Below are 144179 nucleotides of genomic sequence, written 5' to 3' on the forward strand. Positions count from 1 at the left end.
CTGAGAGTTTTTAGCATGAAGGTTCTTGAATTTTATCAAAGGCCTTTTTTGCATCTATTGAGAAAATCATGTGGTTTTTGTCTTTGGTTCTGTTTATATGTTGGATTACATTTATTGATTTGCGTATGTTGAACCAGCCTTGCATCCCAGGGATGAAGCCCACTTGATCATGGTGTATAAGCTTTTTGATGTGCTGCTGGATTCAGTTTGCCAGTATTTTATTGATGATTTTTGCATCAATGTTCATCAAGGATATTGGTCTGAATTTCTCTTTTTTGGTTGTGTCTCTGCCAGGCTTTGGTATCAGGATGATGCTGGCCTCATAAAATGTGTTAGGGAGGATTCCCTCTTTTTCTGTTGATTGGAATAGTTTCAGAAGGAATGGTACCAGTTCCTCCTTGTACCTCTGGTAGAATTCAGCTGTGAATCCATCTGGTCCTGGACTCTTTTTGGTTGGTAAGCTATTGATTATTGACACAATTTCAGAGCCTGTTATTGGTCTATTCAGAGATTCAAATTCTTCCTGGTTTAGTCTTGGGAGGGTGTATTTGTCGAGGAATTTATCCATTTCTTCTAGATTTTCTGTTTTATTGCATAGAGGCGTTTGTAGTATTCTCTGATGGTAGATTGTATTTCTGTGGGATTGGTGGTAATATCCCCTTTATCATTTTTATTGCATCTATTTGATTCTTCTCTCTTTTCTTCTTTATTAGTCTTGCTAGCAGTCTATCAATTTTGTTGATCTTTTCAAAAAACCAGCTCCTGGATTCATTAATTTTTTGAAGGGTTTTTTGTGTCTCTATTTCCTTCAGTTCTGCTCTGATTTTAGTTATTTCTTGCCTTCTGCTAGCTTTTGAATGTGTTTGCCTTTGCTTTTCTAGTTCTTTTAATTCTGATGTTAGGGTGTCAATTTTGGATCTTTCCTGCCTTCTCTTGTGGGCATTTAGTGCTATAAATTTCCCTCTACACACTGCTTTGAATGTGTCCCAGATATTCTGGTATGTTGTGTCTTTGTTCTTGTTGGTTTCAAAGAACATCTTTATTTTTGCCTTCATTTCGTTATGTACTCAGTAGTCATTCAGGAGCAGGTTGTTCAGTTTCCATGTAGTTGAGCGGTTTTGAGTGAGTTTCTTAATCCTGAGTTCTAGTTTGATTGCACTGTGGTCTGAGAGACAGTTTGTTATAATTTCTATTCTTTTAAATTTGCTGAGGAGAGCTTTACTTCCAACTATGTGGTCAATTTTGGAATAGACGTGGTGTGGTGCTGAAAAAAATGTATATTCTGTTGATTTGGTGTGGAGAGTTCTGTAGATGTCTATTAGGTCCGCTTGGTGCGGAGCTGAGTTCAATTCCTTTGTATCGTTGTTAACTTTCTGTCTCCTTGATCTGTGTAATGTTGACAGTGGGGTGTTAAAATCTCTCATTCTTATTTTGTGGGAGTCTAACTCTCTTTGTAGGTCACTCAGGATTTGCTTTATGAATCTGGGTGCTCCTGTATTGGGTGCATATATATTTAGGATAGTTAGCTCTTCTTGTTGAATTGATCCTTTTACCATCATGTAATGGCCTTCTTTGTCTCTTTTGATCTTTGTTGGCTTAAAGTCTATTTTATCAGAGACTAGGATTGCAACCCCTGCCTTTTTTTGTTTTCCATTCGCTTGGTAGATCTTCCTCCATCCCTTTATTTTGAGTCTATGTGTGTCTCTGCATGTGAGATGGGTTTCTTGAATATAGCACACTGATGGGTCTTGACTCCTTATCTAATTTGCCAGTCTGTGTCTTTTAATTGGAGCATTTAGCCCATTTACATTTAAGGTTAATATTGTTATGTGTGAATTTGATCCTGTCATTATGATGTTAGTTGGTTATTTTGCTCGTTAGTTGATGCAGTTTCTTCCTAGCCTCGATGGTCTTTACAATTTGGCATGTTTTTGCAGTGGCTGGTACCGGTTGTTCCTTTCCATGTTTAGTGCTTCCTTCAGGAGCTCTTTTAGGGCAGGCTTGGTGGTGACAAAGTCTCTCAGTATTTGCTTGTCTGTAAAGTATTTTATTTCTCCTTCACTTATGAAGCTTAGTTTGGCTGGATATGAAATTCTGGGTTGAAAATTCTTTTCTTTAAGAATGTTGAATATTGGCCCCCACTCTCTTCTGGCTTGTAGAGTTTCTGCCAAGAGATCAGCTGTTAGTCTGCTGGGCTTCCCTTTGTGGGTAACCTGACCTTTCTCTCTGGCTGCCCTTAACATTTTTTCCTTCATTTCAACTTTGGTGAATCTGACAATTATATGTCTTGGAGTTGCACTTCTCAAGGAGTATCTTTGTGGTGTTCTCTGTATTTCTTGAATCTGAATGTTGGCCTGCCTTGCTAGATTGGGGAAGTTCTCCTGGATAATATCCTGCAGAGTGTTTTCCAACTTGGTTCCATTCACCCCATCACTTTCAGGTACACCAATCAGACGTAGGTTTGGTCTTTTCACATAGTCCCATATTTCTTGGAGGCTTTGTTTGTTTCTTTTTATTCTTTGTTCTCTCAACTTCCCTTCTCGCTTCATTTCATTTATTTCATCTTCCATCACTGATACCCTTTCTTTCAGTTGATCGCAACGGCTACTGAGGCTTCTGCAATCTTCACGTAGTTCTCGAAACTTGGCTTTCAGCTCCATTAGCTCCTTCAAGCACTTCTCTGCATTGGTTATTTTAGTTATACATTTCTCTAAATTTTTTGAAGTTTTTGACTTCTTTGCCATTGGTTTGAATTTCCTCCTGTAGCTCAGAGTAGTTTGATCGTCTGAACCCTTCTTCTTTCAACTCGTCAAAGTCATTCTCCGTCCAGCTTTGTTCCGTTTTTGGTGAGGTACTGCGTTCCTTTGGAGGAGGAGAGGCACTCTGCTTTTTAGAGTTTCCAGTTTTTCTGCTCTGTTTTCTTCCCATCTTTGTAGTTTTTTCTACTTTTGGTCTTTGATGATGGTGATGTACAGATGGGTTTTTGGTGTGGGTGTCCTTTCTGTTTGTTAGTTTTCCTTCTAACAGACAGGACCCTCAGCTGCAGGTCTGTTGGAGTTTGCTAGAGGTCCACTCCAGACCCTGTTTGGCTGGGTGTCAGCAGTGGTGGTTGCAGAACAGCGGATTTTCGTGAACCACAAATTCAACTGTCTGATCATTCCTCCGGAAGTTTTGTCTCAGAGAAGTACCTGGCCGAGTGAGGTGTCAGTCTGTCCCTACTGGGGGGTGCCTCCCAGTTAGGCTGCTCAGGGGTCAGGGACCCACTTTAGGATGCAGTCTGCCTGTTCTCAGATCTCCAGCTGCATGCTGGGAGAACCACTACTCTCTTCAAAGCTGTCAGACAGGGACATTTAAGTCTGCAGAGGTTGCTGCTGACTTTTTGTCTGTGCCCTGCCCGCAGAGGTGGAGCCTACAGAGGTGGGCAGGCCTCCTTGAGCTGTGGTGGGCTCCACCCAGTTCGATCTTCCTGGCTGCTTTGTTTACCTAAGCAAACCTGGGCAATGGCAGGCGCCCCTCCCCCAGCCTCGCTGCCACCTTGCCGTTTGATCTCAGACTGCTTTGCTAGCAATCAGTGAGACTCCGTGGGCATAGGATCCTCGGAGCCAGGTGCAGGACACAACCTCCTGGTGTGCCCTTTTCCAAGCCCATTGGAAAAGCGCAGTATTAGGGTGGGAGTGACCCGATTTTCCAGGTGCCATCTGTCACCCCTTTGTTTGACTAGGAAAGGGAACCGCCTGACCCCTTGTGCTTCCCGAGTGAGGCAGTGCCTCGCCCTGCTTCAGCTGGCGCACAGTGTGCTGCACCAACTCTCCTGCACCCACTGTTTGGCACTCCCTAGTGAGATGAACCCGGTACCTCAAACAGAAATGCAGAAATCACCGGTCTTCTGTGTCGCTCACACTGGGAGCTGTAGACCGGAGCTGTTCCTATTTGGCCATCTTGGCTCCATCTCCCATTCTTATATTTCAGTTTCTTATGACAGAGGATACAATGTCCACCCAAGCATGTGCCACTGACTACTCTCTCCTATTCTGCAAGGGTACAATGATTATTAAGCGAACTAGTCAGAGACTAAGTCATTGAATAGGCCATTCTTCACCAGGATGCAAGAATACTAGTGGTGTGTATGAGAGTAAACATGGTTGGGTGGAGGAACAGATCGTGGCAGAGAGGGATAGGAGTGCAGTAGGAAGCACCCAACAGCCTGCCAAGTCTAAGTTTAATGCTACTCTCAGCCAAGTCTTGAAGGTGGTGGGGCACCAGGTGCTTTCTTATCAGAGAATCCCAGAACGAAGAAGAAACAGTGGATTGAAAGGTCCTTGTGGCCAGCCATAACTATCTATGTCAATTGTTCTGAGATAAACCAGCAGTTTACATGCTCCATTTGTCAATATTTGGGGAACTTATCTTACCCTTTGTTTGTATTTCCAAAGGTTGGTTTCTGTTTTGGAGCATCTCTTGTGGTATAAAACATCTCTATTATGCTTCCAATATTCTAAGTTCTGCCTTCCTCTCATCATCCTGGAGAAACTTCACTTACTTCATGCCCCGTTAAAAGTCATTCTAGTTCTAACTCTAGCTCTTAGATCTTTCTTTATAGTTCTGCTGTAGTTACTCTGTCAAAGCCTGGTTCTATTGTGAAACAGAATAGTCACTTTACTCAGCAAATGATATCAGGCTAGAAGAGATCTTTGAAAATGTTGCACTTTTGAGTTTGAGTTTTCATCATGATAGTCCATCTGGATAAAGAGAAATTTAATAGAAGACACACTTAGAATAAGAGAGCCATCAAAATCTTCTTTGGAAGTTACTTTTAGCTTAAGGCAGTTTTATGGTTGTTGGCATCTTGAGAAATTTTGGTATGTATTTATACATATTCATAAATGCAGAAGCAGTATATAAGATATATAGCCAGCATCTTGGATTTTAATCAGGAGTTTCCAAGTAAAGATTTTAGAAGAAGTCCCTGACTATTTAAAAGACACAATAAATAATAAACAGATTTTTAGCAGAGAAGACTCATTTATTCTATAGACATTAATAAAAAAAAAAAAGGCCAAAAAACCCCACCATTTGCTCTTCTCTTCTCTTTCTCCTGTTTCTACTTCCTTTTTCTTTCTATCTCTCTCAGCACTATCTTACCCTGTGTATTAATCGCTTCAGTTATAGACTCCAGTGCGGATTACCTCCCCATCTATCTCATTCTTCTCTGTTGAGCTCCAGGTACACACCATTAATGGGTACCTATAACCGGGTGTCTCATGGTCAACTGAAACATAACCCAACTGCAAATGACTCATCATCACTGTGCCCCATGCCCTTCACACAAACACACATGGAACATGCTCTTCCTTCTACATGTCTTATCTAAGCTAAGGAGACTATGCAGTTTCCAAAGATAAAAATATTGGAATTATCTAAAATTCACCCCCTTTTATACAAAAATAATAAATTTGTTATAATTTTTATTTCAATTCCATAATAATTCTCAATTTTTCTCCTATTCTTCCCCTAATGCCATTGTATTAGTTTGTCACTCATTACAAATTTCTTGGATTACTGAAATAGCTGCTTAGTTGGTTTCCTCCAAGTCTCCATATTTCCTTCCAGTACATCTTCTGTATCACTTCTTGAGATTTATTTTTACCAAAAATAATAATAAAAATCATTCTCTATCTAAGAGCCCCCAAGAATTCCTCACTGTTTCCAAGGTAAAGTCTACTTCAGCTAAGCACATAAGACCCCTTACGATTTGGCTCTAAAATCTGTTTTCTAACATTTACTGTTTCTCCTTTGTACCTCCATAAATGCTAAGTCAAACCATACAAACTTAAATGTTTTAGAAAAATACCTTTTATGCTTTTTTTTGGGGAGTGGGAGGTGGTGGGATAGAGTCTTGCTCTGTTGCCCAGGCTGGAGTGCAATCGTGCTATTTCGGCTCACTGCAATCTCCACCTCCCCTCAGCCTCCCGAGTAGCTGGGATTACAGGTGCCCACCACCACGCCCAGCTAATTTTTGTATTTTTAGTAGAGACAGGGCTTCACCATCTTGGCCAGGGTGGTCTTGAGCTCCTGACCTCGAGATCCACCCCCTTTGGCCTCCCAAAGTGCTGGGATTATAGACATGAGCCACCACGCACAACCCCTTTTATGCTTTTGTTTCTTTTTACAGTATATGTTTTTTCTCTGCATAGAATATCTCTTTTTTTATCTCACTGGCATGCAGTATCTCCACTATGGCTTCTCATGTGGCATATTAGTTTTGTGTTTGTGACTCTTTGATCATTGAACTGTGCTCCTGGAAAAAAGGATGATGAGTATATCATAGTTATCTAGCAAATAATGGACATTTAATTTCAGTGAATGAATAAATGAATCAATATAAGGCAATATGCTTAGTAAGTATACCTATAAATAAAAATCCTAGTGATGTTTTAATAAAGTTGATAAATGAGTGAGTAGTAAATTGTACATATTTGAGGAAGGACTACAAGTCTGGAAAGATACCAGTTTTCTTCTCATTTACTTGAAATGTAAAAGAAAAGTTATTTTCCTGCTTAAAGTATACCATGTTTGCCATTTTACATCTCTGTTGAAAATTAACTCAAAAATTTTGTCAGAAATTTTCCACATCTAATATCAAGTCAATCCTCAATGTATAATATTAAGGACAGGTCTTTTAAGTGAAGTATAATGTTGACTATGAGCCAAAGAAAAACATTTTTGGATCTTTGATGATATTAAGAAGTAACTTATACTGGTATTATAGTTACATTAGATGAGAATCCTCAAATTTTAGAGATACATGATGAAAACACAGATATGACTTGTGAGATGTGCTTCAAAATAATGCAAAATGGTGATGTAATTAAGAATGTGGACAAGGCAGGTTTATCCACAAGTTAATTGGTGTATTAGTCTATTCTCACTCTGCTGATAAAGACATACCTGGGTAGTTTATAAGGAAAAAGAGGTTTAATGGACTCACAGTTCCATGTGGCTGGGAGGCCTCACAGTCATGGTGGAAGGCAAAAAGCACGTCTTACATGGTGGCAGACAAGAGAGAAGTGAGGACAAAGTGAAAGGGGTTTCCCCTTATAAAACCATCAGATCTCATGAGACTTATTCTCTACCATGAGAACAGTTATGGGGAAAATCACCCCCATGATTCAATTATCTCCCACCGGGTCTCTCCCACAACACATGAGAATTATGAGAGCTACCATTCAAGATGATATTTGGGTGACAGCCAAACCGTATCAATGGGTATATAGGACAGGTGATGGATAACGAACATTCATTCAAATATCTGTTCACCTTTGTGTATGTTTGAAATTCTCTACAATAAAGTTTAAAAAAGAAACACATTTTCCATCATGACCAGTGCCTACACAAATATGAACAATTAAAATGACATCAAATGCTTGTTGCTATTTGTGACATACTCTAATATTTTCTTTTCTGTTCTATTTTTAATTTAAATTAAGCCTACTAAAGATGAACCACTAAATTTATTTCAGTCTTTACTAAAGAGTAATGGCAAACACTGTTCTACGTCATAAAATAATCCTTCATGAATCTCCCTCTTATCCAATGCCCACTTTAAAAATCTTCCATAACTCATATTAAATATTAACCTTCTCATAAAGCTCCTAATCTTTTAAGCATCTCCCTAATGTTACTCCAATTTCATCACATGGTTCTTGTCATAAAGTCTGCTGAAGACTTTTCTGGGGTTGATCTAAACAGTTGAAGACTAAGGCAGGCTATGGACAAAGTTATGCTTTGATTTCATGTATTGTCCTTCCTTGGACAATTTTTTTTCTGACTCTATAAAGAACATTGCTTTGAATAAAACAATAAGCAATATTGTCAACAATATTGTCCCAGATGATTAAATTGTATCCTTTAAACCTGACCCTAACATAAAAAGAGAGTCTTCCTGAACGTTCACCCTTCCCTATGTTCTGTTCTGTGTATAATCATCTGCAATTCTCTTTGTTTTGCTGGACTTTCTAGTGTTACATTCTGATTGTTTTTTAGCTTTGCAACTACAGAGAAACTTCCAGTTTCATGTATTCTCCAGGCATCCTAAGTCACTCCTTAGATTTTATTTGTACAGCCCATTTTTTTCTGATTAAAAAAGTTAAATGCCATTCTGTTTTTATTAATAAATACCCATGTCCCTTTACCCATGTCATTTGTTTTCTATGGTACAAGCTAGGCCTCCTGGGATGTGCCATCAACAAATAATAAACATTTTTTATATTGGAGCAGTTAGTGATACTGTTGCATCTTATGCAGTCCCACTGAACTGCCTCTTTGGTTGTCCCCTCCAACTTAATTGGACTCTCAAATCTATTTTAACTGATCAAATAAGTATATTACCTCAAACCTGTTTTCAAGCTTCAAACTTATTTTAACTGATCAAATAAATATATTACCTTAGACTTAATTTTCAGGCCTCAAATCAATTTTAACTGATCAAATAAATATATTAAAAATGAAAAACTGAGTACCACTAAGTTCTTGATATTAACAAGCCATATAGGCATCTAAATAGTGACAAATCAGTTTTTGGATTATTTAATAGATATTATCTACACTACTACATTTAAAAATCATAAAGCTTGATAAAAATGAATACATTAACCTATACATTGTGTTATAATCTTTAACCCTTCAATAATTGTTCCTATGTATTTACATTATTTCTACAGATTGTGTTTTAAGGTGCTTGAGACCTATACCCCATAATTTTGAAGACAGTGTTTGATGTGTATAAGCTAATTTGAGAGTATGCATATTGAATTAAAATACCAACTCATCGGCCAGGTGCGGTGGCTCACGCCTGTAATCCCAGAACTTTGGGAGGCTGAGGCAGGCGGATTACCTGAGGTCAGGAGTTCAAGACCAGCTGGCTAACACGGAGAAACCCCGTAAAAATACAAAAAAGGAACCAGGCGTGGTGGCGCATGCCTGTAATCCCAGCTATTTGGGAGGCTGAGGCAGGAGAATTGCTTGAACCCGGGAGGTGGAGGATGCGGTGAGCCAGGATCATGCCATTGCACCCCAGCTTGGACAACAAGAGCGAAAATCCGTCTCAAGAAAAAAACAAAAAACAACCAAAGAAACAACTCACCCTAGCTCTTTAATGTATTACTCTGGTATAGGGAGAAATAAGAACAAGATAACATCTAGGTGTAAAAAGAAAATAATTGGCTAAGCACTTGAAAAAAACTGACCTATAAGTAGTTTTTGATTATATATATCAAGTAATATGGGGGAAAAGAAGCCTTGCATGAATTTGATGAGTCAATATGGAGTCTAACATGGAGAAGTTTGTAACTAATCTGAAATCTGTAATGTAGTATGTATAATAATCAATCCTGGTTGCCACATTTAAACATAGATTTTGCCATTAACCAAACTGAGATGTGTTACTATTGTGGTAGAAGGTGTGTAGAATCCCATTCTTGTAATTGCCTGACATTAGATAACAATAACTTAAAAATAACTTCCCAGGTTTATTAGGTATTAAAACATTTTACAGTGTCTTAAATCATTGTCTGTAGGATTCCAACAGTAAGAAATGGGTTCTGTCATTCTGACCGATGGAGTCATTGTTACTCTAAGCATGTCACAGTGTGGCTGCATCAGAACACGTCCAATCTTGGAGGCACTAGGAGCAGCACCTGCTACCGGCATGCTCTGCCTCTAAATCACTCTATTCCAGCCAGTCTCTTACCTCTGATTATATGTGCCTTAAAGCTCATACATAAACATTTTAAGCTAGATGACATTTTAAATTGTATTTTACTCTCAAATACTTAGTTTTAATTCCAGCATCTGGAAATCCACCCTTTTGCCAAACTCTGAGTCCAGTGAAGAGAACTACTAAGAATTTAAATATTATTACTGTTTTTACCTAAGTAAAAAAACAATGCAAGAGGAATGATGATCTACGCTAATATTTGCCTTGTGCCCCTTTCAAAGGGGCACAACCTATTAGGTAGATGTCTTTAATATTTACATATTCCCATAAAGTAAAATATAATGTTTTATTTAATATGAAGGAAACCAAGCACACATAAGTTTAGTGTCAAAAAGTGATTTACCAGAAGATAGAAGTAACATTAGGCCCTTCACCTGCTCTGTGCTCTTTTTTCTATTTCTATCTAATTTTATTTCAAAACAATGTCTTTCGCCTTAAATTAGAATGCAAAATCTCTCTCAAATTTTTCCTCTGAAAATCAAATGAGATCAGCACTTATTAAGTCCCTTCCCTGTGTCAAGCACTGTGAAAGCACATGGTGTAGCCAGTATTGTTTAATTTTGTATCACATGAAACACATTTTGTAAATGCTTTGTAAAGCAAAATATTTTTTTCATACTTGAATTAGCAAAATACATAACAATTTCCTTCTGTCCTTAAAAAGCAACAAAATATTCTGCTTGAAGGAGAAAAACAAGAAATCAAGTACTTTAGACTTTCCATTTATAGAAATACATTTAGTTCTTAGCTTTGTGGTAGATCCCAATTAACTAGAATACTTAATTTAATAACTATCTTACTTAGCCTTAGCAGTTAACTAACATTAAATTTTGGTAATGCGTAAAACAACCAACACACAAACCAAAAATACACGAACAACAACAAAAAAGAAGATCCTTTCTAAAATATAGGCTATTGAGTCTAATTGAATCTGCCAATTGAATTGAGACACATACAGATTATTAAAATGCTAAAAAGAAATTTAGAGGCAAAATATGCTAAAATTAAATATACACTGAATGTTGTTTTCTAAAACAAATCCCTGATAAAAGGTTTTGTTGTTGGACTTTTTAAAAATTTACCTCTTTTATTTTTTTAGACAGAGTCTTGCTCTGTCACCTAGGCTGGAGTGCAGTGGCACAATCACGGATCACTGCAACCTAGGCCTCCCAGGTTCAAGCGATTCTCCTGCCTCAGCCTCCCAAGTAGCTGGGACTACAGGCATTCACCACCACGCCCGACTCTAAATTTACCTTTCTAATGAAAGTAAAATAGTGGTCATTCTGTCAAAGCCAAATTTTGTATATTGTGTCTGCAGTTGTTATAACCTTTCAACAAGAGCACAAGGGCTGCTGTTGAAAGCAATAGGTCGAGTGTTCTGAGGTCCTCAGTGAAGGTGCTCGCTGCTGTCAGTCCTGACACCAGGAGTCTTCACTATAGAGATTTTAGAGGAGCCATTCTTCAATTATGGTTCCCACACAACCTGCCCATATTAGCTGACAATCTAAAGGACTAACACAAAATCACCACTCCCTTCCCTCATGTGCCAATTGCCTTTGAACTTAAGTTACTAAGCTCTACTCTTTTTTCCTTCAGGATGAATTCATCAGGGGTTTTCTTTCCTGCACAAAAATATATCCTAAGAAGACCAGTACTTCTGGGTCTTTAAAATGCCCAGATTCTAGGGTTAATGTGGCTGAAGTTTAAACTAGAACCCTTGCTGCATTAGCCTATCTACATCTTCTAATACGAATGCCTAGTCAGGTAGTTATAAAATATCGATTTTAATGTATGGATATTAATGGACTATTATCTTTTCCAAACTGCAGCTAAGGAAATGACTGGCTTCCCACATCAAGTATTTATCAGGTATCTTTTATGTGCACCCTTTTTAGGCACTAGGAGTACATTTAAGTAACAAGTTAGGACAAATAGCCCTCAAGTAACATAGACTTTTGCTGTAAGTTTGGGGTGTTCTTAAAACATGTATGAAAACTTGCTGGCAGCTTCTGATTATCCAGACAACCTTTTTTTTTTTTTAATTTTAATTTTTTCCATCAAAAGCCTACTATAACCTACATACTTGGAACAAAGTAGGTCCCCAGTATGAGTGTTACATAAATGAGCCAGATTGTTGAAGCATTAATATTATAGGAGGAATGTCCAAACTTAACCTACTACCCCTTTGTTAACTCAGAAATATTCTTCTGTGTATCTCTTGCTTTTCTCACTGCTTGACGCTCAGGTAATTCCCGTTATGTCAAGTGTTTCCCTGGACAGGATACACACATGTCCCCTACAATGCCCTTCCATTTTCCCAGGTCCAATTACTCAAGATGATCTTTGACTCCTTAAACCAACTGAACCTATTTATAACTTTCCTTTCAGATGGCCACAAAAGTGAAGTCTTACCCATTTCCCTTACTATTCTAACTGAAGTAGGATTTTCTTAAACATTGGCGTTTATGATTAATTTGTTCTACCATTCATTATAATTAACTAGTTAAAAAGCACATTTGCCTTTAAAAGGACACAACTTTTAATTTGCAATACGCACTATTTCAACTACCTCATAATCTGTGATAAAAAGGATATTTTTTTCTAATAAATTCTGAATTTTAATTCACTAACTCTCAGACTGTAGGTTACTTAATGTCATTAATACAAATGCACATACAGAATATTTTACTCAAACCAAATGCTATGAAGTTATACAGAAGTCAACCATCATTTTTTTTTCCTTTTTAAAGATTCTCCATCTTTTAAAGTAAAAATTAGGCCAGGACAGTGGCTCATGCCTGTAATGCCAGCACTTTGGGAGCTCAAGTGGGGGCAGATTACTTGAGGTCAGGAGGTTGAGACCAGCCTGGCTAACATTGTGAAACCTCATCTCTACTAAAAATACAAAAATTAGGTGGCAGGTGCCTGTAATCCTAGCTACTCGGGAGGCTGAGTCAGGAGAATCGCTTGAACCCAGGAGGCTGAGGTGACAGTGAGCTGCGATCGCGCCATGGCACTCCAGCGTGACAGGGCCAGAATTTGTCTCGGTAAAAAAAAAAAAAAGTAAAAATTATTTAAAGTAACCACTATGTTACAGTATAATAGAAATAAAGAGAATGTGTTTATATAATATTTTGCTTAAAGAGAATTGCCACTGAATTTCAAATATGAATAAATTACTATATGACATATAATTGGTAACCAAAACAATGTTTTATAGATGATTTTGAAGTTCATGTAAAAACATTTAAAAATATGTATACATCTAAATTCCTGATTAGAATAACTAAGTGAAAGACTGAGCTTGAATGCAAAAATGCAGAGTATGAAGATTAAAAAAACAATAGCTTACAATATACTGATGTTTGTACAAAATTATTTATTATTCATTTATTGATCTAAAAACAAAAGTTCATTTGGAAGAATATTTCTTTATAACATCGCACATATATAAAATGTTGAGCTACTCAGGAACCTGAGGCTGGAGGATCGCTTGAGCCCAGGAGTTGGAGTCCGGACTGGGCATACTAGCGAGAACCCATCTCTTAAAAAAGAAAAGTTAACAAGTTGACTCTGGTTTATCATTTTATCCTTTTTGTTTTAAATATTCTAGAACCCAGGATCTACCTGAATATCATGATAAAGTTATTTTAAAAAAACAGCATCGTACATGTCACATATATAGTCGATGTAAAACAATTCTACTTTGCATCCCTTAGCCACAGGCATATTAAGAATCAACAGATATTCACAGAACACGGAAATATCTGTGGAAAGATATTTGAATATGTGGATCTTGAGTAAAGCTGAATTCAGCCAGAATTAAACTTTTTGCATTATTTATCTAGGTGACACTAGACATCATCTTGATTAAACAAGATATTTGCTTCCACAAGTGTAGACTGACAACATATACCCATACCTGAACACACCATGTCAGAATTATGGCTAATCCCAAACTTGTAATAGAGGGATATCTGCGTATTCAGGATACAGGGTCACTTACAGTATTCTCTAGCCATCTGCCAAGAACTACGTTGAAATTATACCCATTTTTCTTGTGTTTCTGCTTAAAAACTAATGTACAGTTCTACGCAGACAGTAAAAGCTGCATTACCAAACTTTAATATCAATGTACATCAAAGTGATATTATCTGTCCCCCAATATTAATATGGGGAGAAAAAGACAGAAAGTATATGGCTTAAAAGTATTTCATCCACAAACTGTGATGGTGTCTGTTTAAAACTTAAACAGTAGCTGTACATTTTTTGAAGTATTATATTCTTGCTCAGTCTTATCCCTGGAGAGTTTTTTGGCCACAGAGACTTTGGAAAGTTGTTATGTACATATTCTCAAATATAGATATTTTTGAAGAAAAAAAATACAAGAAAAACAGTTTTTAAAACACACAGAGAAAAATAAATCTGCTGTGCTAAAGCCTAAGTCACCTGTCAGGGGCTGATGAAATAAAGCATTCTGTACTTCTCAATTCCACTGAAGAGGAAGAGCTCATAAACTATTTAAAAGGATGTTTCTATAAGCTATCTCTATTTCCTGAAATTAAAGAGATTTCTGTACAAAAAGGCAACAGGCTTTTGGTTGTAATTAAACATGATTAAACTTCTACATTTTATATAATTTCAGTTTTAAAGTTACATTGCACTAAATTTCAGGGCTTTCCATTTCAAAACTGCCTAATGGCTCATTATCCTAATTCCCCATCCAATACTAGCAAAGAATGGGTAATAACAAAGTCACTCTAGTTTGGTTAACTGTGGGTTCTGGGCTTTGTTAGGTTTTCTTTCCCTGTCATATTTTCTCCTGCTATGTTTTCTTTTTCATGGTTTCTAAACACTATGGAAAATTATTTTAATGACATATTTTATACCATTATTTTAATTATTTTAATGATACATATTAAAATTTGTCTGAACCTTGCATTTTTAAAACAACAGTATACTGCTCCACACAGCAACTTAGAACATATTAAGTAATATATTTAAAGTGATGTACAAACACTTCACACTTCTCACAGGATGCATTGCTTCTTGAACTCTGTTCTTTGTGAATGAAGCAAAGTCAAGTTAGTCTCTGGAGCAGATATGGAGCTTATACTTCATTACTGTAAGAAAGACAAAGGGTATCTTATAATCTGAATATCATCCTCAAATCATGGAAGAACTAGCCCAGTACAACTTCTCATTTTCCCAATGGTATTCTTACGAAAACACTATGCAGTCATATCATATTTGGCACAACTTAAAGAACAGCAAGACCTGTAATCCCAGCACTTTGGGAGGCTGAGGTGGGTGGATCACGAGGTCAGGAGTTTGAGACTAGACTGGCCAACATGGTGAAATCCCGTCTCTTCTGAAAATACAAAAATTAGCCGGGTGTGGTGGTGCCCACCTGTAATCCCAGCTACTCAGGAGGCTGAGGCAGGAGAATCGTTTGAACTCGGGAGGCAGAGGTTGCAGTGAACCAAGATTGCGCCACTGCACTCTAGCCTGGGTGACAGAGCGAGACTCCATCTCAAAAGAAAAAAAAAAAAGAGCAAGAATTTTCGCAAGCAAGACTCCTTAGCACTGTCATGGCAATCTAACAAAAATTTAGGCAGAAATTTACATTTCTAAAAGCTTTTATACAATAGAAAAAGGAGGGGGAATCATTCAGATTTTCTAAATTCCTACTGGTTTGTTCTAAATGTGAAGTAAGGAACGACTATAAAAAATCAGCAGCCTATGGGTAAGAGGGGGACAGCTCCCTGGGTCCAGTGTAGAAAGAAGCACATCCCAGACCATTTTCAAAGGCTTAGGAAAATACATTCCTACGAATGTCATTATACTACATGAGGCTGATACTTTGCAAACACTTTAGGCAAAAAAAAAAATAAAAAATAAAAAAATAAAAAATTTAAAAGGTACTGCTGTTGCCCAAACAGTTGTACAATGCTCCACAGAAAAATTAATATTAATAAAATATAACAAGTTATCCTGTAGAAGTTCAAGTTAATCTTAAAAAAAGGCTTTGTCCTATTTGCTTATATTTTTGAAGATAAGAAAACACTATAAAGACATGTTATAAAGGGTTACTGAGGGTAGTATGACCTTTTTAAAAGGAAATGGTTAAAATCCATACACCATACACCATACATCATCCACAAAAATTTCTAAGTGGGACTTAAAATCCTCAGTCTAAAGAAAATGATTTAAATACATCTGTTATTTTTACCATTACCACTTACAAATCATGTGTTTACAGAGAAATTCTATCTACAGCAGACCCTAACTTTATCACACAGAAAAATAACTTTATACTAGGACACTGGTGAACATATACATCATACCCATAATTCTGTCCTTAGGAAAATCTATTGGCATGTTACAAAGACGGTCCACAATTTTCTTTGGACAAATATTTATAGCCTCATTCATTTTGCATTTTAATAGCTATTTATTTTTGTGTATAAAGTTTCCAAACTTTTGCATAAATCCTCGAAACTTGTTCTCATTGGGTTGATATGAGCGATAAACACCAGTGTTGTAATTAAGCATTGGACTAGACCTGCCATAACTATTGCCCATAGTCGCAGATTTTATTTCTGGGCGATTTATACTGGTATTTGGCATGTTGCTTGTTGGCTGAACAGAGCTCTCAATCTTACAAAACGGCTCAAAACGACTGTAAACACGCCGATCAGTTGAATGAGATCGTAGAAGCTCACTGGACGTTGGCCTTGGAGAAGAAGTTGGTCTTCTTTCAGGGGTAACAACTGCACTAATCTCCCTTGAATCTCGATATTGGATCTGTTCAGTGTTAAATCTTGGGGCAGAGGCATCTCCTGCTCTTTCCAAGAACTTGCTTTCAACTGGACCTGGAGAAGGTGTTCTTTTATTTTCATCTGGTGGAGCATTTATCTCTTGAGATGGGCTAACTGTTACATCTTCCTTACTCTTGTGGATGCTGCCTTGAGAATTTGATGAGGAAGAATGCTTTCTTCTAGGAGATGCATCAACTTTTGTGTCTGATTTCTTTGGTTTTTGATTTTCTTCACCCTCAGAAACTAACGTGTCAGAGCTACTACACAATCTATAAAAGGCAGGTGCTTTATTTTTGGATAGATTTTCTTTCTTATCTGGGGTAAGGCTAAGTAATGACCTTAACTTCTGAGACCCCTTTTTCAAAAAACTTGGGGAACCCTTAACTTCCTTCTTTGAAGCAAGTTCTTTGTTGGATTCCTCTTTATTCACATCAAGTAAAGCAGCAATGGAAATTGATTTGGTAGTAGTGCCACTTGGAGGGTTTCTCTTGGTAACTTCCTCCTCATCCTCCTCCAAGTTATGAGTCACATTGTGCATGCTTTTAGAACTTTTCAGCAAATCTTCTTTGGGCTTTTCTGGTTGTCTAACTCGATTCCTGGTAAGTGTACTATATACATAATGCTTACTATTTCCAGGATCTAAGTTGGCTTTTGAGTTGTCAAATAACGGGAAACTTCGCCTTTTAAGTAGATTCTCATTCTGTTGATTCTTTAGATTTTCTGTCTGCTTATTTACACCCAAGGTTGTATATATATAGTTATTTGATTCAGTATGGCCATTTGTAGTTTGGTTTAAGGCTATTGAGTGGTCTTCAGGAACCTGCAAGGTGTGCATTTTCGGTGCCTCTGACTGCAATGGGAGCTTGGGGATTGATTCTGGCAAGAGTTTGTCTGTCAAATGCTGTACATTTGTAGGGGTGTCTGGGACCTCTTTAGGTGTCTCACTTCCCTGAGAACCAATGATAGTTGAATTTGAGGAGCCAGTTGTACAACTGTTAACTTCCTTTTGCTCAGGTAAAGTGGGTTTAAATACTAAAGAGGAACGAAGCCGAGAATGAGTATAAAGGGCATTGGCCTTCAAATTCTCAGGATTATCATAGCCCTCAAATCGGTCACCTAAAGCTGATCCATTTGAGTCCGGTGTAGCTTCTGAATGATCATTTAAGTAGGATTCAATTCTCCAGTTACGTAGGAATGACTTTGTGGTATGTTCAAGGGTTGGCATTCGTTGTTGCAAAAAGCGGATATGGTTATCTGTCCCATTAAAAGACCTCCGAACATTTGAATTCCTGCCTGCAAGATTTGTTGTTTTTCTCTGTGCAAGCCGATTGGCAAAACTCTGGGCAGGTGTGTTGTGGTGGCTTACATAGCCTTCCCGTGATGAGGACGCCACACTAAGACTATCAGATGGCTTTTTCCAATTACCAGGTGGATTATTGGTCCTATTCAGAGCCCTGTTAAGCAGGAGGTATGGCACTGTTTCTGGCTGTTCCCCAGCATAACTATGCCTTTTCCAATTTTCATTTATCTGACTGGGTTGAAACTGACGTATTGCGTTTGGACCATTAAAGTTTGGAACAAAATGAGGTTTGTATCCGTGACTTCTTATGTTATATTTGTCATGTTCATTTAAAGTATATATCCCTCTGTTTTTGAAGTAACTAGAATCTAGTTTATGAATCTTGTCTTGTCTACCAAAAAGGTTTCTCTGGCTGGAAACAGATGCTAACGAAGAAACCGAATGCTGGTAAGTGCCATTTTCCCAGAGGGCTTTTCCATGCTTCACCCTTGTTGATTCTTCCTGAGCAAATGAACTGGGGACACAGGATCTGGCATAGAGAGTTCTAAATTCTTCATCAAAGGACTCCACAAGTTGTCCTGTAATAATCTGAACCATGCTGAGGTGAGCTTTCTCAAATGACCACATATAACTGGGGAAAAAAATGGAAAAATTTTAATCACTTAAGTTAAAAGATTGATAATAACATATAGTTCTATTAAAAAAAGTATCACTTAATGACTGTTTTTGTACTTTTCTTTGGCTACCATTATTTAGAATATTTTCCGTCATTACACTGCATGTTTTCCCATCCTCATATTCCTATTTTAAATAACAATGCAACTCAAATTTTGGCTTTGAATCCACTACTTTACAGAAGTCCAAAGAAAAACTTGCTGTGCATTTTCAAAAGCAATCTGCGGATTCAATGCAATTTCCATCAAAATACCATCATCATTTTTCACATAATAAGAAGAAACAATCCCAAAACTTATATGGAACCAAAAAAGAGCCTGCATAGCCAAAGCAAAACCAAGCAAAAAGAATAAATCTAGAGGCATTAAATTACCTGACTTCAAATTATACTATAAGGCTATGGTTACCAAAACAGCATCGTATTGGTATAAGGATAGGCACATACACTAATGGAACAGAATAGAGAACCTAAAAATAAAGCCAAATACCTACAGCCAACTGATCTTCAACAAAGCAAACAAAAACATAAAGTGGGGAAAGGACACCCTATTCAACAAATGATACTGGAATAATTGGCAAGCCACATGTAGAAGAATGAAACTGGATCCTCATTTCTCACCTTAAGCAAAAATCGACTCAAGATGGATCAAAAACTTAAATCTAAGACCTGAAACCATAACAATTCTAGAAGATAACATAATAAAAACTCTTCTAGACATTGGCTTATGTAAAGAATTCATGACCAAGAACCCCAAAACAAATGCAACAAAAACAGAGAAAAATAGATGGAACCTAATTAAACAAAAAAGCTTCTACACAGCAAAATAATCAGCAGAGTAAACAGACAACCCACAGAGTGGGAGAAACTATTTGCAAACTACGCATCCAACAAAGGACTAATATCCAGAATCCACAAGGAACTCAAATCAGCAAGAAAAAAATAATCCCATCAAAAGTGGGCAAAAGACATGAATAGACAATTCTCAATAGAAAATATACGAACGACCAACAAAAATACAAAAGAAAATGCTTAACATCACTAATTATCTGGGAAATGCAAATTAAACCCACAATGAGGTACCACTTTACTCCAGCAAGAATGGCCATAATTAAAAAATCAAAAACTAATAGACATTAGCATGCATGTGGTGAAAAGAGAACATTTTTACACTCCTGGTGGACATGCAAACTAGTAAAACCACTATGGAAAACAGTATGAAGATTCCTTGAAGAACTAAAAGTAGAACTACCATTCAATCCAGCAATCCCACTATTGGGTATCTACCCAGAGGAAAAGAAGTTATTATATGAAAAACACTTGCACATGCCTATTTATAGCAGCACAATTTGCAATAGCAAAAATATGGAACCAGCCTAAATGCTCATCAACCAACAAGTGGATAAAGAAAATGTGGTATGTATATACCATGGAATACTACTCAACCATAAAAACGAACAAAATAATGACATTTGCAGCAACCTGGATGGAAGTGGAGACCATTATTCTAAGTGAAGTAACTCAGGAATGGAAAACCAAATATTGTGTGTTCTCACTTATCAGTGAGAGTTAAGATATGAAGATGCAAAGTCCTAAGAATGATATAATGCTAGAGGGAGAGGGTAGGAGAGGGGTGAGAGGTAACAGACTACACATTGGGTACAGTGTACACTGCTTGGGTGATGGGTGCACCAAAATCTCAGAAATCACCACTAAAGAACTTATCCATGCAACCAGAAACGAACTGTTCCCCAAACACTAATGACATAAATAAAATACAACATTAAAAAAAATAAAGAAAAATTTGCTGTGTATTTTGCATCTGTGTCAAAACTTTGTGGCATAAAAACTGATATTATATTTCATATATACCATCTTGGCAGAATGCAGTAAAGCCAGTGCTGGAGAAAAAGTCGAGAGGCCTGGTTTCTGCTGAATTGTAGTCACATGAGCTCGGGCTTCGCTTTCCTCGTGTCCAATGCAAGGATACAGACAGCATAATAGCTACAATGCCTTATAGCTGTAACATGATATAACGTAAGATACAGCTGTGTTAATGCATGTATTTTAAGAGTCTGTAAGTTTTCAGACTATTGTCTCTGTGGTTTACTCAATAAGTGTAATTTAGGATGCCAAGAGCTGTAAACAGGATTTGTGGCCAGCTGCCTCAATCATTAAAGGGCAGACTTCACTGTACTCACTGTACATAGTATTAGTAAATGCAGGCCTCAGAAACCATGCCAGTCAAAATGCCAATCAGGATCTTTTAATATAAAATACAATTTTTAGGAAATTAATGTTTGTATGACTTTATAGTACTTTATGGAAGCTCCAATTCCTTTCCTAGAGTTTAGAGGTAACAGCTATCTTTAAAGTTCATATCAAATTTTAAATCTGATTTTTGAAAATCTAATGATTTAATATACAGTCAACTGAGCTGAAAAATAAATGAATTGCTATTATGCTATGCATAAAGTAATGCATATGACACAATGGGGGTTAATACAAAAGAAAAAAGAGACACTGTCCACATTGAAGCATCTTATTATTTCTATAAAGGAGACAATAAAAATGCAGAAAAAATAATTAGAAGAATGTGCAGATTAAACATTTAAAATATATAAAATATTACATATCACAAACAGGAGCATGTAACTTAAGAATCTTGTTATTTGGATATGCTTAATTTTATCTAGTATGCCTATAGGAAGCATGATATAGGAGGACTATTTATTATGCCACTGGGCTGACTTAAAAGAAATGGTATAAAAGTAAGTAACTAAAGAAATTTTCAATCTGACTAAAGGTATGAATTCAAAATATTAGAAACATCAAGTAATGGAATGAACAGTGAACTATCAAGTATGAGGAAATCCGCGAAGAAAGTGAAGTTTTGCAATATTTTGATAAAGACTAGATTCCCAGTTCAGACACAAAAGATGCGGGAAGACAATTTGTGTGGAGGGAGAAATATGGAAAAGGGAAGAATGCAATAAGGGTCATGTTCTAGTTGAACACAGAAAACATACTATATACAGCTGGAGCAAAGAAGCCGTATAAGAGACTGATGAACTAGTGGGGAAAATCTTGAAAACAAAACAGAAAGTTTGATTATGTAGAATTTGTTTCCAAATTTGGATAAATTATAATAGAAAGATGTTTGAGGAACTATTTTTTTCTAGTAGCTATTTGAAGTACTATTGTAGTACAGACTTAAAAGTAAGAGCCCAACCAAAGTAGAAATAGGAATAATGAGTGAAAATGTTGAGCCAGTAGCAAGAAGAAAGAACGAAAAGACTTCATGTCAAAAGAATATCCATACATCATTAAATAAAAACAACTTCCAAGTGTGGAGGTTAGGAAACTAAGAAGATATTGGTATTGGTGAACATGTGGCAATTGGAAAAGTCTCCCTGCTATAGCAAATCAGAAAATAATATTGTAATAAAGTTTCAGGCAACAGGAAGACATTCATTGAATATATTCAGTAAGTAAATCTGAAAACCTACAGACATGCTTCAGGGCTTGGAAATGATCTCTGTATTCCTGTTATCATAGGTGATTTCTATGCCATTAACTACCAAGTCTGTATTGCCAGTGCTGACCTCTTCCTCATCTCTGGAATCAGTGTCCAATCTCTACTCAAAATTTTAGTGGGCCTTGCAAGCCTAACATGTATGACTCATAAGGTATCATCTAGCACTCCTCCTTCCCTGACCTATTTCTTCCCTAGTATTACTTAAGTGAGTGACTCAGCCATCCTTCAGGTGATCAAGACAGGAAACAAGCAGTCATCTTTGAATGCCCTCTTTTTCAGAACCAAAAGGTCCTGTTGACTCTGCTTGCAAAACCTCTCACAAATCAATCCTATCCCACTATCACCCTAGTCTTAGCATTATCAGCTAATTTGACTCTTAGTGTCCTCATTTGCTCGTTTTTCAATCAACAGAACAGCAGAAGTGATCTTTGCATAAAACATTGGGTCATGTCACACTTCCACATAGAACTTTCTGTTTTGTTTAAAAGAATTCAGACTCCTTACCTGGACTAAGATAATTCCTCCCCCTGCCTGCTTTCCAGTTCTACTATGGATAGCTCTTCCCTTGCTTAATGTGGTCCTACCACATTACCACATTGGCCTTTCTGCTATCCCCCAGATATCTGCTCCAGGATCTTTTATCTATTGTTCCCTCTTCAATACATCTCTTCCCCCGCTGACATGCTCTTAGAAGACATTTATGATCACTCTATTCAAAGTATCCATCTGACCATGCTTTATCAAATTCCCCTGATTTCATTTATACAATACTCCATTACCACTATCAGATATTTTCTTGTATGTTCTCCCTTTGTCTGTCTCCAGTGCCCACTAAAATAAAATTTAGCTCAGCAATCTTGTGTACCTTATTTAGGACTGCATTCCCAGGGGCTAAGAATGGTGCTTGGCATACTGTGAACACTTAAAAACATTAGTTGTAAATAAACAAATGATAATATAAATGAATTATTAGTTTCAAAATCAAAGAAGACTAAAAGGCAAAGATGTTTATGTTGCTGGAAAACATAAAAGGTTTACATTAAATCTGGATTATCATGCAGGTTTATTTCTTTTTCTTCCCTACACACTACTAAAAAGATAGCAAAGGGAAAAGGGAAGTAGCAAGTGAAAGTATTTAATAAATGTTTAGAATAGAGAAATCTGATGGAGAAGTGGTGGCTGACTTAGAGGAAGTTTGCATGAGGTGAGCTGCAACGAGAATAAGCCAGATGGGCCCAGTGGAATCTTTATGAATTCAACATAGGATCAAAAGGTTCTACAAATGGTGGGTTAGAAAAGTCATGAAAATAGAGAAACAGGAAGATTGATTGAAAGTCCCATATAGAGCAGTTGGGCCTCCAGGTTCCCTACTCTTTCCTTTCCCATGAAGCACTCCTTCCTATCCCTTTCAGGAATCCTAAGGTTTACTTCAGCAGAAACCAATCCAGAGAAAGTCTGAACTCAGAAACTTTAAACAACCCACGAATGGGATAAAGGTGAGCTAAAACTGAGACTTATCAGACCCTCAGCTCTCTTCCCCATTCTGCTTCTAGAATATCTTCAGTTAGGATCATATTCTGACTGCATTCCAAATTCCATCTCCTTTGACAATCTTTTGGAGAATGAGATTATTCTCTGGAAACATTGAAAAACCCCAGATAAGTGATATTTATATTGATAGTCGGGGATTCTCCTGTAAAGTTGCCAGGTCCCCAGTCTATCATTCATCTGTAAACTCAAACGTTGATAAGCATTTCCCGCTCAGTTTCTAATCAGCTTTACAGTCCCTCATCTTAAATATAAACACACAGCAAAAATTAACAGATGAATAAACATTTTCAAAGACAACTTATAAAGCTTAAGTAAGAGCTTAGATGCAATCAGAGATCAAAATAAACTGGAAAATGGCACCTAGAAGAAACAGACACAAACTACAAATAAAAATACTTCCCAAAACACAAACACAAGGTCAGTAAAGTGGCAGATTAGAAAGTTACAGGCCCTACTTACCCCACAGAGACACTAAGTTAACAACAATATGTGAAACAGAAGACCTCTGTGAAACGCTAGCGACCAATTGAAAAGATAGAGCACCCAGAACATTATATTCCAGCCAAACAGGTTGGAAAACCTGTGATGTTTGGCAAGCTCATTCCTATTCCTCCCCCATATGGTATAGCATGAAGCAAACAGAGAGAAACTTTTCCTCCAGCCCCCAGATTGGGGGTCCTCCCTCAGGATGGAAACAAAAGAGTAGACTATGGATCATAATTCTGGCTTGTCTTCAGTGCAGCCCAAGAGACTGGCTTCTATCTTGCCTGAGTGCTGGTAGGATTGGAACCAGAGTTTAGAAATCATTAAAAATAGAGGTAAGCAGCATGTTAAACCTGCAGTTCCATGGGCAGACACCAAGGGAACAAGAGGTCAGAAAAGATTTGAAAGGTCCTAGAATCTGTGGCTGGGCTGAATGGTAAAGGTCTTCCCCTGAACAAAGACAGTATATGAAGACTGGGAGAGGTGACTGATTATTTTTAAGATGTCTGAATACTAGCAAAAAATTACAAGGCATATGAAGAAGCAGGGAAACTCAGCCGAATCCTAAGAAATAAAATAAAACTCCAGAAACTGACCCTAAAGAATCACAGATCTGTGAGCTGCCTGATAAAATATTTAAAATAACTGTTATAAAAATGCTGAATGAGCTAAAAACAAACAAAAACTAACAAACAAAAACATCAACAACACACACACAGAGACAAGAAAACAAAATCAGGAAAATGACATACCAGTGGAATGAGAATATCAACAAAGATAAACCATAAAATAGAACTAAAAGGAAATTCTGGAACTGAAAAAATAAAATAACTGAATAATTCATTAGAAGGATTCAACAGCAGACTTGATCAGGCAGAAGAAACAATGAATAAACTTGAAGGCAGATCAAGGATATAATTGAGTCAGACGAGCAAAATGAAAAAAAAAAGGAATGAAGAAAAGCAAAGATATACTAAAGAATTTATAGAACTACCAAGCAGATCAATATATGCATTATGAGAAGCTCAGAAAGAGGAGAGGCAAAGAAGCAGATAACTTATTTGAAGAAATAGTGGACAAAAACTTCCCAAGTCTGAGGAAAAAAAATTGACATACAAATTTTAAAGAACTCAAACTGGGATAAATTCAAAAAGAGTTACACCAAGACACATTATAATCAGACCTGTTTAAAGACAATGAGAAAGTCTTGAAAGCATCAAAAGAAAGGTGATTTGTCACATACAAGGGATCTTCCATTAGACTATCAGTGACTTTCTCAGCAGAAAGTTTGCAGGCTACAATGAAGCAGGAACATATAATCAAAGAGCTGTACGAAAAACACTGAAAACACCAAAAATCCAGCAAAACTGTCCTTCAAAAGGAAGGAAAAATTAAGACTGTCCCAGATAAGTGAAATCTGAGGGAGTTCACTACTAGTAGATCTACTCTACACAAAATGGTAAAGTGAATCTTTTTAAGTTGAAATAAAAGGATGGTAGAGAGCAACACAAAGCCTTATAAAAATACCATGTTCTCCAGTAAAAGTAAATATGTAGACAAATGAAGTGACCTGTACTATTGCAGATGTGGTTCACAGAATTTAAATGTGAAAAATATAAAAAGTAACTTTAAATCTGTGTTCATTGCTATACAATATATAAATATGTAATTTGCAGCAACAATTATGTAAAGTGAGGAATAGAGCTATAAAGGTGTGGAATTTTCATATGTGATTGAAGGTATCAGTTTAAAATAAAATGCTATAACTTTAAAATATTTTATGTAAGGCCATGCATGGTGGTTCACGCCTGTAATCCCTGCACTTTGGGAGGTTGAGGTGGGTGGATCACCTAAGATCAGGAGTTCAAGACCAGCCTGGCTAACATGGTGAAACCCAGTTTCTACTAAAAATACAAAAAATTAGCCAGGCGTGGTGGTGCACACCTGTAATCCCAGCTACTCGGGAGGCTGAGGCAAGAGAATTGCTTGAACCTGGGAGGCGGAGGTTGCAGTGAGCTGAGATCGTGCCATTGGATTCCAGCTTGGGCAACAAAAGTGAAACTCCGTCTCAAAAAAAAAAAAAAGTTTTATGTAATTCCAGTGATAACTGAAAAGAAGATATCTTTAGAATATACACAAAAGGAAATGAGATGATACTCAAAGCATATATGTGCAAAAAAAAAACAACACAAAAGACTGCAGTAAAAGAGGGAAAGAAGAACAAAGAAGTTACAAGACGTACGGAAAAAAAATGACAATAGTAAGTCCTTCTCCATCAGTAATTAGTTAAAAGGTAAATGAATTAAATTACCTCATTGAAAGACTTTAATTGACTGAATGGATTAAAAAATCAGTATCCAAATATATGCTATCTTCAAGAGACTCACTTTTGATCTAAGGACATACATAAGCTAAAAGTAAGAGGATAAAAAAAGATACACCATGCAAATGGTAACCAAAAGAGAAAGCAGGAATTGCTGTAAAAATATCAGGAAAAACAGGCTTTAAATTAAAATAAAAAAACTTATAAGAGATAAAGAAGAATATTATATGATAAAAAAGGGGTCAATTCACCAAGAAGATATAACAATTATAAGTATTTGTGCAGCAAACCTCAGAGCTCCTAAATATACAAAGCAAACTTTAACAGAATTGAAAGGGAAAACAGACAGCAACACAGTATTAGTAGACTTCAATACTCCACTTTCAATAATGAATGCAATGAGACAGAAGATCAAAAGGAACACAGACAACTTGAACAAGAGTACAGACCAACAGCACCTAACAGACACATAAAGAACACTTGACAAAAGCAGAATATACATTCTTCTCAAGTACACATGGTACATTCTCCAAGACAGACCACATATTAGGCAAAACAAACCTCAACAAATTAAAGATTTAAATCATACAAAGTATCTTATCCTGATTGCAACAGAACACAACTAGAAATCAATGGTACAAGGAAAATTGGAAAATTCACAGATATGTGGAAATTAAACAACACAGTTTTGAGTAGCCAATGAGTCAAAGAAGAACTCACAAAGGAAATTAGAAAATACCTTGAGACAAATGAATATAAAAACACAAGATATCAAAATTTATGAGATGTAGCAAAAGCACTCTTAAGAGGGACATTTATAGCTGTAAATACATATATTAAAAAAGCGAAAAGATCTCCTCTGACTTAATCATTACCTAGTCTGTGCATATAATAAAATATGAAAAATATGACCTATACCATATGTACACATAATTTTATCAATGAAACATTTTTTTAAAATATAAAAGATCTCACACAACAACCTAACTTTATACCTCAAGAAACTAGAGAAAACAAAAACAAACTAATAGGGAAAAAAGGGAAATTCTGAAAGGTTCAAGAAAGAAAAAATGGCTGTGTGAAAAGAATGTGACTAATAATAATTGTTGAAACTTCTCAGCAGCAACTTTGATTATGGGGTAATACCTTACCAATTCGGAGGAAAAATGGTTCAACTTAGAGTTCCATCCCACGTTAAGCCATAAATGACCTAGAATTATAAATTTTTTAACTGAAAAGTCCTTGAGCAATCTTGGGAGAAAAATGAAGACTTGGAAACAAAATGAGGAAATATGGGATTTAAGAAATCATGGATCAAATCACTTAGAAATATGAAAAATACCAGGCCCCCAGGTGTGCTTCCAATTTAAGGACCTGCTAGTTCAGATGGGACGTCATAGATGGTTGGTTGTAACTGAGCATTTGGGAAAGTCATTCATGTGCTGCAAAATCTGTGTGGTCAACTGGAGAAAAAAGTAGCAATAGATAAATAGAAAACAAAGACAATGAATAAAAACAAAACGGCCATTATTAACTTTGTTTCGAAAAAAGAAACATACATCACTCTATGGCTCATCAGTGATCCATTTTGACACAGTTTCAATAATGTAGACCTGGACTTCTCATTTAACCAAAAATTATGATAAAACTATAATGCAGACAAGAAGGAATAGTAGGTAGGAAATACAGTTCTCCAAAAATAAAAAGCAAAGATAATATATGAAATTGGTAAATCAAAAAAGAATAGCATAATCATGCTATTTAAGGGATGAAATAAATATCAGAAGAACCAACTAAAAGAATTGAGCAACTGCATCTGGAGATCAGGACCAGAGTTGGCTAGAGATGGAAAACAAAAATCACTGTTTTGTACTGCACATATTTTAGTAATATTTGATTTTTTTTAAATGTGCAAATATTTTCATGGATAAAAAAGCTGTCTACTCCCAGCTCCACTAAACACACACTGTCAGACATTAGTCGTGACTTAAAAATTCCGAGTTCCTGGCTGGGGGCTTAAAGTTCATTAAATGTAAATAGTAACAGTATGCTGGTTGTAGCATGGACCTCAACCGTGATGATTTTTATGTGTGGCTAAAAATGGAACCTGAGAGGTGCCAACTTCAGCCAATTTGTCTTTTGAAAGTAACTTTTATTGAGCTCATGAGATTAAAAATGAAAAAGCCTATAAAATTATCTCAGTATGATTTATAGACAATGCTTTATTAAACATTCATCAATGTTAGTGTCATGTTAACTCCTCATGTTTTCCTGATAACATCATCACCATGTGAGTGAACTGTCACACAATGTGTAACTGTGGGAAATACAGATTCTGGGCCTCTGCAGGAATGGCAGGAGTTTAGAATCCAACGATATCCCATGGCAAAGAATACTGAATTAAAGAAGAAGGCATTTTCAACTTGCCTATGAGGAAAACAATAGCAATACCAGAATATGAGGGACAAAGGCTGTTTTTATATCAAAAGGAAATTTACTTTTAACCAAACTAGTTCATAACTAGTCTACCACATCTCATTCGAATATTGTTAGCAACAGGAAAGGTCTATGATAATGTCAGAAAAAATAAAAAGGACAATGATTACAACTGTGAATTATTTAAAGAAATATATTTTAAATGAACTTGAGATAACACAGAGAATAGAGTGTTAGTTAAGAGTTGTGATGAGTCTTTTATAATCCATGGTCCTAGAAATTCCATAGTTACTATCATAAATAGTAACTTAAATTCCACCTCTGGCTTCTGATATAGACAGAAAGATAGAGATATATAATTTTTTTGTCACTGCTGTTTGATTTTCCCCTACATTAATCGAAAGTAGCTCAGCTACAGTCATTGCAAGACTAGCAACTATTAATATCTAGTGGCAGCAAAACAAAGCTGAGGTAAATTTACTGTCAAAGATAATCCTAAAACTTAAATAATAACCATAGAAACTATTAATTATGATGAGCTTAAATAACAACGATTCTACAAGTCAAGTGAACTCTCAATTTTAATTAAAAGTTCAATTAAAAACTCTCTAAAACCAAGTGGGTCTGGACAAATATATTCACATATAATGAGTCTTTAAAAGGACTCACTAATTTCAAGCACTAGTCGTATTTTCTGCTGTTGATATGTTTTCATTTGGAACTCCAAACAGCATGTTTTTTTAAAAAGGTCCCGAGCTTAAAGAGAGAGTTAGCAGAAAGTAACAAATCAAGTCCTAAAATAATAGTTAACATTAGGGGTTTGGGATGCATGAACTCATTTAATCCTCACAACAATGACATGAGGCTGGTTCTATGATTCATTTTATAGCAGAGCAAACTAAAGTGCAACCAAATAAAGTAACTTGCTCAAGGCCACCATTTCAATGTGATACCTCCTTCTCATGGACTTTCTGTTACTAAGACAGGAGACAAAGGTTTCACCTTACACAGTCGTGTTCACATCCATAGCTCTTCTGGATTCTTCCCTCAGTCTTTAATAATGAATCTACCCTGCCTCAGTGACCTAGCAGTTCATGGGTATTTGCTGGTGCTTTTATCTGCCTATTTATGTAGCCTCACTATGTATCTGATTCAGGAATGAAGCCAGAGGATTTATTTACAAGAGAATATTAGGGCAGTGCTTACACTCTTGAGCCAGCCTCACCTGGACTGGGCTGCCAGTTCTACTTTGATCAGATTCTTAAGAATACAAATTAAGAAAAATCCATTTACCAGATTATTTAAAGTGGTAAATAGCTTCTGTTTTTACAAACGATTCTAACTAAATCCATACTATGTAATGTTTCCATAAAGAGCAAAACCACTTTTAGTACCATAGAGCTATAGGGAACCTTAGATATTGGTCAATGTCTTCATGTTCTGGATGAACAATCTGAAGTTATATGATTTGCATAAGATCTTAATGCTCTTTAGTAGCAGACTCATAACTCAAACCTGGGTCTCTAATCTCCCATGCAATTGTTCTTTTTTTTTTTTTTTTTACTTTTAGGAAAGAGCTTAACTGATTAAATTAAAATTTGAAACTAATAAATCATCTAAATGATTGATAACACTGAAGTTAAACACAATGATCTTACCTGTAAGAACCGTACATCACTTTCTGGCAGTCAACTAATAAAAATTTCTGTTCCATTTTTCCATGGAATTTTGCCCCTGTTTTTGAAAGATAATCTTGGCCTTTTACTGTTCGCACTCGAATATTCTAGAATTATATATAAATAAAAAGCAGACATTATGGCTAGGAAAAGAATATTTTGAAAACCAAAATCCATATCATGATAGAATCTTAATATAAAAGAATTTACTTGAGATAATTAAAAAAAAACTCCCAAATATTAAATCCTTAATGAAAGTAATCATTTAAAATATACATTTCAACATAGCTTAAATAGGAGATTTCACTTTACACTTACACAGAATGGCATCAAAATTCACTCAGCCTCTGACTATAAAAAACCCTTTTGGGTTATAATGCCTTGATGATAAATTAACTAAAATTAAAATTAACCTTCCTTTTAAAAAGTCAAAAGTAACAGAAAATACTACGTGAAATGATTCTGATAAGCAATACATGCTGAACCATAGAAGCACCTGAGTCACTGGTTTCAAAGCTGTGCATGCAAAACTGATGTATTAAATATTAATCAGTAAAAGCACAATATAAGACCCTCAGGAAGGCCGGGCACGGTGGCTCACGTCTGTAATCCCAGCACTTTGCGAGGCCGAGGTGGGTGGATCACGAGGTCAGGAGTTCAAGACCAGCCTGGCCAAGATGGTGAAACCCCGTCTCTACTAAAAATACAAAAAAAAAATTAGCTGGGCATGGTGGCAGGCACCTGTAATCCCAGCTACTCGAGAGGCTGAGGCAGGAGAATTGCTTGACCCGGGAGGCGGAGGTAGCAGTGAGCTGAGAATGCACCACTGCACTCCAGTCTGGGAGGCAGAGCAAGACTCCATCTCAAAAACAAACAAACAAGCACTCTCATGAAGATGTGCTTTCAGTCACATTCTAAAAAGTACAGGGGACCTTTCTGTGATCAGTCATTCCATAACCTTAAATACATATACTTTTTTCCTTTTAAGTTTTATATTCACCTACCTTAAGATGCCTTACATTTGACTGAGTTGGAAATGACACATAAAATACTTGAGGAAAAAAAACAAAACAAAACAGAATTCTTACCCTGAGACGCTGAACTGAACAACCTTGTTTCTCAGTCATATTTAGAAAATGATTAAAATTGGACTCATCAAGCAGAATGTAAACAGATACTCCTCGAGTTGATGCCTCAACTATTTCTTTGAAAATGTCCACATCTGTAAATATATCCATCACTAAAGCAATGACCTGTTAAAGATAAGAATATGAAACAATTTTAGATCCTTGATAGAGAAAGATTTAAGAAATTGCTTACTTTCAGTAAAGGTCAGATAAAATTTTAAAAATTAAATACATATATGTATGTATATACAAATATTAATTTCATTTTCTAAAACAGAAGATAAAACCATATTAAAATAAGCAAATAACTATATGCAGATTTGTAACACTAAGTCATTTTCGTATTAGCTTTAATTTAAAGGAAATCTGCATTTCAGTAGGATTTTGAAAAATGGGCGAATTCATATCATGGATTTCAAGACTGCCTGTAAGGTAGACAAACAGGACAAGGTGGAAACCAGTGTTATAATTTTTCTAAGAGACATTTCCAGGGGAAAGTAGGATTTTTTGAACCAGTTGTTAAGAATGAAGGTCTTGGGGAACTGAGACAGAGAAAAATATATTCTAGAAATATACCTAGGAAAGGATGAAAGATGGAGAAGGAGTATAAGATGACTTGAAGACCAAAAAAATTAAATATACAGTTGTTCCTCGGTTTACTGGGAATGGTTCCAGGACCTCTGCATATACCAAAATCTGCACATACTCAAGTCACAGTCCGCCCTGAAGAACCCACGTATATGGAAAGCAGGACCTCCATATATGTGAGTTTCACACCCCTTAAATACTGGAGTATCTTATCCATGTTTGGTTGAAAAAAATCTGCAAAAAGTGGATTGAAGCAGTTCACACGCATGTTGTTTAAGGGCCAGCTGTACTTGCCTAAAATTAGTTTAGCAGATAAAATAAGCAAAAGAAAAAAGTGAATTAAAAAGGTGATATAATTGAGAAGGAAATGCCTTAAAGAACAGGTCCCTAAGATGTAGAGTCTGTGTTGATTGTTGGAATGAAAGTAAAATAATGCTAGAAGTAGGGGAAAAATCATTTAAGTGGTTGTCCACCTTCTATGTGCCAGGCATATTTATTGACCACCTACTATGGGCCATGCAAGAAGAACAAAATCCTGCCCTTGTGAAGCTTACATTCTAGCGGGGGAAGACATAATAAGTAATAAAGATAATAAATAAGTCAATTATGTAACAAGCTATAGGTTTTTTGGAAAATAAAAAGAGCAGAATAGGGGATCATGGGTTCCTGGAAATTCAGGAGGAGTTTGGGGGTTTCGGGGAAGGTCTCTCTGAGACAGTGTCCTTTGAATAGAATTTAAAGGAAATGACATTATCCACATTGATATCTTCAGGAAGACTGTTGCAGGCAGAGGAAACCAGCAACTCTGCTCTGGCAATCCAAAAAACAGAAAGGAGATAGCAAGAATGAAATGAGAATGGGAGAGTTATCACAATGTCTTAAAGTCATTAAAAGCCTTCAGTATTTTTTTTTTTTTCTGAATAAGACTGTAAGCTATTAAAGGGCTTTGAGCTGAAGTAATGAAATGATCTGGTTATGTTTTGAAAGGATTGTTCTGGCTACTGTGTTAAGAATAGGCTTTAAAAAACGTAGCAAGGATGGAAACATGGAGGCCAGTTAGAACTACTGGTGCAAGTGAAGTGGGAGGTGATGATGTGTAGGACCAGGATGGTGGTGTCAGGGATAAAAAGAGATAACCAGATACTGGATATCTTTGAGTCCAAAGGTCTTGTGGATGGATTGACTGTAAGGTATGAAAGAAAAGGGAGAAAAAGTGAAGAAGACCAAGGATCAAGCCCTGGGACACTCCAAGTTAAGAAGTCTAATACCAGAAAAATTCCCAGCAAAGGAGACTGAGGAAACAAAGGGCAGGTGGAATCCTGAACACCAATAAAGACAGTGCATTTGTAAGAAGGAAGGTGAACTTGAGAGGTTCAAATCCTACTGCTAGGTGAAGAAGAGTTTTAGTGGAGAAGGAACAGCAAAAGCCTCAGTGGAAGGCATTTAAGAGAGAATCGGGGCAGATACTAGATATAGAAGATACAGAAAACTATTTTTGTGTAATTTGGCTACAATAGGAAGCAGAGAAATTGACCAGTAGGTGGAGGTTAGAGCTGAATCAAAAGAAGTTGTACTTTTTATTTTTTAATTGACATAAAATTGTGTGTAATCATCATGTACAACATGATGTTAAGATACAGACTCAATCTAGGTGTCCATCAACAGATGCACAAAGAAAATGTGGTGTGTGTGTATAAATGAATACTGTTTGACCATAAAAAGAATCCTATTTGTTACAACATGAATGACCCTGGAGGGCATTATTTTAAGTGAAATAAGGCAGACACAGAAAGACAAATACTGAGTGATGTCACTCATATGTAGAATCTAAAAATATTTTATGGTGAGAGAAATAACGGTATGTCTTTATGCTAATGAAATGCTACAGTAAAGAGTAAAATTAATAGTGCAAGAGAAGGTGGGAGGTGAGGTGGAGAAGGGGAGAATTTCTGGAACAATGTCTTTTAGTAGGCAATAAGGTATAGAGTCTAGTGCAAAAGTTAAAAAAAAAGAGAGAAAAAAGAAAATTATAGCACAGAGAGTAAAGACCAGTAACTGGTCACCTATTATATGAAGCCAGAGGGCCAAGTATAAAGGTGCAGATGCTGGTGGGGGAGACAGTGTGGCAGTGGTGCTGTGGATGATCTCTTCTGAGTTCTTTGATTTTCTCAGTATAGTGGGAAGTAAGGTCTTCAACTCAGAGTGAAGATTCCAGAAGACATTTTAAAGATCTGAGGAAAAGGGTACTATATAGTCATCTGGGAGAGTAGAAAATAAAATAAACTAAGGAAATATAATATGGTTGATGGTTAGCTTTAAGACTCACCAGGTCATAAATTTAATATGGGACCAGTCAATGTGGTTGTGAGTTATTCTTCAACCCTGTTTGGTGGCAAGCCTCTAGGAATGGAGTAGGCAGAGTTTGAGTTAGCCATGGCTGTGGTTCTGCCATGAGTGTATAACAAATTGAAAAAGGGCAGGGAGATCGAAGGTGTATATAATATGGAGTGGCTGAAATGATTGATCATGGGCTTTAAGTTTGATATAGAAAGGAGAGAAGATGTCATGAATGTGAGAGGCAGTGAAATGAAGGTAGGATAAATGAATTTTATATCCTGCTGGCATTAAAGAACATTAGATATCAAGGATTATTGTTAAAGATTGAATATATATCTTACCTTTAAAATATACATGCTAATATAGTTACAGATGAAAACATCACACCTTATATTTACTTCCCATTATAATGGATGAAAAAAATGGCCGTGAATGATAATTGTTGAAGCTAGTTGGTTGTACATAAGGGCTCCATATACTATTCTTCCTACTTTTGAAACTTTTTATAACATAAAAATTAAAAAATTAAAAAGACAAGAATATGTTTTACTAGCAGATACTAGAGATGGTAAGCCAAAAATAGAAGGAGAGGCGGTAGTCAGATGAATAATGTTGAAAAGAGTGACAGAGACCAGAAAACAAAAATTGTAAAGAAATGAGGGGGAATGGAATGACCTGAGAATAGGCGAATGCCAATATACAGCATAACGTAACGGATACATTGTGAATACGTTAGAAGATGAGCAAAGTTATGGATAATATATGAAATAATTTTTATTTACTCTAATTACAGTGTTTAAACAAAATACTGGACCATGCTCAAATTTTATCTGTGATGACATCCTTCAAACTACCTGTGAAACATACTCCAATCAGATTTTCTCTAGAAAGAACAATTTCAATCATTCCAGTAGCTTCCCACAATCTTTTTCTTATTTATAAATGGTATGAGGAGACAGATAAAGGCAGAAACCAGTGATAACAGTCTCATCCATGTTTGAGAATACTTTTCATAATGTCAAATATACAAAAAGTCTTAAAATCATGCCCAAAATTATTAATTTAATGCATTAGCTATGCATTAATGAGGAGTGTAATGATATATACTCATTAAGATTTTTAAAGTACATATTATATATTTATTTTATAAAATAACTTTTAAAAACATATGTCTGGTGCAGTCTGGCACTAATTTTTTTAACCAGAATTTTCTGAATACAGAAACAGTATTGTACAACATGATATTCTTTAATTAGCATATCTAAAAATTTATTTTTAATTTGCCAGATAGTCTCCATGTAACACATTACTTTAGACTTTGGAAGTGAACAAAAACACATTACTAGGATACATGAAGGGTTTTATTTGCAAAAAGTAATTGAAGTCACTCAGCCAATGGATGTTTCTGTCACACTAAATGCAGAACAAATGACAGTCTTTCTTGCATGACAAAATAATACGCTGGATCAGCATCCGGAAGACTAGATTACACATCTGACGAGCTTATCTGATGTCAACCAAGCCAGGTTGCTTTTCAGGGCTTCTGTTTCTTTGTACTCTCACTTGATGTGTGGAAAAATTACATGAAATCTACAGTAACTTCTAGCTATGCTGCAAAAGGCCAAATAAAATGTAACTTTTTTTAAAAAAATGAAGGGCTACATTCCTGGGAAAGAATAATAATTAGAAATGAGGTATGCCAAATCTGATCTGAAATTATTACATGCTTGGTTAGTTATCAAAATTACACTGTGCTGCACACATGACCACATGGCTATATATAATTGAAGAAAAATTATATGCCTGATTAGTATAAGGCTTTTCAAAAGGTACATCAATCGATTATATTAATACAGAAACCAGTTCTATTAACTGGTATTCATTAAACTACCATGACGTTATATATTTCTTAAATTATTTACTTGCTTCTTCATTAATTCTTGTCAGGAATTCACAATTCTTGCATTATAATCCAAAAAGGTAAATAAATAAATGCATTCATCGGAAACATGAGACTTAGAAAACTTTCAGAATGCTATCCCAGGTCATTTTTAAGATTTGAGTAAAACTTCACTTCTTTTAGTATTAACGGTCTCCAAGGACCTGACCCAAGACATTCGTCTTCACTTACCTTTCTTATAGTACTATATTGAAGCGACCCAGACCCCAGAGGACACCGACAGTATATAGTACATATATAGTCAATGAGTATTTTGATAAGTTCATATTCATTACAAAATTTAAGGCCATTCAGGAAAGTACATAATCAAGTGTTAAGTAATACATGGGAATGGTAATTCAGAGAAAGAAAAAACAATAATCTATATGTACGTGGTTGTAAAGGTGGGTATACAGTAGAATGAAGTAGACAACATGGCTTCATGGATAAGCAGTAAATAATGAGTAAAACTATTTTTAGCCATCCAGGGTGAAAGGCTAGTACTGCAAAGATACAGAGGCAAAGGTAAAAAAGAAGATGAGGGTAATATTCTAACAAATGCTTATTGAATTAACATAAAGTTAAATACAAAGATCATTATGCTCACAAGTAAGGAATTAAATTTATTTTAATTTATGTTAAAATGTTAGGATTTATACAGATTATGAAAGATCTTGAAAATATGATTCATTATTACATTTGGTCTGGAGACCAATATAAGTGCTAGAAAAGAGAATATCTAGTCAAAACAGCGTGCTGGGAAAATGTGTCTGATAGTAATACGCATACTGAAAATATCTAAGTTCTACTGAGTCATACAATTGCATAAGATTGTGAAGCCTTCTGTAGGATTTTTATTGTAATTTAATAAATGCACCAAATAACCAAAAAGTGTGGTAGAAACCAGTGATAAGAAAAGTGAAAATAAATGAAAATAAATGACAGATTTCATAGAAAATATTCATTACAGTGTTGACATTGAAAACTTGCATTTCCTTACAAATATGCTTCACTATTTCCAATATTGCATGTTGAACCCTACATTGTTTTTCCCTTTGAAGTCTATTATAATACAGAGCTATTAGCAATATGCTTTTGTATGACCTAGATACTTAATGAAATATAGGTGTACCTTGGGTTAATGTTCTTTAGTCACACAACTGTCATTATCACCCTCACAATTGAATATTATTCAGACTTCTTTTGTAATTGCCTAAATAGAGACAGGAGGATTTACTTTTTTCAACAGAAGAAAAACTCATATGAAGTTCTAATTTTGAAAAAAACAGATTAATGGAGCTCTACAATAACATTATAACAAAATTCAACACAATTGAAAAACTTTAAGAATTAAATAACAGAAATAAAGGGATATGATCACTTAAGGGACATATATTTCCAAGTCTGTAAACCCTGTCAAAAGCAATCTGCTAAATGATTTCAGGAAAAAAAAAATGAGGCTGATATAAAGAAGTACCTTTGGCCCAAATCCTTCTATAGCCTAAGTAAGAGTATCCATTTTGCATGAAATTTATATATAATATACTGTGTGCACTATAGTATTGCTTAGTAACTTACAGCTTTACATTATGGATGTATTAATAATTTCTCAGAATTTAAGAATCTATCCTAACTGCTATATCTATATATCTACTGGTTTGGTCTGCCATAAATTAAGTGATTCTGGGAAAGTCACTGAAATGACTTTGAGTCTCACACACCTCTAAATATAATAAACAAATAAACCAGAGAATATCTTGCACGTACCAGGTTCCAAAAGTCTATGTTTTCAATAACCATTCATTCACTCCATATTATGATGGATAAAATAATATAAATAGACATAGACTTCAAGCACTATCATAAAAGAGTATTACAGAGTTTCATTTATATATATTAAAACATGAGAACTGAGTCACACTAGACATCTTGGCAACTTATTATTCAAAGTTGATTGATATATTACTAGGGGGATACAAACAAGACTTGATACCTATAATCCTAATTATCTAGACTTTGTAAATAATGAGATCTCACTAGTTTTTAGCAATTGGATTAAAAGGTACATTGTACATAGCTTGCTCGGTGAAAGCGGGGAAAAACCTAGATTATTGTAATAAAAGTCAATTGGAAATGTAAAGGGCATGTTTGGGTTCTGTTATGGCAAAATTAATTTATAAAATGAATACTAGTGTATGGCAACTCAGAAGGGAATCTGCATACATTCTTTTCCACATTATTTGCATCATATCATAGAACTGAAAATACTTAATATCACAAAAATAAATCACGTTTTTACCTTTGTCGAGTTTAAGGAAATCTTTATATCAGCTCTGTGCAAGTAGGCATCTTTGATGTTTAAAGTAACTTTTGCTCTAATAAGGAAACCTACAAGGAACTGGGAGGAATAAAGAATGAGGAGTAGGCCTAAAAGAAACTGCAAAGACGAGCCATGGTTTTTTTTACTGATTTCAACAATTCAATAATCTTTCATGTTCTAACTTCCTCAGTACTTTCTGAAAAGTTACTTTTTTTGAAACTTGGTCTGGTAAGTGTCCCACGCATGTGCCCTCAAAGCCAAGATGTTGGAGGGTCAGGACAGAGTAATCAGTGGTGGAAAAATGAGCTCAAGACCCCTCAGCCTCTCCTAGATTAGAATAATCTAGCTCTGTGATCACACAAACATGCACCTTACAAAGCATAAGAGGAAGCTCTGTGGGGAGTTACACCATTTGAGGGGATGCTGGAAGACAGGAGGCAATGCCAAAGCATATTTAGTTCAACCAGAAAACAATTAAAATGCCCCCAACTTTGTGCACAATCTAACTCTCAGTATGTCAGAAGGATGTTGATATCGTTTGACTGTGTCTCCATGCAAATCTCAGCTTGAATTGTAGTTCACATAATCCCCATGTGTTGTGGGAGGGACCTGGTTCGAGGTAATTGAATCATGGGGGTGGTTACCTCCATGCTGTTCTTGTGGTAGTGAATGAGTTCTCCCAAGATCTGATGGCTTTATAAGAGGCTTTCCCCCAGTTCACTCTGCACTTCTCCTAGTTGCTGCCATGTGAAGGGGACGTGTTTTCTTTCCCTTCTGCCATGATTATAAGCTTCCTGAGGCATCTCCAGCCCTGCAGAACTGTGAGTTAATTAAGCCTCTTTCCTTTATAAATTACCCAGTCTGGGGTATTTCTTCATAGCAGTGTGAGAATGGACTAGTACAAATGTTCTTTAAAATAAAGATGTGCGCTGTACTACTACAGAGTTAGAAATCCCAGTGTTTTCTGACTTGCTGCTATTGAAGAATCAAGGCCAGTTTTAGTAAATTCTGACAATATTTGTAAAAATGTGAGGAGAAATATATTTGAAATTAATAATAGACTTTACTAAGAAACTATGAAGCATTCATAATTTTTCAAAGCATATGTTATAATATTCTAATACTTCATTACCATAGAATCACTTCATTAGGAATGAGTATCAAAATATGTATATATGACTTTTTTCCTTCATTCTCAATTTTATTATTAAAATTGTCAAACCTACAGAAAAGTTGAAGGAATAATAAGAGTATCTATAACCCTTCACCAATATTTTTAAATGTTAAAATTTTGTCATATTTAATTTTATGGGTATTTATTAAGTGATATGGGATCAAAATTCAGAGTAAAAACAGATACATCTGATATGGCTATATTTTTTAACAAGAGTTAGAGAGAGGGCTTTGGATGGATACATAAGGCAACTTGCTAAAACAGAAGAATTTTTTATGAGACTTTATAAGCCATGCACTAAAAGTAATAAACATTTTTCTACTTAATTTCTTAATAGCTTACTATTAATTTTTCAATTTTGCACTATAACTGAATGTATAATTGGTCATTTTCACTGGTGCTATTTAAAAGAAAACTTATCATGGAGAAAATGAGTATTATAATAACTGTTATTTTAGATTATTAATTTGAACGAAGAAAAGCTACTCAAAATTCTGACCAAGAAGGTAAAAATTCTGAACAAGAAGGCAAAAGGTAGATCATATATTTTTTAATTTTTCTCTGGCTTTTTTATTTTCACCAATCACGAATACAGGCATGCATTAAAGTGAGAAATGATTAAATTATTAATTTAATTATATAAAGAAGACATTGGGAAGGGAATATTTAAAAGTGGAAATTTTTAAAAAATCACTTTAGAGTTAAGTGAAAACTTTAGTTGTAAATAAAACCTCTGGGTTAGACTAAAACATATCTGATCTTTCTAAACACGTGTTTTGTAATTATTGAGTTAGCTAGATCTTTCCATAATTAACCACACAGCTTCAGAGTATTTACTCTGTTATACCTAGTTTCTAAGGTAGTTATAACTGATATATTTCAGGTATTCAATAAGTTTTTGTTGGGATGCAGTGTCTACATGGCACCTGTTCTCAAAGAGTACACAGTATTGAGAGACTCATTCATAGAACTATAAATCATTGTGACATTTGCCATAAAATGTACATAACATAGTAGAGCAAACTACTGTAAGGGAATAATTGTTTGTGACTAAGAATTATGTGTCATCAGTACCTAGAGCCTACAGTGAGTGAGGCATCCCTGTGGATCTCGTTTAATAAGGGAAATGAGACTGTCTTCTAATAATCAAATGTCAACAAATGAAAGCACTGGCATTCAAAGTCCCTTAGCAGAGAGCAAGGTCTGCAAGATGTAATAATAGCCAGATGAAAGATAGCAACATAACATATAAAAGTAGACATTTCAGTAGAAAAATGTAGAAGTTGGTTGGTAAGTCATGCAAATAGAGTCAAAGAGACAAATACTGCCCACATTCATCTGTGTACTATCCAGAAGAGAGGAGGGGTATGGAAAGGCATGAACTTGATCTTTCTATAATATTGGCTAGGTATATTTGGTTTAGTAATGGCATCTGAGCCAGATGCATTTTAAACATCCTATTAGCTCCTCTTGTTCTGATTTTATAGCCTTCAAATATATTGGGACTTAGTGTGTATATTGCCACAAAGAGAGACTGAGCCAATTGGAAAACACAAATATGCTAGGATATTGAGCACTTACAATTGGCACTGTAAAATGAAATTATTTTGTCAGACATCCACGTTCCAAGCTTAGTCAATATGAGTTTGTGAATCTGGCTTTTAAGTCTTAAGTGTAAGGTTCAGAATCTAGATTTTGGCAAAGTGACTAAAGAAAAAGAAATTTCTCCCTGAGACCTCTTGGCAGGTGACTTTTTCTCAGTAATGTAATTATCCATGGTCCTGAAATAGCTATTATCTTATTTTGTACTTTAGTGATATAAAAGGGTGTCTTCTATGAAAAAAGAAGTGAAGGGCACTGCAGGCAGAAAGAGAAAGAGGGAGGACAGAGTAGAAAACCCTCTGTGTAAGGAAAATTGTAAAATAGTGCATGAATAGTGCATGAAGAGGAGTTTGGGGAATAGGAGCAGAAGCTTTACGAAGGTTCAGTGGCAAAGCAGCACTACAGCAGAAACAGCTAGAGGCCCAGATTTGTTGGGAAATGGACTTCTATTAAGAAAGAGATGGCAATAAAACTAGAAAGATTGTAATGGTAAATTTGGCCAATTGCAGAGGGAAGCCCTTGAATGCTAGGCTCACTATGGATTCTACAAGGCACAAGAGTGAACCATTCATAAGTTTATAGTCAAAGAATTACATGATTAAAACAATACCTGAGAAAATTAACGTGTTTGTATACATAGGATGAGTTAGAAATGTGAGTTTCTACCAGTAGGTAGAAGAGTTAGGGGGTTTCAGTCCTAATCTAGCATGAGATGCCAACATGGATGGTGAAAGCAGGAATAAAATGGTTGTAGGTAAAGTTGTAAAGGATGATGTGACAAGACTCATTGGCTAATTGCTTCTAATGGATAACAGAGAAAGGATAGACAGAAATCTCTAGGGTGTAGAGACCTAAATTACATGGAGAATCACTGTAGCATTATAAGAAAACTTAAAATTCAGAAGTAGTATTTCATTTTTGTGTATAAAGAAAGCCATCAGACTAAGTCAAAACAATATGATAAAAAGTTGTGTTACTTTTTAATCTACCTACCATTCATCCGTCTATCCATCCACACATCCACTCATCTATCTATGCTTTTTTTTAAACTATAAAAACTCGAGAATTTTTATGCATAAAATTTTATGCATAAAAAAGTTGGGTGAACATCAAAAGAATAAAATGGGAAAGAGGTGATTTGCTTGATGATAGAAGATATCAGTGGCATCACAATGATATGGTATAAGCACAAGAGAAAAAGTCTGCCTTAGAATTAAGTTATACAAATATGCTAAAACTGTAGGGAAGAAGATAATGGGTGAAAATGAAAAGGCATATTTTGGTGGTGAACAGGACATAAAGGAGAAATGGGAACCAGAGCAGGGGACTGTCACGATGCCATTAACATACCCTTCATGATTGGAGGTAAAGTTTTCCTCTGGGTGCAGTCAGTGAGGGCTCAGATTGTGGGCTTGCCAGGAAGTGAAAAAGATCAGAATAGCCGCTCTGAGAAATACAATAAGAGTTTATGAGAAATTTTTAAAGGGTTGGCAGAGTTCAGTGAGAGCCCAATTGAGATTCAAAAATGTAAACTTGAAGTTGACATTTTTTACAAATGTTTTAGACATTTTCCAACAATGCTCAACAACCCTAGAGTGAAAGCAAAGGCAGCAGGAAGTGGGTTTGACTCAGGATTAGGGGTTCCTCAGGTTAATAAAGAGATAGGTTCTGACACAAATGACCAAACAGCATCCAAAGAGACTGATGAATAGATAAGAAGAATGTGAAGACACGGGAAATCAGCATAAGAAAAAAATTCAAATTCAGTGGGTTTGATAAAAAGTGACCTCTAGGGTGAGACAGAATGTAAGTGCTAGGTTCAATATACAAATAAATAGATTATTTTTTATTATGTCATGAAACTTGGCATTTCTAATATGTAACATAAACTTAAGGTTTTGTCCTTTCTAGTAGCAATGTTATACAACACATAATTCATGAATAAATTCTAGTTTTTCACAGTACTTTACTGATGTTCATGGGAACACACCCATTGGTATCTTTCGTTTAAAGACACCTAGAAAACAGAAAATATCCCACCACTATTTACCAAAAAAGGAAAGGAAAACTTAAGAGATTAAAAGATTACTAAGAGACATATCAACAAAATGCAATGTGTGGACCAGATCTTGTTTGGATTTCAACAAAACAACTGTAAAAAGACATTTAGGTAACAATCAGGAAAGGATCAACACTGCCTGGATATGTGATAATATTAATTATTATTTTTATTCTTTAGGTTTGATAATTACACATGGGGTATGTTTTCAAAAGCTTTTTTTTTTTTTTTTTAAAAAAAGACAATCACATTGAAACAATTCAGATGAAATTAAAAATATATGATGCATGAAATTTGCTTTAAGGCAATTCAGCAAGAGTGGGAGATAGGAAGGAAACAAAACTGACCACAAGTTGATAATTACTGAAACTGATTCTTCATATACATATGTTTGAAAACTTCCATAACAAGATGTTAAGTATCCAGTGACCTATCTTAGCTTTTACTCCATCTATCTTATTCCTCCTCGTGTTTTTTTTTCTTCTATTTTTATCTCTCTTTAACTTGTATATAACATTCTTGCTAAATTTTCCCTTTTCATTTTTGTTCTCACTCTCCCGAAGTCACCTTTCAGTATTTCCTTTTCTTCCACAAATGTCTGTCTCTGTATATCTATTGCAATCTGGGATCTGTCATTTTCTACTGGGGTAAACTGAGAGGAGAAGATTATCTCTGAGCCTCTATTTCCTCATCTATAAAATCAAATAAGTACTTCCTGCCCCATGGGATTATTGGGAAAGTTGAGATTATGAATACCAAGTTGTTAGAGCAGTAGCACATGGTAAAGAAGCATTAAATAGTGGCTACTATGAATAAAAATGTTGGTGACAATATAACTTGAAGAATAGAAATTGATAGTTCCACATGTAAAGTGAAGATTGGTGAGGTGTTTCACATTTCTCAAGCCATTATTTTAATTTATGTTGACCTTAACCAAATATTCTTCCAACAATTAACACAACAAATGCGGCAAAACAAAACTTTCTATTCCCATTTTAAGACGTTGCATTCTTTACTTGGGTGATAATTGTTTCACTTTGATGTCAAGTATAAACAATTAATTAACCTAGCATAAAAAATCAAATATACTGCATAGCAAAAATATAGTCCTATTTATTTTTTAGTAATTTCCATTTGAATAAAAAACTTTACAAATGTAAAGTAGTTAAGTCATAAACTGGTAAAGTAGCAATTTTGTATTTAATGTAATATATTCCTACATCTGTACCCAATAGTCAATTTCTATCTACCTAATCCCCTGTTTATTTCACTCCACTATTCCTCATTCTTCTTTTGGATATTTTCACACCAATAGCTTCCGCAAATTATGCATTATTTATCACTTTCAAGCCTGAAACTTGAAAGACAGCATACCTTTGGTGGTAGAAAACATTTGTTCTCAAAGCTAAAGATGTGAGAAATAGATTTTCAGGGGGCCATCAGGCTAAACTGAACAACTTTAGCCATGTTACTTAGAATACTAACTGAATATTCCTCTCAAGTATTTAACAACTAATGATAAATGAAAACAGATAATCTATAAACAGATAAACAATATATAAATATAATATATAGTTCAAATTATAAAACTTAGAAAATATTTTTCAATTGGGCTGTCAGATGCAGAGTTCGTATTTTATTAACAATTTCTATTTTCAACTTTTCAAGTAATGATTAAAATCTCACCGTCAGAATCTTTTGTTTTTTTTTTTGGCTGGGGAAATTATGAAGTATAATTCACTTCCTTTCCTCAAGCAGGTTCATAAAAAAGAACTTGTCAGTGTTCTGATTTGGAAGGTTGCTTCTGTTTATTATGTATTTTACATCTAAAAATTGACATTTTATTGAAATTGAGATTGCCTATATCAAAAGCTAAAACAACCACATTTACTTCAACCATTTTCATTACATTAAACCAAATTGTTTTATTTGTGAAATTCAAAAACCTTCACCGCCTTATGTATCACACTTAATATTCTAAATAAATATGTTATTTGGGAAAATAAAATATGCTTCATATAAATATATCCTGAAGCAGACAGTTAAGTTATAAACATAGGGATCATGAAATATAATGATTAAAGAAGAAGAAAATGAGACAAAGAGGGCAAAACATGGAAAAAAAAGTATAAAAATTATCTTGGAGCAGTACATTAAATGTGGTTATTGTACCAAAAATATAAAATGGCATTTAAAAACTTACTTAAACTTCACATATTTCCAAAGGCTGAATAATTTCATCTTTCATACATAAGGACACAAATAATACTAAAAAGATATATCTATTGTGATAAGCAAAATTTAAATTAGAATTTCAATTTGGGCAAATGAAATATTTTGAGACAATTTAAATATGCCTATAATTTAGATTTCTTGAGACTTCATTTTCAGAAACAGATCAATTTGCAAGAGAAAATTATATCAGATGGCCAATAAAAATCCCAATAGTCACAGCGAAGGAAAAATTATCCAAATTATTAAAATGTGAAGCAGTTCAGTAAAAAATCTAACCTTAAGCTATTATTTATTACTGACCTTACAAAATACAACAAAGCCATATGCTAAGAAGGGGCCCAAAGTATTGTGTCATCTGAGAGGAGGAAAGAAAAGGTTTTTGTAAAATAGTCTTCTGAATTTATAATTTGTGACAGTATGTAACTTATTCAATAAAATATTTAATTTTAAAGTAAATTACAATTTGTGAGCATCTAAAACAGGCTCCTAACCCCACTTCCTGAGATAACCTTATCACTAATTATCCAGCTAAAAGTAAAAGATCATCTCACTATTTTTTTAGACTTAATGTCAGACTGCCTTTCTTTTTTTTTTCTTTAACTCAAACTTCCTAAGTAAAGTTTAGGGGGGTTTCTTTCAATTCTAACATCTGGATCAAAAAACAAAGAAGCAAACAAATAGTTGGTAACATTCTATATAAAAATGTATAAAATATTTTTCTATTACACATACACACACACACACACACGCTGTGTGTCATTCTCTGTTCCTCTCATGCTCACTCTCTGTACCCCCAGAAGAAAAATGATAGAAAACAGACTAAGAAAAGAAAAATAGCTATAATTTCACAATCAGGAAAAGTTATTCTTTTCCTTTCATCTTGGTATATGTATATTTTTACAAAGCTGAGATCATCTTATGTGATATTGTATGTTGCATGTTTATCATTATGGTATATTTTCTTATTACAAACTGTCGTTGCATCCCATGTTTGGAAAAAAACAGTTCTTCAAAGCAGTATGAAGAATGTAGTCTGCACACAGAAAGACCAGTCATAACTCTGCTGCAGAAGTCCAGAAACGAGAATCTAACTTAATTGGCAAAGGGGATTCTATCATTCAGGGTTCTGGCGGGAATCCAAATTTCCCTAAGAGATTTCAATGCTGACATTTACGAAAATGAGACATTTATGGAAAGACTATTTACTGAAGTGTGAGCATGGCTCAGGAAACCAGCATGGGAGACAGAACTCTGGCACTCGAGGAGTGAGGGAGCAAGAGAAAAAACAAGCAAGGAAATAGAAAGTGAACTCTGCCCGGCTCTAGTGTTCTACTCTCCTGCTGGCATTTCCTACTAGGCAACCTGGTGACCACCAGAAAGGCAGGCAGCAAGGAAGCCCAGCCAATGCAGTCCATGGCATTAGCCTCGGAAAACAACAGGGCAGAAAAGGATGGAAAATGGATCTGGTAGAGGCAAGAACAGAGTAGCACGCTCAAAGATGTAGAACAATGGACTCGGATTTCAGAGATATTTAGAAACTAGGTGGCAAATATAAAACCTGACAGTCAATTGGATGGTCGGGTACACGAGGAGAATGCATTTCCAGGTTTCTTGTTGGCTAAGTGATTGGCGTTGTCAATTACAGACATCCGGAGATTGATTGTTGGATAGAATCCATCTGGCTTTGGGTGGCTGAGTTCCAGCCATCTATGAAACAGCTAGGTGGAAACTCATTGTGAGCTGGTTTTCATGGTCTGGGTTTCAGAAGAAAGCTCCTGGCCTCCAATTACCAATCTTTCTTTCAGATAAACTATTTAAAAATAATTTATGGAATCATATATAAATTCTTTACAATGATATTCAGTGTCTATCCAAAGTTAACTTTTCTTCTTAGTTTCACACCTTACTGAATCTTCCATGTGTGCTGCTCTGATGGCCATGTACTTTCCCAATATCATGCTCATGTGGTTCCTTCCGTCGAAAATCCCTGTCTTTTCTCTAAGAAAATTCAACTCATCTTTAAAGGCACAGGCTTCTGCAGGCCTCTTCATAAAGCCTTTGCCAATTCTCTGAGCCTAAATTAACTGCATCCTAATTTATGCTCCTCTGCAGTTTAGGTATACTTTTAGTGGAGTGTTTATTTTATTCAGCCTTGTTGCTTACTTATTACTTTCTTGGGGGCAATAAGTTACTTGAGGGTAGGTGTGGACCTAAGTCATTGTTGTATCCCATCCAATTATAAAACTTATTATTCACTGTTATTTCTCCAAAGCATCAGGTACAGTTATTTTCAAATACTAAACATGCAAATAAATATATTTAATGACTATTTCATCTTTTTGCTCTTGAATTCCTGAAAATTGTAATAATTTTCTAAATGAAGCAATGCCTCGGAAGTCTCTCATGGTACTAGGTTGGTGCAGAAGTAATTGCGGTTTCACCATTGAAAGCAATGGCAAGAACCGCAATTACTTTTGCACCAAACTAATAGTTTTCATTTGAAATCTACAGCATTCCAAGAGGGAGTTGCATTGGAATATACAGACTGTTATTACTTTGCTTGCTGGTCTTCTGGTTCTAGGTAATATTTTATGCATGAACACCTGTATGAAACAGCTAGAAGACCCCTAAAGGTCACCCGCCATATATTCAAATAAAGTATAACCTGAAATACATTCTAAATGCTACGAGTAATAAATGTAAAAAATATGAATCTTAGTAAGTTTGGAATAATAACACTTGCATTGTGGAAGGTATTGTAAAAATCAAATTTCTCAAAACAGCCCTATGAGTTGTGTTAGACAAGTAGTATTATTTCCACTAATACAGACACACGCCAAAGACATCAGCAATAAAAGGTTAAATATCATAGAAACTAATATTTATTTAAGATCACACAGTAAGTGATGAAGTTATGACTAGAACTAGTTTTCTTCTAGATCAGTACTCTACTATTACACTATATAACTCCAGCCCCCTACCAGAATCAAGGAAAAATGGTTATACCTGAGGGGTTCCAGAACACAGAATCCAAATTGATCACAGATGTATGGTTAATGCTCCATTAATAAGAACGGTCAAGGAACAGTATGATTCAAAGTTCCATTCTTGAAGTACACCTGTACCCCATGTTCTGGAATCCTGCCTCAAACTTCTGGCAATTTCCATGTTACTGCCATTTGGGTGAAGCTAGTATTGAATTGTACATTGACTCTATGATGAGCTATAGCTGAAGCAAGTCTAGGACAGAATCTTAAGTCCGAGAACTTCAATTATAAAAGCACCTAAACCCATTATGGATGAGAAATTATATAATGTCTAATGAGAAATTATAAAATATAATTTTTTAAATTTTAATTTAGAAATTAAAAATTAATGAATCAGAATAAACCAGAAATCAGAAAACGTTCATCTATGCTAAATACATACAAAATTTATATGACAGATTTCAGAGTGTTTGAAGGAGCTCTTTTCTTTCGTAGTAGAATGATACTTTAGGAATAACTCTCAAAAATGAAAGAACCTTATCTATTAAAAGTTAGAATCTCAACCATGAAAATACAATAGCTCATGGAAGAAATTGCTTAGTTTCTAATAAAGAAACAGAGGAAAGAAAAAAGATAAGGGAATAAGGAGTTTGAGAGTGAACGAAATCACTAAATACAACTTCTATCAGTAGAATAGCTATCCTTTACGCAGCATCCACCCTGTCAGTAATTGCTAGACTTTTTTTTTTTTTTTCCACGAAATCCCAAGAAGGCAGAAATCTCCATTTGGTCAAATTAGACAGCAACAGCTGCCTTGTTATTTTGAAAGTATCAAGCCCACTTTTTTTTCATTCTCTAAATTATGGCCAAGAAGAACCTTAAATAAGTAATGGTAATTTTTTATTCCTTAAGTGGACTTTGATTCATAACATCATATCTGTCTCATGTCATTCCTTTGATAAAAATCATATGGTAACTTCTTCAAGCTAAGTGTGTTCTCATAATACTTATGACCTTAGGTCTCTTCCCAAGCCAATATAAAAAATGTATTAGCTTTAGAAATCAAGATTCCTTCAAATCTTAATATATCCTCAAAAATTTGGCAACGTTACAGTGTTTAACCGGAACCTTGCATGGAACAGAAAAATTCATACATTGAACAAATACATAAATTAGGTCAACTCTGACCTCTGAGGTGCCTTCAAACTCTGAAATTCTATGACACTGTTTTAAAAAAAAACTTCAGAAAACATTCTCTATGAAAATATCATCAAAACCTCTCTTCTACTTCCTCAGTCTCACCCTGTCAGAAGGCTCCTTATGTTGAAAGCTAATGAGATGTTAAGTATAGAAATTGAAAGTAAAGATCAAATGAGAGCAAAGAGAATAAAGAACTGAAGAGATGCAGTGCCAGGTTTCTGAGAATGCTTACTAATGTTACCCAAAAACTTACTCATACTGATTTTTTTAACTTTTTTTATTTTAGCCACATTTAATACAGCTTTGTGGTTATTTATTTTCCACAGTAATACTTCTAAATCATTGAGATATGTAAATACAATAATCTATGAAAAATAGCATATTCTTAAATACCATTTGATTGAATAAAACAATGATAAGAATAATCTTTAATTAAAAACATAGTAAGACTAATGTAGATAATAGCTTTTCTATCCTAAAGAAACAACAAAAGAGGCTGGAATATGTTTCTAGCATCTGTTTTATTTTACAGTTAACTGGCACTCAAGAAAAGGCACAGGCTGATAATGGATGCATAGCACGTATTAAAAAGTAGGCTTTCTCCATATAACTGTAACGAGTATAAATTTGATGGTACTGTTCACCCTTAACACATTATAATAATAGAACAAATGGAAATGGGCATTCATAAAACAGAATGAGTTTCAATATAATCAGGAAAGAATGTCTAACCAAAAGGGTTCACAAATATATATTAGACAAAAGAGACTGTATAATACCTGCTGTATCTGTGAATATACTATTTCAGTATGTGGTTATTTAGTCATATTACTTGGACTGAAATATAATTCTTAGCAACATCCTCTATCAAATCACCATTTTTAAAAATAATCTATTAACTGAGGGAATGGTCAATAACTTGTCTTGCTTTAACTATATACTATATTATATTGAGTTTTCAGTCTAAAAATAATTGCTTTCTCGGCTAGACATGGTGGTTCACGCCTGTAATCTCAGAAATTTGGGAGGCCGAGGCAGGCGAATCACCTGAGGTCAGGAGTGAAAGACCAGCCTGGCCAACTTGGTGAAACCCCGTCTCTACTAAAAATACAAAAATTAGCTGGGCATGGTGGCACGTGCCTGTGATAGCAGCTACTCGGGAGGCTGAGGCAGGAGAATCGCTTGAACTCAGGAGGCAGGGGTTGCAGTGAGCCGAGATTATGCCATTGTACTCCAGCCTGGGCAAAAGAGTGAGACTCTATCTCAAAAAAAAAATAAATAAGCATAAAAATAATAATAATTGTTTCATTGGTTTAAATTTAGATAAGAAAATCGATAAAATAGGTACCAAAACACCAACTCAATTCATTTCATGTATGTTAACTATATAGCGTAATTGTCACAGATTCTGGCACTTTTATCTGCTCTTAATAGTATAAATGACCTAGTTTATATTTAAATTGAACTAGACACTCTTTATCTTGTGGTCCTTTGAAAATGCCATTTAAATAGAACCTACAGTCTCCATAGAGATAGAACCAGCTGATCAGTTGAAACAAAGAGTCTTCATTTAGAATGTCACTGGTTATTTTAATACGTTTTTGTTTTTTTTTTTTTGTTTGTTTCGAATAGTAGGTGCAGTGAAATGAATGCAAAAGAATAGTGTCAGGGAGAATACATATAAACTATTCTGTATAGAATCTTAACCATGAAATGAAAGAGGAAAAATCATAACTGACATAAATAGGATAAATAGTGGGATTTTGTTCCTCCGATAGAAGAGAAAAACATGTTTATAGGGGGCAAATGGGGAAAAACAGAAATGGAGAATTCATAATATAAAGGAAGCAATTTCCTTTATATTATGATTATGATCATAAAAGATTATGATCCTGTGGTCAAACCTTGATATTTTAGTTTTATTCAACTTTCTTAAATGTCTCTATTATTTATTTTGTTAACATATAAGTTTTAGCCTTTACTAAGTTACATAACCTTTCTAAACTTTTTATTATCTCAACTGTGTAATTAAGAAAATAGTAAAGACTATTTTACACACACAAAGTTTTAGACAGGAGGAATAAATTTTTGAGATCTACTGCACAGCATGTTGACGATAGTTCATAATAATGTATTGTATTCCAAAATGGCCAAGAATAAAAATGTTGAGTTCTTACCACAAAAAAATAGGAAAGAATGTGAGGTGAAAGATATGTTAATTACCTTGAATTATATACTGCACAATGTATATATATATTAAAACTTCACATTGTACCTGATAAATATATACAAGTATTATTTGTCAATTTTTAAGTTTCAGGTTCATAATTTAGTCCTTTCAGCACAATCGCACACATACTGGGAGCTTCGTATTAGGGAGATAACTGGCTTCCTGAGGATTCCTGCCACCCAGTCAGTAGTAAAGCTAAGACTTTACCACTACGCTATGCTATTCCCAGAACAGCAGGGGCCAACAGTTCCAAACAGCACCACTATCTTATATTTTCTTTGCAGCAAATAAATTCTCCCTGCTGACCCTAGGTTCTTTTCTCCACCTCTTGCTCTTTGAGTAGATACAGAGAAGACTTTATTCCCACCAGGTGCCCTGCAACTACTCCTCCTATCCACCTACTCCAGGTCCTGCCTTAACCACCATTGCTACTACCTCTGCCAATCATTTTACACCTTGCCAGAATGTCTTTCCTTTCTTTACACATCATTGATCTCCTGTCCTCTCCCTCCTCCTCCTTTCTCTGCTCTCTTATTTCCCTCTAATTTTCTTCTGTCTTTCTTCCTCTTTCCCTGCTTCTCAGAATGTATTTTTTCTTTGCTTCTTTTTACAGCTTGCCTTCTCCACAAAGCTGGTAGTATTTGCCACCCACTCCTACCATGCCAACTTTGGCTAGCATTCAGTTCACGAAGCCATGGCCAAATCCTGGCTCTTACCAAGTTCTGGCTTCATAGCTCTAGTCCTAATGTCATCTACTAACCTTAGTATCTGAGCCAATTAGTCTAATGTCTTAATCCTCAGTCAGAACATCTTTGGTCCACCCATGGAATGAATAGTAGTGACTGGCATGGGCAGAGGTGAAGCCATATCCATATGTTTGTTTTTTATTAAAAAATGTATTGGGCTCTCCTTCGCTGACAGGCACCTGTGAGAGAGATTAAAATAGAGCCGTGGAGTGGGGCAAGGAATGGGAGGTGTGTTTTCCTTAAATTGTCTTAGAAAGTAGGGGGAGGCAATGATCTAGTTTAGAACAATACTTAATCTTTGGACAACAGCACCCCTACATAGAAATGGCAGTACCTGTAGATTCACTCCACAGGTACCTTAGAACTTGTGGAAGACCATGATACTGGCTGCTTTTGAAGAAGTTTTGTTTTCTCAGATGGACTTGATAACTGCCTACACATCAGCATATGTACTGATCATCATTCTCTAGCGCCATTAAAAACCTGTGAAGACCAATTACTTTGTAAAGCATTTCAGGAGAGAAAGAGTCTTTCATTTATAAGTTTTTAAAAACATTGACTTATTACTTAACAATTGAGCAATGAACAGTATGTAAACAGACTTTAAACTGTGATTAGTCTGAGGAGCCTTAAAATAAGCAGTAAATTATCTTGGCCAAATGAGAGGGCACAATAACAATCTAGGATGCAGAGGACAGTTTTCAGCCTAACAAAAGAGGTTTCTCCCAGCCATACTGGATAAGGGTTGCCATGAAATCTTAGTGAGGAGCAGCTGGGAAGTGACATGAGAATCTACTCTGTACAAGTGTGCTACATAAGCATATGGGGCAATGATTCCAATATTTGCCTGAAAAATGAAATGTAAGACTATACAGAAAATGTCAGAGAAAAAAGTAATTAAAAAACCTATTATGTTAGAATAAAATAGTATGTTACTGGCATATAAGAAGCAGACAAGTAGAAAGGTATGTAGAAAAAAATAAAGAATGAGTTTAAAAAAACACTTGAGATGATTTTATGAAGATGATTTTATAGCAGTTAAGGATGAAATATTATATTAATGTAGTTAGGAAATAATAAAGATTAATACCCCAAAAGAATAATTATTAAAACCAATATAAGTGGCCAAGAAACATATAAAAAGATGCACAAGACCTCAATAACAGATGACTGCAAATTAAACTATCATGTTTTGCCTGTCATCTTTGTTAAAAATTGAAGCTATTGACAACATTCAAGGTTAGCAGGTGATGTCAGAAATATTCACATGAAGTCTCAATGGTAGTAGAAATGCAGACAATTTTCCTAAATGGCAATCTGGCAATGTTCTTTACAGTGAATAGTGACGAAGCCATACTCTTTTGCGATGCCAGTCCAACTCTTTGGACTTATCCTAAAGGAAAAGCATGATTCAAATATACAGAGATGTATATACTTGCATGTTCAGCACTACACTCTCTACACTTACATTTGTAAGAAACTTAAATGTCCAATAAATAATAAGGCATTCCAATTATGGTACACTTATATAATGGAAAACAATGATAAAAATAAGTCAAGTTCAAAGAATGCTGACTATAAACCCATTTATTGAAATATAGAGAAATATATCCATAGAAACAAATCTATAACTATATGCAAATTGTATGAGGTTATTTTTATTATTTTCTACATATCTTCTTGTAATACATGAATATTACCTTAAAGATGACTTGTTCTATTTTTTCTAGTTATCAAAATGTACTTGTTTTAAATATTTGTGAAAATGCAGTGTATAAATCTCATCTTACACCTTGGGGGTTCAGTTATTCTGAACAAATCATTTTGTTTTACTCCTTGAAGCTAAAGAACCCGTCAAGATTCTTGTACACAGAGGGAGAGCAAATACGGTAATCAGCACTCCTTGAAAAATTCTGTCTTAATAAGACTTATTTCTGCCTGACTGAGTTACAGGTTATATGGGGATCACTAATAGAGTACTGGAAATAAAATGAGGAGACAATCTGACATTTACACAAAATAAGGGGAGCTACTGCCTGGAATTCTATGGTCCTTTTAATCTTGGGACAAACATAAAAATATGGAAAAATGTAGAAAAATGTTAAAAACAAGGTAACTATGATGATCAATGAGGGCATGTGTAGCCTCCAGAAAAACAAGTTAATCAGAACTTCCACAAAGACGATGATCATAATAGAGTTGAAGACTGAAATCATGACACCTGCACAATTCTTAATAACATAACCCCAGAAAAGAAGAAATTCCATATAGTAGATATTGGACCTATGGAATCTCTACCTGTAGAAGTTGGTAGAGTCAAGACAATAGAAATATGATCCAGAATGAGAGCTGGGCACTGTAGCCCATGGCTGAAATCCCAGCTACTCGGGAGGCTGAGGAGGAAGGATTGCTTGAGGCCAGGAGCTTGAGAAATATAACCCAGAATGAGTAAAAATAAATCCATAGTTTATAAATTTGCAAACACCTCTGAAATGGAACTTGAGGGCATCTGGGGACAAAGCTTTACTTTTTGGAGTCAGATCATGGAGGACAATTGCTCTGCTATCTTTAAACATACAGCTTGGTGTCAATGTGAGAAAGAAAACATTGAGATATGGGAAATAATGGTTGACCCAATACACCAATCCCTTCATTATGAGTTAAATGAAATAGAAAATAACTGTGTTGAAAGTGTTTCAGGCAAATGGTGGCAAATTTGCATACTATGAATACAAATAAAGTCATGATTCCTAAGTAAGAGGGACCATGGATGGGAAGACAGCTGACCCGTAAAGGCTTGAAAAGGAGGAAAAAGAGGGCTTTCAGGAAGGAAATATAGTCTTCAAATTAGCTTTTTGTCATAAAAATGACACACCTGTCACTAAATAACATCAACCTGTCAGAGTTAAAGTGCTTAATTACCTTAAATTGCTTCTCTATAAATCTGGTTTATAAAATGATCTGAATGTAAAATACTAAATTTTCCTCCAGGTCATTGCAAGAAAGAGCTTAGTACCTTGACAGCATAACTTCAACCAGCAAATATTGTTTATTTTCTTTATGTTGTTTCTTTTATAATGTTATGTTTCAACATTAAAGAACCAAATAAAGGAAACAATGAAATTTTTAATAAGAACGTCTATAAGTTATTAACTTTTTATATCATAGCAATGCTCCATCTCCACATTTTAAAAGCTTCTTTCAGGGAACATATGATGTGTTATATATTATTTCATGACAGAAAATTCTTTAACATAATGGTTTGCAGGGATAAAACTATTTACCTTGTAACAGGCTTTTATCACATTTGCTCCAGAGGATAGTAAGATACAGTGTTGTTGTTTTTTTAAATCATGACAAACTTTGTAAACCTGACACAATTTTACTTACTGATATTCTATATTGATCCAGGTGTTTACCAAATTCCCCTGTCCCACTGGTGTTTACAGTCTAAGAACACATGGTAGATGTATTAAGGGGAGTACAACAGTTGTCAAGGATAACAGCCTGAAAAGTAGGATCAATATAAATTGTGTTCTGAGTTATTTGTCATCTGTAACCTTCAGACTTTCTTGTTTTAGTCTGTTCAAGAATCCTGGCTTGGCTAGATAAATAAACAGATTCCCAGTTCTTTCCATACATCGATAATAGCTTTTGTTGTCAGTAACACAACATTTTTATAGTGTCAAAGAGCAGTCATGTTCTAATGGGAAATTTTAAATTTTGACCTATGATTACTCTTTAATGTCTGAATACACAAGTAGAGTTGTTTGAATGTTGAGCCCACACATGCCTGCTGTTATTTATTGGATACACATGTGGATACAGTGCTTGTGGTTCTGTGCCCACACTTCCCAGCCTTTCTTACTAAGTAGAAGGGGGTGGTCTAGCACACTCATCAGTTTTGGCATCTCTCACTTTCTTGTTAAAGGAACTTATTTGAGGCATACCATCATTTAGCTGCAAGCTATAGAATCAATTCAGCCTTCCTAGGTCAAGCACTGGATTTCCTATGCATATGTGTTACATATATGTGTATATTGTCACTGACACATACTTATTTCTACATCTGGTCTCCCTTTTTTTACGCCTGTCAACAACACTTACTTGATTATGAGTAAAGACAGAATCTATGGCAACAAATAAATGTAAAATAAATGCTTCATTTTGAATATTTTAAAATACGAGTTATTTTATTTTTTATATTTTTGAACTATGAAACAGAAATCAGATCAGCTATTAACTTCTTCCTCCAACAGTAGTCTCATTTTTTCTGCTTCAATATCCTTCAAGAATAGTACACTCCTGTCAGGCAAAAGCTGACATTACACCTGGTGCTTCCTACCAGGACCAAAGAAAATAAGCAGTTTGAAAAGGCCCCCCAGAGATCCTGTGATATGCCAGCATGAGGTAGGATAGGGCCTCCCTCTTTTCTCATCACTCCAACGCACTGAAAGGCAATGATCTAAAAATAGATTGGTTCTTTGTTCTTGCTTTCATGTCGTGCCTTGCATTTATATGAAAATACTAAATATTGGAAAGCCCCACCATTAAGGTTATATGTGCTACAGAAATGAATGTACGTCAAAAACTTCATGTACATATTTTGCATAACAAATGTTAATTTGGACAAAAACTTAGCTTTGAAATGTGATACTGTGTTTTGTAATCATCACTAAAGTATATTATCATAGGATAAATTATTAACTAGTTTCATATATCAGGTTTTCTTTTTGTTTTAATGTGAGTCGTTTCATTTTATTATAATTGAAATATATGCTCTGGGTCATTTCATTCCTGGAGCCCAACTTACCTTCAGTCAGAAAAAAACTGAAAATGAACATGTGAACAACATTCAGTTTGGTAGTTCCACTAGCTATGGAAAAAAACACTGACTGCTACGGTAACATTCATGTTTGTGTTTCCCTGAATTCTTATGTTGGAATCCTAACCTCTAAGGAGACAATATATTAGGAGGTGGAGCCTGTGGGAGGCCTCATGAATGGAATCAGTGCCCTTATAAAGCTGGTACCAGAGAGCTCCCCGCCCATTCTCTCATGTGAAGACATGAGCAACATGCTAGTCATCTAAAACCAGGAAGTGGACCCTCACCAGACCTCCAAACTGCCAGTGTCTTAATCTTGGACCTCCAAGTCTCCAGAATTGTGAAAAATAAATATCTGCTGTTTAAAAGCTGCTCTGCTTATGGCATTATGTTATAGCAGTCCTGAACAGATGAAGACACTGACAGAAACAAGTTGAAGAGAACGCTGAAATCATTAGGTATAACAAAAGATAAAATGTGTATTGTGAATCCATATGGAGAGTTGCTGCATTTACTACAACGAAAGAATCCTAAAATCTCAACGCAAAATTACCCATGCTTGTGATTTTTGAAATCCTTAGAAATGTTTAGAAAAAACCTTGTACCCATTCTCCCACTCACCCAAGTGTTATATGTAACACTCTTCAAAAATGATAGAGCCTTTTCAATTTCTACTTTATCTATTTATGTGACTGACTCTAGATTTCATGACAAATTAAAACTCACTTTTTCTATTTCTCATTTTTATTTAAGAAATATGCTGGGCATTTACTATGAGCTCGAAAATGTTAAATGGGGAAAGTACGCTTCCTATCTCAAGGACTTCAAAGTCTAGTTGGAGCAACAGGCATAAACAAAGATTTGAGTCACTGCCTGATTAAGTGCTACAGAAAATGTGCGTGGCAGCATGGAAGGCAATAATGAACTAACTTGGAAAGTTCAGGAAATGCTTAATAGAAAAGACACCTTAAACCTTACAGAAGAAGTCAAAAGGAACACTGCAAGAGACCACCACTAAGTTAAAAGGTTCCTGAAACAGTCCAAGCAAAAGATCATGCAAGCCTAAAGTAGAGCATGTGGCACTGCGAATACAGAAAATAGAACCAATTTGATATATGCTGGTGATAGAATCAACAGATCTTGACAAAAATTTGGATGGGGTTAGGGAAAGGTACGGGAAAGAGGAAAGAGTTAAAAAATAACTTCAATGTTACTAGGTTGAATGAGTGGTTAGATGGTAATCCCATTATCCTAGTCAGAAGCTATAAATGGTAATAACCAGCTTGGAAGCAGAGTAGAGATAAGGAGTTCAGTTGGGGAAGTAAGTACCTAGTTTGGGGTCTATGGAACACTCAGGTAGGAATGTCCAGAAGACGATGTTCATGAACTAGCAATGATGGGCAGCACTTCATTTTCTGTGGCCTTTGTCCCATTTCTCAACAAGTAACAAATGACCTACAAAGACCAGCCATCTTCATTTCTGCGTCCACGAACAATGTAGAGGGGGCCCAACCCTGCTTCACACTTGAACAGAGCTAGTGATAAGTCTCCCAGGAACTTCTGTTATTCCTGCACTGCTGGGGGGCTAGCAGGGAATTTCTTTCTAAGCTAGGGACAGGTTGGATGGAGAAGAGCATCAGAAAATAGCAATGGGCAGATTCAAGTATGTCAGGCACCCGTTGTTTCTCTCAAGCATTAATTCTAAGAGGAAATATAGAGAAAGCTATACTGGATTCTTAGAAAGCCTATTTAAGCCAGCAATTTAAGCTAACACCCAAAAGGAGAGGAATAATATATCATTAGCCACCCCAAGAAAGACCTACTGAACAGAGGGAGAAAAAAAAATAAATATATTAGTTATATACAACCAAAAAGTATACATGACATCATAATCTTTCAATTTTCTGATAATTCTAGTTTAAACATATGTAACAATTCAGGTATGTTTCTTATTCATTCAGGTCTTTTCTCTGCCCCCAAGTAATTGTTTTACTTGATTATGTTGTCATTATAACACCAAATTTCCTTAAATATTAAGGTTGCTGATTAGAAAATAAATAGTTCAGGCAATATTTCTATTTTATGCTTATCTAATCCCTATATGCTTGCCAAAAGCACTACTGATGGTGAACTGGCATGTGAGTTATTTCTTTCTTTTTCTTCTAGATATCTTCATGTTGTTTAAATTTCTTTTTTACTGAATCATCTTACCAGTTCAGACAAAAAGAAAGAAAGTGACTAAGAAATTCCAGAATATAACTCTACCCAATAAGAGATTAAACACCTGGACCGGACTTTGACAGCTCATTTAACAGTCAGGTTTCTACGTTGTTTTGCTTTTTTCCAGACATCTGCAGTTTTCAGATGGAAACTGTTATTAGGATTTCTGTCAAAAGTTCTAAAAGAAATTTTAGAGCCTTATTTCTCTATATTCTATTTATAGAGAATAAAATGATATATAAGTAAATGTCAGAAATGTTAACCTCATTTAAGGCTTTCCTATTTGTAACATTTAAACTACTGAGAATACATAACAATGCAATCAAGACTTTCATTATCAGCAAGGAGATTATAAATAATTGTTTTAGATTAATCATCGTGCCCATGACTGTTTCCCATATGTGATTTCCCCACTGTCCAGATGTTTGTTTTTTTTTTTAGATCACAACATGGGTTACTGCCATACCAGTGTAGCAGCAGTATTAGCTGGTAAAGCTGTCCCCAGATTTGTTGTGAGAGTAGCCTAAAGGGTCTCAGAGAGAGGACGAGGGAAGAAATTTGGCAGTGACAATAGTATTAACAGTAACGATAAAAAGGAGGACTCCAGGGAAGTCAAGACAGAAACAAACTCTAGCTAAATACTGACAGGATGGTGTCAAATGTATTTTCATAGTATTGTGCATTCTTACTGCTCCAGTATGACCTCTAAGAATCTAGACTTAACGATAATATCCAATTATGTTTATTTTCAACAAATATAATTGACTTTTGTTAAACAACTTCCTTCCAAAGATTGTGGCTAAAGTTTTCCTGACAGTTGTAGAAATGTGACTTCTTTAGGTACAAAACTATTTTTGTTGTTTTCATTCTGTCAATTTTAAATGGAAAATACTATTAAATATAGAAGATACTTTCCTGACTTCTCAGAAATAGTGTCCAGGACATAATTTAAATTTAGTATTATTTAAAAATACTCTGAGACGTTGACAATTTTAAAGGCTATTGAGAGTGGCAGTGGCCATATTCTTTTGCTTTATGCTGCTGTGTTTATGGTATTCTTTTGTATGCTTCTTAACAGTATTTCTCTTTCTTGTTTTCCTTTTAGATGTAGAGCTAACACTTCCTTCTCTTATCAGTGTGGACTGGCCTCTTGTGTTCCAATTTCATACTTATAATCTGATCTGGGTGTGGAAAGAAGATCAGAGAACTTATTTGAATTATGTATAAAACAAGGGTAAATGAGCTCTGAGGTAGGACCAGGAGGCTTCTTCTACCAACAAGCTTTGCATGTCTGTTTTGGCTGCTCAGTGGATAATTTGTTCATTTCTTGTTTTTTTGCATCATTCTAGATGGATGCTACAAGGTAGCCAAATCCAGAAAGGTAGAATGTTAAGATTATGCTTTTGGTATAATCAGTTGATGAGGTATTTTATCAATGGTTGTATCGTTTTCCTTTGTTTGTTTTAAACCTATGCCATGTTGCCAGACGCGGTGGCTCACACCTGTAATCCCAGCACATTGGGAGTCCGAGCAGGGGGGATCACAAGGTCAGGAGTTTGAGACCAGCCTGGCCAACACGGTGAAACCCTGTCTCTACTAAAAATACAAAAATTAGCTGGGCATGGTGGCGTGTGCCTGTAATCACAGGTACTCAGGAGACTGAGGCAGGAGAATCACTTGAACCTGGGAGGCGGAGGTTGCAGTGAGCCAAGATCACCTCACTGCACTCCAGCCTGGGTAACAGAGCGAGACTCCGTCTCAAAACAAAACAAAACAAAAAACAAAACAAAACAAACCTATGCCACGTTACTGGTTACTGGTTTCAGAACTCATTTTTCCCTAATTCAGTAGAAGTCCCTCTCAACAAAAACAATCATTATATACAACATACATACTACATACAATACAAAAATTATGAATGTCAACTTCACATATTCAGTTTCGGAATATATGATGCTTGATATGTAAATGTGTGTTAAAACTGTGGTGCAATAACTGTGTTTGAATAGATATTGCTTGTAAAAGTAATATTGCTTAAAAGATACTGCTTAAAAAGTATAAAAAGTAGTAAAAGTCAGAAGCACAAATTGGCACATCTACCCGAGGATATGAAAAAGACACTATATGTCTTATGAAAATAAATGTACAAGTCCCAAGGAGGTATAATAGAATTTTATGCAAGGCTAAAATAATAAAGACTGAGGAGACCTGGAAATGCTATTGAATCTGTTCCAAGACCTTTCCAAGACCATGGCTTTTCTAGGTAAACCAAATTTGTTCTCTTCGTACTCAATAGTAATCATTTCTTCAATATCTCTTTGTAATGTTTTTCTCACTGATACAGTTTTGGATGTTGTTTTCCCACATCCTTTCTGAGTTACAGAATCTACACAATACAGTACTTTTACCACCACTGGTAATGCATGAGTTAAGACCTAGGTTTTGCAGTCAGAGACTTAGGTGTCGGTCTTGGATTCAGCTGCTGACCTTGGTCAAATTACTTAACCTCTTGAAATCTCAGTCTCTATGTGAACAATGGGAACATAATACCTTACCCACAATGTTTCCAAAGATCAAATGAAAGACTCTTTGAGGCATGTGTAGCATCATACATAAGACACTGTAAAAGCTAAGTGGTAGAGCTGAGATTCAAAGCCAGGCAGTCTAGATCTCGAGTTCATGCCCTCAACCACTGCCCTAAGCTGTCTCACAGTGTCTTTTCAAAAACCACAATATCAGATTCGTCCCTGCTTCTAAGTTTTCTGACCAAAGAAGCCACTTTGTATTTGAATTCTAAATTCTAAGGGCCTGTTACCCTTTCCAATATGTCATCAACTAAACAAAAAAACTTAAGTAGCAGGCTTTGTATTCTATTCCAGTAAAAATCAAAATCTGTTAAACACCAGATGGTTGAGGCCAAACCCCTGTGGAGTTCTGCTTCTTAGGTTCCCTAAGATGGCACAGATTCTTAATTAAACTCTCTTCAACTATGTGGTCTCAAGTATAAGATACCTGCATAAACTAGATTTATTTGTACATTTTGTATGGCATGAGTGTGCATTTTCTTAGCAGACATCACACAAATATGTTAAGTTACAGAATGCGTATCATATTTCCCCAATTTACCTATGAGACTATCATCCTAAACAAAATCAAGAGATTCATCAGAATCCAAATAGATCAATGTGGCATCTTATCAAATTCTGTCAGGAAAAAAAAAAAAGTTCCTAGGACTTGAGTTTGTAAATTCTTGCCAGATTCACTGCTTCCTGAATTCAGATACAGAACACTTGCAAGAACCACTTAAATCAATGGACACGACAATCCCTGAAGGCCACTGGTTACCCATATACAGGATTTATGTGACGAAAGCACGAAAGACATACTTAAATATAAGCTTTGAAAGAACTCTTCTCCCTCATCCTTAAGTTAAGCCTCTACAGAAAAATATAAAGGACCTAGTGGAAAGGAACACAGTTCACTTCATGGAATAATGAAGAGTGTTGATCTTTGACCAAAATAAAACATACTGACTCGGGTTAAAATAAGGTGAGAAGAAACCAGTGATCTTTTATCACCTATAACACTTCAACTGATTAGAATGTCAAATCATTTCCAAAATGGACAGAAATAGAATGGCTACAGTAATAAATATTGAGACCTCACACATATACACATGTGCACTATAAACTACTCATTGGAGGTTCCTTTTATATTTCTCTGCATATAAATATTATCAAAGGAAATTCCTTGGCACTAAACTTAAGAAAGTTCTTGTAAAAAAAGAATCATTTCCCCTCTCTACCTATAAATATCTATGCTTATCTATTTATACACACATAGATATATATTCATGTATCTGAATTTGGATTTAGACACTGGCTGTATATACAACGTAATGTAGTAGAATCCTAATTCTTTAGTTGGCTCATGTATGTTGGACATATAGCATAATCAGAAAGGTGAACATTAAGATGAGGATGCCACTTAAGACCACCTGGTGATGATAAACATTTATACCTAGAAATCTCCCAAAATACGAAGTATTAAGACACTAAACAGATAACCAGAACTTTGGTTCATATTTTGAGCTTTTATGTATTTACATGTTTCATTAAACAGTATAGACTTGGAAAAATTTGCCCTAATACACAAAATTATAAAATGTATTAACAAATAACCACAATATGAATAGACTGTGACAAGGAACAGGTTGATGGTATAAATAAAAAATTCTCAGGAGAAATATTATCTTACTAATAGAGACTAGATCTCCTCGAAAATATACTGTATTAGTTATCTATTGCTGCATAACAAATTGTTCCCAACATTTAGTGGCTTACAACAACAAAGACTTATAATCTCACAGTTTATATGGGTGAGGAACCTGAGAGGAGCTTGACTGGGTGGTGCCGATTCAGAGTCACTTGTGAATCCAAGCTGCAGTCATCTAAAGTTGACTGGGAAATAGTACCTGTTTCCAAGATGGTTCATTCACACAGTTGTTGGTTGGAGGACTCAGCTCCTCACCCCAACAGCCTCTATATAAGCTGCTGAGTCACCTCATGACACAGCAGCTGGGTTCCCACAGAGTGGATAATCCAGAAGAAAGCAAGGGGGAATCATGATACCTTTATAACCCATGATTCATGCCATCACTTCTGCTATGTTCTGCTCATTAGAAGGGAGTTACTAAGCCCCATCCACACTTAAGAGGGAGACAATTGGCTCCACCTTTTGGAGGGAGGATTGTTGAAGTGTTGTAAATGTATTTTATTTTATTATTTTATTTTTATTTTTTTTTTTTATTTGTTTTTTGAGACGAAGTCTTGCTCTGTCACTCAGGCTGGAGTGCAGTGGCGTGATCTTGGCTCACTGCAAGCTCCGCCTCCCGGGTTCAAGCAATTCTCCTGCCTCAGCCTCCCAAGTAGCTGGGACTACAGGCGCCCACCACCACGCCCAGCTAATTTTTTCTATTTTTAGTAGAGACAGGGTTTCACCGTGTTAGCCAGGATGGTCTCGATCTCCTGACCTCGTGATCCACTCGCCTCGGCCTCCCAAAGTGCTGGGAATACAGGTGTGAGCCACTGTGCCCGGACATAAATGTATTTTAAAATTATCACATGTAACATTTAAATTTGGTGTTCAAAATATAAATATAAATATATATACAATATATACAATACATATATTTATGTATACAATATTAATAGGAGGAGATGGAGAAGAGTATTTTTGGAAGAAAAAAGGGAAAGGAAAGATTCAGAGGCAGCCATAATAAGAATAAGATCATGTCCTTTGCAGGAACAGGGATGGAGGAGGCCATTATCCTCAGCAAACTAACTCAGGAACAGAAAACTAAACACCACATGTTCTCACTTATAAGTGGGAGCTAAATGATGAGAACACATGGACACATAGAGGGGAACAACACACACTGGGGCCTATTGGAGAGTGGAGGGTGGGAGGAGGGAGAGGATCAGGAAAAAAAACTGAGTACTAGGCTTAATATCTGGGTGATGACATGATCTGTACAGCAAACCCCTGTGACATGATTTTATTTATATAACAAACCTGCACATGTACCACTGAACGTAAAAGTTTAAAAAAAAAAAGATTCAGAGGCAGAAAAAAAGTAGCATGTTAAATCTAGAAAGGCAGGCTGTTGGATGAAGTGAGGGCTTCTGTGGCACTTGCAGAATGCAAAGACACAGAGATTTATATTCAGAAAAGAATGACATGATCAGTGATCATTCAGGCAAGTGGCTACAGGAATATGGGAGAAAGCAGAAATGTTCATTAGCAAGATAAGTTAAGGGGACTGTTGTAATTAATTACAAAATGTAGAGGGCAGAACATGGATGGTAGCAATGGAGAGCATTAGAAGGAGGTAGACATGGCAATTTCCAAGACTCAGTGCCTGTGGCCAGGTGTGCTGGCTCACGCCTATAATCCTGGTACTTTGGGAGGCTGAGGTAGGAGGATCACTTGAGTTCAGGAGTTCTAGACCAGCCTGGACAACATTGAGACAATTGAGAACCCATCTCTATTTAAAAAAAAAGAAAAAAAAAGAAACAAAACCCAGTGCCTGATGACAAAAGTGAAGGTATACAACAAGAGAGGAATGAATCATTATGTGATTCCAAGATACTGTAGTCTTGGCATCTAGGAATGTGATGATGCCTTTAACAGAGAGAGAGGATGAGAAAAAGTTTAGTGAGTTTTCCACACTTCTAGCTACTATTTTGGACACGCTGCATTTGATAGGCTAGTGGGCCACAGGTAAAGATGCTGGACCATCAGCTAGAATTACATAGGCTAATGTTCAGAAGACAGGCCACATCAGGTTGTAAATAGCAATAGTGCCAAAAGTATGAAGGTAGAAAGCAGCAGTAAGAAATAAAATGTAGAGAGAGAACAGACCCAAGGCTAAAAGTCTTTAAAACATTCACTTTCAACAGATGGAAAGAGCAAAGAAAATCAAGAAACAACAGTTGAAGAGACAGGAAAAGAACAAAGAGAGAAATAACACAGAAACCAATGGTAAGAGAATTAAAGGCAAACTACGTATAGAGGAGTGGAAGAGACTAAAGGATATTACAAGGTTGCAGGCATGTCTTGGTCATGTGGACAACAGTAGCCTATGAGACACAGGTTAGGAGAGGAAGGAAAGCAAAATTCAGACTGCAGGGCTGGGAGGAAACAGAAGTAAGGAAGTAGAGCCCTTTATGGAAACTACTTCTTTCAAATGTTTAATGGTTAAAAGGTAGGAAAAAGGAATAATAACCTGAGACACTAGCAGCAGAGAGGCAAGCAACTCACTCTAGAGGACTGTCGTGATGGAACACAGAGGAGAAGTAACCACAAATACAAATGAAAGGTATAAAAATTAAATAGAATCGCAGGAGGCTCAAGATCACAACTTTATTTTTTTTTTCTCTGAAGAAAACAAATTAGAAGTAATGGTAGCTGAGATTAGGCTTTTGAGACTGGGAAGACAGGAAGTTTAAAATTCACTCTGAATGTCCCCTATTAAACATAGCGATTTGTTGAGGGAAAGAGAACAAAAAGGTTCAGTCGAGTTTAAAATGTTAATGCACATGATAAATGTGTAAATTTTTAAACTGATCTTATCACTGTTTCTTCTCACTGATTAGATAAATTGAATGCAGTGATACACAGGTTACAGCAATCTATAGAATTCTTATGGTGGCAGGTGGTGGGGGAAGATGTGGGGAGGGCAGGGAATGGACTTTTTCTGATTTTGAAGTTGAGATATTTCACATGTGTAACTGATGAGTGCATTCTTTGGGTCACATTTCCTGTACTATTATGTTAAAACAATTGTTTGGACTATTAATTTCTTTGATCTCACCCTTAAAAATAAAATAATAAGGACATACAAGTTAACATGAAACTAAGCTTTGGGAAATCTATAACTTTGAGCTCCAGGAATTTTACTATTGTGAAACTATGCAAATAAATCCTAAAAAACTCTGTTGATTGAATGAGAATTGGTCCAGTTTTACAAAAATAGAAAAAGGCAGATGACAAGGCAATCTTTTATTTTGGGAATTAGCTGCACAGTTTTTCAACTTGGGTTGTTAAGAATTGAAATAAATTATGGAAATGTAACTTAGCAAAAGGTTGGTGTACTTGGTTAAATAAAACATTTCTTATTTCAATGTGTCAAATAATTTTGAAAATCAGATTAAATGAATATATACGCAAAAAAGTTTTGACATTACATTTTCCAAACCTATGTGTTCTACAATACAATTATTTTCTAGAATAGCTGTAAAGAATATGATGCAATAAAATTCTTGTATTTGGTTTTATTTATGGCTGTTCTTTTCATATTTTGAATAGATCATGACTATATATATTTTTAAAACAAGTTTAACATAAATGGTTAAAATATGAAACTTATAAGCATCAAAAACTTTACTACTAAATTATGCATGTCTATAGGATATTTATAAACTCATTTTAAAAATACACACCCATAACTAATTTTTTAAGGTTTTAAAGCCATGAGTACTTAAACTCCACTATGTTTCCTATAGAGGTAACCATTTGTAAGTGTGTATCAACAACTTGGAGATCATTCTCTAAGTTTATGAAGTAAAAAAATGAAAAGTCTACACATATATCCTCATACGTATACAGTCAGCCCTCCATATCCGTGATTCTGTTTCCAGAAAATATTTGATTAAAAAAAAGCAATTAAAAAATACAAATTTTGGATACACAGTATAGCAATATTTACACAGCACTTGCTTTGTACTAGGTAGTATAAACAATCTAGAGATGATTTAAAGTATTCAGGAAGATGTATGTAGGTTATATGCAAATACCATGTCATTTTATATAAAGGCCTATTCATGGATTTTGGTATCCCAGGTTGGTAGGGGAAGGGGTGTGGGGGTCTTGGAACCAATACTCTGAAGTAGCATTATTTTAAACACAGGGATTTATCGTATGTAGCTTAAATAGACAACACTTTATTGGGATAATGGTTAAAATCATGTTTCATTATGTGCACTGCATAAATAAATGTTGGGAAAGTAAGACATGGGAAGAACAAATAAAATGCAGGATGGTTTCCATCCATTAAAATATTGGAAATGCTTAAAATAAGAAAATAAAAACAGACAAAAGAAACAGGCTTACAGGTAATGCAGATATTGGTGTTATCAAAAACAGACTCTGACATAACTGTTATTGAAGCATTCAAGACAACAGATGCCAAGAAAGAAAATTTCAACAGAGAACTGAATATATAGACTAATGAGAATTATAGGACTGACAAATGTCAATACCAAAATTAAAACTCAACAGATGGGTTTAATAGTTAATTAGACTCAACTGCAGAGAGGATTAGTAATTGAAAGATATCTATGTAGAAAATACATAAAATGAAGCACAGAGAGAAAATTATAAAAAACACAAAAACGAATGAGAGATAGATGGAACATGGTTAAACAAACAAACAAACAAAACAATGTATGCCAGACCTGTAATCAGAATTCCTAGAAGAAGAAGAGAAATAGAAGGTAGAAGCGATATTGAAGAGATGCTAGCTATTTCCAAAACAGCAGGAAAACCTTAAGGCACAGATTCAAGAAGCTCTATTATGTCAAGGAGAAAAAAAAAATTAAAAAAGTGTTCCCCTAGTTACATCATGTTAAAGCTATTAAAAATGAATGACAAAAAGTAGAATACTTAAAAGTAGACAGAGAAAAAATATATACCTTTAAACCAGCAACAATAAAAGTCAGAAGAGTTTACAACTGAAACTATGAAAGCCTAAAGATAAAATAACTCCAAGTCACTGAAGTGCTAAATAACAATAATAATAATAACAACTTTTATTCCATAGCAGGTATAAATTATCTGGAAAAAGGAAGGAGAAATAAACACATTTTTTAAAAGTTCCAAGAGGATTCATTGCCAACAGACTGGTACCAAAAGCAATCCTAAAGGGAATTCTTTAGGAAGAAGGAAAATTATCCCAGATGACAGAATCTTAACAAATATGGAATGAACAGCATCAGCTAGAGTGAATATGTATATATAACTAAATGAATATTGATAACTTAAAACAATAATAAAAATATTTTGGAAATAAAACATACATCCAATTCATGACAACAATGACCAAGATGCAAGAGAGGCATTAGTAGAATTAAAGTGTTCAAAGGTCCTTGTACTGTCTAGATTGTACTAAGAATACTAAATTCTAATACAGTTTAAAATGTCAAGAATGTAAGTTTATTATTATATAAATAACACACAACAAACAAGCTCATAAATGAGGAAACTGAATAATAAAACCTATGTGAATGATCCTACAGAAAAAAACAATAAAAAAGGAATAAAGAACAGATGGGGTGAGTAAAAGAAATCAGTAATTACATGTTATATACTAATTATACCAATTAAAGGACAAAAGGTGGTTAAAGTTAATTTTTTAAAATATAACTATACACTGTTTATAAGGAACATACCATAATCATACAGAGAAAAGTTGAACATATAGGGATGAAAATATATACCATACAATGGATAGTGTGTGTGTGCGTGTGTACAAAGACACATAAAATATGTATATACACATTTTATATATACACACATATAAAATACTAACTTTAACAAGTTAAATAGTTATGTAATTTCGAATTGAGTAAATTATAAAGAAGTTTTTTGGGAGATAAAGAGAGCTGTTTCAAAACAAAAGAAATTTCTATGTACCTAAGAAGAGTCTCAAAATATTCCTTTTAAAAATAAAATAATTACAATTAGTAATAACCAGGTCCATAATCATTGATAAAACAAGCAATAAAACAAACAAACAAAAAAACCAAAGCGAAAATAAGGAGGATTATACAAGAATTAAAACTTAACCTAAGGAACAGAAGACTTCACCTAACAGCTATTGAATATATAATAGAGTCGTCCCTCAGAATACACAGGGGATTAGTTTCAGGACCTCTGTATGTTCCAAACTCTGTGCTTTCTCAAGTCCTGCAGTCGATCCTGCAGAAACAGCATTAGGAAAAGTCAGCCCTCCACAGATGCGAGTTTTGCATCCCAAGAATACTGTATTTTTAATCTGCATTTGGTTGTTGATGCAGAACCCTTGGAAAAGGAGACCTGTATTTGTTGAATGAAATCTACATATAAATGGACTCATGAAGTTCAAAGTCATGTTGTTCAAGGGTTAATTGTGTTTTTCAAATTCTCATTAAACATTTACCAAAATGCAACACAGGCTGAATCATAAAACAAACTTTAAATATTGTCAAAGTACATAAGTCATAAAGAGTAAATTATCTGATCACAGTGTAATTCAAATAAAATTCAACGACAAAAAGATAAAAATTCAAAACGATTTAGAAATTTAACAAACACTTCTGAATAATCCAGCAACCAAAGGACCAGTTAAAATTGAAACTAAAAGATAGTTTAAATAATAATAAGGCATATATAAATATTGAGTCTCATAAGATAAACCTACAGCTAAAAAGAAAAAATTATTTTCCAATTCATATATTACAAACTAAAACACTGAAAAGTAATAGTTCAAGTATTCAAGAATCCTGGAAAAATAAAACAAAATAGAAAAAAGAAAAAGGGAATAATGAGATCAGAAATCAGGAATATAAAAAAATCAACACACTAAATTTGAAAAAGAAAATCAAGAAACTAGTCACGAAAAAGAACAAACCCCCAATATGAAGGATGAAAAGATAACATCATCACAAATCCAACAGTCATTAATAGAATGAGGAGATATTATAAACAATTTTATGCCAATCCATAAGAAAAACTCGGGTGTTCCTCTAAAAAATATAACTTAAAAACAATAAAAACAAAACAAATACAAGAAAAAAATAGAAAATCTGAATGGCCTTAGACTTATTGAAGAAATTAAACCCAGAATTAAAATTAGACTCATAAAAAAGACTTTAAGCACAAATAACTTCATTGGCAAATCTTTCCTAATATTCAAGGTTGAAATCTTACACAAACTCTTGCAGAGAACTCGGAAAACAAAAAACAAAAAAAACATCATTATGAGGGCAGCATAACCTTGATACTAAAAACTGACGACTACAATTATAAGAAATGAAAACTACAATCCAGTATTTCTTCTGAACATAAGCCCAAAATGCATAAATAAAATACCAGCAAATGCAATCTAGCTTTATATAAATAAAATATCACAACTAATTCAAATGAATTCCAGGATTGCATTGGTGATATATTTCTAGAAAATCAATAATGTAGCTTAAGATATTACCAGAATAAAGGAGAAAAATCATACGACATGATAAAATGATAAAAACTCTTTAGGAACAGAACTTCCTATATATAACAGTTTCTTTTAAAAAAAATGTATAGCAAGTATTGTTTACATTTAACATTATGTTAAACATTGCAATGGAACACCTACCCAATGTATTAAGGCAGTCAAAAGATTTGAAAGTTATATGGGTTGGAAAAGAGAAAAATAAAACTACCATTATTTACAGATAATATATCTAGAAAATCCAAAATAACCTATATATAAACTATTGGAATTAATAAGCATATCAATCCAGTCACTGGACCCAATGTCAATATACAAAAAATATATTTCCATATTAGTAAAAAATAAAAAAATTAAAATATTTCCAACAGGATCAAAAATAACAAATAATTAGGAATAAATCAAACAAATGATATGTGAGACCTATACAAAGAAAACAACAAAATTGTACAGAATGAAATTAAACATAACTTAATAGAGGAATATACCTTGTTCCTGGATTAGAAGACTTAATATTGTAAAGTTCAACTCTACTCAAACTGTTCTATAAATGCAGTGAAATCCCAACCAAAATCCCAACATTATTTTTTTTTGGAAAGTTGACAAGATGATTCTAAAATTCCTACAGAAAAGCAAAAGATTTAGAGTAGCCGAGGCAATACTGAAAAAAGAACAATACTGGGCCGGGCACGGTGGCTCACACCTGTAATCCCAGCACTTTGGGAGGCCGAGGCGGGCAGATCACGAGGTCAGGAGATCGAGACCATCCTGGCTAATACGGTGAAACCCCGTCTCTACTAAAAATACAAAAAATTAGCCGGGCGTGGTGGCGGGCGCCTGAGTCCCAGCTACTCGAGAGGCTGAGGCAGGAGAATGGTGTGAACCCAGGAGGCGGAGCTTGCAGTGAGCCGAGATTGCGCCACTGCACTCCAGCCTGGGCGACAGAGCAAGACTCCGTCTCAAAAAAAAAAAAAAAACCAGAGGACTCACTACCAAATGGAAAGGCTTATAGTAATAACCAAGACACTGTGGTCTTGGCACAGCAATGATAAATAAATCAATGGAATTAGAATAGAGTCCAGAAATATATCCATATATAAGTGGTCACTTGAGTTATGACACAGCAGTAACTGCATATTCATATGGAAATCAAAATGGACCCTGACCTCACATCGTATGAAAGACAAAATAAAACATCTAAAGGCCAATTAAGGATAACATCTTCTTGATACTGGGGAAGGCAAATATTTCTTTCTTTTTTTTTTTTTTTTGAGACATAGTCTCACTCTGTTGCACAGGCTGGAGTGCAATGGCGCAGTCTTGGCTTACTACAACCTCCGCCCCCCAGGTTCAAGCAATTCTCATGACTCAGCCTCCCAAGTAGCTGGGATCATAGGCATGTGCCACACACCCAGCTCATTTTCTTTTTTTTCTTTTTTTTTTTTTTTTTTAGACGGGGTCTTGCTCTGTCACCAGGCTGGAGTGCAGTGGCGCGAACTCAGCTTACTGCAACCTCTGCCTCCTGGATTCAAGCGATTCTCCTGCCTCAGCCTCCAGCATAGCTGGGACTGCAGGCGCATGCCACCACACCCAAATAATTTTTGTATTTTTAGTAGAGATGGGGTTTCACCATGTTGGCCAGGATGGTCTCGATCTCTTGACCTCGTGATCCACCCACCTTGGCCTCCCACAGTGCTGGGATTAAAGGCGTGAGTCACCATGCCCGGCCTTTTTTGCATTTTTAGTAGAGACAGGGTTTCCCTATATTGGCAAGGCTGGTCATGAATTCCTGGCCTCAAGTGATCTGCCCGCCTCGGCCTCCCAAAGTCCTGGGATTACAGGCATGAGCCACTGCACTCGGCTACAAATATTTCTTTGATAGAACACAAAAATAGCTGACCTTAAAATAAAAGATTAAAAAATTGGGCTACATTGAAATTAAGAATTTCTATAAATTAAGAACTCCTGTTAATCCAAAAAAAAAAAAAACCATTATCAGAGTGAACAACCGAGCTATAGAAGATATTTGCAACATGTGTCTGACAAATAATTCACACACAGCATAAAAAATAATTGCAAATAAATTTAAAAAGAAAAATAACCTAGTTTTAAACAATCAGCCAGGTGTGGTGGCTCACGCCTGTAATCCCAGCATTTTGGGAGGCCAAGGCGGGCAGATCACCTGAGGTCGAGAGTTCGAGACCAGCCTGACCAACATGGAGAACCCCCGTCTCTACTAAAAATACAAAAAATCAGCCAGGCATGGTGGTACATGCCTGTAATCCCAGCTACTCGGGAGGTTGAGGCAGGAGAATCGCTTGAACCTGGGAGGCAGAGGTTGCGGTAAGCCAAGATTGCCCCATTGCACTCCAGCCTGGGCAACAAGAGCAAAACTCTGTCTCAAAAAAAATAAAAAATAAAAAAATCACCAAAAAATCATGGGTCCTATGACAAAATGAATAATATATCTCATCTTAAAGAACAGGTATAAAGTGACAATAATGGCCAGGACCAGTGGCTCACGCCTGTAATCCCAGCATTTTGGGAGGCCAAGGTGGGCGGATCATGAGGGCAGGAGATCGAGACCATCCTGGCTAACACGGTGAAACCAGTCTCTACTAAAAATACAAAAACAAAAAAATTAGCCGGGTGTGGTGGTGGGTGCCTGTAGTACCAGCTACTCGGGAGGCTGAGGCAGGAGAATGGCGTGAACCCAGGAGGCGGGGCTTGCAGTGAGCTGAGATCACGCCCCTGCACTCCGGCCTGGGCGACAGAGCGAGACTCCATCTCAAAATAAATAAATAAATAATAAAAAAATAAAGTGACAATAATATAGAGGATGACTAACTGAAGTCTGGTAAGGGAATCAAACAAAGCTTTCCCAAACAAGTATAATTTAACATGGATTTTAAAAGATGAACTGAAGGCAAAAAGTTGGGAAAGAATGCTCCAAGTAGGTAAATAATCATGAACAAAAGCAGGAAGGAACACTTCTACAGTGGAAGGCCCAGAACAGGCCCAGTAGCCCTGGAGTGGAAGTGATTGAGGGAGGCAGGAGATAAAGCACAAAGCCTCATCATATACTCCATGCTTACGAGTTGGAGTCCATGTGGCAGACAACCAGGAATCAAATGCAATAATATTGGAACAAAAGCATGGTTGTGAATGTTCAGTTGGTTTGCATGGAGCCTGCCTGGAGTGGTCTATCGGGGTAATACACCATAATGGTAAGCCCAAGCAGGGTCTGTCTGAGCCCATGACCCAGGCTCAAATACCAGACCTGTCATTTTCTACTTCTGAAGCCTAGAAAAAATTATTTAACTTTTTTATTCCTCACCTCTAAAAAAAGGGCAATAAAGGTATCTATGTTAGAGAACTGTTGTGAAGACAAATGTGTTAGTACATCAGTACATATAAAATGCTTCAAACACTGCCTGGCACATAGCATTAAACATTAGCTATTACTGGTGTCATTAACAAACGTATTTCTCCTTCCCACTAGAGAAGCAACATGATACAATAATCTTAGAAGTCCAGATGCACTATTCACAATAGCAAAGACTTAGAACCAACCCAAATGCCCATCAATGATAGACTGGATTAAGAAATGTGGCACATATACACCATGGAATACTATGCAGCCATAAAAAAGGATGAGTTCATGTTCTTTGTAGGGACACGGATGAAGCTGGAAACCATCATTCTGAGCAAACTATCACAAGGACAAAAAACCAAACACCACATGTTCTCACTCATAGGTGGGAACTGAACAATGAGAACACTTGGACACAGGGTGGGGAACATCACACACTGGGGCCTGTCATGGGGCAGGGGGAGGCGGGAGGGATAGCATTAGGAGATATACCTAATGTAAATGACCAGTTAACGGGTGCAGCACACCAACATGGCACATGTATACATATGTAACAAACCTGCACGTTGTGCACAAGTACCCTAGAACTTAAAGTATAATAATAAAAATAAATAAATAAAAAAGAATAGAAGCCCAGATGCCTGAGTGCTGTCAGTCCTTATGGTCACCAAATGTGTGACTTTGGACTTTCTCAATTTCTCATTGCCCAATTGTAAAAAGACTACATGATCACAAACCTCAGATTTATTTTTCTTTTTTCAGTAACTGCTCCAGAATTCAGCAGGTTGAAATATGACTATTATGACTCAGGTTTTTTTTATGATTATAGATTTTTTTCAGCAGCATATATTGGATTGATATTTAGCCAAATGACAATGTTTTCCCTTTCATGTTTATTTATTGCCTGTGTTTGAGTTCAAGGAAGAAAAAAATCAAAATGTGATTATTAATATGAAATTAATACAGCCCAAAGGAAAGTTCTCATTTTCAAAATAAAATGTACAGTTACCAATTTTTTTTACCGATGATTACACAGAAACAGTTATGAGGCTTTCTTCATTTCTGAAGGAATATTACCATGAGACTCTCACCATATCAGCACTGGTATGCTAAGAGGTAGAGGGATGAGTAAGAAATGGGTGGAGGTGGCAGTAATGAAGGAGTATATTATCACTAATATTATTTACAGTTGTCAGCACATGCTCTCAAAAGCAGACTGCCATCTAGTCAATCTTACTGTTTTTAAATTCCGTGGGAGACACAGCAGCTCCCACTGCCCCCTATTTTGTTATGCCATTGCATTTCATTACAAGAAATCAATTATTTTATTGTAAGAAAAATCCTAAGCAAAAAAAGACAGGAGGCAATTTAAAAAATATTATACAAAATATGATCTCAAATATAACACATCTGAATCTTCTATTTCAGGGATTTACATAAGATATCAAAATACATACACATACACTTGTGTATACACGTATTTCTCTATTTAATAGGTAAGAAAATTTCTAACATTAGTAGCAGTGATTATCTCTACTGGGAGATTACGATTGCCTTTTCTTAACCCTTTCTTGAATTTTTCCATATTGCCTATAAGGAATATATGTACCCTAATAATAAAAAATAAACCTTCGACTGGGCGCGGTGGCTCACACCTTTAATCCCAGCACTTTGGGAGGCTGAGGCAGATGGATCACGAGGTCAGGAGTTTGAGACCAGCCTGACCAACATGGTGAAACCCTGTCTCTATTAAAAATACAAAAATTAGCAAGGCATGGTGGCACACACCTGTAATCCCAGCTACTCAGGAGGCTGAGGCAGGAGAACCACTTGAACCTGAGAGACAGAGGTTGCAGTGAGCTGAGATCATGCCACTGCACTCCAGGCTGGGCAACAAAGCGAGACTCCATCTCGAAAAAAAAAAAAAAAAAAAAAGAAAAATAGAAACCTTCTATATATACATTTGTCACATTAGTAAAACATATTTGCTAATAAATATTTTGGAGGTATTTTATCTGTATCATATTTTTGCTACTTTAAAATTTCAATAATTGTCTCTATAATCCTGATACTTAAAGACTAAACAGGTGGAAAAAAATCCAGACCCCATATAATACATAGATCATTCAGGTGATCTATGTATTATACGAATCTTTTACCATATCCCTCAAATATTAGACTTTAAATCACTTGAAGTGGGTTTTTCCCCCCATCCGTATGAATTAGCAGAGTGCCTTGCACATAGCTGGGACTCAATAAGCATATATAGACTTAAACTATATGTAGATAGTTAAAACTTTTTTTGTACAGAAATAAATTTTATTAGCTTAAAATCAGATAATTAAGACATCTTAAAAATAGCTTTAAAACAAAAAAAGCACTTTCCTTAAGATACAGAAATAAGTAGTTATATTTACATTCTATTCTAGTAGGAAATTGAAGATATATTTTCTCCTTGAAAAGATATTTTGTTTGCTATTGAACGTCAGCTTCAGCCTATTGTCAGCTTGTTGCTGACCATTATCCCAATGCCTGTTACAACCTGTCTTACATTCTTCTCTATGTGTTAACTAACCAAAACACAATATTAATATGTCCAAAATCAGATTTAACAACATCACTGTCACTAAAAAACATCTCATGACTTCCCACTATTCTCTTCCACAAGGTTTGATCAAAGGACCTTCACAATTTGGCCTTAATCAACCTCTCTCAACAACTCTGCCTTCCTTTTTTTCCACCCTACTCTACTTCTCTCACACTCCCCCATTGTCTGAAAATGCCCAGCTCTCCACCATACATCTCCTACTTATCAAAACTATCCATCCAAATGGCCTGTTAAAAAAAGGGACCTCCTACGTGACCCCTTCCCAGTTTCTCCTTCTTCCACTCACCTGACCCAGCATAAAGGAATTGCGAAATAATTGCCTGTAAACGTTTGTTTGAGAAGACTAAGTGTTGGGAGGTTCTGCTTCTCAGCAGGGTAGATAATCTCCTGTTTTATTAGGTCCTGGGACAGCATCTAATCAGTCATGTTCTTATCTCATACTCTCTATTTACCCACTCTTTTGCATCTGAATCTTATCCAAGTTACTTACAACTAGGTCTTCGGGGTCAGGACTATTCTCCAAGTCAGTCACTATTTGGATTCCAATGTGACCCCTCATCTAGAGATACTTAGACACGTGTGTTGCCAGATGTCAGTGACAGTGCCAGATGTCACTATTTGGGTTCCAATGTGAACCCTCATCTAGAGATAATTAGACATGTGTGTTGGCAGATGTCAGTGATCAACCATCCAAAAGCTATGGTGAAGTGGTAATTTAAAAGTCCCCTTAACTCAGTCTCTATGCCTGCTTCCTGATCCCAACTTTGAGGCCTCTGACACCATCACTCCAACTGCTCAGGCAAAAAATGTTGAAGTCATCTTATATTGTTCAACCTATTTCACATCCCATGTTTCACTACCTTCAAAATATACCTAAAAACTAGGCATTGCTGCCACCATCTGACCATCTAAGATACCATCACCCCACACCTGAATTATTTTAGTAATATCTGATATGCTCATTCTTAGTCCCCTACAGTCAATTTTCAATATGACAGCCAGAAGCATACTGTTAAAATACAGCAGGTTTAAAATTGATGTCTCTCTTTTGCTCAAAATTCTCCTGTAGATTCCTAATTTACAGGAATTATAGCCAAGTTCCTTAAAATGGCCAGTGGGAATCCCCAAGATCTAGCCTCCATGTCTCCTCTCTGATGCATCTTCTACTCATCTCCTCTTTGCTGTCGGGTCCAACAACTGGCCTCTGCTATTCTTCTAAAAAACAAGAAAGCTTCCCCTGTGTCTCCTGTGTTCTGCCCACAAATACATGCATGGCTTATTCCTTCTTTTCTCAAATCTTGGCTCAAACGTCACTTTCCTAAGGCCTACTCTGAGCACCCTATTTAAAATTGCAAACTACCTTCCACCACCATTCTCAGCTCCCTTTACTCAACCATATTTGTGTTTTGCTTCTTCCTGCTAGCACTCCTTATTTATTAGTTGATTATCCCCATTTGCAGGTAAACTTCATTCAAGGGTAGGCAGGGTTTCTTTGGTACTTTATTCACCTATGTATTCTCAGAACTTAGAATAGTATCTGATACATCATTGGCACTAAAAAATAACTGCTAAATGAATAAATGGCCTGCAATACCTTTAACCTATAAGGTTGGCCAAAGACTTACTGATTTCCCTCATAGCTGAACCCAGCAGAGGCCAAAGGACAACTTCATTACCTGATTCTCCTTTTCTTCCTACTTCAAATTTACCTTACCTTTGAACTCAGAAATGCATTTCCTTTCAGTGCCCCCTGGCCTGGTCTGCATTCTACGTACCAGCACCTTATCTACTTATCATGAACTTTTGTCAGTTCCAGGTGAGTTACTTCTGACTTCTAATAACGACCACATGATACCTTTTACCTGACTCATTTAGAAATCAATGCTTCCACACCTACACCCACTGATCTCAATCTTAGACCCTCTCAACCAGGTCTTCAAACACCTCCGATTAGGAATATGTAATCTTTACCACTTTCTAGTTATGATCATTTTGGTTTCATTCTGCTTCATTACCACTGACCAACCTACCACAAGAACGCAGTATTTTTCATCAGTAAAATGTGGATAAAAGGACACATTTCACAAGGTTGTTAGGAAGGTCAACTTAAGATAATGCATGTAAAGTGCTTAGCACGGTGCCTAACATGTAAGTGCTCAGTACATGTTACCTGATATTGTTACTAAATTGCATAATATAAATTCATTACTCAAAATCAGATGTGAGTTCCAGTCCTTAGGATAAAAGTCGCCCAACTTCTTTCAAGATAATTTGAAGAGTGACTAGTTAAAGATATCAATAATTGATATAAAAATATATCACATGATGGATCTGTAGCAACTATGAGAGCAGGCAGAATCCTTAAAATGCAAAATGTCAGTGTGTCAAAATGTCAGCACTCATCATCTCAAAAAGGCTCCCATGGCAAACCTTCATGACTTTTTACATCTCACTGAGAGGACAGACGAGTAAAGTAATATCCCCTTATTTTCATGAAACTTAACTTTTGATAAAATGCCTCAATGTGTACCTAAGGTCCTAAGCTTATCACCTCTATAACAAATGCATAAAGAATGCCTTAAGTCGGGTCAAGTTATCTCTTCTTCCATGTTTCTTTCATTCCCTATTGGAATATCATCTGCCCTTTCTCCTTTGCAGAGTTATTTTTGTGGCTTAGCCTTGAAGGCATTTGAGTGTGTAAAACTGCTCATTTCTACCCCTCTGGAATTTAGGTATTTAGGCATTATGAATTCTCAGTATTTTATGACAAGGTTTTACGATGACAATGAGCTTTGCCATTCCAACAAACTACTAAAGGTGTATCATCAGAAAATATTACACATTTCAATAAGTAACTGTTTGGTTTTTATTTCAAACCAGAGACAGGAAAGAATGAGTAAACATAAACAATCACAAAAAATAAACATTCTACTTCAGAGATCCCCAAATATATAGAACTACATTTTGTACCATAGTCGGTAACACTACCTCAAAGCTCAGAGGACTATACATACACACTATGTGCAGTCCCTACAAAAATCGTTTCTCACAGCTTATTATATATATATATATATATATATATATAGAGAGAGAGAGAGAGAGAGAGAGAGAGAAGAGAGAGAGAGAGAGAATTTAAAAATACTAAAGAGTAATAGCTGAGTAAAGGAAATAGTCTCAAAAACATTTCTCCCAATCAGATAAATTATATGCACTCCAGCAGGGTGCGGTGGCTCATGTCTGTAATTCGAGCAATTTGGGAGGCTGAGGCGGGTGGATCACCTGAGGTCAGGAGACCAGCCTGGCCAACGTGACGAAATCCTGTCTCTACTGAAAATACAAAAATGAGCCGGGCGTGGTGACGGGTGCCTATAATCCCGGATACCAGGGAGGCTAAGGCAGGAGAATCGCTTGAACCTAGGGGGACAGAGGTTGCAGTGAGCCGAGATTGGGACATTTCACTCCAGCCTGAGCAAAAGAATAAAACTCTGTCTCAATAAAAAAAAAAAAAAAAAAAAAAGCACTCCTAAATAACTCGCATTTTAAATTATTTCTTTCCAACTATTAATAGAGGTATAGGTTAGTATTAGCAAAGCAAAGACTCTGATAAACTTACTGACACCCATAAGTAACTGTATTTTTTCTTTTTAAAGCTAAATTCTTTTCTCAGTTGTCAATTTTTAAATAAAGTCTCTTAAAAATACAAGTCACTGAGGATCCTTAGACTTTACCTGATAATACACTGCAGAGTAAAACACCTGAAATTTCCAAGTTACTGATGACTTTCGTGTGCAACCAAGTTGGAAGTCTCATATAACAATTTCATTTTCATCTTTCCATACTTCTTAAATTTTTTGCTTCAACAAACATAAAATAGATATGGAATGTGTTGTCTCTCTGTATAGCACCACGAGTTTGTTAAAGACAGAGTACTGTCATACAGACACAGCAGTTGTTGGCAGGATGAAGTCAGTGCAATTTTAACCAGATCTCTTTTTCTTTCTCTCTCCTTCCCTCCTCTCCTGTCTCTTTCCCACCTTCTTTTCTCTCCCTTTCTTCCACCTTCCCTCTTCCCTCTTTCCCTCCATCTCTTCTTCCCATTCTCTTTCCCTCCTTCTCCTCTCATGCCCTCTCTCTCAAACATACACACTCAAACATAAATATATATTAACATGTAATGCATTTTATTCACAGAAGAAATGTTCAACTTAATGTCCCAGGATAGTAATGTCATTAAATTTCACTAAGCAAAACGTTATTTCCAAGAAGAAATCAATTTTGACTCAAATTCAAAGAATGACAAAATTCACAGTGAGAGTTGGGACAGGGATAGGGTAGAGAGGAAATTCTTAATAATAATTAGCAACATCAGGACAGAGATCATTCTAGTCTAATGAAGGCACAGATCAACATATAAATATCACTTAGCTGGGCAGGACATGGTTGCACAGGGATGCAGATGGAAGTAACATACCATGACACAATAAAAATCATTTCTGTCACGAACTAATTCAGCAAGGAATATAACATATCAAAATAATCTTAAGTTGGTAGGCAATGTTAGAGATTTGGATAGGAACACCAGATTTTAAAAATGTGAAAACATTTTTGCTTCGTATCTTTTCCTAAATAAATGAAGAAACTTGAGGAGGTACAATGACTTGTTTAATGCCACACTAGTTAGAGTCCTGGTGACAAAGTCTCTATCCTAGTTCTACTTTTATACTATCAGCTCACTCCCAAGAAGATTCCCCATCACCTGTTCATCTTCCTCTTTGCATCTGTGGGGCCAACTGATGGTTAATATTTCTCTATATTACTAATACCTCCCAAGGCCATAATAGACACACCCAGGAACAGTGACTCAGTAAGGAACCAAGCCCTGAACTCAGGTAATGTGGTACAGAGCGCATCAGGAATTACTCTGTCCTAATTCTCACTAGACTTTTGCTTATGTGTCTTGATTCCATATTTCACAAGAGTAAGATTCACATCTCACAGAAAAAGCTAGCCTAGAATTAGGAAACAGAGATGCAAGTAACATTGTGGTTAAACATTCAGATATTCAAGACTCTCAGAAGTTATAACTTTGTAAATACGTACCACTGAGTGGCTAGGAAAAAAAAAACTTTAATGAAAGAAGACTTTTTTAAGTAATTAGAGGGGATGTTTTCATAAGAGGAGTTCACAGTAATTAGGAATATGTGCATATATCATCTTGGGAACACTTCTTGACAGACAAATAATTACCTGGGAAAAGTCTGGCTAGACACTATCAGACTTTACAAAGTAAAGTCTGACCTAAATGTAATTATGTCAATCACAAAGTGAAAAATAGAAAGGGTTTTAAAAAAAAGAATCAGTAAATTAAAATATTGTCCCTTTAGGGCACAAGTAAGATATTATCTACAATTGAATTTTCCCAAAGGAAAGTTCTGAAACAAAATAAGCAAACATACAAAAGAAAGAAACAAAACAAAACAAACAAAAAAAAAACTCTAATCAATTTCTAAGTGATAAGTAGCAAAAATAAAATTAATAAGTAAAAAAAGTATAGATTTTTGAAATACTATAAAGATCACATTCTGCTTATAAAAGCAAAATGATCGAGAGCTCATTTAAGTATATAACTTAAGCTAGAAATGAGAGCATATAAATTACTGAAATTCAAAAACAAACGCAAAATGTTTCACCTCTTTCCAGTAAAGACAGTTGAGATCGAGAATCATTTTTAATTCCTTTCATAAGAGACCGGAAGGTTAACTTGGTGGTTATAATCAGACTTCAAATGTTTGGGCCTTTAAGCAGATAACTTTTATATTCTTTTCATTAGTTTAAGATTTTTCCATAAAATGGCATTATTTTCACAAGTACCTTATCTCAACTGCAAACACAAAAGTGAAAATGGATTTAAATTCTTATCTGAGATCTTTTCTTGGGTTCTGTTTTGATGGTGTCTAGTCCTACTGGTTTGGCTTCATATCCCTGTAGAGTTTTACAATGTTTATTACCAAAAGATTCTCCCTGAGATATTTGGAAGCTAAAAAGAAAAAAAAAAAAACCTTTATCCTTTATCCATTAAAATATACATTATCCAAATACTTTATGAAAAAAAGATCATCCCTTTACAATGCCATGACAACTCACTGAGTTACCAATAAAGATAAATTACCCTCTGAAAAAAATTCAAACACAGAAAGCTTATCCTGATGACTATTAGGCTTCCATTGATTCTGAAAGATAATAAGAGCATGACATCTGTTGAGTAAATGACAGTCATGAAAACCACATTTAATCTTTAAAAAGCAACGTGTTCTGGTAAGCTTTTATTTCATAATATTTGTTCTTTTAAAAATTCTTCACAGGACCATGTCCAGTTATAAGCTAAATAATCTTAATTTTTAAAAAATGGGGTCAATAACTTTTTTTCCCAGAGTACTTAATCCTTCAGAAATCTTTAAGTAGATATGGCGACATATGAAGAATCTTCCAGAATAATTGAGAAATACATATTCCACGCAAAGATAACCAATCTGACTTCAATATTTATTGCATCTGGGTAGAAACTAGCACATTCCCTAACACCTTAAAAAATAGTGACTCATGCCTGTAATCCCAGCACTTTGGGAGCCTGAGGCAGGAGGATCACTTGAGTCCAGGAGTTTGAGACCAGCCTGGATAACATAGGGAAACCTTGTCTCTGTGTTAAAAACAAAGAATAAAAAAATAAAAAATGAGAAAAACCATGTGCACCAAATCGAAGTCATCTGTTATAATTTATATTTGATTGGCAGTATACTCAGTTTACAAGATCAAATAATTCTCTTACTTCAAATTCAACTTAGCTATAGCTATACGAGTAGAAAAAAGACATAATTATCTTTCTTATTTGTATGCCACACTGATTTTATGAAAGAGAAGCACACATCACATTACTATTTTACAGTATGGACTTCAATTTCTTCAGCTCACTAATTCAAGTGGGAGTTCTCAACGGACAGTGACCGGGTAGAAGATATTACTTTTAGAGGCTCATTAAATACAAAGCTGCCACATTAGAAAGAAAAATACATCAAAAGATCATGACTAATGCTCAGTTCCCAGTGAATGCTAGCCCAAAAACTTATGATATCTCCTGAATTAACATTTTGTGTCACAATAATGCAATGTCCCAAAGGAAACTAGCTATCATGCAGGGTGATAAATGCATTACTACTAAGTTACCACAATAAGAATCTTCTTCTTCACTGATGTATTTTCAAAAATGGATTTCAATTTTCTGTTAACATTGTGCTTCAAAAGCATATCATGTCCCCAAACAAAATCACCAAACATTAATACTTGATATTTATTATTTTGCCATTACAAAGACTCATATATCGCCTCAAATTTTGTACTGTTGCCTTAAAAATCCAGTTGTATAATTTGTTCACAGAGCCTAAGATAGTACTGTTTAAACAGATATTCATGGTTCAATTCAGAAAATTGAATGACATTTCAATTCATTCAATAAAAGTTTGGTCACTTACAGTGAGCCTGATTCTTAGCTAATTTTTAACAACTGGAATGGATTAGTACTTTATTTAATATAATACTGTTAAAGAAATTAATACAGCTAAAAAGACAGGTTATTTAAACTCAAAAGGTTTAGGGAAAAAAATTACCTCATTTTTACCAAACTTGCTTTTAACACTAGCTTCAGAACACTGTGTCTCCCTACATGATTGTTAGCCTTTCAGCTGCCTGTCTTGCAAACTGCCACGTCACTGAGGAATTCAAGGGTCGTATATTGATGTACTTCATAAAAGCATGCTCTTGCAAGCATTTCTGTGTCTTATTGGCATAGAAGAAAGCAATGTCATGCGTGTGTGCTTCCTAAGGTCCCTTTTAGATCTAAATTTCTGTATCACATAGTCATAACTAAAAAATGCACACTTTATAATTAAAAATTGTAACTTTTTGCCTATAATTTTTTTTTTTTTTTTTTTTGGTGAGACAGGGTCTCGCTCTGTCACCCAGGCTAGAGGGCAGTGGTGCAATCTTGGTTCACTGCAACCTCCCCCTCCCAGGTTCAAGCGATTCTCGTGTCTTAGCCTCCTGACTAGCTGGGACTACAAGCACCCGCCACCACATCCGGCTTATTATTATTATTATTATTATTTTTGTAGAGATGAGGTTTCACTATGTTGGCCAGGGTGGTCTCAAACTCCTGACCTCAAGTGATTCGCCTGCCTCAGCCTCCCAAAGTGCTGGGATTACAGGCATGAGCCACCACGCCCGGCCTTGCTCATACATTTTAAAACTCTAGATTGAGCTTAGCAAATTTTTTTGTAGTCTCCAAAGTGCCTACCATGGTGCTGAGTAGATACAAAACTCTTAATAACTTTTGTTGCTTGATTAAAGAGTTCTACAGTTTTACCCAAGCTCTAAAATAAGATCTGTGAGATGTTTAAGTCAATATAAATATTTGATAAAGAACACCAAAGCCTTAAAATGCTAAATATCTCAGAATCTTACTTTAGAATTTTACATTATTATTATGTTGATTTTATACTGTTTCCACACAACTCAGGAACATAGATAAGTAAACGTATGGTTTATTTAATAGCATAAACCACATTCAGAGCAAGAATTGGCATTCAGTCCTGTTAAGAACAAAGAAAACTTCACCATATCCACCAACTACTTCCTTTCAGAGAAGAAGAAAAATTTAGAATTTTTAAATTCTAAATTCTACTTTAAAATTATGAGTGTCGAGTCATCTTATTCCCAGTCAACATACCTCAGTCTTTGGGAGAAGAGATCTCTTGAGTACCTTATTAAGAAAAGGAAATCTCTTTCTTTAGCAGAGACCTAATGCTACTCTCTTGGATATATGCAAGATATAGGAAATGCAACCTTCCTGTGTATCCACAGGTACATTTCCTAAAAATAATAGGCATGGCCTATACATATAGAGATTCTTTTATTAACATACATATTTGTGTTATTACTCTCTCTACTTTTTTACGTTTCAAATTTTTCATTTCAAAATAGAAATGTTATTACCTTTCTTGCTTCTTTTATCATCTTCCGAATAGTTTCCTTTATCGTAAGTAGATGTGCTCTTGGTGGATGAAAAAGGAGATCTATATGGGTGCCCCCTAAGAGTCCGGGCATCACATATGGCCAGCCTAAGTCAAGATTTGGAGCTTCCACATCAGACTCAACAGGCCAGTAGGTCCCTGAAGATGAGGTATCATCACAGGAATCATCAGTACCATGTGCTGTGCTTTGTGCAATTTTCTGGACATTTTTCAAAATATAATTAACTTCTTCCTCAGCAAGAAAGTCTGAAACTCGTTCCTGGACAAGAAATTCTTGGTATGCTTCTAACCCGTGTTCAATCAGAATATCAATGGCTACTCGATACCATTCCTTGTAGTGAGGCTCAATGTAGTTGTCAGATTTACACTCATCATTCAATGAGGAAAGCATTGATGAGGTCTCCATGCTTGCAAGTGTCTGGCTATGGCACTTTCAAATGTCCATTCATGCAGTGGTGAGAAGTATCTGGTATTTGAAAAGAAGGAAATCAAGATCAAGTTAAAATTCGGCAATAGAATGTTTTATGATACATATCAACTATTATTTTTTCATTTACACATTTCCATTACCAGAAGTTCAAAATGACACATATTTCATATCCAAAATGATATTAATAGCACCACACTTCACACATCTATCACAAATAAGCTACACAGATTTCCCTTACAGATTGCTGTTGGATTTTCCTTTTCCAAGGTATCTCAATTTAAATTACAAGAGAATTAGAAAACAATCAATGCCTACCCAGCCATTAGTGTCTCTACTGAGTACCTGTCAGGCATACAGTAATATGCTAGATGTAATGTTGGGAGCACAAAACACTGGTCTTTCAGGAATTTATTAATTAGTTGAGGAGGTAAATTGTACACACAAAACATTAGTTACCACTTTGAAGAAAGCCATACATTACTAAAGGCCAAAATGAGTAATGCCTATATTCAGTGCTTTAAGAATAAAAGCAAGGAGAGATCAATATGGAGCAAATGAGTTATGAACAGCCCTGAGCAAGAGGTGGGCTTCAGCTGGACCTGGAGCAATGAATAAGAATCTGATCAGGTGGCAAGAAGAAATATTTCCATCCCATACAAGGATAAAAACATAAGCAAAATCACGGAAGAGATATGAGAGTTTGGTACATTCACTAATCATGAAGGAAGAAAAAAAATTAAAGAAAAGAAAACCTGGCATGCTGGAAAACAGGTTCCTTTTACTAGGAGTAAGAGATAAAATTGAATAGACAAGATAAAGCCAAGAATAGAAGGACGCAAAGTTTTGTGATTCAACAAAACTTCTGTTTTAAACAATTCTGGCAGTAGCAGGGGACTGAAGAAGAGACAGGTAGCTAGGAAAGTGTTTCAGTGTTCAAAAACCCAGTGAGGAAGTGGACAGAGTATTCCAGAGATGGTTTAAGGAAGGAGCCTTGAGATTCAGTGACTTGACAGAGTATACGAGATGAAATTTAAGACATAAAAGATAATTCAGGAATTTCTCTTAGGAGTCAAAATCTGCCTATGCAGACTCACATTCCATCTCTCACAATGCCCACAGAACGCTCTTCATTCAATCATTCAGTCACTACTCTACACTGTGTGAGATACTGGAATGGGCTCTCTCAATCAGATGATGGACTTTCCAGTCTTTTGAAGTCATGATCTCCATTGTGTGGATTCAAGGTACAGCTTTATGATGTGCTACAAGCATTAAAAAGATGACTTGATGAGACATATATTTGTCAGTAACCCTGCCTTAATTTTAAATTTTATATTTTCCGCTTGACTCAGCCTTTTCAGTCCCAGGCCTACCAAAATTCAAACCTTATTTGGAGCATAGCCCAGAGAACCATTACCATTGAATAACTCCTTAGCTCAAAATATGGAACAGGAGTCACAAGCTGATCATACAAAGAAGTCTTGAAGAATGGACAACAGAGCAACAAATTTTGCTGGGGAAGAAGGATCAGAAAAGATCCAGCAACTAACATAGAACCGAGGAGCATGGAACACAAAGGGTGCCTCCATTTACCATCTTAGTGGAGACAATCCTGTTCCCATCTCTGGGCTCAGAAGTTTTACAAAGAAAGTCTAACAGTACAGAAAGCCCAGAGATTAAATATGATACAGGAATAAAAATAGAACATGTTCTTTTCCATCTTTTGGAAAGCCCTCAGCTTGAGTCATAATTTGATCCAAGCCCAGACAACTAGAACGATACCTGGATCCTAGGCTCCACAATGCAGCATCTGAACTTTGGGGATGGCAGCATCTGAATTCTGGTGATGGCAGTCTTCCTGCCCTAAATAGTATAATGCTGAAGTTTTGCAAAAATATCCTCTTCTCCAAGAGAAAAAGGAAGAACACAGAACAAGACCTCCTTTTGCAACCTTCCTTTCTTGCAAACTGCCATGTCACTGAGGAATCCAAGGGTCTTATACTGATGTACTTCATAAAAGCATGCTCTTGCAAGCATTTCTGTGTCTTATTGGCATAGAAGAAAGCAATGTCATGTGTGTGTGCTTCCTAAGGTCCCTTTTAGATCTAACTTTCTGTAGAACAAACATGAAGGTTTGTTCCTTTTGCAACAAAAGGAAGAACAAGAACACAGAATCTTGTCTGCTAGTATAAAAGCTATCGCATGGGGAAATAAAATTTCTTTTGTTACCTAATTAAAATTAATCTATTGACATGTATGGGGATACATCCTAAAACTTTCATAAATTTCTCAATCATTCTAGGATATGTCATCTTTTTCCCAATCACATTTCATTCAAGTTCAGTGGTTCTCAAAAGGGAAGATTTGTCCCTCATCTGACAACATCTGGAGACATTTTTAAAAGAATCATTGTGCGGAGGAGGGCTACTAGCATCTAATGATTAGAGACCCAGGATGCTGCTAAACATACTACAATGCATGAGACAGCCATCCATATTTAGAAATAATCCCACCCAAAATGTCAACAGTGCCAAGGTTGACAAATCTTCATAAAGTTGCTCACTTCATATTCATGATATCATGCCACTAATTAATAACTTTCAACATTCATTGAAGTTCTCTTTTGCACATAATACTCATTGTTAGCAAAAAAATAAACTAAAAAATAAGATTTGCATTCACTTAAAAGACTCAATGCTTATGCTTATAGTTTCCTAAGGTTTAGCGAGGTACAGTTTTCACTTGAAAATTCCAGCCAATGAAGGAACAAGTATCTGGTGATTACATGATAAATTACATTTGTAATTTGTAATTGTTAAGTCATAGGTAACTACTAGTTGTTCATAATCCAAGTTTCCTGCAAACTTATTCATTTAATTTTTAAAATGTAACTTTTGAATTCCTATATATGTGATGTTAAACACCTCTTACCTATTTGGAAGTTAAAATGCATATAGTACTTTTAAAATACTACTTATTTCTGAGCTATACCTATGTAAATAAATATTTTGGAACTGTAAAAAATTCATTCTGGAACTATGTAAACTCTGAAATCACAGACCTCGAAAGGACCATGAATATACAGATAAATTAATCTGAAGAAAAAAATTGGAAGTAAGAAGTGAAACTTATTTATAATTAATTACAATTATAGGACTAATTGATAGATAGCACACAGAAAAATATATTATACAAAACATACAACAGAATGAACAATGAGGTTACAATATTATGTACAAGACTTAAGATTACTACTAAATATACTTGATATTGTTCTGGTGGAGAGGCTATGTTCCAGCCACGGTCTAGAGATATTTATCATAAGAGCTACTTGCATGGAATACTTGTGAAGGAACCATCTATAAACAAATTTTATCAGAGAACTACAAGGTAATGGCACTTGCATAGTGAATATTGCAATAAAATATCACCTGTATTTAGTTACAGACTTAATAAAGCACTCTCAACAGTTCAATCCCTGAACATTTGGAGGGCTTTATTTGAGGACAAAATTAATTAGGTGTGCCTTTAAATATATATATATAAAATAAGGCATTATTTTATTAATAACTATTAAAAACTCCCAGGAAGCATATTCTTTTATCATACACAGTAGAGTTAATGAGTAGAGAAAAAAAAAAGATATCACTATGTAATGTAAGCTGAGCAGACCATTAGGCTTATCTAACAGTTCAATGACTCATTCCAGAAAAAAAATGGCCTTACAAATCCATGCCTCAAAAAAAATTAAAAATCGCATTTGATATTGAGCATTAGGGTCATTTGTAGTAAGTAGAAATTCCACTGAAATTCTATAAATACAAAGAATATAAAATAAGTCATAAAAATTGATTTCAATTCACGGGCTGCTCTGGAAAAACAGTTTGGCAGTTTCCTTTATAAAATGACACATGCAACTAACATACAACACAGCAACTGCACTTTGGTGATTTATCCAAGAAAAGTTGAAACTTATCCTGTACACAAATATTTATTGCAGCTCTATTCATAATAGCCTGACAATGGAAACAACCCAAACGTCTTTCAACAGGTGAATATTAAACTATGGCACACCCATACTGTGGAATACTACTTGGTGGTAAAATAAATGGCCTACTAATACATGCAACAACCTAGATGACTCCCCAGAGAATTATGCTGAATGAAAAAACACCAGTCTCCAAAGTTAACATGCTGAATAATTCCATTTGGTTAGATGCTGCACTCTTAAAATGACAGTGGGAGAGGTAGATGTGGCTATAAAAAGGCAATCAGAGGAATTTTTGTAGTTATAGAAATATTCTATATCTTGACAGTGTCAATATCAGCATATTGGTTACAATACAGTACTATAGTTTTGCAAGACAGCAGCACTGGGGGAAACTGGGTAAAGGATACAAGGAATCTCTCTGGATTTTTGCCCTCAACTATATGTGAAACCACAATTATCTCAAAATAAAAAGTTTAATGAAAAAAATCTTACTGATGAGCAATGTCATGAGACTTAGATAGAAAAAAAAAAACCTATAGCACACAAGGTAAGAGTTCATCTGTAGGGTCAGCTTGCCAGGTTAAAACTCTGTTTCATCAATGACTATGAAACTCTTGGACAAGTTACACATGTTCACAAGCCTCAGTTTGGGCAGATGTAGAGAGAAGAATAACAGCAGTCTTTATCTTCTTGGGTTATTTTCAGGAATAAATAAGGTAATGCATTTCAACCTTATTATTATGATGATGATGATGACTATTTTACATGTTCACAATCTGCTACAGTAGAATTACTATAAATTCGATAACAGATTTTAAGATTTGAAAAGAGATCATGTTTTTTCATACCATTAGCAATATCATACAATTTCTAACTATTTAATCATCTGCAGTATAAAACAACCAAACCTAGTCTCAGTTTGTTCCTGGTTTCTGACCTGAGAGAATTCATTGAATAGCCTTCTGATATAATAGGTCAGTGGGAAAATGTTCCAAAGAGAAATTACAACTTTTTTAAATCAAAAGTCTGAGGCTATAATTACCTAATGTGCAAGCCAATAAACCAAAGTCAGAATTTTGACTGAAACAAATATAAAAAAAATCACAAGTGCTAACATCGCTGCAGTCCATTTTCCAGTCTCTCTCTTAAGCTGTTTCTCTCCAACTATTGAATGCTTTATGAGTTGCACTACACCCTCCAACAGGATATGTTGAAGTCCTAACCTGCAGTACCAGTGAATGTGACCTTACATGGAAATAGGGTCTTTGCAGATGTAATCAAGTTAAGATGAGGTCATATTAGACCAAGGCTGGTCCTAATCCAGTATGACCATATGACTTGTGTCTATAAGGAGAGAGGGGACACAGAGACAGACACAAAGGCAGAACTGCATGTGACTACAGAGGCAGAGACTGGAATGCCAAGAATTGCCTACAAGAGCAGAGATAAGAGAAATGTGTGGAACAGATTCTCCCCTAGAGCACTTCAAAGAGAGCATGGCCCTGCTGACACCCTGATTCCAAACATCGAGACTTCAGAAGCATAACAGAATATATTCAGCTGTTTTAAGCCAATATTTTTGGTACTTTGTTACAGCTGCACTAGGCAGCTGATACAAATGTGTACCAAAATGCTTTTATTTTGAAACCTTCAGAATTTTAAAATAAACTTAAATTAAAAAGTAAATTTGCCATTTAGAAATGATTGGTTTTTGTAGCTTAAATGATATTGTTAAACTAGTTATCTGATATAACTTCAATGTTAAGCAATTTTATTAAGAAATACTTTGCAAACTCTCACATATTGAGGAAAAAAATTCTTGAGTTCATTATTTCTTTTGGTAATTGACTTTATGACATGTATCAAAATGTCTGTCTACATAATGTAAGAAAATGTTTCATAACGGATTGTTTCAGAACATCTCTTTCATATAAAATCATTATCCATGGTTCACAACAGTTGAAAATCATATATCTTTTCTTTCTTCAGCTGTCAAGATTGTTTGTCTTCTCATTTGATTACCAGAAATTTAAGATGACAATTAAAACATGAAAGAAGTTTCTATTAAATTAAAAATTGACTATAATATTCAAGCTGTCAAGTGCAATTTGATATCTCATGTTGACATCCAAACTCATTAAAAGATTCTAAGCTGGCTTCATAATAATACTTGTAACAACATGGCCCAATAGCGCAGATTACAGTCATCTGCACAGCGTGATATTCAGCAGGTCACAGAACATATAAACATATGACGCACTCAGTCACAGGGTGTTAGGTGCAAACATCTCCACAGATGGATTACCAGTAGAATCACCCGTCTTATCAGACTCATAAAAACAATAAACATACTTCCAATTCATTTTCTAAATCTCAAATGGGAATCCCATTTGCTCAATACCTAACCATTCTTTAATTTCCTCAATTTACTTTAACTGGAGGGAGGGGATAGCAATATCACTTTCATACCAACACGATTCCAGCGTTTGTTTGTACTGGCTCCTATTTGCCTTCTTAGATATAAACTATAGGAATTTTACATATCAAGGGGAAAAAATACCCAATACATGTTAATGACATTAAAACACAATTATTCAATGTCATTTGGAAGCATTTATTGAATAATTCCTGTAAACAAATTCATTAAGAAAAAATAAACCATTTACAGAGAGAGCTTATACTGAATGCTCAAATTCCAAAGGATTATACATGGCTTAAAAATGCAAATAAAATTAAATTATTATTTTGCCAACATCTAAACTACAAGGCTATCCTGATAAAGCTGTGTCTTGTGCCATACCAAAGTGCTGTATTCTTGTTCTGGCTCTGATCAGTAATCATTTGGATGAATAAATAGAGACACATTAATATAATCTGCAGAAATCAACAAAAAACATACATGCTAGATGCCAAAACAGATATGTAAAATAGTGACAAAGTGGCAAAATAATAAATCAACATGAACATTATTAAGTTCAAGGGCAATAAATTTGGAGGTTTTAATTTATATCAAAAATTAACTACATTCACACAGGATTAGGCAGGGTTTGGAGCCCACTATGTTATGAAGAATAGTTAAAAAATTGGAACTTTTAGTCCAAAGGGAACACTAGGAGACGCACTAAAGGGTAGTCTTCAGTTATATGAAGTGGAGAAGCAGAATTAAGGACCAAATGACAAAAATCACAGGTTGGGTCAGCAGCATAGTTGGTAAGATGGCACAAGTTTTGACCTCTACTCTGAAACTTATTGGTTGTAAAACCTCAGTCATGTTATTTAAGGGCCTTAAGCCTCATGCTGCTCACCAGGAAAAAGGGTAAAATAACTGTACTGACCCCGAAGAGTTTCTATGTGGACTAAATGAGACGAAGGCCCTCAAGTGTACATGTGCCATAAAAACTGCTAAAAACTGTTAGGTAATAATCTAAGATGGAGTTTTATTTAATAATAAGGTTGCATAAAAATAGAATTGGTACCTCTATTTTGGGTTTTTTTGTTGTTGCATTGTTTTTAACAGAAACCCCTCCTTATGCACATAATTAAGCAGAGGACACATTTTTGGAGAGTCCTATAGGATAACAAGTTGGATTTCTGAGACATTCTTCATGTCAGAATTCCAAAATACCATTTGTTTTCCCTGCTCAAAAGATCTGTGAGGTTCATAAGCTTGCTCAGCAGTGAGGTATACTGTGGTTTCCTACACCAGAGTGACAAGAGCACGCCTCCTACTCTTCTTCCCAGTTTCTCCAGAATCAGCCTTCAATCAGCTTCATTTATTTATTTTTTTGCACCAATAAAAAGTAGTTAATTAATGAAAACAAGATGACAGGTGGGGTTTTTTTGTTTTTTTGTTTTTTTTTGAGAGGGAGTCTTACTCTGTCACCCAGCCTGGAGTGCAATGGCACAATCTCAGCTCACTGCAACCTTCACCTCCCTGGTTCAAGCGATTCTCCTACCTCAGCCTCCCAAGTAGCTGGGACTACAGGCGCACACTGCCATGCCCAGCTAATTTTTTTTTTTTTCTTGTATTTTAGTAGAGATGGAGTTTCATTGTGTTGCCCAAGCTAGTCTTGAACTTTTGAGCTCAGGCAATCTGCCTGCCTCAGCCTCCCAAAGTCCTAGGATTACAGGCGTGAGGCACCATGCCCGGCCAATGACAGGTTTTTAAAAAAGAAGAAGAAACACTTGCTGATCCATCTAGCCTCTCATTTTATGGAGGAAGAAGCGAATGTCCATTATGGGCCACACACTGAAAGTTACATCCTGGGTAAGAACTCCAGTCTGTTAACTGCCATCTAGTGTCCTTCCCACAGTCCTAGCTTCCTCAGCAAGGGTTACTTTCCTCATTGTTTTTAGGGTGTGCCTTGGATCACTCCAACTATACCCTGACGCTGCTCAAAGGCTGGACTACACCTTCTCTTTTTGTTCCCCTCCTCCTGTGACCCACTGTGCTCAGCCCAGACTGGTAATATAATCTGAATAGACCTATAGCCTCTCAAAACCTGTGGCCTTCTGTGGCAGCCCAGGTTCCCATTAGCCATCAGAAGAGTCAGTTTCTACTAATCCTCTATTATAACTCTGATGTATGTGTAAGTTAAACATTAAAGAACTGGAGAAACTGGTGCCTGAGTACAAGGGCTGGAATACGAAAACAAACCCATTATGACCCCACCTGGGTTTTCTTAGACCCTAACGTCTGAATGAATAATAAAGGCATTCTTACAGGTATACCTTGTACCAGGGTCCACTTAAGAAACTTTCCAAGACTCTAGAGAAAACCTTCCAGACTCCAGACTCTAGTTAAAGATTAGATATAGATTGAATGAAACACTCTGGCTCGTAGGTGCACTCCCACGAGTAGGCATGGGGCTTAAAATGTACATAAGCACTAGAAAAAAACTTGTAACTTGGAGTTGGTCTGAGGGAAAACTCAGTCCTTTTCCCTGTAACCGGTTGCAGAAATAAACTCCCTTCTTTCCCCGTCTGTCTGCATCTCATTACTGAACAGTGAGAACAAGCAGCCGGACCTTTCTGTCTGGAAACACTCCAACTAGATTTGGGGCCATTTTACCTGGGATTCATTGCTTCTTCCATCATTTTATAAACTGAAATGACATGTAGGGCCAGAAAGAACACAAGAGACCACATCATGGACCATTCCTCTCATTTTATGAGACCACTTCTTTTTTGTTTGTTTGTTTTGGAGGTGGGGTCTTCCTCTGTCGGCAGTGTCACAATCTTGGCTCAGTGCAACCTCCACCTCCTGGGCTCGAGTGATCCTCTCACCTCAACTTCCTGAGTAGCTGGGACCACAGACATGCCCCAACACTCCTGGCTAATTTTTTTGTATTTGGTAGAGCCAGGGTTTTGCCATGTTGGCCAGGCTGGTCTCAAACTCCTGGGCTCAAGTAATCCATTCATCTTGGCTTCCCAAAGTGCTGGGATTACAGATACGTGCAACTGTGCCCGGCCTAGGCCACTTCTATACTGGGACATTTTGATGCAGTTTAAAGAATGAAATATTCAACTCTCATCTTAGGAAAGATTTGCTCAAATTCATCTCAAATTAATAATGAAATACTGCCTTAATAACTGAAGGTAACAGAGTGAGAGTTGACTAAAGTATAAACTAGAGACTACTAAAAAATAAATTTTAAAAAAACATAAACCCATGGCTGGGCATGGTGGCTCACACCTATAATCCCAGCACTTTGGTAGGCCAAGGCAAGCAGATTACCTGAGGTCATGAGTTCGAGACCATAACATGAACAACCACAATACCCTCAAGTCCTGGAGAGGGTCAGGGATAAGCAGAGCAATGAGTCAGCACTCAGGGAGGTCTGTGGTTAACATGCTGTGAACATGTACAGAGCAGAGTTTTACATTTTGATGAAACACTTTCCTTACACAGCTTTATAGTTTTAGATTTTAAGTGTTAGGTCTTTGATTCATCTCAAATTAATTTTTGTATATGGGGTGTGATACGATTATGTACATATATTTATACACACACTTACACATAATACAGTTGTTACAGGGCTATTTACTGAAAAGACATTCTATTTCCCATTGAATTGATTCATGCCTTGGTTGAATGTAACATAACTATATAAGGAGGGTCTATTTCTGGGTTCTTTCTTCTGTTCCATAGATCTCTTTATTGATACATATGTCAGTATCACACAATCCTGGTTACTATAGCTTAATAGTCTTAGAGTTACTTAATGTAAGTTCTCCACTTTGTACTTCTCTTACAAGATTGCTTAGGATATTCTAGTCCCTTTGCATTTCCATATATATTTTAGAAACAGCTTGTCAATTTTTTTAATGGCATACAATAAAGGATACAACTCAGGAAGAGCCAAATGCAAAGGGCAAGGTATAGGAGTACAGAGGAAGTGAGGAGCTTTCACGCCCTCTCTAAGCACATCCCCGTCTCAACAAGTCCATGTGTTTACCAACCCAGAATCTCCAGCTTCATTTTTTTTCTAAGTTAACTAAGCAACATTAGCAACACCACTGTTCAAATGCAAAAACAAAACAAGATTGTTAAAAGCTGCCTCTAGTGGTTTTAATAGCATGCAGAAAAGCTTGTTATGATGTTATGTAGCTAACAAGCAGGCTACAAAACTGTGTAAGAGCAAAATTATAATTGGAGAAAATTCACCCAAAAACAAAAGGAAAACACACACACACACACAATGAGGGTGGTTTTCTTTGAGTACTGGGTCTACAGGTGGGTTTTTGAAGCTTCTTTTCACTTTTCTGTACTTAAATGTTTATCAATGAATATGTATTATTTTGCAATGGGGAAAGATTTTTTAAAAGAAGTACCTCAACAGTTATTTTTGAGTTCACAATAACCACTTCTTTTCTCATTCACAGACTGTTGGCTGTAACTGGTGATTCAAAGCCCTGCATATCAAAGTTTAATAATTCTTACAGAGCAACACATGAACAAGTACAGAATATCCAAACTAAAGCCATACGGGTACAGACCCATAAAGGAAGAAAATTAAAATAACGAGATGTACTTAATTAGCGCTTAGTAAGTAGCTCACTGACACACAGTGTCATGCCTAACTCTCGGGGGCTAGTACAACAGTCACTGAAAGGAGCTCCCACAGTAATCCCCAACACATGCTATCCCTTCTCATGCATTATTTAAATGCATCATACTCTACCCTCTCCTCTGGATTGTGAGCTCTACGACGGCAGAGATTGCGTCTGTTTAGCACAATTCTAAATGCACAGTAAGTACATAATTGCCAGATAAGCTAATGATATACTGCCTTAATAACTGAAGGTAACAGAGTGAGAGTTGACTAAAGTATAAACTAGAGACTGCTAAAAAATAAATTTAAAAAGAATCGTAATACCCACGGTCAGGCGCAGTGGCTCATGCTGGTAATCCCAGCACTTTGGGAGGCCGAGGCAGGTGGATCACGAGGTCAGGAGTTGGACTCCAGCCTGGCCGACACGGCGAAACCCAGTCTCTACTAAAAATACAAAAATTAGCCGGGCATGGTGGTGGGTGCCTGTAATCCCAGCTACTCAGGAGGCTGCGGCAGGGAGAATCGCTTGAACCCGGGAGGCGGAGGTTGCAGTGAGCTGAGATCATGCTACTTGCACTCCAGCCTGGGTGACAGAGTGAGACTCCGTCTCAGCGGTGGGGGTGGGGTGGGGCAGTGCGGTGTGGGGGGAGGAATTATAATGCCCATACAGAAATTGTTAATATTTGAACACATATTTGCTTATGTTAAATCGAGGTTAGGTTTTTGGTAATATAAAATACTATCCATTTATAAAGGGCTTCAGAAAGAATAACCAGAAATGCATTGAGTACTGTAAAATTAGGTAAATGGATAGATCTATATCAAAAACATAAATATTAATTTCAAATGAGAACTTTGTCAGAAGAAGAAAGGCGGTATCAAGTGTCTCTGGGGATTCTCCGAAAAATTTGCATTTTTCATTGTTTATTATGTTAAAGTCATTCTGCAAACAGTTTCTGGGCATTTTCATTAATCATAACAAAATAAATTACTACGTCTTGTGTTTTCAACACAAGTAGTGATACAAATTAGCTATAAAGCATGACTCATTTTTTCTTGTGTTTCTGGTATCAGTTTTGTTATTATATAAACTTATTTCAATAGCAAGAAAAGATTAATTGGCTGTTAAAATAAATTATGCTTATGTATGTTTCGTATATCAATAAGGTGAAATTGAAGTAACTATATATTTCAGAGCAGTCCCTGGGAAGCTGAAGTCTATATTTTACAACTTGACAGAACAGTGTAAGGCTTAAGTTCATCCAATAAGTCATCCAAATATGAATCTAGATTCTTTTTTCAAGAAGAATGCATCCCTCACTCTACTCTAAAGGTAGACAAAACTTACAACAAGACGAGGATCTCCTTTTCTTGAAAATGTCGGATAGGTGGGGAAAATGACTTTTAAATAGTGACTATTGTTAGTGCCAATGGTATCTGAAAATCATTGCTGAGATACTCAGAAGACTAAGAATTTTCCTCAAGTGTCATCAAAGCTATTGATTTTCCCATTATCAGGGTTTGGACTTGGGAGTTGCCATCTCTCTTTGCTTTTCTCTCATTACTCTCCCAGAATAATCCCGTCCCATCTTATATCCATGAATGACTTGCAAACCTCCAGACTTCACTGCTCCCTTCTCGTCTAGACTCACATATCCAGTTGGTTTGTGGACATCTTCCCTGGATATCCAACAGGTTTTCTTTCTTTACACCTAACATCCTGAGTTAATTTCCAACTCAGGATCTTTGCGCTAGCTGTTCCATCTGCCTGGAATGCTCCTTTTTTTTCATTTCTATCTTATCCATATGCCACCTTCTCTGAGAGGTCTTCCAGACTACCCATTGTAGAGAGAACCCACCCTCTCCGCCATACTTAATCGTTTTACCCTGCTTTAACTTATAACACTTATTATGTGAAGTAAGTAAAATATTTATTTATTTATGTGCTATTTCCTGTGCCCCCTTCAGTAAAGTAACAGCTGCTTAAAGGCCACTCAGTCGGTATATTCTAATTTACCACTGGCCCCAACATGTTGGTTATTCCATATTTTGGATATCATCACTGTCTTGGATAAGACCTAATCTCTTCCATTACAAGTTAATTCAGTTCTGCCCTCATGGTATAATTATAAAGGAGAAATAACTAGAGATCTGTCGACCTACCCCTTACTTATTCACCTTGACTCTCCTCCTCCTCACTTCACAACACTCAAACATAATTTCCTGAACACCACAGGAAGTAGGCTTCAGTCTCTTTCAACCTCAGTTTCAGAAATGTAGTATAATTTATAACAAAGACATATTTAGACAAAAACACCACAGGCAACAAGAGCCCCAAGGAGTGAAGTGCTGAATGTGTCATGTGCCCTCCTGTCCCACCTCTGAGTCTATTTAAGGCAATAAAGTCACTCTTGGTGCATGCTGACATTTGCAGAGTAAATGCTGTAGGAAAAATAATAAATGTGTGTTCCAATACGAACTTTTAAAACGGCTTCCCAAATACATTTAACAAGGGTAGTGTGCCTCAACTATAAAATAGTGAGAAAGTCTATAAACAAAAATGTCTTAAGAAAACGTATTTTGCTTAGTTATGTTAGGAACAGCTTTTCGTAAAAAGTAAAATTGTTACGTACATTTAGTGGCAGAAAAACAGTCTCAGACTGTTATAAAGTAGAGGGTTAAAAACAGAAATAATTTTGTGCCCATTGTGTAAGTGGACACAAATTTATTTAGTTCGAATGCCAAATAATATTAAATATTAATAATATATCTAGCCTGGAAAGATTTTAGTTTTCACTTGGTTAAAGGGCCATATAAATAATCAGAATATCCAAAAGAATCCCAATGCCTACCAATTCTTTATTAGTCGTTTCCCTTAGGATTCACTTTTAATCAAGCCTGCCTCGACAGCCGTATCACAACTGAAAAAAGTGCTTTTCTCTTTATGTTACCCCAGAAACTGCCAACAAATCTGATCAGAAAACTAGCCCACTCTAAGTTCAACTTTTTACTCTTTTCAAAATAACCTTTTTCGTTGGCTTCTTTACTTGTTTATAGAGCACTTGCACACAGGGAAGTTAATAAATAAGAGATAAATAAAGAAATATATCTTTTAAATGTGCAAAATGCTGCTGGATTTATATAGACAGATTTCTAGGACTTGTGGGTTACATATGAACAGTAACCTGGTTTCTCAGCTTTCTCTCTCTATAATTGTGCTCAGTTCTTCTGACAGCGGGGCTAACTTGCAAGACTGCAATTCTGAGACAAAGCTGATGTTTATAGAACTCTGCTAGTCACAGTTGCTTAAACCACACCTGAACCAGAAAATGCACCTGGTAGCTTATTTCACTTTCATTTGTCCTTAATGCCTATGTCAGCGTTAACAGTGAGGGAGAAGGAGACGACCTGGCCACATAGTATTGCAGCTATCCCTGGTTGACTTATCGCTCCGCACAGTTTACACATGGGTGTGTATATGTGAGTCCATGAGTAAATCTTGCTTTTTCCACTCCTTCGCAGCTCAAAGTTCTAACTGATTTCAAAGACAGGGCTCCTCACTTAGTCTCTCAATTAAACTTTCCCCAAAGAGTTGTGGCCATTATCTAGCAATTGCTACAACACTATGTATCTTAAGTGAAAAGACCTTGGCACCCTTTCCATGGAATCATCATTGATTATGTTATCTATACCTTTCTTCTCTTTGTTTCAGTTTTAACCATCCTCTATACAAATCAAAAATATTTCTCATATGTAATACAAAATAAACTGAATTACTTGGGAGACAATGGAATTTCCACATTGTTACATTAAAATCAAAGATGATTCGTTTCTTTAACTCAAGTAATTAACGATTTTATCAAATTATTTACTCTGTGTGTGATACATTCACACACATACTTAGGATTTCAAGGGCTCCTGCTCCCACTTTTCGGTGAATCGTATTTTGGATCCACTCCAAATTTCTGTGGAATCACATTTTGGATCTAATGACCTTGGAGAGATTTAACACTCTTCTTTTCCTGTAAATGTCTTATTCTAATTCTTCCACATACAAGATTTCACATGCTAAATGGGAGTAAAGCCACTCCATAAACAAAACGTAGAATTTCAAATAGTTTGAAGACCTTATGTTAATAACAGCGCTATGAGTATGGCTTTGAGTATGAACCAATGGTGACAGATTGCTCAGATAATATACTGAGATATCAGTGGACATGAATTGGCCTAGTATCACACAAATAAGTGCTTCTGCAATAAACCACTTTCTATATTTCTTTCAATGTATATGGACTGATGTTTTTGTCTGACATTAACAGACACAGGAATTGTAGCCATATGCTGTAATTTTCAATTATATGTATAAGTGATCTCCTACTTAGCTCTTTTGACATTTGAAAATCCTGAACTTTTCTGCATGACAGATTGACAGTCAAAACAACTTTAATAATTCCAGTCTTTAATCCATCAATTACTAAGCATTTCATTTTACTGTATATGGGGCTGCCAGCATGTCAATATGCAGTTTCAATAATATCATTGTATTTCTTTTTACCGCGTATTTGCACACTTATTTCAATAGTTTATTGCAATTTGAACTTATAATCAATTTCGAAAACTGGAAAAATGAAAATTCTGAAGTTAGTGACAGGATGTTTATAATATGGATACAATGAAAGCAAAGATGAACTTCACCGTACATGCCAAAAGAAGCGACTCTTTGGTCTTGATCAGATGACCATTGCACACGTGTTCTATTGTGAAGAAAAGGAACAATTTTTTAAAAGTATAAAATGCTAGAAACATATTGTTGAATACTGTTCTTACAATGTTTAAAGAGTAATCAATCGTCAATTGTGTTTATATTTTAGCTACTAGAAAATAAAATGTGCCTTGTATTAGAAAATAAAATTTAACTTTCATAACTAGGCATACGTTGAAGATAATGCAGGTTGGGTTCCAGACACCACAATAAAGTGAGTATTGCAATAAAATTAGTTACACAAATTTTTTTGGTTTCCCAGTGCATATATAAGTTATGTTTACATTATACTGTGGCCTATTAAGTGGGCAATAGCATTATGTCTAAAACACCAATGAACAACCTTAGTCAAAAGATAACTTGTCCTTAAAAAAATGCTAACTATCAACTGAGCCTTCAGCAAGTTGTAATCTTTTTGCCAGTGGAGGGGCTTGTCTTGAGGTTGATGGCTACTGGCTGATCAGGGTGGTGGCTGCTGAAGGGTGGGTGGCTATAGCAATTTCTTAAAATAAGACAATAACGAATTTTGCCAGAAAGACTGACTCTTCCTTTCACAAACGATTTCTCTGTAGCATGCAATGTTGCTTAACAGTAGTTTACATATGGTAAAACTTCTTTCAAAATTAGAGTCAATCTTCTTAAATCCTGCTGCTGCTTTACCAACTAAGTTTTTATAATATTCTAAATTCTTTGTTGTCATTTTAACAATGTTCATAGCACCTTCACCAAGAGAGTAGATTCCATCTCAAGAATCCACTTTCTTTGCTCATCTATGAGAAACAACACCACATCCATTAAAGTGTTATCATGACACTGAAAAAACTAAGCCACACCTTCAGCCTCCTCTTCTAACTCTATTAATAGGTCCCTTGCTATTTCCACCATATCTGCAATTACATCCTCCACAAAAGTCTTGAACCTTTCTAAGACATCTACAAGAGTTAGAATCAACTTCTTTCAAACTGCTGTTAATGTTGATATTTTGACCTCCTCCCATGGATCACAAATGTTCTTAATGGCATGTAGAATGGTGAATTCTTCCCAGATTTCCTGTTTGTTTTGCTCAGATTCATTAGAGGAATCACTTATCTGCGGCAGCTATAGCTTTATGAAATGTCTTTTTAAATAATAAAACTTAAAAGTCAAAGTCACTTCTTGATCCATGTGCTATAGAACAAATGTTGTGTTAGAAGGCATGAAAACAACATTAATCTCCATCAGATCTCTTAGGTGACCAGGTGCACAGTCTATAAGCAGTAATATTTTGAAAGGAATCTTTTTTTCCTGAGAAGTAGGTCTCAACAGTAGGCTTAAAAAGTCAGTAGACCTTGCTGTAAACAGGTGTGCTCTCATCTGAGCTTCGTTGTTCCATTTATAGAGCACAGGCAGACTAGATTTAGAATACTTTTTAAAGACCTTAGGCATTCTGGGATGGTAAATGAGCAGTGGCTTCAACTTAAAAGTCACCAGCTGCATTAACCCCTAAAAAGATAGTCAGCCTATCCTTTGAAACTTCAAAACCAGGCATTGACTTCCCCTCTCTAGCTCTGAAATACTAGATGGCATCTTCTTCCACTAGAAGGCTGTTTCGCCTACATTAAAAATGTGTTGTTTAGTGTCACCTTGTTCATCAATTATCTTAGCTAGATTTTCTGGATAACTTGCTTCAGCTTCTTCATGAGCACTTGCTGCTTCACTTTGCACATTTACATTTTGGAGACGGCTTCTTTCCTTAAACCTCAGGAACCAACCTCTGCTAGTTTCATACCTTTCTCCTCCAGCTTCCTCATCTCTCTCAGCCTTCACAGAATTGAAGACAGTTAAGGTCTTGCTCTGGATTAGGCTTTGGTGGAGAATGTTGCGGCTGGCTTGATCTATCCAAGGGTGTCTAATCTTTTGGCTTCCCTGGGCCAAAAAGGATTATCTTGGGCTATGCATAAAACACACTAACAACAATAGCCAATGAGCTAAAAAAAAAAAAATTGCAACAAAAATCGCATAGTCTTTTAAGAAAGTTTACAAATTTGTATTGGGCAGCATTCAAAACCGTCCAAGGCTATATACGGCCTGCGGGCCACAGATTGAACAGCCTTGAATTCTAGACCAATAAGATTTTCTCCCTATCAGCAATAATGCCATTTTACTCTCTCATGATGTGTGTGTTTACTGGAGTAGCACTTTTAATTTCCTTCAACAACTTTTCCTTTGCTTTCACAATTTGGATAATTGTCTAGTACAAGAGGTTTAGCTTTTAGCCTATCTCAGCTTTCAACATGACTTCCTCACTGAGCTTAATCATTTCTAGCTTTTGATGTAAAATGAGGGCATGCAACTCTTCCATTCCCTTGAACATTTAAAGGCCCTGGTAGAGTTATTAAGTGGTCTAATTTCAATATTGTGCCCAAGGAGCGGGAAAGACACAGGGGAATGGCCAGTTGGCAGAGCAGTCAGAACATACACAACATTTATAGATTAAGTTCACTGTCATATGTGCATATGATTTGTAGCACCCCAAAAAAATTACACGAGTACCATCAGAGATCAATGATCACCAAAAAAGATAATATAATAATGAAGAAGATAAATGTCATGCGCCCTTAGGGGACATCTCACCCCACTCTTAAGGACAACGTAAAAATAAAACAAAAGACAAATATTGTGAGAATTACCAAAATGTGACACAGAGACACAGAGTGAGCACGTGCTGTTGGAAACATGGCACTGACAGACGTGCTTAAGGCAGTGTTGCCAGAAACCATCAATTAGTAAAAACGCAATTACTGCAAAGTACAATAAAGCAAAGCGCAATAAAACGAGATATGCTTCTAATTTTACTTGTACAGATTTTTAGAATACCAAAGTAGAGAACTGTGCTGATAAAGATGACAGACAGAAATAAAGAACTGTAAATAGGCCAGACGCGGTGGCTCACACCTGTAATCCCAGCACTTTGGGAGGCCGGGGCGGGCGGATCAGGAGGTCAGGAGTTTGAGACCAGCCAGGCCAACATAGTGAAACTCTGCCCCTACTAAAAATACAAAAATTAGCCAGGCATGGTAGCGTCTGCCTGTAGTCCCAGCTACTCGGGAGGCTGAGGCAGGAGAATCGCTTGAACCCAGGAGGCAGAGGTTGTGGTGGGCCAAGATCGCGCCACTGCACTCCAGCCTAGGCAACAGAGTGAGACTCTGTCTCAAAAAAACAAACCAAACCAAAATAAAATGTAAATAAATAGGTAGTTCAACAGATGGTGAAATGGACAAATAAATAGAAGTATGAAATGAGAGATAAGAAAGAAGAAAGATGAACGGGTAAAAAAGTAAATCAGAAGGAATCAGAAGGGATGGATAAAAAGAGAAGGGAAGTGAAGAGAAAAACGTAATGGGAGGGAAGAAAAGAGAAGCATAAAAGAAAAAAGAAGGAAGAGAAGGGACAAAAGCAGGATAGAAAGGATGAGATGTGACAAAAGGCTGAAAAGGCGAATAAAGATGAAAATGGAAAGGAAGGGTTGAAATTAAAAAAAAGAACCATGGGGGAACACTGTAAACAGTTACTTACTCTAAAAACAACTTAGCTATGTTGCACTCATCTTTAACAAATAACTCAGAAGTTATATTTGAGAAAAATATAGCACTTTTTTTTTTTTGAGACGAGTCTCACTCTGTCGCCCAGGCTGGAGTGCAGTGGCGAGACCTGGGCTCACTGCAAGCTCCGCCTCCCAGGTTCAAGCAATTCTCTGCCACAGCCTCCCGAGTAGTTGGGATTACAGGCACCTGCCACCACGCCTGGCTAATTTTTGTATTTTTAGTAGAGACGGGGTTTCACCATCTTGGCCAGGCTGGTCTTGAATTCCTAACCTTGTGATCCACCCGCCTCAGCCTCCCAAAGTGCTGGGATTACAGGTGTGAGCCACCACGTCCAGCCGTTAAAATATAGTACTTTCAAAACATCTGTTGAATGAGTCTTATGAGACTAGGTATTTGGAGCAACATGCTGTTAAGAATTAAAGTCATCATTGCTAGTGTGTATATATAAATGACAGCCCAAACATCTTATGTGGAGTTATTCTATTACCACCATTGAGATGGAAGATGCCACTCTTTAGTGCTTTGAAAACTGCCTTTTCTTCTCCAAGTAGTAATGTTTATGTAATCAAAGAAGGAACCTGATGTTAAATAAAGAACGAAAACCCTTTGAAATGAAAATTTGGCCAAAGAAGTGGAAATAATAAGCTTCACAGTGATACTGTGGGGAAACTTTAGTTAACATTATTTTATGATACTCTCAATAAGAAGTGATCACAGAGAATTTCAGAGCAGTGTGGGTGGGACGCAGGAGTGACCACATAGTCTAAACCCTTCACAATACCAGTGAAAAACCTGCAAGCCTAAAGAATGTTAATACTTTGTCAAAAAACATGACTATCCCACGGCTGCTAATGTTCAATTTCACAAATGATTAATGAACACAAACAATGTCTGCTGTGACCTTCAGAGAATAGGAAGGAACTACAAAAATCAGTGGACTTGATCCATTTATTTATTTGTGTACTTAGAATTGTCATTAGGTCCCTAAACTGGAAGCTTCCTAAGATCCAGGAATATATTTTTACTTTCCTACCCCTGGAGAGGAACATATTGCTTGGCAGATAATGGTCAATAAATATGTTTAATCAAAGGGATAGCGTAAAAGAGCACAAAGTTAAAGCCGTTAGATAATCATCATCACTGCATAAATTCTCTATAAACTCTTCAACATAGGCCCCTGCCAGTAACCTGGAGACTACACCTGACTCTGTCAGTATGCAAGAGAGGCTGACCATGACTACTTTAAGTTTCCCACGGACCAGTCATCTACAAATTATTTAAGACACGGCTGAAAAGATAAATGTCATGCGCCCTTAGGGGACATCTCACCCCACTCTTAAGGACAACGTAAAAATGAAACAAAAGACAAACTGGGTAGTAATTAGATGTCCCCAGAGGAAAAGTTTCCTACCATTCATGATCATGTGATTCCAGGACTTCCCAACACAGACAGCATGCCCAATGAATATCTCTCATATTTGGATCGTCTCTCCACCAAGGCTCACCTTCCTTACAGCATCACAGCCCCTGAAAACATCCTTTGCCCCCTCTATCACCCACCCCTACCTTCTGTACATGTTAGCCCCCTGCCTCCTTAGTGCACCCTCCTCCCCAGCGTACAGCCCACTTGCCCCCCACTCCACCTCACCTCCACATATATCCTTTCCACTGGAGCCTACCATTTCCCCCAGCTCTTGTCTCAGGAGCCCGCAGCACTCAGCCTCCCAATCCCCTTGGGAAGCCTGCTCTACCCTTAGGGGCCAGGATACTTCTAGACAGTGCCCATGCCCATTGGCACACCTCAGTGGGAAGGAAGCTCCCACTGAAGGCTCTAACACATTTTCTCAGAGAAATATTTTGGCTTTGATTCTTGATGGAGTTTAAGTGCTATTTGTACAACTTTTTATCTACGGCATCCTTAAAGCTGGGTTGTGAATAACCGTCATTTAGAACTCTGTTTCCACGGGGGAGCGGATGTATTCTGATGTTCAAATGATAAATTCAACAACAAAATTCTAAAATACATTCCATCTCCAGATCAGAAATTAAAGGAACAAAAGCACATTTCAAAATGAACAAAACATTGCGTTTAAAAAGCTGAGTTGTGAAACATCCATGGGACATTCACATTTTGCAACTTATAAAGGGACAGACGTGCAAACTTACCTAACTAGCTAAACAAGGACAACTTGAAATTTTACCAATAATTAATTAAATTAAGCTAAGTGGCCTCTTTTCCAAAGGTCTCCTCCAACCAGATTTATGTATTAGAAGAGTCCTGCTTTGATGGGATCACAGTTTCACCCCAAGATTCTGGACACTTAAAAGTATAATAACATTACATTTTGGCAACTCAGTATTGTATAATGTAATTAAATGGGAAACAAGTAGGTGAGTTGCTGCAAGGTGAGTCATGGTCAAGAAAATACTCAGTGAATGAACCTCCACCTTAAACTATAAAGAACGGTGGACGCTAGAGGGAATAAAATAGAAAGATTAATAAAATTAATTACTTCATCCCAAAAAAGTTTAGCCAGTTAGCGTCATAAACTCAAGGGCATAAACGTAAAAGACATCACTGAGTCAGCACCAGAGGTGTGGTTTGTCTCCATCTATACAATCTCTTTCAGCAGCTGTTCAATTGGTACTGCTTCCCACAATAAATTCTCAGCATCTGCGGTCTAGAGCCTGCCAGCTTTAAAGGCAGGATCCACCCAGCCCCTTAGGCATGCTCTAGAGGGTGTAGCCAGCACCCTCAATAGGTGTATACCCGACGTGTGCCTGAGCCCTAAAGGCAGGGGGTGGAATTTGCAATTGGAAGGTGTGGGGACTTCTACTTTTCTGGGAACTACAGGAAGACAGAGAGAAACAAACGCAACAAAGACCTGCACTCCCAACCTTCCATCATTCTGTTTCACATGATTCTCATTCTCCAATCATTTTGAGCCTCCCACCGCCACCCCCACCCCCCCCAAAAAAACAAAAAACCCCAGCTTTCTCTTCTAAGTCTCTTTCATCACTGTCTCCCTTCCAGTTGCTTGTCAGCAATGATTCAGCCTCAGTCATGGATTTCCTCGGGGCTCTTGCACTTGTTAAGATGAGAAAGGGAAAGAAGGGAGGTGCCTGCCAGTAACCGAGCAAGATGTTTGCAAATGGGAATTTGGACATAAGCTGTTGGGCATTAAATTCTACCCTCAATTGCTTGCCACCCGCACACCTTCTTCTTAAGTGTTCTGGCCGCCTAAGCTCTCATTTCCACTTCTAGGTCAGAGAGACTCTATAACCTCACCACTCACCTGTGTTCCCATAACCTCCCAGCCTCCTCCTATAAAGCACTGTTGTCTCTTTACATACCTATGACTCCTGCAATGAACACAGGCACATTGTCTGCCTCTTCACTCACCTTATACAGGTAAGTCTCCCCACATATCACACAGAACAGGCCAAAAGTCTCCAAGTCCCGTTCCAGGAGCAATCTGCTCTAGGCATACTCTCCTCTTCTAGATCACTCACCACGATCTAGAGCAGTGGTTCTCAAACTTTAGTGGTACAGGCTCTCCTGGAGAACTGCTAGGGCCCAAAGACCCAGACTCAGGCCGACCCAAGTTTGAAAACCACAGGTCGCTACCAGTCTGCACTCAGAAACGGGATCCTGTACAATTAAGAGATTGTGTGAAAAAAACCTGTCTTTTCAAGTTCTGCTCCCCACTCAGGATCTAAAGAAAACCCACGCCCCTCAGCGACCTAAGCTCTCCCACCTTTTCCCGGAACCCCCCACCCCCAACGCCCTCTGCTTCCACCCTGGACTTCCTCCCACGAGACGTTTCCCAGCGGTCTCTCCTCCCGCTCCGCCTCCCGGGGTCCTCGGCGCACTCCTACACTGGAAAAGAGGCAACAAATCCAACGTCCACAAGGGGCGGCGCCTGTCCTCTGGGGACCCAAACCGACTCCGCCCGAGACAACTTTTCAAACTTCTCAACTCACTCGCACCCCCACGACAATGAAAGAAACGTAGAAAAGACTGAAGCAACTGAGCTCTGCACCCTGGGGAATTTCCAATCCCGCGCGCGCGCGCTCCCAAGGGGGAGGCCCCTATCCCTCCCGTCCGCCGCGCCGGCCAGTGGCGGGTGAAGCCCCGGGCCCCCCCAGCACCCCGAGCACCTCAACCCTGCACTCGCTGGGGTCCCGTCCGCCGAGGTCCGGGACAGGGGAGCCCAAACCCCACTTACGGCCAGGAGCGCCCCAAGCCGCGCGCAACCGCGGCCGCCGCACCGCGCCCGCCGCCGAAGGTTTGCCTCCCAGGAAGCAGCAAGCGCCTGGGCGCGGGCAGGGAGGGGAGGGGAGTTACCTGCCCAGCGTCAGGTCGGCGGTGGGAGGCTGAATCCGGCCCGAACCGCGCCTCCCCGAGACGAGGTGCAGCGCTAGAGGGGGCGGGAGTGGAGACGGGTTACAACAAGTCCCAAGTCGTGGCACGCCAAACCCCGAACAGCCAGAAAGCGCTCGGAACCTGTCTGAACTCAAACACCCAGCCCTTTCCCAGCGGAGTATGAAAAAGCCTTTCTTTCCTGCCCGCCCTCGGGGCTACGGGGCAATTACAAGTCCCGACACCCTGCTCCTAGGCTGGGGCGAGGAGCGATCCCGGAGGACGGCGACGCTCACCTGGGAAGAAGGCGGATCTAGGCCGAGCGGGGCCGTGGTCCCGGCCTCGCTTTTCCCTGGGCTCAAGAATGCCTGGAGGAGAGGCCTGGGGGCCGCGGGTGAGAGCAAGGGTTGTAGCACCCTCGAGAGTGTGGGGCGGATTCAGCCCACAGTAGTAGGTAATTCCAGTGGGCATCCGGCAGTGCAGACTCCTTCTCAGCGCCTTAGAGTCTTTAGGCTTGGAGAAGACGTGGGGAGTGGAAAAGTAGAAGAAAAAGTGCTTGTGCCTTTACCTTTTTATGTAAAAGAATTTCAAATATCATCAAAGATTTTAGTACTGACTCTCAACTGTCCTAGTTACAGATTTGGGATGAAAGGATATTGTTTAAAATAGGGAGATGTGCGTGAAAGCAGGTCCCTCTAGGTGGGATACTGCGGAGCAATGTTACGGAAGTGGAGAAGTATAATTTAAACATAAATACAGTAATGAATAAAATTTATTTTCTTAATTTCCTTGCCTACACGTCAGTAAATCTGTCATGAGTATTTATAATAACTTGTGTAATCACGTAGACTTCAAGATATAGTCATTTGCAGCAAATGTTTAAAATGCAGCCTAGTACTGTAAGAATGGAATTTAGGGTAGTAATAGGCATATTTTAAGCTTCTGGCATAATATATAAATTATCATAAAATTGAATTGACCCTTAAAAATGACTTTCGTGGCTATTTTACCCCTAATAAAACAGTTTAGGAAAATGCTAAGCCATTAAGGTTTGGATGAATCCCTGACCGATGTGCTGATTTAAACTGAAGAATGAAATTCGCATTAGTCTAGATACTGAAACATCAGAGCAAAGGCCAAAGTCAGGAAAGTAAAAGCAAATTCCAAGATTAGTACAGAGCTAATCTTCCAGATCTTGGTGTCTGGTTTGTAGTTTCATTTCTTCAAAAGAATGCAGAGAATTGTCTTGTTTTATGTATTTATTTTTTCCTTCTATTCCTAATTTTCACATCTCGCTTTTTAATATTTTTTCAGTTCTCTTCCTCATTTTTGGCATGCAATCCATTGACTAAATTAATATTCTCTATTTGGTACTTAATATACTGACATGTTTCTACAGCCTTTGAGAATAATTCTGGATGTTTCTTAAAGGTGCAATACTTATGAACGTTTTGAGACTGCACTTATCCTATTGTTAAAAATATCAAGAATATTAGAGTAAAATGAGGCCCATAGGAAGTCTAATTTTATTAAGATATGCACTCATGCTAAGTCAAGTGAAATCACAAAGAAAGAAGGATATCTACTAGAGTGTTCATTATTGAAAGCAAATAAAAGATCAGAAAATAGAAGTGGAGAGGGAGAATCCATTAAAGGTATTATGCTATGTAAGACCTTTCCATCCTTAATGGGATGGAAAAATACATAAAATTCATCTCACCCCTTAAGGAGCCTAGAGCGTAGGTGAGGAATGTGGACAGAATTTCACAGAACTATTAGAATTTGAGTTGGGTCCTGACTGATGAGCAAACTTGTCAGGAGAATGCAATTGGCATGTGATTAGATGCTGAAAGAGCAGAGTAAAGGCTAGAGGATGAAAGTTAAAGCAAGTTCCAGAACCATGCAAATCAATTAACCTGATTTGGCCATGGGCATCACATGGTTGTGGGTGGTGGAAGATACGTTTAGAAATAAAGTTTGGAGTAATTTTCTCACAGAATGAGGTCAAAATTATTTATAATCTAACATTGTTGTGAGAATTATAAATTAGATATGGTATGTGGAAAACATCCCAGCTCTTGATCTGTGGTAAGCCCGTAAGTGCATTACTATTAATTATACTGGGAATCAGATTGGGAAGAACTCTGATTGCAAGCTGAAAAATATGGGCTTGTGTCTCTTGCTGGTGATATGTTGACTAATCTAACAGTTGGTGCCTTTGGTATAAATTCTAGGGAGTCAGGAAGAGTAGTTATGCCTAGCTGTCGTGTGAACAGTATGACAAGGGAAGGAATAGTGCAAATGAAAAGGAGGAAACCGATCAATATGGTTTGCATCAGATAGATTGGATGTAGAATTTAAAGTGAAAGACATAACTAGGTTTTCTTTTCTTTCTTTCCTTTTTTTGAGACAGGATCTTGCTCTGCTCCCTAGGCTGGAGTGTAGTGTCTCAACTCACTGCAACATCCAACTTTTCAGCTCAAGCAACTCTTCCACCTCAGCCTCCCTAGTAGCTGGGATTACAGGTGCATACCACCAAACCCAGCTAATTTTTGTATTTTTTTGTAGAGACAGGGTTTCACCATGTTGCCCAAGTTATAACCCAAGTGTTTTCAAGCTGCCAAAAGTCATCAGTAGAGGGAAAGAAAGAAATAAAATGGCCATGTATATGTGAAAAGTAGGAAGAGGCAGGAGCAGGATCATGTGAAAGGTTGTTTTCAAGTTGTTGGGAATCTTTCTGTAGCTATAGGTACTCAGGTAAATGTGTTGGAAAGGAAATAGCAGAGAACAGAGAGAATAATGGGTAATGAACAAGGTCCAGATGATATGGGAAGGGAGATACAAAACCTCAGTCTCTCCATATGATAAGTATGCCTAATAAATTCTCAACTCTATTATTTTTTAAATGGATAGGTTATATTTAAGACAGAAACTAAAACTAGACTTTTACAGTTCATACTTTAAAAGTAGCTAGCAGGATGGATGAGAAGATTACACTAACGGTGGCTCACACCTGTAATCCCAGCACTTTGGGAGGCCATGGCAGGATCACGAGGTCAGGTGATTGAGACCATCCTGGCTAATATAGTGAAACCTCGTCTCTATTAAAAATACAAAAATTAGCTGGGTGTGCTGGCACACACCTGTAATCCCAGCTACTTGGGAGGCTGAGGCAGGAGAATCACTTGAACCAGGGAGGTGGAGATTGCAGTGAGCTCAGATCATGCCGCTGCACTCCAGCCTGGAGACAGAGCGAGATTCCGTCTTAAAAAAAAAAAAAAAAAAAAGGCTCTTAAAAACTACAAGTCAACTCAATCTTCATTTGCATCTTTACCCCCATTCTACAATATTTAATCTAAAGTCTAAACAAATTAGTGGAAATACGAAGTTACTCTTAACAGGTATGTATTTGCCTCCCATATTGAGTTCAAATATACAAGGGGGTAAGGGGGTTCAAAAGCAATCAGGTATTTTTTTCCTGCCCTCAAAGTACTTATAATTCTTTTTTTTTTTTTTTTTTTTTTGAGAGGGAGTCTCACTCTGTTGCCCAGGTTGGAGTGCAGTGGCACTGTCTCAACTCACTGCAACCTCCGCCTCCCAGGTTCATGTGATTCTTCTGCCTCTGCCTTCTGAGTAGCTGGGACTACAGGCATGCACCACCACCATGCCTGGCTAATTTTTATATTTTTAGTAGAGACGGGATTTCACCATATTGGCTTGGGTAGTCTCAAACTCCTGACCTTGTGATCCACCCGCCTCGGCCTCCCAAAGTGCTTGGATTACAGGTATGAGCCACCATGCCTGGCCAGTACTTATAATTTAATTGATAAGATAAAATATATGTGAAGTACAATAATCCAGAAAATAATATATATACACATAAATATAGATAACAATGAAAGAGACAGGAGTTATAGAAGAGAGGAAGCAACTAATTTTATTGGGAAAGAAGGAAATCATACTCTGAATGACATGTTTCTTTTCAGTTGTTGATTTGTTTTTAACAAATATGTTCTAAAAGAATCCTTAGAAGTATGATAAGTATGAGAAGTATGTGAAGCTATTTCAGTTAGTTACCAGGTCTCAGTCATTATTTGTACACAATAATTCATGCACTAAAATTCTAGTTCCTTCAAGAGCTTTAGGATGTATGTATTTTAGTTCAGTTCAAGACAATGGTTTTCAGGCAGATAAAGCCTTTACTGCAGAAAGAATGTCATGTCTAACAATTAGCAAATGGATGTGTCTCTCAAAAACATTTTCACGGCCGAGCGTGGTGGCTCACGCCTGTAATCCCAACACTTTGGGAGGCCAAGGTGGATCAAGATTCAGGAGTTTGAGACCAGCCTGGCCAACATGGTGAAACCCTATCTCTACTAAAAATTAGCCAGGCATAGTAGAACGTGCCTGTAATCTCAGCTGCTGAGGAGACTGAGGCAGGAGAATCACTTGAACCCGGGAAGCAAAGGTTACAGTGAGCTGAGATCGCACCATTGCACTCCAGCCTGGGAGCCTGGGTGCCTGGGCAATAGAGTCAGACTTCATCTCAAGAAAAAAATAAAAAGCAACAACAACAACAAATACTTTCCCCAAGTACTTTGGGGAAGTTACCAAGCAAAATTTCTGTCAGTGTTGGCTAAACCTATGGCCAGATGAATCATCACATTAGTTTAATTGTCTTATGACATTTCATATAAGACTACTGTGAAAATTATTGAAATGAACTTCATAATCATTTTATATATATCTCTCACATTTAAATTGTTACATAAAGTATTATGTAAGTGTCATAAATACATTTATTGAGAGCTTTCTAAAAAAAAGGCATTATGCCAAGCATTGGTTGGAGCAGAGGATAGAAAGACTAATAAAGCAGGCCGGGCACGGTGGCTCACGCCTGTAATCCCAGCACTTTGGGAGGCCAAGGCGGGTGGATCACGAGGTCAGGAGATCGAGACCATGGTGAAACCCCGTCTCTACTAAAAATACAAAAAATTAGCCGGGCATGGTGGCGGGCGCCTGTAGTCCCAGCTACTCGGAGAGGATGAGGCAGGAGAATGGCGTGAACCCGGGAGGCGGAGCTTGCAGTGAGCCGAGATCGCACCACTGCACTCCAGCCTGGGCGACAGTGAGACTCCGTCTCAAAAATAAAGAATAAAAAAAAAAAAGAAAGACTAATAAAGCACAGCAGATAATATAACTAGGAATCTTGTGTTAATTTGATTCCTTGACTTGTGTTTCTGTGTTCATTGGTGTAGAGACCTAATTAAAGACCAGTTAAAGTTCAAAAAGATGGTACAAACATTTGTGAAAAGAGGTGTGGAAACAAATGTAATAAAATTCAATAGATTTGTAGATTAAGAATTTTTTCCTGTTTTGATCATCACGAAGTTCCTTTAGAAAGATGAAAAACACATTATCATACTGTGTGCTTCATCCATTCTTCAAAATTATGGTGTAGTACTGGGTAATTATTTCTTTTAATTTGCAAACATTTGTAAAAGGTTAGATAATTGTAACAAATTATTTTAGAGAATGAGGTAAAGAGATATAAAATGACTTAATTAAAATAGCAGAAAATCATGGTCCTTAATTTTTAAATTGCTAAACTCATTAGATCCTATTCTCTTATGACTGCATTTCCTCTTCTCTTTCTCTTGGGCAGATCAAACAACCTAATATGAAAATATTAAGTTGCTTACATTTTTCATAATACACATAAACAACGTTAAAAACCATGCTGGTATTTACTGGTAAATTGCATAATCATGCCATTAGGTGTAAAAACAAAACATAGAGTGGGCTAATAGAATCTATTTGATACAAAGTACTGATTATTTTAATTATTCAATTTTTAAAATATTCACTCATCTTTTGTTATTAGTATTTGTTAAGACATGAGAATTGTCTATATTTAACATCTTTGAAAATATTAAATGTAACTTCTGAAGTCATTCGTTACTTATCATTGTTATGGATGAATATGAATAGCCATCTTCAAAGGTATTTTATCATAGCAATATGGAAAGGTCTTTATCACCAACATTGCTAACATAATCATAGACATCCATTGCTACTATATGTTGTAGGAATTATTAAAAAAACACATCAGTAATAATAATTTTTGGTGTCCTTAGAGTCACTATCTGGACTGGATTTCACAAACTTCAACTGAGGTCTGGGATATAACTTGTATTTTTTATAATTAAGACAGAGTAGAAGAGAAAACAACAACAAAAATGAAGCAACAGTAAACTGCCAACTCCAACTGCCTTTCTGGAAGGCCTAATTTGAGGATGTCTGAAATTCTGTATCACTGGCTCCCAGACATATCATGTTTATTTGTACATCACACCTTTGCCCACCTCTGCTCAGTGGATCTCCAGCCTGCAATGCCTCCCTTGTTCCTCTGTCTCGCTTCAGGTTAGTCATTGTTCAAAATCTATTTCTACATTGTCTTATTCCAGCTTTGACTGGTGTGGGCCCCTTAAAATGCCTAAGACTTAATCCCTTGAGTATTTTTTCTGCCATCTACAGGTGACTTTATAACATCCCTTTTATTGTTTTTTTTCAGCTGTTATTGAAGTCTTCTGGTACAATGTGACATTTCCAGTGTCTTGTCTTCCAGTCAGATCAGTGGCTCTCAGTGGACCAACTAATAAGGAACATTTGGAAAATGTTACAACGATTGAGGGTTGTACTGGTATTTGGTGGGCAGGGAATGACAATGTCCTGTGATGTATCCATCACAATGGAAAATTATCCGATGTCTTGGGCAAATAACAGCAGTCCTGCCAGACAAAATGAAGGTGAAAAATTCATTTATAATTGCCTAAGTTCAGAGCTTCTCTCTGTTTTACATACAAATACAAGAAATGTTTGGCACGGTTTTAATGTATACTGAATTACAGGAATCCAATTACAATATATTTTGCTTAACGTAGACATCTGCTAAGAATTATTCATCATTTTGTAGATCACAGCACTACATAACTGCTTCAGAGATATAATAAAACTCATCAGTCTCCCTTAGCATCTGTAGGTCAGTCATCTCACATCTCACAGCTTCTTCTGTCTAATGGTATATTTGTGTATGAATGTTTATATACTACAACAAATAGCATTTTTATAAATTCCTTTTATTTACATTATAATCAGGACATAACATTACTTTTAAAAGTTATAGGTTAAATTACATTATTAATAAATTTCATTGTTTTAGTGTAGCAAGACAATGTTACAAAATATTTCTTTAAAACCAAGAAGGGGCATTGAGCCTGGGAGTTGAGAACTATGGAACCATATTCTATGCATTCATGGGAGAAAACGACTGGAAAGGGGACAAGGTGAAGTGGAAAACTAGAATGTATTAAGAATTTCCTTTGTGCCAGGTATACTGTCATTGATTCTAAAATATAGTGAATACTCTGCAGAGCTCTCCCAGCAATCACTAAGTGTTAAATGACATGCAATCACTAAATGTTAGAAAAGGCAATATTTCAAGGTATAAAACACTTACTGAAGGATAACAACAAAGTTCTTAATGTGGCTTTCTCAAATATATGCTCCGACCTATCTACTTCTCTATTTCACCTGGTATCCCTCCCACCTCTCCTTGTCCTATAGCCCCGACCTCATTTTCTGAGCTCCAGCCTCTTTACTCTCCTTTCAGTTACTGTATTTCACCAAGCTGTCTTCTTCCTTGGGGCATTTGCACATGCTGTTCCTTATGCCTAGGAAGCTCATCTTTACACTACTTCCTCTCTCTTTTTCTTGAGGAATGCTCTCTCTGGAACTATTCCTGTGCTTTTTAAAATGCATGCTTCTTTTCTCACTTCTCATTACTTCATGGAATCCCTCCATGTCAAAAGACAGAGTTCTAATTGTTTATTTGAATGAGTGCATAATACCCCTTGGTGAGGATATATTATATATGTAGCACTGTCTAATTGATTAGAATTTTATATCCAGATTATTTTTTCTACCATCCACAATATTGCCATCAACATCCTTGTATATTAAAAAAAAAAATCTACTATGAACTCCTCCTTCACAGTTTAGCTTAACTCTCTCTTTCACAGGAAAGCCTCCTGGTTTCTTAGACTCTCAATTCTAGGTTTACAAGCTTCTACGTACTTTTTCTTCCTAATGTGTTAGGCCATTCTTTGTGTTGCTATAAAAAATACTGAGGGCCGGGTGCAGTGGCTCACACCTGTAATCCCAGCACTTTGGGGGACCGAGGTGGGCAGATCACGAGGTCAGGAGATCGAGACCATCCTGGATAACACGGTGAAACCCCATCTCTATTAAAAATACAAAAAAAAATTAGCTGGGTGTGGTGGTGGGCACCTGTAGTCCCAGTTACTTGGGAGGCTGAGGCAGGAGGATGGCGTGAATCCGGGAGGCAGAGGTTGCAGTGAGCCGAGATCACACCACTGCACTCCAGCCTGGGCGACAAAGCGAGACTCTGTCTCAAAAAAAAAAAAAAAAAAAACTGAGGCTGGGTAATTTATAATGAAAAAAGGTTTAATTTGCTTATGGTTCTGTAGGCTGTACAGGAAGCATGGTGCTGGCATCTCCTTGGCTTCTGGGGAGGCCCCAGGAAGCTTGCAGTCATGGCAGAAGACAAAGAGTAAGCCAGTGTCTCACATAGTGAGAGCCACAGAAAAAGGAGGGGGAGGTGTCACGCATATTTTATACAACCAGGTCTCATGATAACTCACTATCATGAAGACAGCACCAAACCATGAGGCTGTCATAATTATAATGTTAGGTTTATTTATACAAAAGATCAACTCTTCTGGTTCTCAGACAACACACAATTGTTTCTGGAGGAAACTGTGAGCTTCAAAGGATTCAATGTCTACATTACTCAGTATCAAATTTCCAATATCAAAATTTATCTCCTAGTCACTGCTGTAATTATTAGAATACAATTATTCATAATTTATAGTGAAAATATTCTTATTTATTTATTTATTTATTTTTGAGACGGAGTCTCGCTCTGTCACCCAGGCTGGAGTGCAGTGGCGTGATCTTGGCTCACTGCAAGCTCCGCCTCCCGGGTTCACACCATTCTCCTGCCTCAGCCTCCCGAGTAGCTGGGACTACAGGTGTCCGCCACTGCACCTGGCTAATTTTTTGTGTTTTTAGGAGAGACGGGGTTTCACCGTGGTCTCAATCTCCTGACCTCGTGATCCACCTGCCTTGGCCTCCCAAAGTGCTGGGATTACAGGCATGAGCCACTGTTCCCGGCCTGAAAATATTCATATTTAAATCACAAATAAAATAGATACACTTATTTTTTTTGAGACTGAGCTTTCACTCTTGTTGCCCAGGCTGGAGTGCAGTGGCACGATCTCAGCTCACTGCAACCTCCGCCTCCAGGGTTCAAGCAATTCTCCTGCCTCAGCCTCCTGAGTAGCTAGGATTACAGGCGCCCACCACCACACCCAGCTGATTATTGTATTTTTTGTAGAAACAGGGTTTTACCATGTTGGCCAGGCTGGTCTCAGGTGATCCACCTGCCTAGGTGTCTCAAAGTGCTGGGATTACAGGTGTGAGCCACCATGCCCAGCCTAGATACATTTTTGAACAATGCTCTTTTCTATCGTTCCTACTCCCTGTATTCAAACTAAAAATATATTTCTCTAGTAGGTATTAAACAGGAATCCCCACTAAAACACTAAACTTTAAGTAGATGTTTACCAGGGCTCCAGTTCTACCTACAGATGTAGGCAGAATAAAATTCATGGTCACTATGATTGTTATTTGAAAAAAGAGAATTATGGAAGAGTATTTAACCAAAAAAAATTACAAAAATATATAAGATACTATTGCTGTAGACTGATTGCATTGCTGTTTGTTATTTTATAAAGAACAAATAATTTGTAGTTTAAAAATCTAGGCCGGGTGTGGTGGCTCACGCCTGTAATCCCAGCACTTTGGGAGGCTGAGGCAGGCGGATCACAAGGTCAGGAGTTTGAGACCATCCTGGCTAACATGGTGAAAACCCGTCTCTACTACAAATACAAAAAAAAAAAAAAATTAGCCAGGCGTGGTGGTGGGCGCCTGTAGTCCCAGCTACTCGGGAGGCTGAGGCAAGAGAATGGCATGAACCTGACAGGCGGAGCTTGCAGTGAGCCGAGATCATGCCACTGCACTCCAGCCTGGGTGACAGAGCAAGACTCCGTCTCAAAAAAAAAAAAAAAATCTATTATGAAAAATGGCTGGGCCATTAGAGCATTTGGAATGAGAAATGATAAGAAGAAAATTAAAATCCAGATGGAATAGAACTTGAACTCCAATACTATTACTAAATTTGAGCCCAAGTTTTAGAGCCAGTTGATTTTAATTTAAATTCTGAGTTTTTCGAGATTTGCTATGACCACTTAGCATAGCAACTTAAATTTCTATGTCTCCATATCCATATCCCTAAATATAGCATAATTATAATAATACTGACTAACCTCAAAAAGATGTTGGGTAGTTTATAAAACCTGCAATTATCATACAAAAGTCCAGTATTACTATGGTTATCATTACTGCAGACATTCCACACCTATTTCAAACATCAAAGCCAAGACCAGCTCTAAGATGAATTAGACAGAAACACAGTCTTTTTTCTCTAAGTGGCAAAAATTCCTTTATAATGGTTTATCTTGAATGACCATGTTCTAAAGAGACCAGCTGATATTTCAAAATAATTCCTCCCAAATTAAGTTTTCACTTAGCACAACCTGTGGACAAGGTGAAGGTATTTATCTTCAATTAAGCCAATCAGATTTTCCCTTGGAATTTGGAGACAACTTCAGCATGTGTCCGAAGCTATAAAATCAAACCGTGCAGTAACTATATGTAGTCATGCAGATAGAAAAGCAAAGAAAACTGATCTGAAAAGAGGACAAGGACACAAAGGCACAGGGCAAAGAAAAGACAAAAAGTGTAAACTGACTCCTAATTGCTTTTCATTTCGTAGCTCCAGGTTCTGCATGAGGCTTGGATGTGATCCTGTCCGTGGGCCCTGGGAGATGAGATATGCTTACATCCTCATAACACATTTTCCATTCCTATATTTGTAAACACAAATGGGTGTCTGTTACTTGTGTTCTAAAGAATTCTAGCTAATAACCTATTTTAGTATCAGGTGAAGTGCTGAGAATAATAGACCCTCAGAAAATATGGAACTGGCTAAATTAGGCAAGGTTCAGGTCCAGAAAGGTTTTCCCACTCCAGGGGAGAAATTGGTAGTCTACTATACAGTGATGTTTTTGAATAAGCTTTTATCTGTTGGTTCTTAATACTTAGGCTGAATGCTTACCAATGATGAAACTTTTGTAGAAATAGTAGCAAATATCTGCACATGTGAGAATGTGGTGTTTGCACCCTGATATATTTCATTTTAGCCTAGAATGTGCTCCAATCCTGTGCTCAATTGTAATTTAAAAAAATAAATAAATAAAAATAAAAAAATAAAAATAGCTGTGTCACTGATTTAAAATATTTGAGGTCCAGGCACATAATAATAATAATAATCATGAATCAAATGAATTGCAGCAGGTAGATTCAACTGGAATTATGGATAAGATTGATGCTGACTGAAAAACTACAGAATCTTAATATTGGATGTATACATATCAAACTTGAGCATCCTTCGTCTACCTCCAACCTGAATGTCTTTAGAACAGTCCTCTAACATTTGCTCCCAGTAATAATAATTTCTTCATTACGTTGTGAAACTCATCCCATCACTACATTGTCAGGAGAAAGAGGCAGGACAGGGTCATGGTAGGAAAGGCTCCTTCCTCATCCCATTGTTACTCACCTATGGTCATTGTTACCTATCTGTGGTCTGTGGCTGAGCTTAATCAACAGAAAAATATGAGGATGGTTGAGTACTCTCAGTAGCTCATCATCACAAGCAGGGAGTTTTCATGGTAGAATAAGCGTTGGGGAGTGTCTTTACAGACAGTGTCTTATGGAAATGTTTTGTTTGTTGGTTTGTTTGTTTTTAGCAAACCAAGTCCCCCAAAATGAAATCAGAAGACAGCAAATACAAGAGCTTTAAGATGGTGTGAAATTCTAGAGAACAGTGACCCATGGTAATAAATAGTAAAGGAAGTGTTAGCCACTTGGGTTACCCTCAGATCCAAATTTAAACACTACTAGGAAGTAAGTGGTGTTTTCATACTGATGTGTGTGTGCAAACACACACACCCACTCACAGAAACCTTCCTCATGCTCCTCTTGGGAGTAGTCTTAAACAGCACTACCTAAAGATTAATATTTATTTCATTTTAAAAAAAGCAGGGTGGGTGCAGTGGCTCACACCTGTAATCCCAGCACTTTGGGAGGCTGAGGCAGGCAGATCACAAGGTCAGGAGATCGAGACCATCCTGGCTAGCATGGTGAAACCCCGTCTCTACTAAAAACACACAAAAAAGTTAGCCAGTCGTGGTGGCGGGCCCCTGTAGTCCCAGCTACTCGGGAGGCTGAGGCAGGAGAATGGCGTGAACCCAGGAGGCGGAGCTTGCAGTGACCCGAGATTGTGCCACTGCACTCCAGCCTGGGCAACAGAGCGAGACTCTGTCTCCAAAAAAAAAAAAGCATTTTTTTTCACCACCATTGCTTATCAAGTGTGTTGGTCATGGTTAAATTTAAAATTTTAGGGCACAGTTTACAATGTGGTAAGAATCTATACCTGGACAGATTGAGAATAAACTGGAGAAAGGAATGAGCTTCACTTAGGGAAAATTAACCCAGAAAATGGCCTCGGTGGTTTTTTTCTAGCCGACATCCCTTTCTTTAAAAAGTAATATTTCCCTATTCCTTTTGTATGTAATGGAGCTGGAAACCACAATATGTCCTTAACCGTCCCACAGCCACAGTGATCAGTGCATGACCTAGCCATCCACGTTTTACTGGGAAGAAATAAAGGACTAGGATGCTTGAATCATCCAGACAAGGCCAACCTGAGATTGTCTCTGGAATCCAAATCCCAACATTAATAACAATTGGCTTTTTTTCTTTTTTAAACTTATAAAATATTTTGGCCATACTTAAATGTATAAAAAAACCATGTAACAAGAATCCATATAACCACCAACTAGTTTAAGAAATAACATACTACCAACACAGCTAAAGTTCCCACGTACCCCACTGCAGCTCACTCGCTTATGGTCCTGCAGAAGTAATCACTCTGCTCAATTTAATGTTTATTATTCCCATGTCAGTTACGAAACTTTTTTTAACATATGTAGACGTTCATAAAGAATATATAGTATTGGCTGGGTGTGGTAGCTCACACCTGTTATCCCAGCACTTTGGAAGGCTGAGGTGTACGGATCATGAGGTCAAGAGTTCGAGACCAGCCTGGCTAATATGGTGAAACCCCGTCTCTACTAAAAATGCAAAAATTAGCCAGGCGTGGTGGTGCGCACCTGTAGTCCCAGCTACTTGGGAGGCTAAGGCAGAAGAATCGCTTGAACCCAGGAGGCGGAAGTTGCAGTGAGCCAAGATCACACCACTGCACTCCAGCCTGGGCGACAGAGCAAGACTCCATCTCAAAAAAAAAAAAAAAAAAAAGAATATATAGTATTATTTTGTGGAGTTTAAAATGATATCAATGTTTTACTGTTAACTATAGTCACCTTACTGTGCAATAGAACACCATAGTTTATTCCTTCTATCTAATTACAAATTTGTACACATTGGCCAACTTCTTTTCATCCTCCCCTCCTCCTCCTTTTCCCCCTCCTCTCTCCAGTGACTGGTTACCACTGTTCTACTGTCTGCTTCTGTGATATCGTTGTTATTTTTAGATTCCATATATAACTAAGATCATGCAACGTTTGCACTGAAACATCAAATTGTATGCCATACATGTGTACAATAACAAAAATTTGTCAATTTTACAAAGGGATTTTTAAAAACTGTATCAATATATCATACTGTAATTCAAGAAGTTAAAGGCTGTGTTTCTGCTAAGATTGTTAAACTGGGGTTGGTAGCCTGGAGTGTTGGCTTCCATCTTTCTTAACTGCATGTAGGAAAAATGTGTAAAGGAAAAGAAAATGAAGCCAGCTTAATTAAAAAAAATAAGCCATGGAGCGAGGGGAAGGTGGAGGCGGAAAGAAGGGAGAGAGAGAACAAAAAATGTACTACATTGATTGAGTCTCGAATAGAGCCAAGTCTAAAACTATCAACCCAGTTCCCATTTTAAATTTAATCTGGCCAGGTGTAGTGGCTCTCACCTGTAATCCCAGCTACTGCAGAGGCTGAGGCACGAGAATTGCTTGAAACTGGGAGGTGGAGGTTACAGTGAGCAAGATGGCACCACTGCACTCCAGCCTGGGTGACAGAGTGAGACTCTGTCTCAAAAAAACAAACAAACAAAAAAACATACATATACATAAACGGAATCTGATATGAGTTGGGTTTTGTCCCTGTAAACCAAAGAGTTCAATGTATAAGATGGTATATTGAAAAGTAAAACTGCAGGTACAAATCTTGAAATAAGAAATTGTCTGAGTCCTGATTTCTTTGCAGGCAGCAATGATCTCTGTATCTCTGCACTGGAGATTGGAAATGCTTGTTATGTTTCTGATATGCCTTCTTCAGGTGAAACTTTGGAAAACCTAAAAGAAATAGATGAGAATGTTGGCAAATACTGTTCACTTTCAGCAGCTTCCAGTGATTCTGCAAGAAGTGGTTATGCTTAGGTTCTTAAGCCAGTTATCTGCCATTAGAAAGACAGCAATATTTAGCTTTGTTAATAAAGCACAACACAGGAATCTGAGATGCCTGAGAGTCAGAAAAGCAGTGCTTTGTGAATTTTGAAAGAAAATAACTCATTTGTTTCTAAGCAAAAGTTAGAGCAGACAAAATCAGGGAGGTAAGAAAATAAGATTGCTGGCCAGGCACGGTGGCTCATGCCTGTAATCTCAGCACTTTGGGAGGCCGAGGTGGGTGGATCACAAGGTCAGGAGATTGAGATCATCTTGGCTAACATGGTGAAACCCCATCTCTAAAAAATACAAAAAATTAGCTAGGCATGGTGGCACGTGCCTGTAGTCCCAGTGACTTTGGAGGCTGAGGCAGGAGAATCGCTCAAACCCGGGAGATGGAGGTTGCACTGAGCAGAGATCATGCCATTGCACTCCAGCCTGGGTGACAGAGTAAGACTCCATAAAAAGAAAGAAAGAAAGAAAGAAAGAAAGAAAGAAAGAAAGAAAGAAAGAAAGAAAGAAAGAAAGAGAAAGAAAGAAAGAAAGAAAGAAAAAAGAGAAAGAAGAAAGAGAGAGAAAAAGAAAACAAAGAAAGAAAGAAAAGAAAAGAAAAGGAAAAGAAAAGAGAAAAGAAAAAGAAAAAGGAAAAGAAAATAAGATTGCTATCCAGGAGTAGCTTAAGTCATAGATTTCATCTTCCAAACACATCTTAATATTTGTTCTCAGACTGACAGAGGTAATACTCTCTCTCTTCAGGTAGTAGACAGTGTAAAGCACTCTCTACTGGGATGCACCGGGACAGGGTACAGACAGGCTCACCTTCACCACCTTCAGCTGAGGGCATAGTGGAAGCCGGTGAGCAGTGGCCTCAGGAGACTATCAGAGCACTAACGGCAATTACGGAGACAAACACCTGTGGGGTTAAGATTCAGCTGTCTAGATCCAAGATTTCTAATGCTGATTATTATCCTTTGGGGATTTCAGAAGTAAATTAACAAGCAAAAGAGTGGGTACTTCAGAAAATGTAATTGTCAGAGAACCCTCAAGCCTGAAAAAGATCTATTTTTGCTCAACCATTAATTCAACACTCAGTTTATTGTAATCATATGCACAGAAAATGGGTGGACTAAGAGATTATAGTTCTACAGATGAAATCTTATCATATGCTGCTTTGGATTATGACCACGGAGGAAAATGAACCCTGGCAATCCTCCTGGCAGTCATAGGACAAGGAGGCAGATATGTAACCTGGAAATTACTCCATGGCCAAAGGTAGGGATCCTTACTACTCCTTCCTATAGAATATGGTTTATGCTAAGATTCAGTGATGGCTATTTGTTATTTTTCCTTCTCTACTTCACAAATAAGACAGCTATTGCAGTTACTGTTTTTTGTCTTCTGCCTTCCTTCATGGTGGATTTTAAGTGTTAGGGTGGTCAAATGCATCATTGAGGATCGCATCTGGACCTGATCTGTAGATATGTTATCTGGAGATGATATTGATTTATTTCCCTTAGGAACTGAGTATATATTTGGTGGTATTTGGAATTATTATAGCTTATTAAGTGGAGACGTATAATAATTTCTCATAATGTGAATGCGGGGCAGCTAGGGTTGGAATACAGCAGTGGCTTTGAAAATATTTTATAAACACTCTACCTTTGTGGAGCCATCCCTTCCCCATTCATGTGATTCCAGTGGGGCTGTCAATCATACAGTATGTCTTTACTCCTATCTATTTGTCCCAGCCTGACACATCTCTGGACACAGACAAATCTCCATTTATCTTAAGTAGAGCAATTGGACTTATGTGGGCCTATGATCAAAACAAGATCAGCTTCCTCCAGTTATGAAGTCGTTGAGTAGTTTGTTGTTATGTGTAAGTTAGTTGGATCATGGATAGGATACCTTTGGGTATATAGAAAGAAAGACTTACATATGTGTTGAGAAATTAAGAGTGTGTTGTAGATCTTTTTTTGCCATACTAATAATAATCCTTCTTCTGCCCAAGCATCATGAGGGTGAGGTGGCCACCATTGAAACTTGTATCAATTTCTCCTCAATCCTAACAAGGTCAGAAGATGATTACTAAGCAAAATCGGACTGACTACACTTTCTCCCCTGTGTAGAAATGGAATTCAGAGTCAGCTAGTCAGTCCTGCATGTGTCTGGACCTTCAACATGTAAATTCGGGGGCTATGGCAATGCCATTCCACCTTAGGGATGAAAAGCAGAGATTTCTGCTTTCAGCCATTATGTAGAGACCAAAAAAAAAAAGATGCAGGTGTGCAGAGATAAAAAGAGAGATGCTTAAATGGACTTTTAATGGTTCTCCTCGTTCTAATCCCATTGTCTTCTGAGTCCTAATACCATTCTAGCCCTTATGTCACTCCACTGTCTCTGTCAATTCAATTAAGCTTCATTGCATGCTTGCACTACTCTTAGTTGGGTTCCATTTACTTGCAACTAGATGTTTCAAAACAAAACAGCTATGTAGTCAAAATAATAATTATGATGGCAATAAGAACAATAATGTTAGTTTATATTAAGCATTTTTTCACAGCTATACATGAATTATGTAATGTTCACTATAAACTCGTGAGATAGGTGCTATTATTATCCCCAACTCAATATATTAACATATATTGTTACATGTTTAGGCGAAAAAAATCATTCAAGCAAATTATTACTACGAATTAAAGAATCAGTAGCTACTGAGTTCCTTTAAGTAAACTGCGATATTATAATAAACTTCCAACCAAAAAGATGAGAGATAAATATTCTCAGAAAGGCTGCAAGTCCTCTTCTTGAAATTGGTTATTCACTGGCATGTCATGATTGTTACAGGGAGGTAAATACCAGCCATCCAGCGACATTATTAGGTGCTCTGACAGATAATACTATTTGATAAAAAAAAGTCACCCAAAATAAAAACAAAACAACATCTCACTGACACTCAGCCTGTTTTAAGTTCTCAGAGAAAATCTGAATATCAGATAACATCCTCTGTCTTCAGCATCCAGTATCCAGTTTTGTTTTCCCTTGATATTTTTCTTAGCCAAAACTCTGACTTTAAACAAATGCTTACATGACTCAGATAATTTGATGTAACATGAAAGAATAACTTTGCCCCTAGCTGATCCGAGCTCATTCACTGCCTGAATAAAATGTCTGGAAAAAAAATTAATGACAGAGAATTTAACGTATGACAAGACCTACTGTAATATAATTCAATGCAAAGACAGAGTTAGAATTTAATGTATAATTCTATCTTCCACCACACTTTGTACACTCTTATGTAGTACTCACTAGATATTTTTGAGAAAATCAGTGTAAAATGGACCCAATTTTGAACTGCATCCAGGGATGACTTGTATATGATCAAGAAGGCTTTCATTTCAGCAATTCATAACCAACATAGTTTTTGTTGTTATTGTTTCTCAGATTGTTGAAATGCATTTTCACTGAATTGCCATTTGTTTGCATGTTTATTGCCTCTATTAGAGTCATTTCCTTAATATCAGAGGCTGTGCCATCCTTATACATCTTTCTTTCTTCAGTGCCTAGTATTTTGTTAGCCTTTAATAAAAACAGGGAAAGTCAACTAATATTATATCAAACATAAAATCGTCTCAAGTTTCCAGTGTATTCACATACCTAAGACAGTTCAATTTTTAAGGAATTAATGAGAAGTTTGATATCTGTGACTTCTACATCACTCTGTAATTACTTGCATGTTGATATGGTTTGGATCTGTTCCCCCACCCAAATCTCATGTTCAATTGTAATTCCAATGTTGGAGATGGGCCTGGTGGGAGGAATTGGATCATGGGGGCGGTTCCTAATGGTTTAGAAACCATCCTTCTAGTGCTGCTCTTGTGATAGAGTTCTCATGAGATCTAGTTGTTTAAAAGTGTGTAGCACCTCTCTGTTCTCTCTCCGCCCCCCTGCTCCTGCCATGTGAAGTACTGGCTTCTCCTTTGCCTTCTGCCATTATTGAAGCTGAGCACATGCTGCCATGCTTCCTATACAGCCTACAGAACTGTGAACCAATTAAACCTCTTTTCTTTTTTTTTTCTTCTTTTTTTTTTTTTTTGTTTTTTTTGAGATGGAGTTTTGCTCTTGTTGCCCAGGCTGGAGTGCAATGGCGTGATCTTGGCTCACTGCAACCTCCGCCTCCTAGGTTGAAGTGATTCTCCTGCCTCAGCCTCCCGAGTAGCTGGGAGTACAGGTATGCACCACCACGCCTGACAAATTTTGTGCTTTTAGTAGAGATGGGGTTTCACCGTGTTGGTCAGGCTGGTCTTGAACTTCCGACCTCAGGTGATTCACCCACCTCTGCCTCCCAAAGTGCTGGGATTACAGGCGTGAGCCACTGTTCCCGGCCCTAAACCTCTTTTTTAATAAATTACCAGTCTCAGGTATTTCTTTATAGCAGTGCAAGAATGGACCAATACAAATATTCTAGGCACCTGGTTTGCTCTCTAATTCTTGGTGACTGCAATATCCACACAGATCATTTTTCCAATACTGTGGCCACTAGGTTTTTTTCCTCTTCTCCAATAATCTTAGCCTCCAACCTGCCACTCTCTGGTGGTACTCTGGACTTTGCCATTACCAATAGCAATACCCTCTCTATAATATTAATTTTTAACATCACACACTCTGACCACCGCTTTTACTCTTCTCAATTTGTTCCCACTAGATCTCTGACATCTAAAAACCTCAACCCCACCAGACCTCCAGTTCATTCACTCTAATGCCTTTTTACTCCTTTTTGCCTCTTTCATTCCTTACTTCTCTTCTACCTGACTTAGATTCCATGATTCATCATTATAATCATTTTCTTATATATACCAGTAACTCCCTCCTTCTTCTTTTCCTCCATTGTATTCTCATGGCCAAGTTTCCAAGCCTGGGTAAATATAACCCTCCACCTTTTCTGCACCTACACCCGAGAAGAGAATACAGCTGGAGAAAAACCCCACTACAGTGCTGACTGGTTCCAGCTTACATTTATGATTACTAACATTCAAACCTCCTACTAATTTTATCTTGTTCAATTCACTCTTCACACTGTTTTCTCTATTTCCCATCTTCTTGTCTGTCCCCAAGCTTCTAACATCTCCTCCATCCTCCCACTCTCAACTGATGACTTTGTCTATTATTTTACTGAAAAACTGAAGAAATTAGGAGAAAATGTCCCAACATTCCAACAACAAAATATAAATTCTGAAGCAAAAATGTTTGCTCTAACCTTTGGTTGAACTATTTTTACTCATTCAAAATGCCAGCCTCTCCATGTGTGTACTGGATTCTGTCCCTTGTCACCTACTCAAAGATAGGACGTGGATTTTTCTCCCTCTTGTTTTTTTGCTTTCTACTGTTCTTTTCTACTGAATCTGTCCCACGAGCACATAAACATTGTAGTATTTCCCATCTAAAATAAAGTGATAAAAAGCTCCTCATTTCTCTGCTCCTCTTTACAACAAAGGTTCTAAAAAGAGTTGTCTGTACCAGGAATCTCTAATGTCTATCTCCTCATTCTTTCTTGAATCCTCTCCAGTAAGGTCCTTTTCATCACTATTCTATTTAAACAGCATTTGACAAGGCTATCCTTGTCATTCACATTGCCAAATCCAATCCTGAATTTTTGATTTTAATTTAACTGGACCTAAAAGCAGGATTTATCACAAATGATCACTCCATTCTTCTTGAAACAAGTCTTTTGCTGCTAAGACACCTCACTGGCTGCTGCTTCTCAGTTTTCTTTGCTGATTCCTTATCTTCTGAATTTGCAGACTTCAGAGTGCCCATCAGCTCAGTCTTTTTATTTCTTCTTTATCTATACATATTTCCTACCTGACATATGATGAGTCTGTAATTATATATCTCCAGCCCAGTTCTGTCCCTCGAAATGCAGAATCATTTATCAAATGCCCCCACCATATTTCAATATGGAAATATAACAGCATCTAAAATTAACATACTCGAAATAGTCTTGATTAGGTCCGACCTTCAAAAATTAAAAAAAGCAGACAAAAAACACTGCTTCACCACCTGCAATTTTTCCCAACTTAGTAAATAGTAACTTCATTCTAGCTAAAAATAGGGGTGTGTGCTTCATTCCTATCTCAATAATTAGTATGCATTCAATCCACCAGCCAGTTCTGTTGTATTGTTCTTTAAAGGATACTCTGAATCTCACCATCTATTATTATTCCACTACCTCTTAATCTTGGTTGCTGCTTCTTCCTTGAACTATTGTATAGGCCTCCTAACTGTCAATCTGCTTTCACCTTTGCTCCTATATTCATTTAGCTTTTGTTCCATCATATTTAAAAAGAACACACAGTAGTGGCATGAAGAACACAGAAATTTCCAGGAAATTCTATAATCAGCAGGGACCTAGGCTCCTTCCATATCACTGGGTCATCATACTAAGAGAATTGCTTCACAATCTAAGATGTCTGCTCTAGCCCAGGCATCCATCTACATTCTGTCGAGCGAGAGAGGAGAATGCAAAAAAGGGGTTGCTCTCACCCTTTAAGGAGTCTTCCTGAATGTCTACATTTGACTAACAAGTAGCCACTACTGTAGACAATATCTGTAATTCTTACATTTTTTTCAAAGAAATATCTAATTCTCCATATTTCTTGTTTCTAGCATTAGCTTAAGATAATTTAAGAACCAATTTCATTTTCATTTTTTGCTACTTTCCCCTCGTCAATCATTGACATTATAAATGTATCAGATCCGCAACCACATTATTGGGCACACACATTCTAACCACTTATTTAAGTAATCTACCATTAATGGACAATTGTGTTATATTCATTTGTCCCTGAGAGAAACAATGCTTCAGTGAATAACCTTGAACATTAGAAATTCTATTTATGTGTGAGTCCTGAACACAAAACAAAAAACAGTGAATAATAAGTATTGGAGAGGATGTGTAGAAACTAGAAACAGTGGGCATTGCCAGTGGAAATGTAAGATGTACAGCCACTGTGGAAAACAGGATGGCAGTTCCTCAAAAAATTAAACATACAACCAAACATATTATGATCCAACAATTCAATTTTTAAGTATATACACAAAGGAAAACAGGATGGCAGTTCCTCAAAAAATTAAACATACAACCAAACATATTATGATCCAACAATTCAATTTTTAAGTATATACACAAAGGAAAACAGGATGGCAGTTCCTCAAAAAATTAAACATACAACCAACCATATTATGATCCAACAATTCAATTTTTAAGTATATACACAAAGGAATTAAAAGCAAGGACTCAAACAGATATTTAAATGTTGATGTTCATAGCAGCATTATTCACAATAGCCAAAAGGTGAAACAATTGAAATGTCTATTACAGATGGATAAACGAAAGGTGGTGTTTGCAAACGGTAGAATATCATCATCTAGTACTTTTATCATTTCATTTTATAAATTTTAATATTGGATCCATTGGTCAATTGCAGAAACCAGGTAAATTTTAAATAAAAAAATTTTATATAAAGACATTTATCGGGGATCTGGCAAGATGGCCAAATAGGAACAGCTCCTGTCTGTAGCTCCCAGTGAGACCACCACAGAAGGTGGGTGATTTTTGCATTTCCAACTAAGTGGTACCTGGAACCCCAGCAAGAGAGAACTGTTCACTGCCCTTTGGAAAGGGGGTTGAAGCCAGGGAGCCAAGGGGTCTTGCTCAGTGTGTCCCACTTTCATGGAGCCCAGCAAGCTAAGAACCACTGGCTTGAAATTCTCACTGCCAGCACAGCAGTCTGAAGTCAACCTGAGATGACCCATCTTGGTGGGGGGGAGGGGCGTCAGCCATTACTGAGGCTTGAGTAGGCAGTTTTACCCTGACAGTGCTAAGGAGGCCAGGAAGTTCAGACTGGGTGGAACTCACCACAGCACAGCAAAGTGGCTGTGGCCAGACTGCCTCTCTAGATCCTCCTCGCTAGGTGGGGCATGTCTGAAAGAAAGGCAGCAACCCCAGTCAGGGGCTTAGAGATAAAACTCCCATCTCCCTGGGACAGAGCACCTGGGGGAAGGGGAGGCTGTGGACTCAGCTTCAGCGGAATTAAGCCTTCCTTCCTGCCAGCTCTGAAGAGAGCAGCAGATCCTGACAAGGAGGATTCTCCCAGCACAGCGCTTGAGCTCTGCTAACGGACAGACTGCCTCTTCAGGTGGGTCCCTGACCCCCGTGGCTCCTGACGGGAGAGACCTCCCAGCAGGGCATGACAGATACCTCATACAGGAGAGCTCTGGCTAGCAGCAGGCTGGTGCCCCTCTGGGACAAAGCTTCCAGAGGAAGGACCAGGCAGCAGTCTTTCCTGTTCTGCAGCGTCCGCTGGTGATACCCAGGCAAACAGGGTCTGGAGTGGACCTCCAATAAACTCCAGCAGACCTGCAGCAGAGGGACCTGACTGTTAGAAGAAAAACTAACAAACAGAAAACAATAACATCAACATCAACAAAAAGGACCCCCACACAAAAACCCCATCCAAAGGTCACCAGCCTCAAAGATCAAAGGTAGATAAAACCACGAAGATGAGGAAAAAACAGTGCAAAAATGCTGAAAATTCCAAAAACCAGAATGCCTCTTCTCCTCCAAATGATCGCAACTCCTCCCTAGCAAGGGCTCAAAACTGGATGGAGAATGAGTTTGATGAATTGATAGAAGTAGGCTTCAGAAGGGGGGTAATAACAAACTCCTCTGAGCTAAAGGAGCATGTTCTAAACCAATGCAAGAAAGCTAAGAACCTTCATAAAATGTTACAGGAACTGCTAACTAGAAAAACCAGTTTAGAGAAGAATATGAATGACCTGATGGAGCTGAAAAAAACAGCACGAGAACTTCATGAAATATACACAAGTATCAATAGCCAAATTGATCAAGTGGAAGAAAGGATATCAGAGATTGAAGATCAACTTACTGAAATAAGGCGTGAAGACAAGACTAGAGAAAAAAGAATAAAAGGCCAGGTGCAGTAGCTCATGCCTGTAATCCCAGCACTTTGGGAGGCTGAGTTGAGCAGATCATGAGGTCAGTAGATAGAGACCACAGTGAAACCTCGTCTCTACTAAAAACACAAAAAATTAGCCAGGTGTGGTGGCGGGTGCCTGTAGTCCCAGCTACTGGGAGGCTGAGGCAGGAGAATGGCGTGAACCCGGAAGGCGGAGCTTGCAGTGAGCTGAGATCGCACCACTGCACGCCAGCCTGGGCAACAGAGCAAGACTCCGTCTCAAAAAAAAAAAAAAAAAAAAAAAAAAAGAATAAAAAGGAACGAATAAACCTTCCAAGAAATATGGGACTGTGTGAAAAGACCAAACCTACGATTGATTGGTGTACCTGAAAATGACAGGGAGAATGGAACCAAGTTGGAAAACACACTTCAGGATATTATCCAGGAGAACTTCCCCAACCTAGCAAGACAGGCCAACATTCAAATTCAGGAAATACAGACTAATATACTCCTTGAGAAGAGCAACCCCAAGATACATAATCATCAGATTCTCTAAGGTTGAAATGAAGGAAAAAATGTTAAGGGCAGCCAGAGAGAAAGGTCAGATTACCTACAAAGAGAAGACCATCAGACTAACAGTGGCTCTCTCTGCAGAAACCCTCCAAGCCAGAAGAGAGTGGGAGCCAATATTCAACATCCTTAAAGAAAATAATTTGTGACCCACAATTTCATATCCAGTCAAACTAAGCTTCATAAGTGAAGGAGAAATAAAATCCTTTCCAGACAAGCAAATGCTGAGCAATTTTGTCACCACCAGGCATGCCTTACAAGGAAAAAAACAAAACAACAACAACAAAAAATGGTACCAGCCACTGCAAAAAGACACCAAAATATAAAGACCAACGACACTATGAAGAAATAGCATCAACTAATGTGCAAAATAACCAGATAGAATCATGATGACAGGATCAAATTCACACATAATAATATTAACCTTAAATGGGCTAAATGTCCCAATTAAAAGACACATACTGGCAAATTGGAAAAAGATTCAAGACCTATTGGCATGCTATATTCAAGACACCTGTCTCATATGCAAAGATGCACATAGGCTCAAAATAAAGGGATGGAGGACTATTTATCAAGCAAATGAAAAGTAAGAAAATACAGGGGTTGCAATTTTAGTCTCTGATAAAAAAGATGTTAAACCAACAAATATCAAAAAAGACATAGAAGGGCATTACATAATGGTAAAGGGATCAATGCAACAAGAAGAGCTAATTATCCTAAATATATATGCACCCAATAGAGGAGCACCCAGATTCATAAAAAAAGTTCTCAGAGACCTATAAAGAGACTTAAACTCCCACACAATAGAAGTGGGAGACTTTGACAACCCACTGTCAATATTAGACAGATCAACGAGACAGAAAATTAACAAGGATATCCAGCTGTTAAACTCAGCTCTGGACTAAGTGGACCTAATAGACATCTACAGAACTTTCCACCCCAAATCAACAGAATATACATTCTTCTCACTGCTACATGGCACTTATTCTAAAATCAACCACACAATTGGAAGTAAAACATTCCTCAGCAAATGCAAAAGAATGGCAATCATAACAAAGAGTCTCTCAGAATACAGTGCAATCAAATTAGAATTCAGGATTAAGAAATTCACTCAAAACTACACAACTACATGGAAATGGAACAACCTGCTCCTGAATGACTACTGGGTAAATAATGAAATTAAGGCAGAAATAAATAAGTTCTTTGAAACCAATGAGAAGAAAAAGACAAAGTACCAGAATCTCTGGGACATAGCTAAAGCAGTGCTAAGAGGGAAATTTATAGCACTGAATGCCCACATCAGAAAGCAGGAAAGATCTAAAATCAACATCCTAATATCACAATTAAAATAACTAAAGAAGCAAGAGCAAACAAATTCAAAAGCTAGCAGAAGACAAGAAATAACTAAGATCAGAACAGAACTGAAAGAGATAGAGACACAAAAAACCTTTCAAAAACTCAATGAATCCAGGAGCTGATTATTTGAAAAGATTAATACAATAGACCACTAGTCAAACTAATAAAGAAGAAAAGAGAGAAGAATCAAATAGACACAATAAAAAATGATAAAGGGGATAGCACCACTGATCCCATAGAAATACAAACTACAATCAGAGAATACTATAAACACCTCTATGCAAATAAACTAGAAAATCTAGAATAGATTTTAGATGATGAATTCCTGGACACATACACCTTCCCAAGAATAACCAGGAAAAAGTCAAATCCCTGAAAAGACCAATAACAAGTCTGAAATTGAGGCATCAATTAATAGCCTACCAACCAAAGAAAGTCCAGGACCAGATGGATTCACAGCCGAATTCTACCAGAGGTACAAAGAGGAACTGGCACCATTCCTTCTGAAATTATTCCAAAAAATAAAAAAAGAGGGACTCCTGCCTAACTCATGTTATGAGGCTAACATCATCCTGATATCAAAACCTGGCAGAGACACAACAACAACAACAAAAAATTCAGGCCAATATCCTTGATGAACATTGATGTAAAAATCCACAATAAAATACTGGCAAACCAAATCCAGCAGCACATCAAAAAAGCTTATCCACCATGATCAAATTGGCATCACCCCCGGGACGCAAGGCTGATTCAACATATGCAAATCAATAAATGTAATCCATAACATAAATTGACCAATGACAAAACCCACATGATTATCTCTATAGATGCAGAAAAGGCTTTTGATAAAATTCAACACCCTTTCATGCTAAAAACTCTCAATAAACTAGGTATTGATGGAACATATCTCAAAATAATAAGAGCTATTTATGACGAACCCATAGCCAATACCATACTGAATGGCAAAAGTTGGAAGCATTCCCTTTGAAAACTGGCAAAGACAAGGATGTCCTCTCTCACCACTCCTATTCAACATAGTATTTGAAGTTCTGGCCAGGGCAATCAAGCAAGAGAAAGAAATAAAGTGTATTCAAACAGGAAGAAAGGACGTCAAATTGTCCCTGTTTGTAGATGGCATGATTGTATATTTAGAAAATCCCATCGTCTCAGCCCCAAAACTCCTTAAGCTCATAAGCAACTTCAGCAAAGTCTCAGGATACAAAATCAATGTGCAAAAATCACAAACATTCCTATACATCAACAATAGACAAGCAGAGAGCCAAAACATGACTGAACTCCCATTCACAATTGTTACAAAGAGAATAAAATACCTAGGAATCCAACTTACAAGGGATGTGAAGGACCTCTTCAAGGAGAACTACAAACCACTGCTCAATGAAATACAAGAGGACACAAAGAAATGGAAAAAAATTCCATGGTAACGGATAGGAAGAATCAGTATAGTGAAAATGGCCATCCTGCCTAAAGTAATTTACAGATTCAATGCTATTCCCATCAAGGTACCGTTGACTTTCTTCACAGAACTAGGAAGAACTACTTTACATTTCACATGAAACCAAAAAACAGCCTGTATAAGCCAAGGCAATCATAAGCAAAAAGAACGAAGCCGGAGACATCACACAAGCTGACTTCAAACTATACTACAAGGCTACACTAACCAAAACAGCATGGTGCAAGTACCAAAACAGATATATAGACCAATGGAACAGAATAGAGGCCTCAGAAATAACACCACACATCTACAACTATCTGATCTTCGACAAACCTGACAAAAACAAGCAATGGGGAAAAGATTCCCTATTTAATAAATGATGTTGGGAAAACTGGCTAGCCATATGCAGAAAACTGAAATTGGACCCCTTCCTTACACCTTATACAAAAATTAACTCAAGATGGATTAAAAACTTACACATAAAACCTAAAACCATGAAAACATTAGAAGAAAACCTGGGCAATAACATTCAGGACATAGGCATGGGCAAAGATTTCATGACTAAAACACCAAAAGCAATTGCAACAAAAGCCAAAATTAACAAATGGAATCTAACTAAATTAAAGAGCTTCTGCACAGCAAAAGAAACTATCATTAGAGTGAACAGGCAGCCTACAGAATGGCAGAAAAATTTTGCAATCTATCTATCTGACAAAGGGCTAATATCCAGAATCTACTAGGAACTTAAACAAATTTACAAGAAAAACAAACAAATCAACACATCAAAAAGTGGGCAAAGGATATGAACAGACACTTCTCAAAAGAAGACATTTATACGGCCAACAAACATATGAAAAAAAGCTCATCATCACTGGTCATTAGAGAAATGCAAATCAAAACCACGAGATACCATTTCGTGCCAGTTAAAACGGCAATCATTAAAAAGTCAGGAAACAACACATGCTGCAAGGATGTGGAGAAACAGGAACATTTTTACACTGTTGGTGGGAGTGTAAATTAGTTCAATCATTGTGGAAGACAGTATGGTTATTCCCCAAGGATCTAGAACCAGAAATACCATTTGACCCAGCAATCTCATTACTGGGTATATACCCAAAGGATTATAAATCATTCTACTATAAAGACACATGCACACATATGTTTATTGCAGCACTGTTTACAATAGCAAAGACTTAGACCTAACCAAAATGCCCATCAATGACAGACTGGATAAAGAAAATGTGGCACATATACACATCATGGAATACTATGCAGCCATAAAAAATGAGTTCATGTACTTTTCAGGGACATGGTTGAAGCTGGAAGCCATCATTCTCAGCAAACTAACACAGGAACAGAAAACCAAACACCTCATGTTCTCACTCATAAACGGGAGTTGAACCATGAAAACACATGGACACAGGGAGGGTAACATCACACACCAGGGCCTTTCAGGGGGAGTGGGGGGAAGTGGAGGGAGATCATTAGGACAAATACCTAATGCATGTTGGGCTGGATGATAGGTTGATAGGTGCAGCAAAACACTATGACACATATATACCTATGTAACAAACCTGTATGTTCTGCACATATATCTCAGAACTTAAAGTTAAAAAAAAAGACATTTGTCTCCTCAGTTTTATAATATTTTGTTCAGCATTAAAATGGAATATTTTTAAAGGGCTAAAAAAATCCTTTATAAAGACTTTGATAAAGTTTATATTTAAACAGAAGATAAAGTAAAATCCACTTTTATTAGTTTTGACAATGATTTTACTTCAAGAAAGGAGAAGAATAGACTGCATCTCAAGATCAATTTTTGTTACGTATTACCAAAATTAAAACTGGATAATGTTACTAAAAGACATTCAGGGTTAGTATTTTATATTCATAAGCTCTTTCTATTTAGAAAATATCAATTTATTAATGCTTTGGTGTTATGTTTTTATCAATGGTATATTATGTATAGGTTAAATAAATTTTTTCAAAATCCTTAAGAGAGTTTAAGGGTGATATTTAATCACTGTATTTTTCAAGTATAAGCAGGTATAAAAAAACTGTATTTCTCCAGAGACTACAATTTCAATCATAATGACTATTGTTTTTATCCGCAGGAATTTCAGCCAATAATTTTGTAGAAAACTCAGTTTTCTTTCTTTTCTTTTTTCTTTTTTTTGGGGGGAGGGGTGGAGAAGGACTCACTCTGTCGCCAAGGGTAGAGTATAGCGGCACGATCACAGTTCACTGCAGCCTCACTCTCCTGGGCTCCAGTGATCCTCCCACCTCAGCCTACCCCGACGCCACTAGCTGGGACCATAGGCAGACACCATCACAGTTGGCTAATTTTTAAAATTTTTGTAGTGATAGCGTCTCACTATTTTCCTCAGGCTGGTCTCGAACTACTGGGCTCAAGCCATCCTCCTACCTTGGCCTCCCAAAACATTGGGGTTACAGGCATAAGCCACCGCACCCAGCCAGAGTTTCTATCTAATTCTATCTTTATGCTCCAGGAAGTGATACATGGAAACTGTTTATATTTTTAGAAATTACTTCTAAATATACATCTACAAAGAATAACATATACCAATGTGGCTAGTACAAAGTGAACAAGTGGGGGAAAGGAAAGCGATAAAGTCAGGGAGATTGCTGGGGCCAAATTTTGTAGTGACTTGTAATCTCTGATAAAGCCTTTGGACTTTTATCCTGCATCATATGGAGAGATACCAGAGGGATTTTAGCAACGGAGTAATTTATATTAAAACGATGCTTTGGCTGCAGTGTTTGGAAGATTCTGTAGACTGGTAAGGAGGAAACAGCTGAACCAATTAGGCAGCTATGTTAGTGGTCCAAAAAAAGGTTGATAATCACATGATCTAGGGTGGTAGCAGCAAAGGTTTTGAGAAATAATTGGATTCAGGATACGTTTTGAAGTTAGAGTCAGTGAGATTTGCTGATAGATTGGCTATGAGGTGTTAGAGAACTCAAGAATGACTGCGGAATAGAAGATTTGTGTTTGGCAGACGTGAAAGATAATGGAGCTAAATAAAAAGTATATTCAGTATCAACTAGAGTAGTTTGGACTTGCTTCTGCAAGCATTACAAAGTCACTTTAGTTCTTGGGTAAGAAGATAACGTGATGTAAGGGGTGCTATTGAACAAATTACCTGGCAGCTTTGTCTAGCTAGACTGGAAGAAGGATGACAAGGCAGGACTAGGGAAAGAGGACTCTGCTAGTTTCTATCTGAAGGTGGTAGGACTTGTTCCTCCTCTTTCTTCCTTTGGTAATGGAGGCCCTCACACTCCGTGGTTCCTTTTCTCTACCAAATACGTCCTTCATTTCCCTGTGGAATTTGTCAGAGCAAGAATTTATTAGAATTAGTATAGTGGGTCACCCAAACCCCAGAAGACACAAATGTAGTTAATTTGGTTCTCATAAAACCGTTCAGGTAGCATAGGGAGCAGTTTGGTGTAAACTCCCCATCCTGGCTTCACTAGTTTTATTTGTCAACCCTTGGGCAAATTATTTAACTTCTCCATTCTCATTTTCTCATCTGTGAAACTAGGTTAATAATACCTAACACAGACTGTCAAGGTAAGAATTAATTAAATTTTACATTTTAAAGTGTTTGCAATGCTGCTTAGGACATAGTAAGTTGTTCAATAAATGTGAGTTGGTATTTCTCCATTAACTTTTAAATAAACAAATCAATGTAGGCTAATCCTTAAAATATATTCTCATAGTAATATTCATATGAATTAATCAGGATTTTTAGTAGGCAACAGAATATTCTTTCAAAAGAATAATAGAATTTGATATCTAGATGAATAAAATAAAAGTATATAAATTATAATGCTGAGTGACTAGAAGAATAGTAGTGTTCTTAATAATAAGGAAGTTGAAAAATAATCCATATATTTAAAAGAAACATTTGGCAAATTCTTTTGAAAATATACTTATTTCAGTGACTTTAATGCCGAGGTTTATTATTTTGAAAAAGAAAAAACTCTCAAGGGGCTGGGCACAATGGCTTATGCCTATAATCTCAGCACTTTGGGAGGTCCAGGCAGGTGGATCAACTGAGGTCAGGAGTTCAAGACCAGCCCGGCCAACATGGTGAAAACCTGTCTCTACTAAAAATACAGAAGCAATTAGTTGGGCATGGTGGTGGGAGCCTGTAATCCCAGCTACTTGGGAGACTGAGGCAGGAGAATCATTTGAGCCCGGGAGATAGAGGTTGCAGTGAGCCAAGATCCATGCCACTACACTCCAGCCTGGGCAACAAGCAAGACTCTGTCTAAAAAAAAAAAAATTCCATGTGTTTGGGCTGATTGAATAATATTGTTACTGGTCATGTGTAATTACATAATTTACTGTATGTTTTCAAATAATTATCAGCCAAGAATATTTTGATCTTCATTAATTCTGAGAAAAAAATTTAAAGCTGGGCACGGTGGTTCACACTTGTAATCTCAGCACTTTGGGAGGCTGAGGAGAGTGGATTGCTTGAGCTCAGGAGTTTGAGAACAGCCTGGGCAACAGAGTGAGACCCCATCTCTACAAAAAGATATTTTTAAAAATTAACCTGGCATGGTGGCATGTGCCTGTGGTCCCACCTACTCAGAAGGCTGAGGTAGGAGGATAGCTTGAGCCTGGGAGGCAGAGGTTGCAGTGAGCGAAGATCATGCCACTGTACTCCAGCCTCGGGGAGAGAGCCAGACCCTGTCTCCAAAATAAATAAATAAATAAATAAATAAATAAATAAATAATTTTTTTAAAAAAGAAAAATATTAAGATTTAAAAGCTTTGAGTTTTGAAAAAAATGTCTAATTAAAGAATTAAAATAGTGTTTAAACCTAGTAAAGTAGGTTACAACTTTTGAGATCAACAAGGTTATGTTGGCAACATATTTTCATAAGACTACTTTTAATTTCAGAGCCTTTACTTCTTTGCATCTGTAGTCAGTGGAATAATGGCCATCCTAGGGTGTCCACGTCTAAATCCCCAGAATCTGAGAATATGTTACCTTACATGGCAAAGAAGTAATAAAGCAGCAGATGGAATTAAGATTGCTAATCATCTGACTTTGTGATGGGGAGTTTGCCCTGGATTATTGGGGGTGGGGTGCAATAAAATCAGTAGGACTAATCTAACAGAGAAGCCAAAGAAGGAGAAGCGGAGCTATGACAATGTGAGAAAGACTAGCTGGGCCATTGCTGGATTTGAAGACATAAGGGGACCATGAGCCAAAGGAATGTGGACAGCCTCTAGAAGCTGAAAAAAGCAAGGACACAAATTCTCCCTTAGAGCTTACAGAAGAAACACAGCTCTGCTGGCACCTTGATGTCAGTTTAGCCCATGGAACACATTTTTGACTCCTGAGCTCCAGCACTGTAAGATAATCAGTTCGTGTTGTTTTAAGCCACTAAATTTGTGGTAATTCATTATAGCAGCAGTAGAAAATGGACATAATAGTTACAAAAGATATCACAAAATACGTACAGAATAAAGTTTAAGAAGTAGTTTTTGATCCTCAGAAAGTTCAGGAGATTAAAAGGATGGAGAACAAATGTTTTGACTAAGGATTTATCAGATTCATAATATTCCTCACCAAAGGAATTTACATTATACTAATTGCTCCAATTTGCTCCTGTAGCATTTTCATTTTAACTTCATTCTGAGATCATTAGCTCATGCTATATCTCTAGAATTTTCACAGATTGGCATGACTATAATGTCCACGAGTATAAAATATAAGAACTTCAGGAGAAAAAATGTTTTAAAAGATGATTCTTTATTACATTATAGTAGCTTTCTTATTGAAACTTACCAAGCCAGTCAGAAAATTCTTACCTAAAATAAGCAGCCA

At 36.8% G+C, this 144179-nt stretch overlaps 1 protein-coding gene across 1 annotated transcript; it reads right to left on the reverse strand.

Annotated features, from left to right (window-relative positions):
* Positions 1-13134: 13134 nt before the first annotated feature.
* FAM83B (family with sequence similarity 83 member B) lies at positions 13135-111159 on the reverse strand. The gene is made up of 5 exons (XM_003254128.4): positions 111092-111159; positions 87007-87510; positions 31665-31829; positions 30559-30683; positions 13135-18527 (listed from the first exon to the last, which is right to left on the reverse strand). The coding sequence occupies exons 2-5, from the start codon at positions 87448-87450 to the stop codon at positions 16226-16228; spliced, it is 3036 nt and encodes a 1011-aa protein (XP_003254176.2). The 5' UTR covers positions 87451-87510; positions 111092-111159; the 3' UTR covers positions 13135-16225.
* Between the last annotated feature and the right edge of the window lie 33020 nt (positions 111160-144179).

This window comes from Nomascus leucogenys, chromosome 22a (assembly GCF_006542625.1).
Source record: "Nomascus leucogenys isolate Asia chromosome 22a, Asia_NLE_v1, whole genome shotgun sequence".
In the NCBI taxonomy this organism is placed as follows: domain Eukaryota; kingdom Metazoa; phylum Chordata; class Mammalia; order Primates; family Hylobatidae; genus Nomascus; species Nomascus leucogenys.

Coding starts and splice junctions, on each gene's coding strand:
- FAM83B (XM_003254128.4), bottom strand. CDS start 87,450: ATGGAGACCTCATCAATGCTTTCCTCATTGAATGATGAGTGTAAATCT. Junction 30,684..31,664: donor GTTCAGTTCAGCGTCTCAGG/GTAAGAATTCTG, acceptor ATATAATTCTAG/AATATTCGAGTGCGAACAGT. Junction 18,528..30,558: donor GTGATGTACGGTTCTTACAG/GTAAGATCATTG, acceptor TTTTTTCCCCAG/TTATATGTGGTCATTTGAGA.